The 138,470-nt window shown below is 42.7% G+C and overlaps 2 protein-coding genes across 4 annotated transcripts; both read left to right on the top strand.

Moving 5' to 3' along the window:
- Positions 1–23,811: 23,811 nt before the first annotated feature.
- Positions 23,812–90,810, top strand: LOC121863291 (G-protein coupled receptor moody-like). 3 transcript variants are annotated; one of them, XM_042361877.1, is made up of 9 exons: positions 23,812–23,866; positions 60,671–61,055; positions 65,859–66,114; positions 67,239–67,359; positions 69,628–69,774; positions 74,736–74,807; positions 80,721–80,899; positions 87,951–87,983; positions 88,261–90,810. In XM_042361877.1, the coding sequence occupies exons 2-9, from the start codon at positions 60,704–60,706 to the stop codon at positions 88,949–88,951; spliced, it is 1,851 nt and encodes a 616-aa protein (XP_042217811.1). In that variant the 5' UTR covers positions 23,812–23,866; positions 60,671–60,703; the 3' UTR covers positions 88,952–90,810. The 3 variants fall into 3 exon arrangements, with proteins under 3 accessions (XP_042217811.1, XP_042217814.1, XP_042217812.1); XM_042361880.1 differs by lacking the exon at positions 74,736–74,807; XM_042361878.1 differs by lacking the exon at positions 87,951–87,983.
- A 37,670-nt stretch (positions 90,811–128,480) lies between these two features.
- Positions 128,481–129,328, top strand: LOC121863334. The gene is made up of 3 exons (XM_042361959.1): positions 128,481–128,683; positions 128,897–128,972; positions 129,086–129,328. The coding sequence occupies exons 1-3, from the start codon at positions 128,481–128,483 to the stop codon at positions 129,326–129,328; spliced, it is 522 nt and encodes a 173-aa protein (XP_042217893.1).
- Positions 129,329–138,470: the final 9,142 nt, after the last annotated feature.

The following is a 138,470-nucleotide window of genomic DNA, read 5'->3' as shown; positions in this document are numbered from 1 at the left end:
AAAGACGAAAGCTGAATTACTCCGTTGTTTCCATTTTCCGTGTGATTTTATCAAGATTTATCTTATCCACGTTTTCATTTTGGTTTACATGATATATATATATATATATATATATATATATATATATATATATATATATATATATATATATATATATATATATATATATATATATATATATATATATATATATATATATATATATATATATTATTAAATCACTGTAGGGTGCGCGTTATCTAGGTATATGCTGATATACAAGGAAAGAAAACACAGGGATTCCCAAGCTTCGTGTAATTCACATCTTCAGGGGTGGTACAGACTGGAATCACCTCTGAAGATGTGAATTACAGCACTGAGAATATATGTGTGTGTGTGTGTGTTTTTTTTTTGGGGGGCGCAGTGGCTGGAGTTGGGCCCCACCCTCTAAAGGACAGCCCTGAGTGCATCAGCATCTCCTTTGCTAGAGTGCACTTCATAACCAATCTTTTAGCTTTTGGGTGATTGTGTTTATTACCACACTGTTTGTTGGAAAGAACCTTCCTTCTCAGTCACAAGGTCATGAAGGTAGTATGCTGCTGCTCCTTCTCAGGTGTGCACAGTCGTTAGTGTTTGAGGTCACTGTATCTATCAGGAACAGCTTTGTTACATCGGCGTATAACAAACTCTGATCTGATCCTCTCGTCCAGGGTCCGGATTGCAAAAAGTAAACCTAAAGTACAGTACTAAACCCCAGTAGGAAGGAACTGCCAGCATGACCGACACACCTGCCGGCGGCCTTACTGGATGACCTCATGACGTCTGGACTCAAATATAACAGCTGTCAGAGAGTTGTAATATACACACCAAAACATATTACTGTCAGAAAATCGCCTCGTTGTCAGGAAAGTTGAGGATCTCATCTCGGATCTTTACTGTCACCTCCTAGTTCTTCTTCTTCTTGTTCTTCTTGTTCTTGTTCTTCTTGTTCTTGTTCTTCTTGTTCTTGTTCTTCTTCTTCTTCGAGGTTAAGATATATTCCCCAGCGTGTCTTCTTAATATTGGTGTCAAGGATCTGTGCCTTATGTGTCCTACACCGTAAACCTCTGTACACTGTTGATGGTCAGTTACACCCATGATGACTCAGTGTTGAAGGGGATACTGTTCTATGTATCTCAGTCATATAGATAAACAGATGGATAGACAGGAAAAGAGATAGACAGACACATACATGAACTCAGACACATAGACAGACTGATTGGTAAATAGCGAGAGAGAGAGAGATAAAATGGCCTTACTCTCCCAAAAGGTGTGGTTAAACAACAACAACACTCCCATTCCTTTACGGACCGCCCACCCCTCACACACACACACACACACACATATCTGCTTGTGGCGCGTGTATTCTCAACACAGGACGTAAGGAGGGAGAGGGTCAGAACAGGATAGGGAGGGGGTCACATGGGAGGGGGGAGGGGGGGGTCATATGGGGGTAGGGGGTCAGATGGGAGGAGGGGGTCAGAGGGGGTGAGGACAGGTCAGAGAGTTGGTGCAGCAAGAAATGGTTATGTTGTTTTTGTGCATTAGAGAAAGGAAAGAAGTTTTGGGGAAGGGGTCTTGGGTAGTAAACACACACTCTCTCTCTCTCTCTCTCTCTCTCTCTCTCTCTCTCTCTCTCTCTCTCTCTCTTTGTATACCAATAGGAGTCTTGTACAGCCTCAGTGTTTATCCTCTTTGTTACTTACTCAAATAGTGGTGGTTGTGGTGCGGTAGTGGTGTGGTGGTGGTGTGGTGTGGTATGGTTGTGGTGTGGTGTGGTGTGTGTGTGTAGTGGTGTGGTGGTGGTGTGGTAGTGGTGTGGTGTGGTAGTGGTGTGGTATGGTGAGTGGTGTGGTGTGGTGAGTGGTGTGGGTGTGGTGGTGGTGTGTTATTGGTGTTAGTTATGGTGGTGGTGTGGTGTGGTGTGTGGTGGTGGTGTGGTGGTGGTGTGGTGGTGGTGTGGTGGTGGTTGTGTGTGTGGTGGTGTGGTGTGGTGTGGTGTGGTGGTGGTGTGGTGTTTGTTGGTTGTTGGTTGTTGGTGTGGTTGTTGTTGGTGGTGTGGTGTGGTTGTGGTTGTGGTGGTTGTGGTGTGGTTGCGGTGGTGGTGTGGTGGTGGTTTGGTGGTGGTGTGGTATGGTATGGTTGTGGTGTGGTGTGGTGTTGGTGAGTGGTGTGGTAGTGGTGTGGTAGTGGCGTGGTGAGTGGTTTGGTGGTGGTGTGGTATGGTGGTGGTGTGGTGTGGTGGTGGTGTGGTGTGGTAGTGGTGTGGTGTGGTTGATGGTGGTGGTGGTGTGGTAGTGGTGTGGTGTGGTGGTGGTTTGGTTGGTGGTGGTTGTTGTTGTGGTGGTGGGGTGGTGTGGTGGTGGTTGGTGGTGTGGTGGTGGTGTGGTGTGGTTGTGGTTGTTGGTGTGGTGGTGGTGTGAGGTTGTGGTGGTTGGTGTGGTGGTGGTTTGGTGGTGGTGTGGTGTGGTGGTGGTGTGGTGTGGTGGTGGTGTGTGGTGGTGGTGTGGTGGTGGTGTGGTTGTGGTGTGGTGTGGTGGTGGTTTGGTGTGGTGGTGGTGTGAGGTGTGGTGTGGTGGTGGTTGTGGTGGTGTGTGTTGTTGGTGGTGGTTATTGGTGTTGGTGGTTGTGGTGTGGTTGGTGTGGTGTGGTGGTGGTGTGGGGTGTGGTGGTGGTGTGGTGTGCTGTGGTGGTGGTGTGTGGTGGTGGTTGTGTTGGTGGTGTGGTGTGGTGTGTGGTGGTGGTGGTGGTGTGGTGGTGGTTGTGGTGGTGGTGTGGTGTGGTGGTGGTGTGGTGTGGTGGTGGTGTGGTGTGGTAGTGGTGTGGTGTGGTGGTGGTGTGGTGGTGGTGTGGTGTGGTGTGGTGTGTGGTGGTGTGGTGTGGTGGTGGTGTGGTGTGGTGTGTGGTGGTTGTGGCGGTGGTGTGGTGTGGTGGTGGTGTGGTGTGGTGTGGTGTGTGGTTGGTGGTGTGGTGTGGTGTCGTGGTGGTGTGGTGTGGTGGTGTGGTGTGGTATGGTGTGGGTGTGGTGTGGTGGTGTGGTGTGGTGGTGGTGTGGTGTGGTGGTGGTGGTGGTGGTGTGGTTGTGGTGGTGTGGTGTGGTGGTGGTGTGGTGGTGTTGTGGTGTGGCGTGGTGTGTTGTGTGGTGTGGTGTGGTGGTGGTGTGTGGTGGTGGTGTGTGGTGGTGGTGTGTGGTGTGGTGGTGGTGTGGTGTGGCGTGGTGTGATGTGGTGTGGTGGTGTGGTGGTGTGGTGTAACGTGGTGTGGTGTGGTGGTGGTGTGGTAGTGGTGTGGGTGTGGCGTGGTGTGGTGTGGTGGTGGTGTGTGGTGGTGGTGGTGGTGTGGTGGTGGTGTGTGGTGTGGCGTGGTTGGTGTGGTGGTGGTGTGGTGTGGTGTGGTGGTGTGTGGTGTGGCTGGTGGTGTGGTGGTGGTGTGGTGTGGTGTGGGTGTGGTGGTGGTGTGGTGTGGTGGTGGTGTGGTGTGTGGTGTGGTGTGGTGTGGTGTGGTGGTGTGTGGTGGTGGTGTGGTGTGGTGTGGTGTGGTGGTGTGGTGTGGTGTGGTGTGGTGTGTGGGTGGTGTGGTGTGTGGTGTGGTATGGTGGTGGTGTGGTGTGGTGTCGTGGTGGTGTGGTGGTGGTGTGTGGTGTGGTGGTGGTGTGGTGTGGTGGTGGTGTGTGGTGGTGTGGTGTGGTGGTGGTGTGGTGGTGGTGTGGTGTGGCGTGGTGTGGTGTGTGTGGTGTGGTGGTGGTGTGGTGGTGTGGTGTGGCGGTGTGGTGTGGTGGTGGTGTGTGGTGGTGTGGTGGTGGTGTGGTGTGGTGGTGTGTGTGGCGTGGTGTGGTGTGGGTGGTGTGGTTGTTGGTGGTGTGGTGTGGCGTGGGTGGTGTGTGTGGTGTGGTGGTGGTGTGGTGTAGTGGTTGGGTGTGTGGTGGTGGTGTGGTGGTGGTGTGGTGTGGCGTGGTGTGGTGTGGTGGTTGTGTGTGGTGGTGTGGTAGTGGTGTGGTGTGGCGTGGTGTGGTGTGGTGTGTTGTGGTGGTGGTGTGGTAGTTGTGTGGTGTGGCGTGGTGTGGTAGTGGTGTGGTGTGGTGTGGCGTGGTGGTGGTGTGGTAGTGGTGTGGTGCAGTGGTGGTGGGTGGCGTGGTGTGTGGTGTGGTGTGGTGTGGGTGTGGTGTGGTGTGGTTGTGGTGTGGTAGTGGTGTGGTGTGGCGTGGTGTGGTGTGGCGTGGTTTGGTGTGGTAGTGGTGTGGTGGTGGTGTGGTGTGGTGGTGGTGTGGTGTGGCGTGGTGTGGTAGTGGTGTGGTAGTGGTGTGTGGTGTGGTTATTGGTGTGGTGTGGCGTGGTGTGGTGTGGGGTGGTGTGGTAGTGGTGTGGGAGTGGTGTGGTGTAGCGTGGTGTGGTGTGGTGGTGGTGTGGTGGTGGTGTGGTGTGGTGGTGGTGTGGTGTGGCGTGGTGTGGTGGTGGTAGTGGTGTGGTGGTGGTGTGGTGTGTGGTGGTGTGTGGGGTGTGGCGTGGTGTGGTGTGGTGGAGTGGTGTGTGGTGGTGGTGTGGTGGTGTTGGTGTGGTGTGGTAGTGGTGGTGGTTGTGGCGTGGTTGGTGGTGGTTGTGTGGTAGTGGTGTGGTGGTGGTTTGGTGTTAGTGGTGTGGTGTGGTGGTGGTGGTGTGGTGTGGCGTGGTGTGTGGTGTGGTAGTGGTAGTGGTGTAGCGTGGTGTGGTGTGGTAGTGGTGTGGTAGACAGCGAGAGAAAGAGAAATGCAAACAAGAGCGAAAGAAAGAGAGAGAGAGAGAGGTGGAGGCACAAGTAAGCATCATCGTAGATAAGTTCTGGCAGTTCTTATCACACCTCGACCTTGGCTGGACTTAACCCCACCCCTCCTCTCTCTCTCTCTCTCTGACCGTTCAACTTATATCTCCTTCAGAAGTTAAAACTCTCCCAAGATATCTTCCTCTCTCTCCTTCACGTAACCTAACCTAACCTAACCTAACCAATCACTATAGTTAGGAGGAAAATCGTCAAGTATAGATCACCATAAGTATGGACGAACACATGACATTGAGGTATTTTAGTCTTATCGACATCAACTTCCGATATCTTTATTGGTAACTATTTAGTAAAGCAAAGGAAAGGTTAGGTTAGGTTAGGTTAGGTTAGGTTACGGACATCGGAACATTAACGGTTGGAGGATGGTATACCTAACCTACTCCTAACTTAAACCTAACCTATCCTATCCTAATATAACCTAACCTATCCTAACGTGAATCTAACCTAACTTAAACCATTTGATATAAAGATAAAGAACAGCGAACACTTACATCAACAACAAACATCTTACTCATAGACAACTGAAGATAATTTACCAACACAAAAAACAAGTGAAGATATTGTTGTAAAACCCCACGAGTGAGTTAAGAAACATCCGCTGGCCGCCTCATATTGACACTACTAATAAGCTCCCTGAGTGGCCACCAGACACATGTAAACAAACCCCCCTCGAGTACACACAACCACAATCTTCCCTGGAGCTTATGTAAGATTTTCAAACACTAGTACGTTCTTTTTTTTCTCCGTTGTGTGAGGTTGAGAGAACACATCTGCTGAAGTGCTGTCTCGATAGGATTTTAAAGCCATTTTGTCACAATCACGGTTTCATTTTGATCATTCTGGGAGACAATTAACCTTACGAGACTCTGGGCTGCGGTAAGTAAGAGTTGTTGCATCGTTATGTTAACACTGTCTTGTTTGTAATCTTTAGTTCACCTTAAGAGAGAGGAACACCTGCCTGGGGCGTCATCACCTGAGTCTAGTTCTAACTTCCTGCTGACCTACGGAGCCTGGTCCCCAGTTGTATGTATGTATGTATGTATGTATAATATATAATTTTATCTCACTATGGATTACTGTTTATACCCTAGAAATAACTAATTTTTATACTACTACTAATAATATAACAGACCATAGCTCTTAACAAACACCTAATATTAAATAAACTAACACATAAACATAAGAAAATAAAACCATTATAAATTTCACGAGTATAATTAAGAGTAATGACCTCCAACTGCTGAACTCTTCACAACAAAGTTAAAACTTATACAACAGTAAGCTGAAGTTTCCTTATCGTCCTAATTCGGTCTGATCCCTCGCTGGAAGACGCCCTGACAAATTATTGAAATATCGTCTCAATTTGTCACCGTTCTCCGGCTTCCGTGTGCTTGAAAAGTGAAGTTGCTCAGGTGAACATTTTAACTAGGATAAATTATCAAGAGAGGGTAAGTGAGAGCAGCATCATCCATCCTTAACTACGTGTTGTTGATTTTATTTATTTATTTTTTTTTTTTTTGAGGGGAGGGGGGGGGGGCCCAAACACCCCAGGTCTAGTAATGGTTGCCAAGAGTAGTCTCAACACAGCTCCTTCAAAATGATTTTAGTTCTTACTCGTAACTAGACACCGACAAACGTACTGTGCCGTTTCAGTGCAATTTCAAGACCATTACATTTTCGTAAAGTAGTTTAAGGCAAAAAAGTCAGATACGATTTTGTATCCTTGGTTATAGGGACAAAAATCATTGTACGCATCCTGAAGGTGATTTTATGCAGGTGTCCCTCCTGACGTGTTGCTGGGCCGCGGCGTAAGGGCTCTCAAAACGTCTGCCCTCTTTCTTTAAGTGAGAGAGCTTCTTGCTAACTTATTTAAGTTCGGACAAAAATATTTATCAAACTTTCGTACTATAAATTTTCGTCCTAAAGGCGCTATCACACTGGACAATATTTCCGCATCCTTCTGGAGAAAACGGCTCTACCGCCGTTCTCGGTCAGATTTTCAACCTGAAAACCGAGATCCGAGAGGAAATACAAAAGTTCTGGGAATAGTTTTGACTGCATTTCGGGTCCAACTGAGATTTATAATTATTATGTACAGTATTGGAAAGAATCGATTGTGTTAAAACAAATTACTAGAAAAATTTGTGAGTGAATTTAATGAAAATATGTTATCTATGAAATAATTTTAATATATAAAAGTGAAATTACAGATAATATTTCATTTGGCTTCTGTTTACCTTCACGAAGCACGGCCAGCAGGGATAGACAAGCCTCAACCATCTTCCCTTCTCGCAGCCACCGACGTCTACACAACCATCTTCCCTTCTCGCAGCCACCGACGTCTACACAACCATCTTCCCTTCTCGCAGCCACCGACGTCTACACAACCATCTTCCCTTCTCGCAGCCACCGACGTCTACACAACCATCTTCCCTTCTCGCAGCCACCGACGTCTACACAACCATCTTCCCTTCTCGCAGCCACCGACGTCTACACAACCATCTTCTAGCTGCTGGAGCCTCTCTTGGTCTATTTGAAATGTAAGGAAAGTTTGACCCGCCGTCTTTGTTATTGTTTTGTCCCGCGCGACGACGATACGCGAACGGTGCTACAAATCTGCTTGGATTGGAAAAGGCGTTTTTCTGGCCGAGCACGGAGAAATGAGAACAGAGAACAGCGAAAATTTTGCCCGATTCGTGTGATACAAGTAACCCTTTACTGGAGATTTGACAATACATCAAACTGACTCACTTAATTTACTACACAATAATGAAATTTCAAACGTTCTTAAAATTCCCTCATACCTGCAGCGAGATCCCATATTCAAAAAGACTCATAGGATGAAATTTCTCCCACTATCTTTATATAGTTTATGATCACAGGTCACCACACTCTAGGAACCACACTAAGATAATCGCTAAAATGGTGAAAACAATCATATTCATTCAGGGAGAGAATTATAAAGAACAAATTTTCAGTAGTCAGGGATCGGAATCTCAAAAAGGTTCTTAGAATTTTTGTCCAACTTAACATACAACAATAATATGACATCATGCTTTAATTAACGATTTGGGGCACTTACATATAAACATATTTTCTAGGGGTAAGTAGATTCGGAAAAACAACTGCCACGGGAACATTTTCTAGAGGGATTTTTCTCAATACTCCATCAGGCTAGTAGTTACGGCCTCGGCGCAACTTTAACTCCAGTTGGGCCACTAACGTAAACTTCTGATATACTTTACAAAGTTAAGAGTTAAATTCCAGGCAACGCACCTCTGAGAATTGATTTTTATAACGGGAGACATTAATCGTACGACCGTTTGAGAACCTGCGTCACGTAGCTGCAGGGAAGGAAGTAAGTTATTTATCAGTAAGAATAAAAGGAGGAGGAAGAGCGCCATGACGTGTGTCCCTTTTAGAGAAACAACACATTCCTGGAACTCGTTTTGCTGGACCTGATACTTATGTAAAATGTTGCCACTTTTAGCCAAGGGAATAACAAGCTTCCGTGTTGCGTAATGTACGGGTAATAGCACAACAGTACATGGTTTCCGGGTTACGTCTGGCAGCGCGGCACTCAGGCAGAGAGTATAAACAATCACAAACAGTCAGGGCGGCGATCTTCTCTTGTTCCTCGTCATTAACTCGGGGTGGGGGGAGGAGGAGGAGGAGGAGTCAAGGTCCACATTTTCATAGGGTTTCAGATCAAATGGTTACCAAGCCTAAACCATCCAACCAAACTGTCTCTATATCTTACATATACCATTACGATTGAGAACCATAAAACAGTAAGGTTCACTTGTATGGGAACTATACCTAAGACTGGGAACCCATTAAGATTGGAGTCTATCAGGATTTGGGTCCATTATGACTGGAACCCATTGAACTACGTCTCAATCCTTAGGTAGGGATCCGACCTCAAAGACTGGCTACTCAATATCTTCTCTCTAAAATGAGGATAAGAGAACTTTAGTTTGAGTAGAGGCATTTACGCCGTTATCTGTATGTTGTTATTTACGGGAGTCAGAAACGCTCTCATTTTTCAGGCCGGGGTAAGAGCTGACTGCACGAGGCTCTAGATATCCGGTTCAATGTTACTACGTCTGGCAGAGCGGCGGCGCCTTTATAAACGACACAAACAGTTGGGGATGAGACTGTCACTTGTTTCTCGCTGATAACCTGGGATCCGGGGAGTGGAAGACCCATATTGTTAAAATTATGATGTTATTTTTCTCTCTTCACGGGAGATAGGGACGCGTCTAGTTGAGGTACACCCTTAGTGGAGTTGGACGAGTTCATACATCTCCATTACGAAGCCTTTTTAAGCATCTAGCGCCTGGCAGTGTTGCGCCTTTATGAACAATACAAACAGTGGGGTAGTAGACTGTCACTTGTTTCTCGCCGTTTTACACAGGAAAGGAGGTGCTTGTTTACTGAGGCGTACACTGTGTGAGGGGATGTGAGCCACGATTCTCAAAGAACCAGACGTGTTCTATTTTTACACTAGATGAAGCAATGGCGGATTTAGACCTGTGGAGGCCCATGGGCAGCCTCTTTGTGGAGGCCCCCCTCATTATAACTACCCAAGAGGGTGGGGTGGCGAGTGAAGCGAGCCTAAACATCTGGGAGTTCCGGGGGGCGCTGTAAGGCCCCCGGGAAAATTTTGAAATTTGAACACTTCTTTGGAGAATTTTGAAGCCATATGCAGTTATATGGAGGAAATTAGAACATTGATAAATTGTTAATTAACTGTATATTTATTGATAGTGTACAAATTCCCAACACACACACACACACACACACACACACAAAAGTGAGACATGACTGGAGTCATTCATGTGGTTTCAAGTCGACCAGCCCTGATATAGCTACTACCGCACATGTGGAGGCCCCCAGATTGTGGAGGCCCCTGGGCAGCTGCCCACTATGCTCACTCCTGAATCCGGCCCTGATCTGAATCCGGCCCTGATCTAGCGGTTACAACATCTTTTAATCTAGTGATCTTGTTACTTGCTCCATATACATGTTTCACTTGATACATCTCATCATGGTAAACTATGGATCGACTAGTGCCTGTTTGCACTTGTCTACTTGCCTTACTTTTCATCAATAAGTTCTTTCCTAATTACAGTTTTAAGGGTTCTTTTTGACAGACCCAAATTGTATTCAACGGTGTCTTTGTTAGACGCGAGTTTGGCGAGGGCATCAACTCTGTCATGTTTTATGAGGCCTATGTGAGAGGGGATCCACAACAGTTAGACCCTGACACCCCGGTCAACAAGGCACGCATGTTTGTGTCTGGCTTCAGAGACAAGCGCGTGACAACTTATCCAAGGGCAAGTAGTGAGGATAGGGAGTCAGTGATGATGAGACTGTCAGTGACAGTGGTTTCAATGAGATGTCCTCCTCACCCATACCATACGTGGCTCAGACCACTGTGACACTGATCACCGGCTCGTCAGAGCCAAGATCTCACTTCACGTTGCCCCAAAACGGCGAAGGCAGCAAGCCTCCAGAAGAGGTTTTAACACTTAGCGTCTGGAGGATCCAGCGGTAGCACATGCTTTCAGAGAGCAGCTCGAAAGTGGGCTGATAAACAACCCGACAACTAACAAACCCAAATCTCAGTGCTGAATGGGATATTCTCAACACTGTCATGACAAACACCTGCAGAGACCCTCGGCCAGATCAAAAGAATACACCAGAACTGGTTTGATGAAAATGACCCGGCAATTGATGTACTCATTGATGATAAACGTGCTGCTTTAACTGACTTGGAGAACAGCCCTCAGTCTCGGGCCAAAGCTGATACCTTCCGAAAGAAGAAAGTTGTGGTCCAGCGGGAACTTCGCAATCTAAAGAATGATTGGTTTAAAAATAAAGCATGTGAAACTAAAAAAATGCAGATCAGCACAAGATGCAGAATTTTTTTTATACCACTAAAATATTTTATGGGCCAATCACTCGTGGCGCAGCCCCCCTCCGTCCATCCAACGGTAGCTCCATAATTAAAGACGGTGAAGGCCTCCTTCAGCGCTGGAAAGAGCACGACCATTCACTGCTCAGCCGATGTGGATGTCTCTCAGCATCCAGTAGGGCTGGGCAAGAATCGTTAAAATTGGAATCGACGGTTCCGATTCTCAGTGCCAATGGAATCGCTGGAATCGATTCCTCAAGGTAAGCAAATACTGTCACATAGTTATAGGGGGCAGCAAAAGGCCTCCCCCAGGCCTCACGGGACTGTCGTGTCATCACTGCTGTCTTGGAAGGACACCATGTAAATATATTAAATATTTACATTTTATTTTATTTGTGGACTACAATGAACTTTAGAAAGTAATGAAAGATGTTTATTTCTTACTTTGGTAAGTAAAATATTTTTGTTGTAATTACCAAAATCTAATTTCCTTTAAAAAATAATATAAATAATTTGTAAATAAACATGTACTTCTTATTTGTTTACTTTACAAAAATATAATTTCCCAAGTAAAAAAATAATGCCAATCATTTTGGAAATAAATACATAACTTTGATCATTATGATTATAAACATTACTCCTTCACAACTTCACACATACACTAATGCCAATTGTTGATCAATCATAATAATTAATTGAAGCCTACAGTATATTGGGAACGAAATACAGTTTTTATTTAAACACATTCATGCAGCAGTGTAATCACAAAGAAACCAAAAAACTGTACGTAACAAAGATCAGCCTAACCTCTTAATTAATTAGAATTGATAATTAACAAAAGTGTCTCTTTCCGTAAGAAATGACTGCAAAACACAAGGAGTGTCCACTCTACTTCATGTTCTTGTTAAGGAAGAGGATCATAGTCACGTGTTTGTCCTTTAGGCAGCTACGTCTCTGGGACACTAGTTCGCCAGCCTTAGAAAAAAGCCTTTCTGAGGGCACTGATGATGCTGGGGAGCTGAGGAACATTTTCGCTTGTTCTTGGAGTTTGGGGAAGAGTGCGCCCTGTTTTTTCCACCATTCTAGCGGATCTTCTTCTCTAGGAATTGTCGATTCTTCCATATATCTTCTCATTTCAATATCAGGCCCTGTAGACGGGTGTGTTGAAGAGACGAGTGCAATTTTTTCAACCTTGGCATCGAATTTAGCCCAGAGTGAACTTTTCTTTGGTTGTGTTGTAACAGTTTGTGAGGAACCTGGGGACTCCGCTTGTCCTGACATGCTTGTAGATGGTTCTTGAACTTCTGTTGTTTCTGTATGTCCAGTACTTGCCAAACAGTGCATAACAGAGACGTGACCGATCGCCCAAGCGGCTAACGAGCCGATCAGTGGTGAAGAGGATAAAAGTAAGTAAAAGTAACGGCTACACACCAGTGCGGCGCCACAGGAGGACAGGGTAGGACGGTCGACAACTCACTCTCACTGTAGTGTTAGTGGAATCGCTTCATGGGAACCGGTTCCCAAATTGGGAACCGATTCTGAGGTAGCTCATCAGAATCGCAGGAATCGATTCTGGAATCGATTCCTGCCCAGCCCTAGCATCCAGAGCTGATCCTCCTCGGTTATCCTCCATCCCTGGATGAGGTAGCTACTGCCATCAAACAGATGAAGAATAACAAAGCCTCAGGGCCTGATGGAACCCCAGCCGAGGTGTATAATGCAGGAGGACCTCTGCTTACCAGCCGTCACCACTCTCTCCTGGAGAAGGAGGGAATCCCCCATGCTCTTAAAGACGCCTTCATCGTCAATATTTATAAGAACAAGGGAGACCGGTCTGACTGTGGCAACTACCGCGGGATCTCGCTGCTCTCCATAGCTGGCAAGATTATCGCCCGAGTCCTCTTAAACAGACTCTTTCCTGAGGTGGAAAAATTCCTCCCAGAATCTCAATGTGGCTTTAGACCATCATATGGCACCACTGACATGATCTTTGCTGCCCGCCAGATACAGGAAAAGTGCGAGAACCGCGTCGTAACCTGTACATTGCTTTCATCGACCTACCCAAGGCCTTCGACTCTGTCAACAGGGAAGCCCTCAGCCGTTTTCGCTGCCCCCAAAATTCATCGCCATTGTGAGGCAACTACATGATGGCATGAATGGCAGTGTCCTGCACAATGGGACGCAGTCTGAGTTCTTCCCCATCAAAACGGGGGTTAAACAAGGGTGTGTACTGACACCAACTCTCTTTTCCATTTTCTTGGCTGCCTTCATTACTCTTGCCAGTGCCAATTTAGCCACGGGGTGGACATCGAGTACTGGATAAAGGGTCTTTTCAACATAAGACGACTCCAGGTAAGAACGAAGTGTCGGCAGCTTCCATTACTGAACTTCAGTATGCAGACGACCTCACTCTTAATGCTCAAACTGAATGCGACCTACGGGAGATCCTGAACACCTATGCAGATGCCTGTGCACACTTTGTCTTGAGGTGAATGTACGTAAGACTGAGTCTCTTTCAGCCTGCCCCTGGTTCAGACACACCTCTACCATCACATCCAGCTTAACGGTACAACCCTCTCTAATGTTACCCACTTTCGCTATCTTGGCTCCCACCTGTCCACCACCTCGATCATCGATGAAAACTTTCAGCCTTGAATGAGATGTGCATCTCAAGCCTTTGGCAGACCTCAAAACCGGATTTTCAGCTGTAGGGAGCTGAAATTATCTACAAAGTTGCACACATATATCGAGCAGTGATCCTCCTCACTCTGCTGTATGGCAGCGAGACATGGGTCACATACAGGAGGCACCTCAAGGCACTTGAAAACTTTCAACAACGTAGTCTGGGAAGACAAGAGAAATGCCAGTATTCTTGCCGACACCAACTGTAGGAGCATCGAGGCTACCATTATCCATGAACAACTACGCTGGACTAGCCATGTTACCCGCATGGACGACAGTAGACTGCCAAAGCAGCCACTTTACAGTCACTTAACGAATAGAAAACGTAACGCCGGGAGGCAACTGAAAAGGTATAAGGATAGTGGGCAGCTATCAAATAAGGAGGCGCTACCGCCTTGGAATGGAAGCATAATGTGTTGTCTAATGGTAGACCCTGCTGCCAAGTGGCATCACAAAAATTGTGACCAAGTCCCAAGTTGCTGGCCTGACGTTCTGCCTCACTTACACACAATTGCAGGGTCTCAATTGTTTCTCTTACTTTTACAACACAACACATATATCGTAATGATATATGTCAGGCATGGGGCGATTAAGTTTCAAATTTAACTAGTTAATTTTTTTTTAGTTAAGTTAACCTGATTTTTTTAACTTTAATTAAGTTAAGATTTTTTCGATTAAGTTAACCAGTCTGTGTCAAATTTGCTGAGGGGAATTTTCATGTGGATTAAATAACTTAATATCCTGTAAACGTTTTCCAGAAGGTCAATGAATACTGTAGTTTGAATAGTGAGTCAGTCTGACACAATACTTCCTTGGTATGAATAAGTCTTGAGATAAAATGATTATAAATTCTTGACTTTTTAATTTTTTACTCAACAGTTTTTCACAGGAAATAATTTTATTATTTCAGTATACAAAACCAAGTTAGACTTTCTTCCTTGAAAAATTATATCATGGTAAGAATTCTGCATATCAAATAAATACTAATCACTGAAATTCTAAACTCAAACTTTTTCAATGCTAACTGCCTAGTTCAAGTCGGGTACTCACATTATGGTTTACCACAACACCGTTCATAACAATTGTATCTTTTTTCCGCCACCACCATGATAACCTCAGTATGTTCATTACCATAATGTGTATACGAAAATGTTTGGCTCAAGTTTCAACTTGCAAAAAGTATGATAATATACACCTCGCCCTTTGAGCGTGTGTATCACATGGACACTCCCGCGACAACTGAGAGGTAGGCAGGGCGGCCTCACCCTCTCCAGTCTGGCTGCGAACGTTTCGTGCACTGTACAAGAAAGTCAACAGTATGGATACCCACTGGTCGAGAGGGCCGGTGTGTTGTATGTTGTGTTTTTTTTTTTTAAGGAGTTAATTGATAATCGAAGTTAATCAATTTGTCAAAAATTTGATTGAGGTAAACTATTATTTCAAAAGTTAACTACTTAGCTATTTAATTGCCCCAAGCCTCGTTTCCCACAATTGTTTTTTTCTTTATGGTTCTTTATTATTATTGTTATTGTTATTATTGTTATTGTTATTATTTTATTTTATTTTTAATTGTGTATTTTTATTAAAAAAATTATTTACTGAATTATTAATTTTTATTACTATTAATTATTTTTATTATTACTACCAATCATCATCATCATCACATTTTCGCTAATGAAATTCAACACCAGCAAGTGCAGCGTACTTAATATTGGAAGAACAAATACTGTTAATGTATACAGCCTTAACAACATCAACCTAGAGAAGTCGACTTGTGAAAGAGACCTAGGGGTACTTGTAAGCCCGAACCTACGGCCTAGTGCGTTAATGTTCGAAATAAGGCAAACAGAGTATTAGGTTTTATATCTAGAAGTGTAAGTAATAAGAGTGCAGAGGTCTTATTGCAATTACAGTATATCATGAGCTAGTCAGGCCGCACCTCGATTATGCGGTTCAGTTCTGGTGCCCTTATTATAGAATGGATATCAATTCACTGGAGTCGGTGCAGCGAAGAATGACGAAAATGATTCCGGGACTTAGAAACCTTCCATATCAAGATAGGTTAAAGAAACTAAACTTGCATTCACTAGAAAGACGAAGAGTGCAGGGAGATATGATAGAAGTATTAAAGTGGGTGAAAGGAATCAATAAAGGAGATATAGATAAAGTTCTTATAATATCCGAGCAGGATAGGACAAGTAGCAACAGATTTAAGTTGGATAAGTTTAGGTTTAGGAGGGAGATAGGAAGGAACTGGTTCACAAATAGGGTGGTGGACGAGTGGAACAAGCTTAGCAACTTTATAGTAAGTGTTGGAACGCTGGAAAGTTTTAAAAGGAGGCTAGATAGATTCATGGATGATAGAGAGTGGTAGTAACTCTCGACAGGAGCTGCCATGCACAGGGCAACCGGCCTATTGCAGACTCCTTATTTTCATATGGTCTTATGTGGGTCAGTGACCTATGCCCGGGTGGGCTTGTCCCCGAAACGTGCCAAATCCACCCCCTCGCCTGAGAGACAATTACTCCACACCTTAACGCTCGGAGGAGCCCCACACAACAAGGTGTCAATACTTTCGAATTAATCCGACTGCAACCCGAAGCAGACAGCGCCAACACCGGAAGGATGCTGCCACCCGTACTCGATGTAACCCTGCACATGAGCAACATCTGTGAACGACTCTGCCTCTTTATTCACCTCAGAACTCACCAATGAAGGTGAAAACCCTAATAACTCATATTGTTGTATCATAGCTGGATGGTCGTCACACTCGATTCCGAGTGTAGCAACTAACTAGTGTGTGTGTGTGTGTGTGTGTGTGTGTGTACGGTTAATGTTGGAAGAGTTGGCAAGCATTGTCATTGTAGTAATAAATGAACAATATAAACTTAACATCGATTTTGGGTGACATAAGAATGGGTTTCACCTCCTAAATTTATTATATTTTTCATTTGTTACTTTTAGTATGTCTATGAGGAGTTAGACGGAAGGCCGTAATTCAGGTGATTTCCAGCTGTCGGCGACCCACTTGTCTAATGCTTTACAAGACCACCGCATTTTCTTGGTGGCGTGGTCTACCAGAGCCCCGAGCTGGAAGAGGTCAGTGTGGGGTGTGGCCAACGGCTCATTTATATAGACTTTATTCCGCCATACATGAAAATTTTGGTTAATTTCAACAGGGAGTTATACTTTGTCCATATCATATTGCCTTTTTTGTCCGATTTTGGTTACGTTTTAGAGGCCAAAGAGTGTAGTTTTAACGTCATAACTTGGTTTACACCATGATGGTATTTTTTTAATTGACACACTAACACTACTTGCCATAAGTTAGTTGTGAGTGTAACCGTGGCGGTGTAGGGAGTCTACTGTCTCACAGAGAGAGAGTATTGTCTTCAGTACGATCTCCCTTTTCGGCTTCTTGTTTAAAAATTCCCAAAAGTTAACTGTTGGGTTTGGCTTTATTAGGAGCGCCAGAGGTTCCCTGACGACACCGGCGACGCGAGGTAGCCCAGGAACCTGAGCCAGCTCCTCCAGTATGGTGACTGACCTTGCCAACTCGTGTTCATCTTACAGATAAATGACACACACGTTAAGTTAGCATGAGTTAACGTCAGCCACAACAAGCTCGGGTTATGATTCATCCACAGACATAGTATGCTCGGGTTATGATTCATCCACAGACATAGTATGCTCGGGTTATGATTCATCCACAGACATACTATGCTCGGGTTATGATTCATCCACAGACATAGTATGCTTGGGTTATGATTCATCCACAGACATAGTATGCGTGGGTTATGATTCATCCACAGACATAGTATGCTTGGGTTATGATTCATCCACAGACATAGTATGCTTGGGTTATGATTCATCCACAGACATAGTATGCTTGGGTTATGATTCATCCACAGACATAGTATGCTTGGGTTATGATTCATCCACAGACATAGTATGCTTGGGTTATGATTCATCCATAGACATAGTATGCTTGGGTTATGATTCATCCACAGACATAGTATGCTTGGGTTATGATTCATCCACAGACATAGTATGCTTGGGTTATGATTCATCCACAGACATAGTATGCTTGGGTTATGATTCATCCACAGACATAGTATGCTTGGGTTATGATTCATCCACAGACATAGTATGCTTGGGTTATGATTCATCCACAGACATAGTATGCTCGGGTTATGATTCATCCACTGACATTGTATGCTTGGGTTATGATTCATCCACAGACATAGTATGCTCGGGTTATGATTCATCCACAGACATAGTATGCTTGGGTTATGATTCATCCACAGACATAGTATGCTTGGGTTATGATTCATCCACAGACATAGTATGCTCGGGTTATGATTCATCCACAAACATAGTATGCTTGGGTTATGATTCATCCACAGACATAGTATGCTTGGGTTATGATTCATCCACAGATCCAATAGTGACATAGTATGCTTTGGGTTATGCGATTCATTCACAGACATATATGCCAATATGATTCATCCAGACATAGTATGCTTAAGATGATTCATCCACAGACATAGTATGCTGGGGTTATGATTCATCCACAGACATAGTATGCTTGGGTTATGATTCATCCACAGACATAGTATGCTTGGGTTATGATTCATCCACAGACATAGTATGCTTGGGTTATGATTCATCCACAGACATAGTATGCTTGGGTTATGATTCATCCACAGACATAGTATGCTTGGGTTATGATTCATCCACAGACATAGTATGCTTGGGTTATGATTCATCCACAGACATAGTATGCTTGGGTTATGATTCATCCACAAACATAGTATGCTTGGGTTATGATTCATCCACAGACATAGTATGCTTGGGTTATGATTCATCCACAGACATAGTATGCTTGGGTTATGATTCATCCACAGACATAGTATGCTTGGGTTATGATTCATCCACAGACATAGTATGCTTGGGTTATGATTCATCCACAGACATAGTATGCTTGGGTTATGATTCATCCACAGACATAGTATGCTTGGGTTATGATTCATCCACAGACATAGTATGCTTGGGTTATGATTCATCCACAGACATAGTATGCTTGGGTTATGATTCATCCACAGGCTTTGAAGAACGAAAGTACTTCTTGGCCATAGCCCATAAGGCCAGACTAATGATGATAATCATTATAAAGCCTAAAACTCCTTTGTGGGACACTGGTGGGTCATGGAGCAGAGCTGAGTAGTCTGCTGATAGTTATTTTTTTAGAATCGAGCGATGTCTCAGGACGACACAACTCCCCACCAAAGGCACCCAACACAATTTGGTGTCCGGGGTGAAGGCGACCAACTCCCTCTCTTTGCTGGAAAACGGGAACGGGGTCAATAGTTTTACCATGAAGTTTTGCCTTTCCTCGTCCAGTTTTACTATATCATTTTACAATTTAACTATATCCTTTAGTAGTTATTAGTTCACTCCCTCCATACCCAGCCATAGTATACTAACGACTGAGTAACACACAACAAGGATTTTCTATGTTAGACCCATTTGTCTGTATCATGTGAGTGGTACAGACTGTGTATACTTACTGAGATATGGATCACGGCCTAAAAATACTCGTCAGGATAGAATTCTTCAAAATATATTTAATTCACCTTTTAGTGTGGTGTAGATGATAGTGTAGTGGATGTAGTATAGATGATAGAGTAATGGATGTAGTGTAGTGGATGTAGTGTAGATGATAGTGTAATGGATATAGTGTAGTGGATGTAGTGTAGATGATAGTGTAATGGGTATAGTGTAGTGGATGTAGTGTAGATGATAGTGTAAACGATAGTGTAGTGGATGTAGTGTAGATGATAGTGTAATGGGTATAGTGTAGTGGATGTAGTGTAGATGATAGTGTAAACGATAGTGTCGTGGATGTAGTGTAGATGATAGTGTAATGAGTATAGTGTAGTGGATGTAGTGTAGATGAGAGTGTAATGGGTATAGTGTAGTGGATGTAGTGTAGATGATAGTGTAAACGATAGTGTAGTGGATGTAGTGGGTAGATGATAGTAATGGGCATAGTGTAGTGGATGGTGTGCAGATGATAGTAAACGATAGTGCAGTGATGGTGTAGATGATAGCAACGGGTATAGCGTAGTGGATGGTGCAGATGAGGAGGTAACGGGTATAGTGTAGTGATAGTGTAGATGATAGTGTAATGGGTATGTGTAGTGACAGTAGATGAGAGTGTAATGGGTATAGGTGCAGGATGTAGTGTAGATGAGCAGTGAAATGCAACAGTGTAGATGATAAAGTGGTAATGGCATAGTGTAGATGATAGCAATGGGGTACAGTGTGCAGTGTGATGGTGTAGATGATAGTGCAATGGGTATAGTGTAGATGATAGTGCAACGGGTATAGTGTAGATAATAGTGTAATGGGTATAGTGTAGTGGATGATAGTGTAGTGGATGTAGTGTAGATGATAGTGTAATGGGTATAGTGTGGTGGATGTAGTGTAGATGATAGTGTAATGGGTATAGTGTAGTGGATGTAGTGTAGATGATAGTGTAATGGGTATAGTGTAGATGATAGTGTAATGGGTATAGTGTAGTGGATGTAGTGTAGATAGTGTAAACGATAGTGTAGTGGATGTAGAGTAGATGATAGTGTAATGGGTACAGTGTAGATGATAGTGTAATGGGTATAGTGTAGTGGATGTAGTGTAGATGAGAGTGTAATGGGTATAGTGTAGATGATAGTGTAATGGGTATAGTGTAGTGTATGTAGTGTAGATGAGAGTGTAATGGGTATAGTGTAGTGGATGTAGTGTAGATGATAGTGTAATGGGTACAGTGACGATGATAGTGTAATGGGTATAGTGTAGTGGATGTAGTGTAGATGAGAGTGTAAACTTTAGTATAGTGGATGATAGTGTAATGGGTATAGTGTAGATGATAGTGTAATGGGTATTGTGTAGATGATAGTGTAATGGGTATAGTGTAAATAATAGTGTAATGGGTATAGTGTAGATGATAGTGTAATGGGTATAGTGTAGATGATAGTGTAATGGGTATAGTGTAGATGATAGTGTAATGGGTATAGTGTAGTGGATGTAGTGTAGATGATAGTGTAATGGGTATAGTGTAGATAATAGTGTAATGGGTATAGTGTAATGGGTATAGTGTAGATGATAGTGTAGATGATAGTGTAATGGGTATAGTGTAGATGATAGTGTAATGGGTATAGTGTAGTGGATGTAGTGTAGAAGATAGTGTAATGGGTATAGTGTAGATGATAGTGTAATGGGTATAGTGTAGTGGATGTAGTGTAGATGATAGTGTAAACGATAGTGTAGTGGATGTAGAGTAGATGATAGTGTAATGGGTACAGTGTAGATGATAGTGTAATGGGTATAGTGTAGTGGATGTAGTGTAGACGATAGTGTAATGGGTAGTGTAGATGATAGTGTAATGGGTATAGTATAGATGATAGTGTAATGGGTATAGTGTAGTGGATGTAGTGTAGATGATAGTGTAATGGGTATAGTGTAGATGATTGTGTAATGGGTATGGTGTAGATAATAGTGTAATGGGTATAGTGTAGTGGATGATAGTGTAGTGGATGTAGTGTAGATGATAGTGTAATGGGTATAGTGTAGATGATAGTGTAATGAGTATAGTGTAGTGGATGTAGTGTAGATAATAGTGTAATGGGTATAGTGTAGTGGATGTAGTGTAGATGATAGTGTATGTAGTGTAGATGATAGTGTAATGGGTATAGTGTAGATGATAGTGTAATGGGTATAGTGTATATAATAGTGTAATGGGTATAGTGTAGTGGATGTAGTGTAGATGATAGTGTAATGGGTATAGCGTGGATGTAGTGTAGATGATAGTGTAATGGGTATAGTGTAGTGGATGTAGTGTAGATGATGGTCCTTAATGGATATAATTAGTGGATGTAGTGTAGATGATAGTGTAATGGGTATAGTGTAGTGGATGTAGTGTAGATGAGAGTGTAATGGGTATAGTGTAGATGATAGTGTAATGGGTATAGTGTAGTGTATGTAGTGTAGATGAGAGTGTAATGGGTATAGTGTAGTGGATGTAGTGTAGATGATAGTGTAATGGGTACAGTGACGATGATAGTGTAATGGGTATAGTGTAGTGGATGTAGTGTAGATGAGAGTGTAAACTTTAGTATAGTGGATGATAGTGTAATGGGTGTAGTGTAGATGATAGTGTAATGGGTATTGTGTAGATGATAGTGTAATGGGTATAGTGTAGATGATAGTGTAATGGGTATAGTGTAGATGATAGTGTAATGGGTATAGTGTAGATGATAGTGTAATAGTGTAGTATGTAGTGTAGATGATAGTGTAAATGATAGTGTAGTGGATGTAGTGTAGATGATAGTGTAAACGGATGTAGTGTGGATGTAGTGTAGATGATATGTAATGGGTATAGTGTAGTGGATGTAGTGGATGTAGTGTAGTGGATGATAGTGTAGTGACGTGACAATGATAGTGTATAGTGTAGTGGATAGTGTAGTGTGATGATAATGTAGTGGATGATATAGTGTAGTGGATGATAGTGTAGTGGATGATGATATGTAGTGTAGACGATAGTGTAGTGGATGATAGTGTATGATAGTGTAGTGGATGATGATATAGTGGATGATAGTGTAGTAGACGATAGTGTAGTGGATGATAGTGTAGTGGATGATAGTGTAGTGGATGATATAGTAGTGGATGTATAGTGGATGTATAGTGTAGTGTAGACGATAGTGTAGTGGTGGATGATAGTGTAGTGGATAAGTAGTGTAATGGATGATAGTGTAGTGTAGACGATATAGTGTAGTGGATGATAGTGTAGTGGATGATAGTGTAGTGGATGATAGTGTAGTGGATGATAGTGTAGTGGATGATAGTGTAGTGGATTAGTGTAGTGGATGATAGTGTAGTGAATGATAGTATAGTGGATGATAGTGTAGTGGATGATAGTGTAGTGGATGATAGTGTCGATAGTGTAGTGGATGATAGTGTAATGTATGTAGTGTAGACGATAGTGTAGTGGATGATAGTGTAATGGATGTAGTGTAGACGATAGTGTAATGGATGTAGTGTAGACGATAGTGTAGTGGATGATAGTGTAATGGACGTAGTGTAGACGATAGTTTAGTGGATGATAGTGTAATGGATGTAGTGTAGACGATAGTGTAGTGGATAATAGTGTAATGGACGTAGTGTAGACGATAGTGTAGTGGATGATAGTGTAATGGATGTAGTGTAGACGATAGTGTAGTGGATGATAATGTAATGGGTGTAGTGTAGACGATAGTGTAGTGGATGATAGTGTAATGGATGTAGTGTAGACGATAGTGTAGTGGATGTTAGTGTAATGGATGTAGTGTAGACGATAGTGTAGTGGATGATAGTGTAATGGACGTAGTGTAGACGATAGTGTAGTGGATGATAGTGTAATGGATGTAGTGTAGACGATAGTGTAGTGGATGATAGTGTAATGAATGTAGTGTAGACGATAGTGTAGTGGATGATAGTGTAATGGATGTAGTGTAGACGATAGTGTAGTGGATGATAGTGTAATGGACGTAGTGTAGACGATAGTGTAGTGGATGATAGTGTAGTGGATGATAGTGTAATGGATGTAGTGTAGACGATAGTGTAGTGGATGATAGTGTAATGGATGTAGTGTAGACGATAGTGTAGTGGATGATAGTGTAATGGATGTAGTGTAGACGATAGTGTAGTGGATGATAGTGTAATGGATGTAGTGTAGACGATAGTGTAGTGGATGATAGTGTAGTGGATGTAGTGTAGACGATAGTGTAGTGGATGATAGTGTAATGGATGTAGTGTAGACGATAGTGTAGTGGATGATGTGTAGTGGATGTAGTGTAGACGATAGTGTAGTGGATGATAGTGTAATGGATGTAGTGTAGACGATAGTGTAGTGGATGATAGTGTAATGGATGTAGCGTAGACGATAGTGTAGTGGATGATAGTGTAGTGGATGATAGTATAGTGGATGATAGTATAGTGGATGTAGTGTAGACGATAGTGTAGTGGATGATAGTGTAGTGGATGATAGTGTAGTGGATGATAGTGTAGTGGATGATAGTATAGTGGATGATAGTGTAGTGGATGATAGTATAGTGGATGTAGTGTAGACGATAGTGTAGTGGATGATAGTGTAGTGGATGATAGTGTAGTGGATGATAGTATAGTGGATGCATTATTTAACATTATCATCATCATCATCACTACTATTATTTCATTTATTTTTTGCCAAGTTTTTATTTTCCTGAATTATCTCTTATTTATCATTTATCACTTGTCTGTTTACATGATTATTGTATTACTTATTGTACCTTTCTCTCTCCTGTAGCTTTGTGGTGGACAGGGCCCCTTTACACCTCTCCCTGCTGCAACTGAGACCAGGTGAGGGAGGGGGGAGAGGTGGTGTGACGGAGGAAGGGGGGAGAGGTGGTGTGACGGAAGGGGAGGAGAGGTGGTGTGACGGAAGGGGAGGAGAGGTGGTGTGACGGAAGGGGAGGAGGATGGTGACAGGCGGTTTGGCAGTGTGACGGAGGAAGGGGATAGGAGTGGAAATCTATATACCATTAATAAGATATAAACATGATAAAACCTGTGATAAGAAATAACTATATAACTTACACAATATTATAAGAGGTGTGGCACAGAGCAAAAGACAGATGGTGTGTGATGGTGATGTGTGAGGCAGACAGGTGAGGGTGTTATATACATGCATATACCGTACTGTATTCTTTAACATTAGGTTAGGTTTTTTTAATCATCAGGTGAAATAAGCTAGAGTGCCCATATAATTTTTCAGTTACCCAAGTATTTTATCATGACGTCACATCAGACACACCAGCTGATACTCGTCATTCCCGCCAAAATTATGTAAATAAACAAGCCATCAGCTGACAGTTGTCCACGCTCCTCCCTCCCTTTCTCTCCCAGTGCAAATAATCTTCGCTTGCTTATTATAAAGTAATCGAGTGACAATCTTGTGTGTTATAGTGAATTAATTTAATGTAGTCAAGATATAACTTCGGTGTGATTTTTTAATGCTCTTGATAGATATAATGCACTTGTCTGCAGCAGATGGAAGCACTCAAGTGTGTGTGTGTGTGTGTGTGTAACCGTAGTTGGAGAGTGAGAACCTTGCCTCCTTGATGACGACGATATAACAATAATAATAGTAAGAAAAAGAATGGAAAAGAAGTTAAGCCTCATCACTTAGTTAATATCGTGTCCATATTTCATCTTGAGTCAAAAATTGTCTTACAGGTTAAGATAGAGCCACGGCAAAACATTGGTACATAAATAAATAAACAAACAAACAAACGGAGCACCCACGGAGTAAATCACCTCCCTCCCCTCCCTCCTTAATTCTCGCAGGCTTTTTTTTTTTCTTTCTTAGGTTAAGGTGGGGAAAGGATTGAAGGCATGCTGGGGCTCAAGGCACAGCCAGACATGAGGGATAGAGAAGTCACAACATATAGTCGTGGGGGGAAAGGTTGGAAAAGAAGTTTAATGAGTTAAACAGAGGGGGACGACACCCCTTGTTTTACATATTACAGAGTTTGTTGACTAACTAAGCTAACCTAGGATTTAGGATGAGGTTGCACAATGGTTACTTTAGTAGACAATGACTAGATTTATTTTACAATTACAAGTTTATTAACATCTTATACTGTGTTACGTTATGGACTCACTTGATTGTGACTTGTTAAATGTGAACTTATATCATCTAAGTTTTAATCTAAGGTGGACCACTGTGGCGGACATAATGGGTCGTGGGTTGGGTTGTAGTGCGGGCAGACTCCGTGGCCACCAGGCGTGGGGTCGCCAGACATACTGCCTCACACGCCTGTACTCACGCAGTTGTGAATAAGTTACCCTTCATGTATTGAACTAAACAAATAATGTAAATGAAATACTGTGTAACATTCAGTGCCACAATATCCTGACAACGGGGGTTAATTATTATGACCCGTTGTAAACTCTACTCTGTAATCCTTTTGCGCTACCGCTCACAGGATGAGTGTGGGGTGCACAATAAAGTAGCAGCTGTAAGCGGCAAAATCAATGCGCCCTCCGTTGATGTCTTCCCCGCGTAGGTGGTCTGGGCTGTGAGGGTCGTCCAGGAGCTTGTCCCAAACCTTCTTCCCTAGGCGATGGAACCTGACGTTTAGGGCCTCTGTTTTATTTCTTAGGTGGATGGGTTGGGGGTGAGGGAGGGGCGGTTTGTCTACAGCAAATCGAACGAGTTTTCTTCATAAATAATTCATAAATAATACTACAAAGGCAAATTGATAGTCCACTTTCAACTAACAGTCAACTTAAGCTTCCCTTCTGAGCCGCTGTACCCTCGTTTGTCTTCACATACTAAACTTTAAAAATGTTTTATGTATTTTGAATGTATATTATTGTGTATTATCAGGTGTTTTGTGTTCCCGGCGGCTCCTCCAACTCCACCTAATAATATTTTGGCCCGAGACTGAAATTTGAAAATGGAATTTAATAAAAAAAAAAAAATTACGTATGGCAGTAAATTGTTTTGAATAAATTAGTTATTTTTAATTTATTTTCATGTATTTTTTACTTGTTAGAATTTCATATAATTTTAAAAGGTTGGAAATGTGGGAATAAGTCAATTTGAATAATTTAAATAAAAATGTAAACGAATTTTACATGAAATTTTAAAGAGCATAAGAATGTAGAAAAATACACCCAACCCCTATCGCTCGTATATCTGTCCGTCATATATTTGGAGCTTCTCAGAGTATTCCAGTTAATATTAGATAATGTTTGGTATCTTATTTCACTCGTTCACTATATTTCCATACCATTTCCACGCTTAAATCAAAATTTGTCTAGAATCATCATTGCATAATTTGTTCCAGGTTTGAGAATTTGAGTACCTTTGTTATATCACCTTTATTTAACCCTGACTCCCATTTATACACTTGATTTATATCGTCCCCAGCATGATCCCCGTTCCCATTATCTAACCTTACAACTATTATACTGTACATTTTTTAAAATTAAATGGTATCTGCCATTTTTTCAGTATGCTAATTTTTTTTCGTTTTTCATTAAATTTAAAGTCCTCGTCAGATTTAATTATAAGCTCTATCGTTGTGTCGTCAACAAATTTATGTTGCTGTCATCGTCTTTTATGTACAGTATATAATAAACAGTGAGAGAAGCTTTTTGAATAAAATTTAATAATTATATATTATTAGATTCATAAATTAAAATGTGAAAATCAAAATGAAAGTCACACGAATATTTTGAGCTGACATTGACTTAGGCTAAAAATAATAATACAGTAGGATACGAGAGTAAACATACTACTACTACTACTACTACTACTATTTTTTTTTTTTTTTTTCAACGGCCTCCAGCCTCCCCCAATAGCCACACCTTCGCCACCATTTATTTACCTTAATATTAAATATCCTAATACATAAGAAACTATCCTATCTGTGTTAAATTAGTTGAGCCGCAGATCCATGCGGCATTCAGTGACTGTAGCCTCATAGTCGATATCTGCAGCAGTTGTCGGAGTAGGGGCAGAAGCTCTCGTTCCCCTGAGGCAGAGCAACGCCGACCGAAGGAGAGAGAAGGACAGTCGACATCTCATCCAGGCTGTGACATAACTTCTGGGCTGCTGCTTCTGTTCGGAGATCAGCTCCGCGAGTCTGGCGTAGAAACATCTTGCACTTGGGCCCATCCCACCAGAGGTTGTGAACACTAGAGGAGTGAAGCTGCCTTGATCAACATTTTGAATTCTCTCCCCATATGCCCTTCTCTTGTCGTTCTCGTTCCTCCTATGCGCAGCATCGAGAGCTAGGTTACGGTGACAAACGGCCATGGGATCAAAAATCCTGATGTCGAAGAAAGCTCGCTGTCCCCGCGTCCAGAATCCTCGAGCACTGACGTCCACACGGGCTTCGTTAGATGTGTTTGAAGTCCTGTGTTGGAAGATCTCGCCATCCAGTGGAAGGAGGGTCGGTTCTACCATGACGTCCCGGCAGATTTCCTTCAACATATTTGCTGTGAGATCCCTTACCTCGTCATGCCTCATGCATATGAAGCCCCCCTTCTTGCAAACCATGGCGTGATCGCCATCATAGGAATAGCCACACACGCATTGGGAGGGCAAACCATCTACTGGCCAACCGTACCTTAGAGCAATGGCATCTGTAAATTCTTGTTTGTTAAGGCTGAAACCATTTGCCCTTATCGGTAACGTAGTTAGCCAGTTCGAGGCGCCCACCTCCTGCGCTATAGCTACTTTTTTTGTCACATTTTCTGGAACATGCAGCAATAGTTGCTGCAACATGTCATTTTGGCAGTGCTGCTGATCTGTTGTAATGGACCTACGGATCTTATTAACTTCGCTGGTGTCCACTTCCCCTGTTGCATTCTGGGCTATTATGTGGTCAGTGAGGGCTGCCGTGAGCTTAAGTGAATTTTGATGTTCAGAGTCAGCAATCTCCTCTGGATTAGTTAGTCCCATCCCTCCCAGTCTTGGTGGAAGTGCAAGAAGTGTTCTTTCTACTAGGGTTAAGTCGTGGTGTTTCACTAGTTTGGGAATGAACTTGACACTGATTGCTTCTTCCAAAGGGTGGAGGAGGGGTCGGATCTCAGGGATGGTACACATCAGGTAGTTCCAACGATGCTTGACTCCATGTGTGAATGCTGCAAAGGCCGCATGTGGCTCTGTGTTAGCAATCTCCGATAGAGCATGGATTTCGCTAACACACTCATTCACCTTTCCCCCTACGTACTGGGTCTTGAAGTCCGTAGTGCCAATTACTGCCTAATAATAATAATAATAATAATAATAATAATAATAATAATAATAATAAAAGTGGGATACGAGCATAAACCTAATAATAACAATAATGAAAATAACACTAATTGAATATTGAAGTCTTAGATGACAGGATACGAGCGAGCATAAACCAAGTGACATAATAATAATAGCATTACAAATCTATTACCTTACCCCAGTCTTTACAAGTGAGGGTAATAAAACCTTCCTGTATTGACACTCACGTCACTCCACCCAGCCTCGAGATCCTCCAGTGAAAACACAGTCCGATAAACCAGGAGCCAATCACCTCTTCTTTTGGGTTGCTGAGCTTTTTTTATTATCCTCTGATTGGCCGAACCCAGAGCGTACCCCCCAGACAACAATTTTGGCGCGAAATCATTTGTTTACGTTTTCTTAAGTGTTTTAATGCCTTTCGTCTTTTCTTTGTCAGTTTATGAGCTTTCCGTTTCATTATTTTTGTCTTTCTAGATAATAATTATATATTTTCTCTTAGATTTCTACCGTAGCATCATTTATATCTTAGTAACTTACTCTTAAACGCTTCTATATAAATAGCTTCCGTTGCATAGTGAATGTCTTGGTAACAATTTAAACTGCTATCTAATATAACAGCTTCCTTTGGTTTGATTGTGACTAGTTATTATAGTTTCTTTAGTTTGGGGTTATTGATACCTTGATGTTGTTGATGGTTAGTGTATGAGAAGACTCTGGAGTGGGTTTTAATATAATGGATGAGAGAGAGAGAGAGAGAGACCGCTCACATGTATTCTCTCTCTCTCTCTCTCTCTCTCTCTCTCTCTCTCTCTTACAACAACCCAGTTTCATAATAATATAAAGAGTTAAATTGAGTCAGTCTTAAGTGTGGCTTTATCCTTGACCCCCTCCACCTTCTTCTTCTTCTTCTTGGTAAATATATTTTTTCGCCGACATCTCCGTTAGAATTATATTTCTTCCCTCCTCGCCCCTCCTCCACTCCTTCTTTCCACCTCCACTACCTCCTCCCCTTCCTCCTCCACTTCCTCCCCCTCCCCTTTCTCCCCCTCCCCTTTCTCCACTTCCTCCTTTTCCCCTCCTCCTCCACCACCTCTTCCTCCTCCACCTCCCTCTTCCTCCGTATAATCCAGAGTAATATCTCTCCTGTCTCAAGAATATTCGCTCGTGGCTTTAGTAGTATCTCGTGTGTGTGTGTGTGTGTGTGTGTGTGTGTGTGTGTGTGTGTGTGTGTGTGTGTGATATGTGAATACTGTAAAACGTTTCTCTTTCCTATCGACCACTGTAGAGTCTAAGAGAACAATAGACTTAAGTTGAGAGGCAGCTATATCTTACACGGGAGGGTCTGAATGGGGGGTCTGAGATGGGGGGTCTGAGATGGGGGTCTGAGATGGGGGAGAGTCTGAGATGAGGAGGTCTGAGATGGGGGGGTCTGAGATGGGGAGAGGTCTGAAGATAAGGGGGTCACAGAGATGGGGAAGTCTTAATTTCTTCCCGAAATTAAGATTTTTCCCCCCATCTTAATATTTTCTTCCCTTCCATCTTAAGACTTATTTCCCATTTGAGGACTTTCTCTAATGACTTATTTTTTCTCCGCCCTTCAGATTCTTTCCCCCAACATGAAACTAATAACAATAATAGTGACACTAATAATAATAATGATAATAATAATAATGTGTTTATTTTGGCCAAGAGAGATACGAATATTTCCCTGGAAGAGTGACATAGGTATTCTGATGACGTAAGAGTCGACTTTGACACTGGTAACCTTGACCTCTGACCCGTAATGCCAAGATGAGTATATCCTGACTGCTGTTGTGTGGAAGAATTGCCCCCATTTGAGCAGATGATAAATTACCAGACAAACAAACAAACAAATCAGATGACAAGTCACGTTTCAGAGGATAATTTGGCTAAAATCTTCGTCGAGGGTAAAGGTTAGTGTTCCCGTCATTGTGGTGTAGGGAAGGGGAGGAGTGTTCTGGGTGATATGTTGACTTGGTGTGAAATTTATCAATGAAGGAAGAGAAGAAACGTCACCTTGGTCATAACTCCACACAAGACGTCTGGGCAGGGTCAACGAATTTAACTTTTTTTTATGAGCGTTTCGGACAGAGTTTACAGATTTATGGGTGTTACTGGAATAAGGACACAACCCAGGTGGGGGATTTTTAGGGATTTCACTACGCTACAGAATTTAAGCTATGAGTTACGAGGGGGATTTATATGTTTCAAAAATCCTGGCTAAACCTCCGTTCATGGCCGTCACATGAGTTATTACGTGCCAAGCTGGAGAAAAGTTATCGTCCACGGGGGGTCAAGTTATCATTTTGTTATTGTTTTGGTGACAGTGTTGGTCAGCATATACCCCGCGCCTCTTCTGGCCTCACTGATAATATTTTCCGTTTTGAGTATTTGTTTTTTCCCCACCGTGTTTAGTCAGCTGAGACATAAATATTTTAAAACTAAAAAAAAAAAAGATATCCCACTTGAAGAAAATGAAATAAAAAAAAAAAGTTGGACTCATATATAGGAAAAAAATAATGATAAGGTAATATTGAGATAGTTGAATAGTGAACGTAATATAAACTGTACTGTAATGTTAAATAAAATACAAGGAAACAGGTTGAGGCAGCTTTGAGTTTAGCCTCGTAGGGGTTGATAAGCTCCCAGGCTTTATAAAGGGAAGACGAATCCAAGAAAAATATGCGGTTTGAGAATTTAAAGTGAAGGAGTTTTAGAAGTTGTAAGGAAATTCATACCAGTTTATTTATCATTGTGGATGTTGAGATAATATTTTGATGGGTAATATAAAATTAACTTAGACGAATAATGAAGAAAAAAGTATGTGACGGAGGTAATAAAATTAGTTACAACAGATTACATGAAAAATATCCATTCCAGTTTACTTCGTTTAATGATTAACTATCCTAACAGTAACCTAACCAAGCTAGCTTAACCTAACCTAACCACACCTATCCTAATAATAACTTAACCTTATCTAACCTAACCATCCCTAACCTGATCTAACCCACTTATATTTACTTAACATCTTAGAATATTAGTTTACTTTTTATATGTACTTACTTTTTACTAAATAACGTATCTAAGAAGTATGTTTACTTACAAAAAGATGCTTAGTATATTTGTACGTTTATAGTTATACTTAGAAGATGATACTTTTGAATAGTAATGAAGATAATATTTTTACTTACAAAATGTAGTTATTGATGATTAACATAAATTTACTTACAAAAAGATACTTATAGATACTTCCACTTACAAAAAGATACTTATAGATACTTCCACTTACAAAAAAGATACTTATAGATACTTCCACTTACTAAAAGATACTTATTGATACTTCCACTTACAAAAAGATACTTATTGATACTTCCACTTACAAAAAGATACTTTATAGATACTTCCACTTACAAAAAGATACTTATACTGTAGATACTTCCACTTACAAAAAGATATTTTATAGATACTTCCACTTACAAAAAGATACTTATAGATACTTCCACTTCCAAAAAGATACTTATAGTACGGTTACAGATACTTCCACATACAAAAAGATACTTATAGATACTTCCACTCACAAAAAGATACTTATAGATACTTCCTCTTACAAAAAAGATACTTATAGATACTTCCACTTACAAAAAGATACTTATAGATACTCACAAAAAGATACTTATAGACATAACCACGACAGAAGTATCCAAACGTTTAATTTTAATATCTATTTACGTCTGGTGTTGATAGTGGTTGTCTTGACCCGAGAATCCTGCCTTTAAGACGTTATTTTAATGATAATCTTATAGGAGTTTCACCCTTGAGAGAGAGAGGAGGGGGGAGAGGTCAGTACGTGTCTTATACCCGGGGAGGTCATTTCAATCTAACCAAACCACTTGACCGAGTTAATACATAGTTAAGTGTGCAGAGAGAGAGAGAGAGAGAGAGAGAGAGAGAGAGAGAGAGAGAGAGAGAGTATTGCAGGGTCTCAACTGTCTCTTACTATTGACAACACCACAACTAAAACTTTACTCATTCTTGATCTGTTTTATTCATTCTATTTTATTCTCCTATGTCAGTTGATATTAATACTGAAGCGGGTCCTTCTCTGATGGGTCCCACTGGTCGGGAAGGTTGTGTGGACCCCAGGGCCGACCTGATCATCATCAAGCTACTGGGGCCTCAACTGACGCCACTACGGTTGCTGGAGGATTGGCTTTTTTCACGCTTCATTTCTCCAACATTCGCGGACTGAGATCCAATTTTTCTTCCGTGGAGCACCATCTATCAACCTCTTCCCCCGATCTCTTACTACTCTCCTAACTTCAACTGACCAAAGCAGCTTCACCCAAACCTTTTCAAGTCTCTAACTACAACCTTTATACCTCCTTCCGTTCTAAGGGAGGTGTATGCGCCTACTGCAACACACGTACACCTATAGCCCGACTCACGGATCTTGAATCTTCCCTTTATGATGTCATCTGGCTCAAAATATCTCTACCTACTGTGACTATTTTTCTTTGTTTCCTATACTGGTCTCCCAACTCTACCTACTATTTCGAACTCTTTGACTATCTCACTTCTTGCCATGAGTCGTTGCTATCCACACACCCCAACACCGAGATCCTCTACCTAGGGGATTTCAATGTACATCACAGAGAGTGGCTTGGCTCTGCAAGGGATGACCCAGGTGGAGCTGAGGCGCTCTCTTTTTCCTTACTTAATGATTTGGAACAAATAATCAAACACCCTACACGCGTTCCTGATCGACACGATCAACTTGCTAACATTCTTGATCTTTGTTTTACCTCTAACCCCTCACACTATTCATACTCAATTTGTGCCCCTTAGGGTCTTCTGATCACAACCTATTTCTATTAAATCAAACTGGGCACGACCACCTCCCCCACCCCCATCTAAAAGTCAACTATGGCACTATCGGAGGGCAAGCTGGCAATCCTTGCGAGAATTCTTCACCGACTTTCCTTGGGATGAATGTTGCTTTTCCACTCGGGATGCCTCAGTATGTGCTGACAGCATTGCTGGGGTTATACAGGGCGGTATGAGTGCATTTATCCCATCTTCTACCAAAACTTTCACATTACAATCATGGTTTGATCGCTCCTGCTCTCTTGCTTGCAGGGTGAGAGATAGGGCATATCGAGCTATGAAACTATCTCCTTCTCCTATTACCCACACCTCTTTCATTACTTCTAGGAATCGTTGTAAGGCTATTCTTCGTAGGGCCAAGCGGAATTTTATTAAAAGAAAGACTGCTGTCCTGACTAATTCTTCCTCTAGTAAATCCTTCTGGTCCTTAGCTAAAAACATCTGTAACAACTTCTGCACGCCTTCTTTTCCTCCCCTCTTCCGTCCCAATAACTCTATAGCCAACTCTCCCCCTGAGAAAGCCAACCTCTTTGGCACCTTATTCTCCTCTAATTCCACCTTAGACGATTCCCACTCTACCCCTCCTACCCCTGCACCTCCTACTGAACCTATGCACTTTCCTATAATCTCCACTCGCAGGGTTGCCGGTGTGTTATCCAGGTTGGATGTGAGTAAGGCGCATGGACCGGACGGAATACCCCCTCGTGTTCTGAGGGAGTGTGCTGAAGCCCTGGCCCCTGTGCTTGCTCGCCTCTTTCGCCTTTGCCTCAAAACGAAAACTTTTCCTTCTTCTTGGAAGCATGCCTTGGTTCAGCCCATCCCGAAGAAGGGTGACCATTCTAATCCCTCTAACTATCGCCCCATTGCCCTAACTTCATCCCTCTCTAAGATTTTCGAAACTATCTTGAACTCCCATTTTCTCCGTCACCTTGAACGCCTTTCTCTTTTGTCGGATCACCAGTATGGCTTTCGCCAGGCAAGATCTACTGGTGATCTGCTCTCCTATTGCACCCATCTTTGGTCATCCTCTCTTAGGGATTATGGGGAAACTTTTGTCGTGGCCCTCGACATCTCCAAAGCATTTGACAGGGTATGGCACAAGTCTTTGCTATCTAAACTTCCCCCTTATGGTTTCTCTCCCCCACTTTGTTCTCTCATCTCTAGCTTCCTTGAGAATCGATCCATGGCAGTTGTTGTCGAGAGATCGATTTCTCGCTCTTTCTCTACCAATAGTGGCGTCCCACAGGGTTCTGTTCTTTCACCAACTCTCTTTCTTCTTTTTATCAATGATTTACTTCACACTACAACTAATTCTATCCATTCTTATGCCGATGATTCTACTCTTCACTCTTCCTCACATTTTCCCCTTCCCCCTAACTCTCAAACTAGATCTGCTTCTAGAACTGATATCATTACTTCTATCACTGCGGATCTGTGCAGCATCTCTGAATGGGGAAATACAAACTTGGTTAAGTTCAATAGTAACAAAACTCAATATTTACCAATATGTCCTGGAAATCACACATCCTTAGTATAACTAAAGCTGCCTCCCGAAAGTTGGGAATGCTGAACAGATGCCGCAGCTACTTCACTCCTGAGCAGTTGCTCCAAGTATATAAGGGATTCATTCGTCCTAACTTGGAGTACTGCTCTCATATCTGGGGTGGCTCTTCTTCTGTTCAAATGTTAGATAGGGTGGAATCAAAGGCATTTCGTCTTATTAACTCTCCTCCTTTAGTTGATAATCTTTCTTCCTTTTCTCTTCGCCACAATGTTGCTTCACTCTCTTTTACAGGTACTTTAACGGGCATTGTTCGGTGGATTTGGCATCCTGTGTACCGCCGGCAAGGCCGAGGGCTCGTAACACTCGTCTTGCCCGCGGTGCCCACAGTTTCTCTGTGGATGCCGGTCACACGAGAATAACCCGTTATAGTACCTCCTTCTTTCCTCACACAGCCAAACTGTGGAATGCTCTGCCTTCTTCTGTGTTTCCATACTCATACAATCTGTCTCACTTTAAAAAGCTGGTTTTCCGGCATCTTCGTGGTGTAGATTAATTCAGTATAACCTTTTTTTCTATATTTTCAATTTCTTTCCGTTCTTTTTTTTCGCCCCCCAGGCTCCGTTGTGGGTCGTTTGACCTGTGCCCGGGTTGGTTAATTCCCGTAAAAAAAAAAAAATACATTGCGTGGTGATAAGTTAAGACAGTTAAAAATGTACCAATTTCTTGTGACAGTAATTATCATGATAGGTTCTGTCTGTCTCTGTCTGTGTTTATGTCCAATTGTGTGCAAAATTTCTCTCTTCCACTTATCTATCACACTCGTCTAACTGTGCCACACTGTAAACTCACAGCTGCGGTTGAGTGAGTGCCACTTTTTACCTCTCAGAATACCTTGAGTCTTGGCACTGACCACCTGGGAGCGTGACGTCACACTTCACACTCTGGTTGGTTTATTCAAAGTGACGTCACTTCTCAGGCTCTAATTGATCAATCAGAGCACGACGTCTTACTCACGCTCTCTAATTGGTCAGTCAAGGCACGTGACGTAACGTTTCACATTTCACTAATTGAAGTCATAATTAGCCACGCTAATTGGTCCAGTGAGACTTATGACGTGAAGCTTCAAGCTCTAGTTGGTCCACTTATTGTGACGTAGTGATATTTCACGCCTTGGTTGGTTCACTGAGCGCGACGTCACTATCCAAGCTCTCCAATTGGTCCATCAAGGTGCGTGACGTCAAACTTCACGCTCTAGTTGATCCAATGAACGTTTGGGCTGAGTTAACAAGTAAACAGATGAATCCGGATTCTCAGAAGTTCGCGCCTTAAATATTCCCTCCGACTTGAAGACACTACAGTAGACCGCACCTAACTGGCACACACACACACACACACACACACACACACAGTCGATAAGCAGTGGTCAGAAGGATGTTGAAATTGCACCGAGAGAGATATAAGATAATTACATTCGCCTCTCCTCAGTCCGGGAAGGAAAAAAATTAACGTAGGTGAGTTTGATACAATCTGATGTAAAGTCGGATTGCTCTCACGAACGCACATAACAATTTATTTATTTATTTATTTGTTTGTTTTTCTGGGGTTAGGTTAGGGTGGTTATTCGTTAGCTCAGTCTCCTTCAGTAGTACACGAAGGTTAGATAAGGTAACCAATATATTCACGGTAGACCTTAACACATCGCCAATATTAATTTGTTTACGCCAAATAAACCCAGTTGGCGATGTTAGTCAAGTGCCATTTAGACAAATTTCTTGTGGTGGCGAGTCAGATAGGAGGGTTCACTGTGACTTAGGAGGGTTCACTGTGACTTAGGAGGGTTCACTGTGACTTAGGAGGGTTCACTGTGACTTAGGAGGGTTCACTGTGACTCAGGAGGGTTCACTGTGACTCAGGAGGGTTCACTGTGACTTAGGAGGGTTCACTGTGACTTAGGAGGGTTCACTGTGACTTAGGACTGTGACTTAGTTCACTGTGACTTAGGAGGGTTCACTGTGACTTAGGAGGGTTCACTGTGACTCGGAGGGTTCACTGTGACTTAGGAGGGTTCACTGTGACTCAGGAGGGTTCACTGTGACTCGGGAGGGTTCACTGTGACTTAGGAGGGTTCGTGACTTAGGAGGGTTCACTGTGACTCAGGAGGTTCTGTGAGGGAGGTTCACTGTGACTTAGGAGGGTTCACTGTGACTTAGGAGGGTTCACTGTGACTCAGGAGGGTTCACTGTGACTCAGGAGAGTTCACTCCTTGACTCAGGAGGTTCACCAACCCAGCTCGGGAGGAATTCACTTTGCTGACTCGGGAGGGTTCACTGTGACTTAGGAGGGTTCACCGTGACTTAGGAGGGTTCACTGTGACTCCGAGGGATTCAGAATGACTCACTTGGCCGTCTTCTTCAGCAGGTGTGAGAGTTTTCTGAATATTTCTGTTGTTCAAGATGTTGGCTCTGAAGTAGACCTGGTGTGTGTGTGTGTGTGTTTTGAATTTCACTATTTTTTTAAGACCAAAATATTTCACGACCAAGTCTCTCTCTCTCTCTCTCTCTCTCTCTCTCTCTCTCTCTCTCTCTCTCTCTCTCTCTCTCTCTCTCTCTCTCTCTCACATTAATTGCACCATTATAACTCCCTCTAATTGATTGCACCATTATAACTTAGGTGATGAGAACTAGGGTAATTAGTAGCGCCACGGACCAGCCACCAGGTGAGTGTGTGTGGGGCTGATGAATGCAGTAAGTTGTGAACCTGTGTTTGGTGTGTTCCTTGGCACGAGGTTAGGGTTAGGTTAGGGGTTGGTTAGGTTAGGTTAGGTTAGGGTTGGTTGGGTTTGGTTAGGGTTGGTTGGGGTTGAATTAAGTTAGGTTAAAGCTATGTTGGGTTACGTTAATTTATGTTAGGTTAGGTTTGGTTAGGTTTAGGTTAGGGTTGGTTAGGTTAGGTTAGGGTTGGTTAGGGTTGAATTAAGTTAGGTTAGTTTTAGTTGTGTTAGGTTAGATTAAAGCTGTATTGGGTTGTGTTATGTTAAGTTTGGTTGGGTTAAGCTTGGGTTTAACTGGATTAGATTAGGTTGATACAGGACGAGGGGGGGCACTATAGGTTAGATTAGGTTGGGTGGAGTTAGGTTATATACGGGTTAATTAGATGGCTGTGTGTGTGTGTGTGTGTGTGTGTGTGTGTGTGTGTGTTTTAAGACGTTGATATAGGTGCTTGCCCTTCAAAAAATGACACACACACACACACACACACACACACACACACACACACACACACACATCTTGTTCTCAACTTTCTTCGTCTTGGCAGTTTAATATTTCTTTTTTCGATACCTTGAGGCGGATGAGTGGTGGATACAGTGTTCGATCCTGTCCCAGGTCCCTGGCTCGCGCCCAGAGCACCCCCCCCCCCACCCACCCCCCACACACACACACACACACACACATACACACCTCCCCAACCCACCCCCCCACCCAAGCACTCCACCCCCCCCCCCACACACCCAACACACACACAGTTACCGAAATTTACAGTTGAGGAAGCGAAAACGGTCGAGTACAGTGAAATCCGTGAAGGTATACAAGGTTGGCGAACATTCGTCTGGCGTAGTTTCCTTAAAAAAAAATTGTTATTCTGGGGTAGATAGCATCGCCAGGCACTTGATCGTTCGTGTTGGCGCTTGTTGTAGGTGGGGCGGCCTGCAGGCGTTGTGGTTGTTAGTGAGTCGGTTGTTGTTGTTGTTCCGGGTAGATTAATTTAGGTTCGGTTAGGTTAAGGTAGGTTAGATTAGATTACGTTATTAGGTTAGGTTAAGTTCAGTTAAGTTCTGTTAGGTTAAGGTGTCTAATAATTAGGTGATCCATGGCTAATTTGTTACTCTTTAAGTTAGCAAAGAAACACGAGGAAAATTTATCGTGTTTTTTTTTTTAATAACTCTGGCTCCCAAGATATGGTGTGTGGAGCCATGAACAAGAGACACAATGGCGGCGGTATTGGCTCGTTGTTATGAGTTTAGTGGCTCTTTTATGTATTCACCACCGTGTTGTATAGGTCTCAGCTATTGTATATAACTCGGAATTATCGTCCATTTTATGCCTCACTTTGTAACTCGGAATTGTTGCCCCCTTTTATGCCTCACTTCTTTATAACTCAGAATTATTGACTATTTATACCTTACTTTATAACCCGGAATTATTGAGTTTAATGCCTCGCTTCTTTATAATCCGGAATTATTGAGTTTAATGCCTCGCTTCTTTATAACCAGAATTATTGACTATTTATACCTTACTTTATAACCCGGAATTATTGAGTTTAATGCCTCGCTTCTTTATAATCCGGAATTATTGAGTTTAATGCCTCGCTTCTTTATAACCCGGAATTATTGAGTTTAATGTCTCGCTTCTTTATAATCCGGAATTATCGCCCATTCCAAGGCTTACCTTGTTTATCGGTATTTATTATTATTATTATTATTATTATTATTATTATTATTATTAACATTATTTTCAGTAGTATTATCAATATTTTAGTCTTCTTCATTAAAATCATTATCATCATCATCATTCTCCTTTCCCCTTCAAATCTGTGGTCGTTACATTTCCTCATTTATCACCTCCCTCTTGTCCCCCCCCTATTTATCACCTTTCTCCCCACTCCCGTAAGTTTATCACCGTCCTCCCTACTCACCCTGTTTATCACTTCCCTCCCTGTCCCAATTGTGTTATTATCTTCCTCTCTATTCCCTTGAGATTATTACCTTTTTTCTTACACTTAGCTTTATCACTTCCTCTCTATCTATACCTCTGTTACTCTCTCTTATCTTCTTCCTTACGCGCAGTTTTATCACAGTTGTCCCTATCTACGCTTTTGTTGTTATTCTCGGCAACTGGGTATCGTATGCCTCCCGTTAGTCGTCGTACAATGAGCGGGAGTTGACGTGCAGGAAATGTGTGTGTGTGTGTGTGTGTGTGTGTGTGTGTGTGTGTGTGTGTGTGTGTGTGTCTCTATATAAAGAGATTGGACATAGGCAGGCAGACAGACAGTGACAAATAGCCTAGTGTGCCGATAGTACTTGGATTAAACATGGCACTGTCTTTAGTAATTACCAATAACACAATTTCCAGAGCGGGGTGGGTGAGGAAGGTGCCATTGTTAATTACCGCCAGCCACACCTCGCCCCCCCCCCCCTATTGTGTAGTTATGGCACCATTCTCGGTATAGTCCATGGTAGTATTATTGGGAATATTTCTAATTGCATGGCACCATTCCTTATATTACCCATGGCAGTATTCCCAGTATGATCCATGGTAATGTGCCCAGCAGAATGTGGCACCGGACTTAATATAATTTGTTATTAGTATTTGTTAGTGGCACTGTTCCTGATATGGCACTGTTCCTGATATAACTGGTGGTAGTATTCTCGTGAATATTCCCAACAAAGCGTGGCACGATTCCTGGGTGCTGTCATAACGGTGGTGACGAGTGTACTGGGCTGACGGCTGGCTGACAGTGCCATGCTGACGGGTGGAGAGAGGTATGTTGATAGTAGTTCTAAAAGGGTAGTAATAGTAGTTAGTTCATGCCCATGATGATAGTATAATAGTAGTGTAATAATACTATTTAATAAGCTGTCGTAAGGAGAATAATTGTAGAGAGGAATTGTTTGTGTGCGAGTATTGTGCGTGGATTGTGTTGTTTATATCACACCACCATCATTACCACCACCACCACCACCACCATTACCACTATCACCATCACGTCCACCATTACCACTGTCACCACCACCATTACTATCACCACCACCACTACCACTGTCACCACCACCACTATCACCACCACGTCCACCATTCACCGTCACCAACCACCACCACTAATCAACCACCACCATCACCACCATCACCAACCACCACACCATCACCAATCAACCATCACCACCATCACCAACCAACTATCAACCACCATCCACCACCATCACCACCATCAACAACCACCACCACCATCACCACCACCATCACCACCATCACCACCACCACCACCACTCACACCACCATTACCACCATCACCACCACCATTGTTCACTATCACCACCACCATTACCACTATCACCACCACCACTATCACCACCACCATTACCACTATCACCACCACCACTTCCCAGAAACATTGGCTGGTCACTCAGTTCACCCGGGAACCAACCTAAACTATTTACATCAGTTGCTCGTGTAAACTGTCCTCACTACTTTTAATAATATACTGATATAACTAAATTAATTTTCATCATAATCACCCACATAACGCGCGTGTTCCTAGAAATGCAATTTTGTACTGGTAGTAGCTAGTGGTTGGGAATAGTTCAGTATTCGTTGAAAATTCGCCCGCTTCCTGCCTGGTGTTTTGGTTCAGCTGGTTGCCGCCAGGACCCCGCCGTGCCGCCCACCTCAAGTCAAACGGGGTGAGGGGTAATTCATTGGTTTTTTATCGATGTTGTTCAAACCTGATCTCCCTCTAATGCAGGGTACGTGTGTGTGTCCCTCCCCCAGTCTCTCACAACCACCATTGTTCCTCGTCTCGTCTTTCGTTCCTGTCAACACACCCTAATGTTTGGTCGGTTCCTTACCCAGTTTTCAGTTTATATATTTATTTTACTGACTTTATGTCTATATATGATGTCTTTAGTAATAGTATACATAAAAACAAACCATTACTGAACACACACACACACACACACACACACACACACACATTTTTGCAGTTTTACTAAATATAGTTGTGGGTTGTCGAGCAGCACACAACGTATCATTATCGTCATTGTGGCCACAGGAGGTAGTGAGTGTCGTTTGTGGGAAGCTTCACCCCTGAGGTAGTGGCGCCCTCACTCACCTCCACAAGTCTACGCCTCTAACTCGTCCTTAATGGCCTCATTGTTCCGGCTGGCTCCTTTATCCCTCTCGCGCCACACTTACCAGACATTTTTATCTTGAGTCTATGCAGAGCGGAACCGTTTCTTTTCTGTTTTTATCGGGTGGGGTGGGGGAGGGAGGAGGTGTTCGTTGGGTTGTCCTTCGCGCCTTTAAAATATCCCCGCGTCAGTCTTTCCTACAAGCCATCCCCGTCTCTCTATCTGGTCACCCGATGGAGTAATTGTCACCACCTCAGCCCTTTGTTCCTCTGATGCCATTTTCGTACAGAGAATTCTCGTCTTGGGGTGTTACTAGGAACTGAAATTAACTTTTCTTCAATGGCTTTGTCTTTTACTTTTGAAGGGGTTACGCTCCTCGAACTTCCCTCCCCGTCATCTGCTCTCAACCTTCTGGCTCCTTTCATCGGTACAAGACTGATAAAACGCTGTCATCAGGATTATCAGGGGATTGTGTTTTATTTGAAAGCTGTTTTTGAATCGACGTAAACTTTTCCTACAATTATTAAGGATTATGTTATGACGATTTTTTTTTTTAATATTCAGCTTAATTTTGGGGGTCGTTTTTGTACCATTTTTGGCGGGAACACGATGGACCTCTCTCTCTCTCTCTCTCTCTCTCTCTCTAATGATTGATTTGGTGTTGAGTGTGTGTGTCTGTGTGTGTGTGTGTGTTTTGACTTCTCCATTCCTTCTCTTCCTGTTTCAACGTCAAACTTCACCCCTTCTTCCTCCTCCACCACCCTTACCCCCTCCTTCCGTACCGTTCCTCCTCCTCCTCCTCCTACACCCACTCCCCCTGCCGCCAGTTCATCAGGGCCGCCAATATTGGAAGTCATACGGTCGTCACCTGGTCACAACCGTCTGTAATTTGCCCCATGTTTAGCACCCTGTTACCCTAACCTAACCTAATTTAACCTAACCCAATCCTTACCCTACCCTACCTAACCCAATCCTTACCCTGCCCTACCTAACCCAATCCTTACCCTGCCCTACCTAACCCAATCCTTACCCTGCCCTACCTAACCCTCACCCTACCCTATCTGACCCTACCTTCTCCTACCCTATCCCTGGTCAGCTAGAGGAAGGGGAAAGGCCATGTGTCCATTCATACCTACCTGTGTTTTATTTAGATACGTAACCAAAGGACACATGCCACCAGAGCAAGGACACGTACCACCAGAGCAAGGACACGTACCACCAGAACAATGACACGTGCCACCAGAACAATGACACGTGCCACCAGAACAATGACACGTGCCACTAGAACAAGGACACGTACCATTAGAACAAGGACACGTACCATTAGAACAAGGACACGTACCATTAGAACAAGGTCACGTACCATTAGAACAAGGACACGTACCACCAGAACAAAGACACTGTATTGCGGGTGGTTATCACTGGTGGTCGTTATCACTGGTGGTCGTCATCACTGGTGGTCGTTATCACTGGTGGTCGTTATCACTGGTGGTCGTTATCACTGGTGGTCGTTATCACTGGCGGCCGTTATCATTGGTGGTCGTTATCACTGGCGGTCGTTATCACTGGTGGTCGTTATCACTGGCGGTCGTTATCATTGGTGGTCGTTATCACTGGCGGTCGTTATCATTGGTGGTCATTATCACTGGTGGTCGTTATCACTGGTGGTCGTTATCACTGGTGTATTCTAAATCAATCTTGATAAATTTCAGTTTTGAAATATTAATATAATGTATTTAATGTTTTTGCCAGTCATTTATATTTGCTATTTTTTTATTATTATTCGCGGTAACAAATTATTTAGTTTAATATTTGATGTTTTTTGTTGTTTATTTTTTATATATAAACGTGAATGAATGGCGCCCCCCTCCCACCATCCCTGACTACTCCCCACCCTCCAAATTCTCTCTATCTATCTATCTATATCTATCTATCTATCTATATCTATCTATCTATCTATCTATCTATCTATCAAGCACACCGCCAGGACCAACACCAAACTTACACAATTTACATAACAAAAGACAACCGTTGAAGTCCTTCCTCGCCAGCAGAAATATTTCAAACTTATTAATTCAGTATTTGTTTTCTTTCTTTTAAACTTGTAACATTTCTTATTCGTTGTGGGGACAGTACCAGCCAGCCGTGTGTCAGGGGGGGATTGAGTTGTTTCCTGTAATATAATAATCGTAGGGAATTCTGTTTTCCCCTTCAGATGACAATCAGTAGGAATTATTTTCCCACCAAAATTACAGTCGGACGATTAATTTATCCCGTTAAATTATGATCATTAGGATTTGTTTTGTCGACATTAATTTTGATTTTGTTTTTCTCGCTAAATCAGTTTCTTGAGCTAGTGACCATAAGCTATATTACGCTTCTGTTAGACGTTTGGAGATGTCTTGACCAGCTGTTAATGTTTAAGTGTTTGGAGCACGTGTTACCCCCTCAACGCCTAATAGTGATGATCATCGCTACTGTGTGTGTGGCGTTCCTCCGCCTCTCGTGTTGGAAAATGATCAAGTTTTCCTCCGTCGTCTAATCTATTCAGGTCGTATGAGAGACTTTGGTAAAACTGATTAGCGCGGGACGTCCTCCAGGGTGGTGGAAGGGGGGCGACGCTCTTATTGGTCAATGGAGGGCGTGCAACTCTCTTATTGGTTGATTGCTGTCGGGCGATGCTTTTATTGGTTATTGGAAGGTGGTCGACGTTGTCATTGGTTGATCACTTCTGTATTGGAAACTTTCCAGTAACACTCATACACTACTTCTTGGCCAGCCAGTGTTTACCTATTTTTTTTGTCATAAGTCTGTCAATTTATCCTGTTTTGATAATTTGGAGTACCTTAGTTTATTGACTTTTATTTAACCCTGACTTCCATATATACACTTGGATCGTATCGCCCCTCACTCTACGTCTCCCAAGAGATTGTATCTTAATTTTTTTTTTCATTTTAGCTCAATATAGAACATGTCTAATTCCCGGGATTAATTAAAGTCTCTTAATAATCAACACTTGTAAATATTTGCTCTCTTATATTCACATTTCTCGAGTGTAGGAAGAAACCTTGAACAAACCCCCTTAACTTAACTTCCTAACCTAACCCAAGGGCGTTTTGTCTTGAGGGGGTTTTGTCCTGACCCTTAACTTCCTAACCTAACCCAAGGGCGTTTTGTCTTGACCCCACATTGACGTGACTGAGGTGAGAGCAAACTATTCTCTCTTCCCATTCTTACATCATTATATCATTGTGTTTTATCCACGTCTCTGGGACTAACTGACTCATTATGTAGCCTTGTTATTGTGTTCTTAAATTGTACGACCATTTTTTTTATTAATTTTTATTTATTTATTTTATTGATTTTAGTTATTATTATTATTTTTTTTAGACCACCTAAACTGACCAGACCTGACCCAAAGGTAATTATGTTTGGGCTTAGTTTGATTACTTTCTCCTCCCCCTCTTCCCTCTCTTCCTCCTCCTCTTCTTTCCTCCCTCACTTCCCCTTCTTCCTCCTCCTTCTTCCTCCTTCTCTAAAAGCCTGCCGTGGTGATGGTATAAATCTTCCATGTTCTTCACACTTCTTGCTGTGGAAATGTGTGTGTGTGTGTGTGTGTGTATATATATATGTGTGTGCGTGCGTGTGTTACTAGGAATAACATGGCACTGGTATGGGGGACACACACACACACACATACACACACACACACACACACACACACACACACAGGAGTAACGCTGATAGCAAACACAGGCAGAGTTCCCTTAAAACACACCCTCCAGGCCTCCGTAAAGCCACAAACACATTGTTACGGTGCGCGGGAGTAACTTAGGACTACCTTAACTAGATACATGTTACAGTGAGTCTCTACCTTAACTAGATACATGTTACAGTGAGTCTCTACCTTAACTAGATACATGTTACAGTGAGTCTCTACCTTAACTAGATACATGTTACAGTGAGTCTCTACCTTAACTAGATACATGTTACAGTGAGTCTCTACCTTAACTATATACATGTTACAGTGAGTCTCTACCTTAACTAGATACATGTTACAGTGAGTCTCTACCTTAACTAGATACATGTTACAGAGTCTCTACCTTAATTCAGATATGCTACAGTGAGCTCCCTACTCAACTAGATACATGTTACAGTGAGTCTCTACCTTAACTAGATACATAATGTTACAGTGAGTCTCTACCTTAACTAGATACATAATGTTACAGTGAGTCTCTACCTGAACTAGATACATGTTACAGTGAGTCTCTACCTTAACTAGATACATAATGTTACAGTGAGTCTCTACCTTAACTAGATATATAATGTTACAGTGAGTCTCTACCTTAACTAGATATATAATGTTACAGTGAGTCTCTACCTTAACTAGATATATAATGTTACAGTGAGTCTCTACCTTAACTAGATACATAATGTTACAGTGAGTCTCTACCTTAACTAGATACATAATGTTACAGTGAGTCTCTACCTGAACTAGATACATGTTACAGTGAGTCTCTACCTGAACTAGATACATGTTACAGTGAGTCTACCTTAACTAGATACATGTTACAGTGAGTCTCTACCTTAACTGGAGAGTACATGTTACAGTGAGTCTCTACCTTAACTAGATACATAATGTTACAGTGAGTCTCTACCTTAACTAGATACATAATGTTACAGTGAGTCTCTACCTTAACTAGATACATAATGTTACAGTAGTCTCTACCTTAACTAGATACATAATGTTACAGTGAGTCTCTACCTTAACTGAATACATAATGTTGTTACAGTGAGTCTCTGCAACTAGATACATGTTACAGTAGTCTACCTTAACTAGATACATGTTACAGTGAGTCTCTACCTTAACTAGATACATGTTACAGTGAGTCTCTGTAACTAGATACATGTTACAGTAGGTCTGGTCTCTACCTTAACTAGATACATAATGTTTACAGTGAGTCTCTGCAACTAGATACATGTTACAGTGAGTCTCTACCTTAACTGAATGCATGTTACAGTGAGTCTCTACCTTAACTAGATACATAATGTTACAGTGAGTCTCTACATAACTAGATACATAATGTTACAGTAGTCTCTACCTTAACTAGATACATAATGTTACAGTGAGTCTCTGTAACTAGATACATAATGTTACAGTGAGTCTCTACCTTAACTAGATACATAATGTTACAGTGAGTCTCTACCGCCGCTAGATACATAATGTTACAGTAGTCTCTACCTTAACTAGATACATGTTACAGTAGTCTCTACCTTAACTAGATACATAATGTTACAGTGAGGTCTCTACCTTAACTAGATACATGTTACAGTGAGTCTCTACCTTAACTAGATACATAATGTTACAGTGAGTCTCTACCTTAACTAGATACATAATGTTACAGTGAGTCTCTACCTTAACTAGATACATAATGTTACAGTGAGTCTCTACCTTAGCCTAGATACATAATGTTACAGTGAGTCTCTACCTTAACTAGATACATAATGTTAGTGAGTCTCTACCTTAACTAGATACATAATGTTACAGTGGTCTCTACATAACTAGATACATGTTGCAGTGAGTCTCATTGTAACTAGATACATGTTACAGTGAGTCTACCTTAACTGACCATGTTACAGTGAGTCTCTACCTTAACTAGATACATGTTACAGTGAGTCTCTCCACACGCCCAACTAGATACATGTTACAGTCTCTACCTTAACTAGATACATGTTACAGTGAGTCTCTACCTTAACTAGATACATGTTACAGTGAGTCTCTACCTTAACTAGATACATGTTACAGTGAGTCTCTACCTTAACTAGATACATGTTACAGTGAGTCTCTACCTTAACTAGATACATGTTACAGTGAGTCTCTACCTTAACTAGATACATGTTACAGTGAGTCTCTACCTTAACTATATACATGTTACAGTGAGTCTCTACCTTAACTAGATACATGTTACAGTGAGTCTCTACCTTAACTAGATACATGTTACAGTGAGTCTCTTAACTAGATACAGTGATAATGTTACAGTGAGTCTCTACCTTAACTAGATACATAATGTTACAGTGAGTCTCTACCTTAACTAGATATATAATGTTACAGTGAGTCTCTACCTTAACTAGATATATAATGTTACAGTGAGTCTCTACCTTAACTAGATATATAATGTTACAGTGAGTCTCTACCTTAACTAGATACATAATGTTACAGTGAGTCTCTACCTTAACTAGATACATAATGTTACAGTGAGTCTCTACCTTAACTAGATACATAATGTTACAGTGAGTCTCAACCTTAACTAGATACATAATGTTACAGTGAGTCTCTACCTTAACTAGATATATAATGTTACAGTGAGTCTCAACCTTAACTAGATACATAATGTTACAGTGAGTCTCTACCTTAACTAGATATATAATGTTACAGTGAGTCTCTACCTTAACTAGATACATAATGTTACAGTGAGTCTCTACCTTAACTAGATATATAATGTTACAGTGAGTCTCTACCTTAACTAGATACATAATGTTACAGTGAGTCTCTACCTTAACTAGATACATAATGTTACAGTGAGTCTCTACCTTAACTAGATACATAATGTTACAGTGAGTCTCTACCTTAACTAGATACATGTTACAGTGAGTCTCTACCTTAACTAGATACATAATGTTACAGTGAGTCTCTACCTTAACTAGATATATAATGTTACAGTGAGTCTCTACCTTAACTAGATACATAATGTTACAGTGAGTCTCTACCTTAACTAGATACATAATGTTACAGTCTCTACCTTAACTGATGTTACAGTGAGTCTCAACCTTAACTAGATACATAATGTTACAGTGAGTCTCTACCTTAACTAGATATATAATGTTACAGTGAGTCTCTACCTTAACTAGATACATAATGTTACAGTGAGTCTCTACCTTAACTAGATACATAATGTTACAGTGAGTCTCTTCCTTAACTAGATACATTATGTTACAGTGAGTCTCTACCTTAACTAGATACATAATGTTACAGTGAGTCTCTACCTTAACTAGATATATAATGTTACAGTGAGTCTCTACCTTAACTAGATACATAATGTTACAGTGAGTCTCTACCTTAACTAGATACATGTTACAGTGAGTCTCTACCTTAACTAGATACATAATGTTACAGTGAGTCTCTACCTTAACTATATACATAATGTTACAGTGAGTCTCTACCTTAACTAGATACATAATGTTACAGTGAGAGATAATGTTACAGTGAGTCTCTTCCTAACTAGATACATAATGTTACAGTGAGTCTCTACCTTAACTAGATACATGTTACAGTGAGTTACAGTGAGTCTCTACCTTAACTAGATACATAATGTTACAGTGAGTCTCTACCTTAACTAGATATATAATGTTACAGTGAGTCTCTACCTTAACTAGATACATAATGTTACAGTGAGTCTCTACCTTAACTAGATACATAATGTTACAGTGAGTCTCTACCTTAACTAGATACATGTTACAGTGAGTCTCTACCTTAACTAGATACATAATGTTACAGTGAGTCTCTACCTTAACTAGATACATAATGTTACAGTGAGTCTCTACCTTAACTAGATACATAATGTTACAGTGAGTCTCTACCTTAACTAGAAGTTGCTAGATACATTCACTGAACAACTTTTACGAGAGGTTCTTTATATTCGTTTAAACTATTAAATAAACGTATCTATTTGTTTCTAATTTTCCTGTAGTAATATTTAAATTATTTTATGATTTTTTTTAATTATTCGCCAAGTTCAAGTTAATCCGTTAGTTGCATATAAATTTTCACTTACCAGGGATAGACTTCGTACATCTAGCCCCTGCCGTCGCATAGAAGCTAATACTAAACTTGTCATAATTCTTCCCCTAGACTTTAGTATCCATTAATTCCACCACCACCACGACGCTATAGTCACAAATAACATAAATATATTGTAATTCTTCCGTTCACTTTCTTTGTATAATGTCTGTAAGTCCTAGAATTACTGCGAGGGAAGTGAACGTATATCGGTGACATACGTAAAATATTTGTCTATGTCTTTCCTTCTTCACTATGGATCTGGTCTTTCCGAGTTTGGGGTTTAGTAATTATTTGGAGCTTGACTGTTGCTAGTTTGGCGGACAATTTCGGTCTCATTTTGCTCAATAGTTGATTCTTAATGCAATGGAGATCGTGCGGGTTGAGAGAAACATCAACACGGAGCAATATATTTTGTCTAGGTGACACTAACTACACTACTGCTGTCTCTGGTCCTCCATGATGACGAGCAGCCAACACATAAACAGAGCAACTCGTTAGCACTTTTCTGCTTAGCCTTCTTCACCGCCTTTGGAAAACAATTAAAACACACTTGGGGCTGTTTTTATACGATGTTTTGCGTTATTGTGTGGTCATCTTAGTGTTATACCCAACCCAGCTGCTGCAGGGACAGTATATCGTATGGCTAACAGTGCGTGGTAATGGAATGAGTAGTTACACCCAGCCAACACCCTGCTCCGCCTCCACATATCTTACCACTAACCCACACACGCTCATGTACACAACTCTCACAGGTCATTTTTTTTTTTTTAAACATCAGCTACCTCGTATAACATCCCCAACAACTACAGCAAATTAAGATAACCTTTTAGGCGGGCATGTTGGTTGTGGTAGTTAGCGAGCATCATCATCATCAAGGGCGCCACAGTATTTACCGCCAAAAACGGTTTCGTGGGGTAAATATTTTCAAGGACTAAAAACGGTAAAACTCAAGGTATAACTTCACCACTGGAGGAATAGAAGAAAAACATGAAAAAGACGAAATGGAAAGGAAAAGGGGATTACTTCTTGCGGAACATATATGGTTGTGTGCGGGAATAATTTAGAGTTCAAGACAGATATTTACTGGAGTGTATCAGGAAGTGTAAACCTTGGCTGAGTGACTTTTAACTCCAACACATATTTTTTTCTATTTATTTTTCCAGTCTTTCTTTTTCGTTAGCGTAATGGAATTTAAACTAACAGACGGATATTTTAATTTACAGTATGTGGTAATATTACTTTGACTTATTTAAAATCCTTAAGATAAATGTGTCTCATTTATATTTGACTCCGAGATAAAGGCGTGTTTTATTGCCAATGCAGAACACTAGTTTGACTTAGTTACATATTAGCGGAATATTGTGGTAGTGGTGTTATCCTGTCACCTGTCTGTCTGTCTGTCACGATCTTTATATTACTGAATACCGCCCGTTATAACCTGTACTGTAAAACCAATGATGTGTGTGTGTGTGTGTTACTAATGATGTTATCCTCAGCTGGTAAACACAGTATCTGAGGCCCTAACGCCTGTTGTTTGTGTTACACTCATTCACCTGACCTACATTGCGACGTCATCTGTGTATATTTTATGACGTTATGTGTGTATACATTGTGACAGTCATCAATACACATGCATGTGTTTGTGGTGGAAATTACACACACACACACACAAACACACACACACACACACAAACACACACACACACACACACACACTGGCGTATTTTTTTTAACATTCCCACCACTGGCTGACGTATTCCAGGAACATTCCCACCACTGGCTGACGTATTCCAGGAACATTCCCACCACTTGCTGACGTATTCAGGAACATTCTGGCTGACGGAACATTCCCACCACTGGCTGACGTATTCCAGGAACATTCCCACCACTGGCTGACGTATTCCAGGAACATTCCCACCACTGGTTGACGTATTCCAGGAACATTCCCACCACTGGTTGACGTATTCCAGGAACATTCCCACCACTGGCTGACGTATTCCAAGAACATTCCCACCACTGGTTGACGTATTCCAGGAACATTCCCACCACTGGTTGACGTATTCCAGGAACATTCCCACCACTGGCTGACGTATTCCAGGAACATTCCCACCACTGGCTGACGTATTCCAGGAACATTCCCACCACTGGCTGACGTATTCCAGGAACATTCCCACCACTGAACATTCCACTGTTGACGTATTCAGGAACATTCCCACCACTGGTTGACGTATTCCGGAACATTCCCACCACTTGTTGACGTATTCCGACAATATTGCCTGGCTGACGTGTTCAGGAACATTCCCACCACTGGCTGACGTATTCCAGGAACATTCCCACCACTGGCTGACGTATTCCTGGAACATTCCCACCACTGGCTGACGTGTTCCTGGAATATTCCCACCACTGGCTGACGTATTCCAGGAACATTCCCACCACTGGCTGACGTATTCCTGGAACATTCCCACCACTGGCTGACGTATTCCTGGAACATTCCCACCACTGGCTGACGTATTCCAGGAACATTCCCACCACTGGCTGACGTATTCCAGGAACATTCCCACCACTGGCTGACGTATTCCAGGAACATTCCCACCACTGGCTGACGTATTCCAGGAACATTCCCACCACTGGTTGACGTATTCCAGGAACATTCCCACCACTGGTTGACGTATTCCAGGAACATTCCCACCACTGGCTGACGTATTCCAAGAACATTCCCACCACTGGTTGACGTATTCCAGGAACATTCCCACCACTGGTTGACGTATTCCAGGAACATTCCCACCACTATGGCTGACATTCCTGGAACATTCCACCACTGGCTGACGTATTCCAGGAACATTTCCACCATTGGCTGACATTCCAGGAACATTCCCACCACTGGCTGACGTTTCCAGGAACATTCCAAACCACTGGCTGACGTATTCCAGGAACATTCACCACTGGCTGACGTATTCAGGAACATTCCCACCACTTGCTGACGTATTCCGGAACATTCCCACCACTGGTTGACGTATTCCAGGAACATTCCACCACTGGTTGACGTATTCCGGAACATTCCACCACTTGTTGACGTATTCCAGGAACATTGTACCACTGGCTGACGTATTCCAGGAACATTCCCACCACTGGCTGACGTATTCAGGAACATTCCACCACTGGCTGACGTATTCCAGGAACATTCCCACCACTGCCTGACGTATTCCAGGAACATTCCTACCACTGGCTGACGTACTCCGGAACATTCCCACCACTGGCTGACGTATTCCGGAACAGTTTCCACACTGACTGACGTATTCAGGAACATTCCCACCACTGGCTGACGTATTCCTGGAACATTCCCACCACTGGCTGACGTATTCCAGGAACCTTCCCACCACTGGCTGACGTATTCAGGAACATTCCCACCACTGGCTGACGTATTCCATGTTCCACCACTGGCTGACGTTCCAGGAACATTCCCAACTGGTTGACGTATTCCAGGAACATTCCACCCCCTGGTTGACGTATTCAGGAATATTCCCACCCTGGTTGACGTATTCCAGGAACATTCCCACCACTGGCTGACGTATTCCAGGAACATTCCCAACTGGTTGACGTATTCCGGAACATTCCCACCACTGGTTGACGTATTCAAGAATTCTTACCACTGGTTGACGTATTCAGGAACATTGTACCACTGGCTGACGTATTCCAGGAACATTCCCCACTGGCTGACGTATTCAGAACATTCCCACCACTGGCTGACGTATTCCTGGAACATTCCCACCACTGGCTGACGTATTCCGGAACATTCCACCATTGGCTGACGTATTCCGGAACATTCCCACCACTGGCTGACGTTTTCCAGGAACATTCCGACCACTGGCTGACGTATTCCAGGAGGAACATTAGAACATAAGAACATAAGAAAGTGGATGACACGCAGGAGGCCGACTGGCCCATACAGGCAGATCCCTTTCACACCCATCCCAGCACTTCCATGTGCCTATCCAACTTCGTCTTGAAGCTCCCCTAGCGTCCCTGATCCTACTATAAGTAAGTAGCACTCGGTAGCCTATTCCACATATCCACAACCTATTACCAAACCAGTGCTTGCTTCATATCCTTTCTGAATCGGAATTTTACTAATTTAAAGCATTGTCTTAGTTATTGCTATTACTGAGCTCAGAACATCTTCCAATTTACCCCTTGTTAACCCACTTACCCAATTTGTACACCTCATCATATCTCCCCTAACCCTTACGCTCTCTCTCTAATGAATGTAAACCCAAGTTTTTCAGTCTTTTCTTCCATGGAAGGTTTCTAATATTATGGATCATTTTTGTCATTCTTCTTGTACTCTCTCCAAAGAATCTGTCCATCTCTATACGGTATGACACCAGAACCGAACCGCATAATCCATGTGTGGCCTCACTAATGCTAGGTAAAGTTTCAAGATAACGTCACAGTTCAGCATTGGCTAGACCAGATATGAACCCAAGAATCCTGTTTGCCTTGTTGCGAACGCTAATACATTGTTTTCTAGGTTTCCAAGTCGCTAACAAATACACCTTAGATCTTTTCACAAACTGAGTTTTCTATTTCCGTGTTACCTAGTTTATGTAATTAACGTTTATTCGCCTCTCATCTGTAGTACCTTATTTATCAGTATTAAAATTCATTTGCCAGTCTACTGACCACTCATGTAAGGTATCTAGATCACTTTTTGAAGGTGTTCAAAGTCACTGTCTGCTGAATTTATCACTCTCCCGCATTTTGGTATCATCGCAAATATACTAATCCTACTAGTTATGCTTTCCAAATCAAGACTTCATTAATGAATATAACAAACAGCAGAGGGCCTGACAGATCCCTGGGAACTCCGCTAATCGCCAACTCCCCAGTCTGGACTTCTTAATCCATTGAGGCGACTCTTGTTTCCTACCGTTAACCATGACCCAATCCATTTTTAATACTCGGATCCAATTCACCCATGTGCTTCTACCTTCCTTATCAATTCATGGAGGGACCTTTTAATGCTTTACTGAAATTCCAAATAAATTATATCATATATTCTATCACATTCACCGCTTCATATACTTCTGGAGAAAAAGCGAAGCAAATTTAGAGACAAGAACGTTCTGGTGAACCCGCAAGGAGAAGAAGGAATTGTTGAATAAGTTTCAAGGTGGCTTGATTTTTGTAGCAATAATTGACTCTAGCAACTTGCCTATGATTGACGTGAGACTAATGGGACGGTACTTATGCTATTGATTTATCAATTTTTGAAAATCGGAACTACATTTGCAAGTTTCAAGCTTTCTATACCAAAGGCCCGATTCTAATTAAGATTGTTAAACAAAACTGCTAATGGATACTTCAACTCATCTTCACATTCTTTAATATTCTCAGCATATAATGCCTGGACCAGGCGACGCAGGAGGCTTCAGCTTTTGTTAATTACTTCTTGCTAATATCGTTGCTAGTAATATTGATATTCATCAACATATTTTCTATACTGTCGTTATATACCTTATGAACTTCTGGAAACTGTGCTTGGTTTTCATTTGTGAATAATGAGCTTGTTTCATCTATTTAACGCATCACACATTTCTAACTCATCATCAAATATTTCTCCTGTCGGTTTTTATGACCTTATTGCACTTAACCTTGATTTATACAGCGATAAAAAGCTTTGGGGGTTATTTTTCGATTCGCTTGCTACCTTGATTTCACATAATTTTCTTGCTTTCCTAATTTCTGTTTTTACCTGTCTTGTTAGGTTCTGGATAGTAAACCAAGTAAGTGATTTTCGCCTTTCTTAACTTTTCTATATAATTCTTTTCCCCAGAAGATCTAAGAGTCTATTATTCATCCATTTTGGTTGGTTCCAGACGATCTGAATTTTCTTTTAGGATGTATTTATTTTTGGGCATTATTGATTGTCGCAATAAATTGCTCATAAGTAGCTGCCAAATTCAAATTGCTATCCTGGGCCCTGGGCTGACAGCTCGAGGTGTGGGGATTAATTTTGACATAGGGTCATCCCTAGGTCTCCTGCTAACAATTAGATACCTTCCCAAATCCGGATCAAGGGCTTCTAATTTTCCTTCTTCCTGCCATCCCATATTATGTTAAAATATATGGCTTTATGATCACTGCTTCCTAGTTCGTCTCAATCCCAACATCTTTATTAGATTTTCATTATTACTGAGAACTAAATCGAGGATATTATTTCCTAGTGGGCGAGCGCTTAGAATTGATATAAAAACTATCTTTGTACTACTTCTAGAAAATCTTCAGATTCATTATTGCTAAGTTGGATTTTTCCAATCTATGCCTGGAAAAGCTGAAATCGCCCAGAATACACATACATTGCTTCATCAGATGCCTTTCTTTATTTCTCCCATAGCAATTTACCATCGTCTCCTACTCAAATTAGGTGGTCTATATATAACAATCAATGACTACGATTCACTGCCCTCACCAATCTTCACCAAATACTTTCATTGTCGCTATTTGCTTTAATGTTTGATTTATTGCAGCTTTTACGACACCTGATATACACTGCTACAATCACCACCTCTCCTTCCTACTCTGTCAAATTTAAATAGGTTATATCCTGGAAAATGAACAAATTTGCTAAAAATGCTTGCTGTTTGGAATTTATCCATGTTTCCGTTGGCTGCACTATATCTATGTTTCTCTTTACTAACAATGGCCCTGAGCTGGTCCATTTTGTTATTACTGAGGTTTTACCATTAGTATAATAAACACTCAATATATTTCTTCATTTCTATTCGTTTTACATTTATTACTTTGATGTTTGTTATTATGACCAACTATATTTTTCAGCATTATCTACTTCGTTTCACTACTTCCCAGACCTGCTTGTTTTTTTGACTCCCATTTTTCCCCGACCCTCTCTACTGGCGAAATTCCTTCGGAGGACAATTTCATGCTCCAGGAGCGCAGACAAACGTCTTTACCCCCTCACGAGACAAGTGTACCTGTCGCGACAGTACAGATAGTCGTTGCCATAAAATCGTTGCTAGCTCATCAATGAATGCCCAACCATTGTTTGCACACGTTTCCAGTCGGCACTAATAGCAATTGCCCTGGACAGCCATTCACGACCAACCTCTTCTAGGCAAGACACCACATCGGGATCCCTCCCTATCTCTAATCTTCCCAGCGCTCCCCATACCTCTTGAAAAGTTCCTCACCCTAACCTTACCTATGTCGTTTTCCTCCCCACACTAAGACACACCACTGGTACCCTCCCCTGACATAACTCTGTCTAACCTCTCGGCTACATGCCCTATCCCAGCCCCAGGAAAACATACCCTAGTCCCATTGCTTCCATCTCGCACAAAAAGCCCCATCCATAAACCTCACCTGGCTGTCACCAACTACCACGACTTACCTGTGGGCAGGGTTTGCATTAACTGCCCTTCCTCCTTTTTGATCCATACCTCGTCCTGCCTCTCTTCCTCTCCAGCTTCCTGCAGCACCTGGTAAGGGTTACTGCATCACACCCTGGTCAGCTCTAAGCCTGACCCTAGTCCCCTTGGAGACCAACCACTCTCCACGCCTGCCCTCCTGCAGGTGTCCTGCCAGGACACCCACCTGAAGGAGTCTCTGTCCTGAGGGCTTCATTTTCCCTTTAGAGTGTCAACCTCACTTCAACTGCCCCAGTTGCCTTAACAGTGCGGCAAGGAGGTCGTCCTTTCCCCACACTCCTCTTCCCCACGGCACAACGATCCAAAGGCCATTTTCCTTGGTCTTCTATGGGAGTACTTGACGACACGACCTTCACATTCCCACCACTGGCTGACGTATTCCAGAACATTCCCACCACTGGCTGACGTATTCCTGGAACATTCCCACCACTGGCTGACGTGTTCCTGGAATATTCCCCACTGGCTGACGTATCCGGAACATTCCCACCACTGGCTGACGTATTCCTGAACATTCCCACCACTGGCTGACGTATCCTGGAACATTCCCACCACTGGCTGACGTATTCCAGGAACATTCCCACCACTGGCTGACGTATTCCAGGAACATTCCGACCACTGGCTGACGTATTCCTGGAACATTCCCACCACTGGCTGACGTATTCCTGGAACATTCCCACCACTGGCTGACGTATTCCTGGAACATTCCCACCACTGGCTGACGCATTCCTGGAACATTCCCACTCTGTACTGGATGAAGGATTCGAGAGTCCAATTCTCGTCCGGGAATATTGGATTTCTCAGGTGTGAATTTTTTTTAGGAATTTCGGGAATGGGAACGAAGACGGTACAAGAATAACTCGTGATTCCAGTTAGTGTGTTTGTGTACAGATAAACACAGTATTTCATAACACCAACAACACGAGCTGGAATTTAGATGTAGGTCCGGGTTGCGTTTCAATGACTGACCCGGACTTAAACTCGGGTCTCGGTATAGTTCTGACGCCATTTTGGATGTTTTTATTCTTCCATCTCCAGTCAAACAAGTACAGTGTTAACATCTGTGGTAACTATGAATCCATCAATGCTAATTTATTATTCCAGATGTTACATTTATTTTAAGAGTATTGGGATTGACTTTGTTAAAATCCATCACAAAATAATGTGTTTTAGGTGAATTAATTCATTTTACCATTATTTTCTATTGATGTTACTAGTAAAAAAAACTTATAAATGCGGATTTTTGTTTATTATTATTTTTTTACGGGAATTAGCCCACCCGGGCACAGGTCGAACGACACACAACGGGGCCTGGGGGCGAGAAAATAAGAACAGAAAGAAATTAAAAATAGAGCAGAAAAAGGTTATACTGTGTTAATCTACACCACGAAGATGCCGGAAAACCAGCCTCTTACAGTGAGACATTGTGTGAGTATGGGAACACAGAAGGCAGATCATTCCACAGTTTGGCTGTGTGAGGAAAGAAGGATGTACTATAACGGGTTATTCTAGTGTGACCGACAGCCTCAGAGAAACGGTGGGCACCGCGGGCAAGACGAGTGTTACGAGCCCACGGCCTTGCCGGCGGTACACAGGATGCCTAATATAGATAGCAGCGACATAATTGTATTGTTTCTGAAAGGAAAATAAATAATGAGAAGAAGGGTTGGATAAAATATAGTAGTAATTGTAAGTTTGGAAGTAATAATAAAAATAAAATTCCTGTGACATCATAAAGATTATGTTAACTCCGTGTTTACGGGCTGGTGGAGACGTGACGTCACGACCCATCTTTTTGGCGCCTGCAAAAAATAAAAAATATACAAATACAAAATACTGTACACGGGACTAGATAAAGTTTATGAATATATATATATCTTTTTTTAAACTTTTAAGACTTCCTGATTCTTGGAATATGTTGGCTGGTGTTGGAGAAATATAGTGTTTTACCGTCACTGAACATTTATTATTCATCGAGGTTTTTTACGTGTTTATTTTAATGTTTATATGATTTTGGGAAGTATTTTAGCCCATGAATAATTTGGAATGTGATGCCTCTCTCTCTCTCTCTCTCTCTCTCTCTCTCTCTCTCTCTCTCTCTCTTTCTCTCTCTCTCTCTCTCTCTCTCTCTCTCTCTCTCATTAAACTTGAGATGGTAGAGGACTCGTAAAAGCTGTCAAGTTACCCCAGAAACATTCTCAGGTTGGCCAATGCAGAAGTTTGTCATCTCAAGTGGTAATTACTTTAGAGTTAAGCGGGAGTGTGTATGTTGTACCTATAAGTCTTTTCTTAGAACTCATTAAATGTTTCTTGCGATTTTAAGCTGAAACTTAAGAGTGTAAAAAAAAAATAGTTCGTTGGGATAGGTTTAACTTTTATTGTTAATACATTATTATTATTTTTATTATTATTAGTTCATAGAATTTTTGAAGCAGATGAAGAAAATTTGTGCATTAGGATGTTGAATATTGTTAGTTTGGTGATGTATAAATTCCTGAAAACTTGTCGAATCAATGTTTGGTTTGGTTAGGCTTATGTAAAATGAAGATCAACAGGAGGCAGGGGCTAAGGCGATCCTGTTGTGTTTTCTTACTGGAGGGAAAATACAAATAAATGAATTCACTCTCAGGTTGGAATGACGATGGTGGGCGAGTGGGCGTTCAGCATAATGGAATCTCGTGTTAACATTCACTCCAATTCTCAGTACGAAGAGTTTAGTGTTCATAAAATATTTAATTGTCTTTGCTCTATATATAGTATAGTATATATAGAAGTAGGATTACCCAGACTAGCCTTATATACGGGGAAATGTAATAAAGGATTACAGTATGGTAATTTTAGCTTCTTGAGAATTACACCATTGCGTCTTATTGGGACAAGATTGGATAAATTATTATTATTCTTTAGTTTTCATTTGAAGATTATATTTCCCATAAGTGTGTAAGTTATTTAATATTTGTGGGTATAGTTACTAATTTTCCATTTATGTGGTAAGGCGGGGAATTACCTACCAGAAATAATTATTTTTTTTATTTTATTTTTTATTTTTTTTTTATTTTTTTTCTTTTAGGGGGGGGAGCGATTTGCGCGTCATTATTAGACTATGCTGGAAATTCGAGCTTGTCATAATTGTTTAATGTATCGAGTAACACAATCTCTGCTGTTAATTGTATTATCATATTACATTTAAATTTCGTAGTTACCTTTAACCAAATGAATGTATAAAGTTTTCGATTAGTCTATTAGGTGTAATTAAAATGTAATACCCTTCTCATTAGAAAAAAAATGTGTCGTTTGGGAATACTTAAAGACATTAACCAATTGCTCTCTTTATCCAATTAAATTCTCGTTGTTTTGTTGCTCCTCTCTCTCTCTCTCTCTCTCTCTCTCTCAGACGAACAGAAATATTCACTCAATATTCCTTTCTATACCTAACTGATCTTCGACAGAATTTCGCCATAATATGACGTGCACCATGATGACGTGTGTTGTGACGTGCACCATGATGACGTGTGTTGTGACGTGCACCATGATGACGTGTGTTGTGACGTGCACTATGATGACGTGTGTTGTGACGTGCACTATGATGACGTGTGTTGTGACGTGCACCATGATGACGTGTGTTGTGACGTGCACCATGATGACGTGTGTTGTGACGTGCACCATGATGACGTGTGTTGTGACGTGCACCATGATGACGTGTGTTGTGACGTGCACCATGATGACGTGTGGGGAAGTGATGGTACATGATACTAAACTTTTGGGTCATGTTTACAGAGTGTGGAGGCTGGCGGCAGGTTGGACTTCACCATGGCGGGGTTTCAGACTGACGACTACTCCTCCGTCTCCATGACCTATGAGCCTGAGTCTTTCACCACTTACACTGCCTCTGATCTTAGTGCAGCCTTAGAGGGGACGGTGGCCTCCAAGTTTCGTGGGAACTTAACCAACGACCTCCTGGCTAACGTCACTACTGTCCTCGGCACCCTGACCTCCTTGTTCTCCACGTTATCACCCATGGATGCCACCACAGATGAGGCCACTGCTGATGTGGAGGTTAAGAGCCAAGATGTAGAGCCTCTAGTGCACGCTGAGTACCCTTACTATGTGCTGGGTTTCACTGCTGCCAGCGCGTTCATCATCGCCATCCTGGGTTCTTTTGGTGAGTGTTTGGTGTCACTAACCCTTGGAGGACGACTGTTGTAGGTCCCTAAATATGATATTGTTAGACGAAAAACATATGATGCTGCCTGGAGAATTTAATCAGTTTGTTGTATTCTTGCATCTTTAGTTATGAGGAATAGTCATCAAACGAACTACAGTACTTTGCTATCACTCGGAATCGAGTATGACGATCCTCCAGCTATGATACAGTGATATGAGTTATTAGGGATGTCACCTTCATTGGTGAGTTCTGGGGTGACTAAAGAGGCCGATACGGGACCAGCAGAGTCGTCCACAGATGTCGCACATGTGGAGGGCTACATCGAGGGTGGGAGGGGCGGCGGCAGTGTCTTTCCGGCGTTGGCGCTTGTCTGCCTCGGCTTGCAGTCAGGCTAACTTGAAAGTATTGACAACTTCTTGTGTGGTGCTCCTCCAAGCGTTACGATATGGAGTAATCGTCTCCCAGGTGAGGGGGTCGATTTGGCACTTTCTCAGGTTTGTCTTAAGACTATCCTTATACAGTACCTTTTCAGTTTCCTGCCGGCGTTACATTTACTATTCGTTAGGTGATTACGGTACTGTTGTCCATACGGGTAACATGGCCAGTCCAGAGTAGTTGTTCATAGATAATGGTAGCCTCAATGCTCCTACAGTTGGTGTCAGCAAGAATACTGGCATTTGTTATCTTGTCTTCCCACCGAACTCGGAAGATGGAACGTAGACTACGTAGGTGAAAGTTTTCAAGTGCCTTGAGGTGCCTCCTGTATGTGACCCATGTCTCACTGCCATATAGCAGGGTGGGGAGGATCACTGCTCGATATACGTGTAACTTTGTAGATAATTTCAGCTCCCTACAGCTGAAGACACGGTTTTGAAGTCTGCCAAAGGCTTGAGATGCACATCTGATCCGATGCTGAATCTCTTCATCGATGTCTGCGCTGGTGGGCAGGTGAGAGCCGAGATACCGAAAGTGGTCAACATTAGAGAGTGCAGTACCATTAAGCTGGATGAATGGTGGAGGTGTGGCTGAACCAGGGGCAGGTACTTTCACCTCAAGGCCGAAGTGTGCATACGCATCTGTGTAGGTGTTCAAGATCTCCTGTAGGTCGAGTTCAGTGTGAACAACAAGGGTGAGGTGGTCTGCATACTGACGTTCAGTAATGGAAGCTGCCGACTCCTTTGTTCTTGCCTGGAGTCGTCTTATGTTGAAAAGACCCTTCATCCGGTACTCTTTGTCCACCCCGCCGGTAAATTGGCGCTGGTACAAGTTAGGAAAGCAGCCAAGAAAATGGAAAAGAGAGTTGGTGCCAGTACACACCCTTGTTTAACCCCCGTTTGGATTAGGAAGAACTCAGACTGGGTGCCATTGTGCAGGACACTGTTGTTCATGCTATCGTAGAGTTGCCTCACAATGACAGTAAATTTTGGTGGGCAGCCAAAATGGCTGAGGGTCCACCAGAGGGCTTCCCTGTTGACAGAGTCGAAGGCCTTGGTTAGGTCGATGAAAGCCATGTACAGGTCACGATGCTGTTCTTTGCACTTTTCCTGTATCTGGCGGGCAGCAAAGATCATGCCAGTGGTGCCATGTGATGGTCTAAAGCCACACTGAGAATCTGGGAGGAAGTTTTCCGCCTCAGGAGGAAGTCTGTTTAGGAGGACTCGGGCGATAATCTTGTCAACTATGGACAGCAGCAAGATCCCACGGTACAGGGTATTTGCCACATTCTGACCGGTCTCCCTTGACCTTATAAATGATGACGATAGAGGCATCTTTAAGAGCTTGGGGGATTTCCTCCTTTTCCCATATATTCTCCAGGGGAGAGTGGAGACAGCTGGTAAACAGAGGTCCTCCTGCTTTATACACCTTGGCTGGGATTCCATCAGGCCCTGAGGCTTTGTTATTTTTCATCTGTTTGATCGCAGTAGCTACCTCATCAAGGGATGGAGGATAGCTGAGGTGGGTCAGCTCTGGGTGTTGAGGGACCTGCTGGGTAGTCAGGACTTCCACATAAATTTTTCGGTTGAGCAGTGAATGGTAGTGCTCTTTCCAACGCTGAAGGAGGCTTTCATCGTATTGAATTATGGAGTTCCCGTCGGATGAGCGGAGGGGGGCTGCGCCACAAGTGATTGTCCCATAAAATGTTGTGGAGGAATTGAAAAATTCGCTCATCTTGTGCTGATCTGCAAATTTTTGTGTTTCCCATGCTTTATTTTTAAACCAGTCGTTCTTTAGATTGCGAAGTTCCCACTGGGCCGCAGCTATCTTTTTGCAGAAGGTATCAGCTTTGGTCCGAGACTGAGGGTTTTTCTGACAGTTATTTAAAGCAGCACATTCATCATTGACGAGTACATTGATTGCTGGGTCATTTTCATCAAACCAGTCCTGGTGTATTCTTTCGATCTGGCCGAGGGTCTCTGCAGATTTCTGCCATGACAGTGTTGAGAATATCCATTCGGCACGGGGAGTTGAGTTGTTCATTGTTGGGTTGTTTATCAGCCCACGTTCGAGCTGCTCCCTGAAAGCGTGTGTTACTGCTGGATCCCCCAGACGCTTAGTGTTAAAACCTCTTCTAGAGGCTTGCTGCCTTTGCTGTTTTGGGGCAACGTGAAGTGATAGCTTGGCTCTGACGAGCCGATGATCAGTGTCGCAGTGGTCTGAGCCATGCATGGCACAGGTGATGAGGACATCTTGGTGATCTCTTTCTCTGACAATGATGTAGTCCATGATATGCCAGTGTTTGGATCATGGGTGTTGCCACAAACCCTTGAACTTGTCTGCCCGCCTAAACAAGGTATTGGTGATAGTGTGGTTGTGTGCAGCACACTTGCTGAGGAGGAGTAGGCCGTTTGGATTACACTTGCCTAGTCCATTTCTCCCTATGATTCCCTGTCAAATGTCAGCATCTCTGCCATCTCTGGCATTGAAGTCAACAAGGAGCACAACCTTGTTTTCTCCGGGGATAGAGGTTAGCATTCTGTCGAGGTCGGCATAAAAGGTCTCTTTGATGTCATCCTCTGCATCCAGTGTTGGGGCGTATGCACTGATGAAAAAGGCATGGCGTCATGAGGTGCTCATAATCCCAATAGGCATTTCAGTTAGCCTATGTAGGATGCATTGGCGGATGGCAAAGCCAACTCCATAACTGCTGTTTCTCTCCACAGCAGGCTTACTCTTTCAGAAGAAGGTATAGCCAGAACCCCTTTCTGTGAGTTGACTCTCTTCTGGGTGCCGGGACTCACTATGTTGATGTTATGCCTAGCCTGCTCTTTTGCCACAAGGGCATTTCTTCTTTCAGGACGCTCATTTGTGCCAGTAGCCAGAAGGGTCCTGACATTCCATGCAGCGACCATAAGAGGTTGTATAATTTATTTTTGTTTGGATCTGTGATTTTGATTGTGTTTTCGACCGCCTTAGGATGACTTTACTGGGTATGGTTGCCCAGCCAGGTTGATTTTTAGGCAGGCTATTTTTAGAGCATCTTTTCCAGCCCCCTCCCCATGTGGGGTGAACGGAGTGGCTCCTCGAAAGGGCTGCTTAGTCACACAGACAGGACCGGATTACACTGCTGCCTAGATCCCGGTGCATAAACGACCATCTTATCTGTGCCGCCCATGTGCAGAGTTGTGACTAGAGACTCCCGGCAGTCATCTCTGCCTGTACCCGTCGCCATAGGATTTTTGGGGGCATAGGGGTTTTGATGATGATGAGAGGTATGATGAACTGGATGATGGCTGCGCGTGAGTTGATTTATGTGGTGAGGCAGGAGCACAGGCTGTAACTACACATCTTGACTCTCCCTTTTCCTGATCCAGTTGTGCAAGTGTTGCAACGACTGGGGAGAGTTACAATGGACTGCTGATAGCCCAGTGTATTGGGTTTGGTGAAGAGGCTGTGTACTGGCAGGGAAAGACTTATGCAGGTAGATTCTCTGTTTGCCACGAGGGCTAGCCAGCAGCGGTAGCTGAAAGCGAGAGGGAGCAAGCAGTGCTTGCACCTTAACTCTAACATAATGCTGCCACAATAGAGGCATTTCACCACCCGCTGTGCGAACACAGATATATAGAGCACTTCACAGCCGACACACTATTTGTTATGATGTTTATAATGTTACCATATTTTCATCAGGGATTTCTGATATAAGATTTTTTAGAAATTTGCTTCGTTTAGTAGATACTGTAATTAGACGACTGGGCACACTACTTTGTTTTTCTCGGCATGTTGCGGTGGTACACTGCCAATCTTCTCCGATTGGTGCTAGTTGCCAGTGTATGTTTATGAGCCATAGGAATCAAGCGGCTGCTCTCATATCCACAAAAATGTAAAATTGCACCATATAAGAGTAATTTCTTTCTGTTTAATATGCCTGAGGGTCCGGAGGGTTCAGCCTCACGCCTAGGAAGTTAGGTAGTTATCCTTGGTTTATGTTGGAGAGGTCTTCTAACAATGCTTCTGCCACTTGTTTTTATTACCAACTAAGGTTCGGTTTGGTTTGGTTTGGTTTGGTTTGGTTTGGTTTAGTTTAGTTTAGTTTAGTTTAGTTTAGTTTAGTTTAGTTTAATTTAATTTAATTTAATTTAGAAATAACCACTTTTAACACATTTTCCATAACTACAACAGTGTCTACCATAAAATACAGTGAAATTGCGACTTTTTTAATTTGTTTTCTTTGAAAAATCACCGGCTGAAGTCATAAATAGTTACCCATTCAGTTTCTTGTAGGTGGAGGTGGTACAGTACTGCAGTCACTCTCCCTCAGTTATTTCAACCAGACCTTTCATGCAGTCTCCCTCTCCTCTGCAGGTAATTTGCTCACCATCATCGCCCTGCCCATGTGCAAAAAACTGAGGACAACAGCCACAGCCTTCATAGTGAACCTGGCTGTGGTGGAGTTGCTCTTCTGTTTGTTGATCTTGCCTATGGCAGGTGCTCAGTACCTGTACCTGCAGCAGTATGACGATGCCCTCCTCACTGACCGAGACTGCGCATTCTTCACCCCCGTCAAGTACGCCCTCACTCAGGTGGAGCTCCAGACCATCTTGGCCATTGCACTTACCAGGCAAGTTGGAGGAGAGGAGAGGGCATTGAGCATGTGTCATTATGTGTTTATGTATTCATGTTTGTGAGTGAACATTTGTGTTTGTAAGCATAATTCAGTGTGAACTCTGTACATATTTTTATTACATAGAAATGTTTAAATACAATTGTGGGAGAACTTAGCTCATTTACAGCTTCAACCACCCATAATCAATGAAGGTTATGTGTGATCACTCAGCTTCTATTATAACAGGAGTTTCAAGGATGGATTGGAGCCTTTTTGCCCATCATTGTAAACATGGAAGTTGTTAGCCAACCTTATACAGTACTGTAGTTCTCTTAACATAAATATAAATTGGTTTACTCTCCTCTAAAACTCAAAGGTAGTATTAAACCTCATATTCAGCTCCAAATATTCTCCTCTGTATCTACAAAACTATCCAACCCTAAAAATTCCATGATGTGGAGAATGTGTATAACTATTGCTGGACTCAGACTATTAGAGAGAGAGAGAGAGAGAGAGAGATGTATGATGTAGCACTTTAGCACACACAGTACAGATACGGTCACAAAATAAATGACGTTTGTGGACACAGGCTTGACACCTTCCACCATATATACAGTACAGTATATCTTAAGGCTATTTTACATTTCGGTAAATATCTTAAACATATACTGTTGTGTATATATTAAATGTAAGCATGAATACTATGGTATCTGTAATGTAACTTTATTGTTTTAGTTTTTTCAGTTTTCTCCTCTTCGCCACTAATCGGCTCGCTAGCCGCCCGGGCGATCGGTCACGTCTCTGTCACGCACTGTACTGTACAGTACAGTACAATACCATAATGCATGTGTAACTCTTGTGTAATGTCACTATTCTCACATCATTTGTAAACATCTCTCTGTGGGGTCAGATTTGTACCACATATTTGGGGATAAAAGCATACATGAAATTTTCATTCTTTGTAGCATCAAGTATAAACTGGAAGCCCAAAATAATTAACATTACCTATACAGGTGCTGTAACGCAAACTGTTTTCGAGGAATTGCTCTTGCAAATTTTAATGTACATATAGTATTGAATATTCTGGTGACATAAGTTGCTGAGTGTTGTCAACAATAACAAGTGTGTCCCTTGTACAGAGCCTTGGCGGTGAGTGTCCCCAGACTGTACACTTCCATCAACCGGCCTATCGTGATGGGCTGCTACATTGCAGGCATCTGGATCTACTCCTTCGCTCTCAAGATACCAGCTATTGCCGGGGTAAGTCTCCTCTTAGTACTTGACTGCCTTAAGGGATGTTACTGTTTCAAGGTCTTTGTATTTTATGGGATTTTGAAGTGTTTGTTTCTCTCTGTTGTAGGGGAGGTAAGTGTCACAGGAGCATCATCATCATCCCTATTTGTACATACAAAAATAATGAGTTTATCACTAATGGTTTCAGCAGTGTTCACCTTTGAAAAGTTTTTGGTAATTAGTTTTTGTTTGTTCTTCTTGGACCAAACGGTAGAAGAGAACTCAACTAGATGATCGTCTTGATCTTCACAGAACAGGTCTCAGTGTTTCAATTATTTTACAGAAGAATGTATCTCAGGACAGCTCACATCTGTTTGGCTGTGAACCTAAAATAGACAAATTCATAATATTTACTGTAAATGCAATAGAATAAAAAAAAATTCAACCTAGTGGTTCCACAGTAAAAAAAATCTTAGAATTAGACAGCACAGAACCATAAACCCACACCTGATGTCATCTGTCGTATCCCAGCATTACTTTTCTTTACCCTCTTTGCCACTGATTGGCCTGTTAGCCACTTGGATGGTTGGTCATGTCTCTGTTATGCACTGTTGGCAAATACTGCCCATGTAGTACTGGCTCCAAAATGTATCTGTGCCAGTGTTGGTCAACTCTGGTCTTGAATGAGCTCACACTCCATACCATCACAATATTCTCTGGCAGAGTGTTTAAAGACTTAAAATCTCACTCCAAAAGGTTTTGCCCTGAAAAATTTCTGAATTTGTGACATCTTCAACTTAAAAACTGTTACCTCTAGTGGGGCAGGCATCTGCTAGTTCCAGGTATGAAGACTCGACTAAGTAATGTCCTAGGAGGTGTTTATAGACTTCTGTGAAGTTATCCCAAGCCCATTTATAGTATAAGCTAGGCAATTGCAGACATTCTAATTTCTTTGGGTACCTGGAGTACCATAGTGCAGGCACCTATCTGGTGGCCCTCCTTAAGACATTTTCAATCAACTGGCAGTCTCCAGCATACAGTATCTCGGGGACCAGATGGGATAACAGTACGGGGGGGGAGTCCTTGTCTGGGATCTGTTTTTAAAAGTCCTTACGTGTAACGATTATACCAATAATTAAGCATTTTTCCCATAAAAATGTACATAAATGGGGGGGGGAGATTCGGCTCCTAGCCGGTCAAGTTAGGTTGCATTTGTGGCAAAAGTATCGTGATGCATGTATTGTACAGTCCCCTTCACTTGTGCATTTACAGGAGCTCATCAGGTTTTGTACAGTGTGGCAGCCCTGTGTTTGTGTACATTCGACAGAAGAAAACTCGCAATACTAAACATAATGTGGAATCAAAGTAAAACAATATGAAAACAAATATCTCAATGTAATGATTTGTGGAATGCTTATGGACAGTCCTGTAAATGCACTAGTGAAGGGGACTGTACATATACAGTAATTGTAAATAAGTTGTATATAACTTATGCACATACGCTACTGTAATCCTAGTTATTCGGACGAGCTAACCAAGTACAGTACAGTGTTTAAATATGCTGCAAAATGACTAGGATAATTAGAAAACTTATCTGGCGGGAAGTGGCATTTTATTAGGTGTGATGGAGTAGGGTCAGGTATTTTTCTTTTACGTATTACTATGAGATCTGCAATCCTACCTTCAATGTATATACGTAGATCATTATTCTAATATTTCCAATAACATTTATTGGTTAATCTAAAATAGAAAGTAGAGAAATATGTACTAATATAAATACTGTACAGCAATCTGTGCTGCAAGACACATTCTCCCCTTCTTCTAATATAACCTTTACATCCCTAACAAACTTTCTATCTGGTTTCCTAATGAGGAAGCAGTCAATCTAGATAGCAATGCCCCCTGACTCAAATATAATGAACTAACTCGCCAATCGTGTTCATTGCATCCCCAAACACGGGTATTTTTCTCCTTTTGCCTTACCATAGCCTTGCTTACCATGTGCACCTTCATATTACTCTGTGTACAGCAACACCATCATTTGGGTCACTAGCCAAAATAGGTACTGCACTAAAAAAAATTTCAACCATCTCTGACATCACATGTATCAACTCATCCCCAAACTTATCTTTCACTTCTTCATTTAGCTCAGTTTCTGGGGACATATGCAGAGTATTACAGTCATCAGAGCCGTGCCAACTGGTGAACACAGTTACTAATGCAGCAATAATTTTTTCTCCTGTTCAACTTGTTTATCCATCCTCATATAGGACTGAATGTTCTTTATGTCAACAGATCCTGGGAAAGTATATCTTCAACACATACACAATGGAGTGTGATATGACAAGTGATAACGCCATGGCCAGGCTTATCTACATATTAGTTGAAGCCGTTATTCCTGTCCTGTTAATCTTCTTAATGTACGTCTTCGTCTTTGTCATGGTAAGTGACAGGATCTGAGTGGTGAAGTAAGTGTTGTAGTGGAAGATGCAGGAGTGCAGCTGAAACAGTTTGAGAGAAAATGTAATTTTGAGATAGGAGTGCGTGGGTGTGTCCAGGAGTGCGTGGGTGTGTCCAGGAGTGCGTGGGTGTGTCTAATTTGTTTCAACTTTGAAGGATTTCACAGCTGTCAAGAATAAGAGAGTTATTGGCTGGTCAATCAATGGTTTTTACTCTGCATTTATAATTTTCAGGTATTTGTACTTTTATACTAATAACCATTTTGTCACTTTGTAAGATTGAAAAACTTACTTTCAAAGATGAGTGGCCAGCTGAGAGAGTGGTGCTTCTACATGACATAAAACTCCATTCAGTTGAAGTCTGTAACTAGAAAGACATGCTTCAGATGTGTCCCACCTTACAGGAAACAACGCAGGCCTTGTGGTTGTATTAAGGTTATATATATTGTTCTGTGGGTCTATGTCATTGATGTTGTAATAGAGAATAATAGTTTGTTGTAGTCGTGGTGGTGGTGTTATTAGAGATGGTTGTGATGGTCAAAGGGATTTTAGCTTGTAATAGTGGTGATGGTAGTGGTTGTGATAGTGGTGATGGTAGTGGCTGTGACGATGGTGATGGTAGTGGTTATGACGATGGTGATGGTAGTGGTTGTAGTGATCTGAAGGATTGTGGCGGATGTTAGTTTGTAGGAAATATAAGTACAGATATTTAGTGACTGCTGTTGGTTGTGGTCTTAGGGATTGTAATGTTGATTGTTTATAGAAGTTAAAATGATGCTTTGATAGTGGTTGTAGTAGTCATTATGGGTGTGGTGGTGGTGGTAGTTAGGGTGAAGAGAATAATACAGTATCACTAGGAGCTACTGGTAGATTGGTTGTAATTATGAGAAGATATGTCACAGCATTGTTTTATTTTTCATGTTCTCCGTGCAGGCTGTTTAGGTGTTGCTGAATGCACTGTATTATTGATTATTAATTTTATTTGATTTTTTGTTTTCCTGGAGTGATTGAATTGTAATCAGGTGAAGTCGACAATTTTGGTAAGTTTGCGTTATAAGAATTTAGAAGATATTTTATAGCCAAATACATTACAGGGATGCGTCGTTTAGCGATAGGGATGCATTCCTGAAAAACGGATCGCAAAGTGGTTTGATCGCCGAGTGAACAGAAACGAGAAATAATATCTTAAACAAGGGATAACTAGGAATAATATCTGTGGAGATGGCACGTAGTTGTGTAGCGGAGTCGCCTGGCCAACTCGCCACCGAGTAGCACTCAGAGTGGGGGAGGGTGAGCAGTGAGATTTGTTACTCTTCAACTTGTAATTTTGGGTAGATATACATAATTGTCTTAATCTTCTTGTACTCTGTTACATGCACACACATTCGTTCATGCAGAATGTGCAAAAAAAAAAATATAAGGTCGAAATAAAAAACATGGGGGAATACATAAACAGTTCTTACTTGGTCTGCTGTTAGCCAACAAGAATGTAGAGGAAGGGAAGAGTAATCACTTAAGTACAGTACACAATATCACATTAGTACAGGGTAAGGAGCAGTCCATACAGTACTCGATAACATAACAAAATCACAACAATAACAGCGATGCACAGCAATAGGAACGATGCACAGTGATCGATAAGATACAGAGCAATACAGTATAGTAAAGCACAGATCACAATGTTCAAAGGCAGAGTAAACACTAAAGCGCATTTTTTCCCAGCTGAGAAAAGATGCTCCGCCCCTCCTCAAAATTTACAGCTGATTGGCTGTTGCAAACCTGTCCGATTTTGTCCTGAAGTAATGATGTATTTCTAAATGAGTTTATTCATAATCGTTGGGATGACCGTTTCTGACGAGAAACATATTTAGCTAAATTATATACAGATAACTGTACATGCATTCATTATTTCAAACATAAGCACGTAGGAAGTTTATCAGAAGTATTATACCATGAATTAACTGTTAAACTCTGGTAGCAAATTCACGCTTTAGGAGGATGCATTTAATATATACAGTTGTACCCCACTTAACGCGGTCAATAGAACCCAGAGGGTCCCGTGTTAAGTGAAATCCGCGTTAAGTGAACAACAGAACATATGGGATTAATTCCAATAGAAACCAGCCCGACCCCCAAACTCCACTTTTTGAAGACACATAACTATGTTGTAGTAAAAATAACATCTTAATTTTATGATGGTACATGCACACAATTAATACTTAAGAGAAATAGAGAAATACAGTCGCCAAGTTAATGTCCATTCAAATAATGGACTCAACTCCCTCCCCCTCTTCTCACACTACACTGCTGGCTCTTCCCTCTCTGAGAAATTTTTTGGGGAAAACCACTAAATTTTAATAAATAATACCTCAAACTAAAGTTAGGATAATACAATTGACATTGCTGGATTCCTTGTAAGACCAGGAATATTTTGAATATAAATGTCATATATTTTGCACAAAAGATAACATAGTTACTCAGAAAATTTTTTTATCTAAAATTTGTATGTCTAATGCAAAATATATGATGTTTATATTCAAAATGATCACCAAATTATAAGAATTCCAGCAATGTAAATTATATTCTGGCCGGGTAATTTGTATGAATTTTATGAGCTAAAACAAATATCTTCAGTTAATAAAAAAAAAATATTCAGGACACTATCTGTCAATCAAAGTACCCCACCTTGCCTCCCCCCCCTCTTCCAACCGCCCGGTCAGTCCCAACCCTCCCCCCCACCCCCCACCAATCATCCCTTCAAGAGAAGTGGGTGAAAAATTTAGATTTTAACATTTTGTATTAAATAATACCTCAGATTAAAGTTAGGATAATATAATTGACATTGCTGGATTCCTTGTAAGACCAGGAATATTTTGAATATAAACGTCATATATTTTGCACAAAAGATAACATAGTTACTCAGAAAATTTTTTTATCTACAATTTGTATGTTTAATGCAAAATATATGATGTTTATATTCAAAATGATCATCAAATTATAAGAATTCCAGCAATGTAAATTATATTCTGACCGGGTAATTTGTATGAATTTTATGAGCTAAAACAAATATCTTCAGTTAATAAAAAAAAAAAAATATTCTTCACGGGTAACAGATGGTCGGTCGGTCGGTCCCTCCCTCCCCCCCACCCCCCACCAACCGTCCCAAGGAGATGTGTGGGAAAACCAGAATACTTAACTTTTTTGTAATAAATAATACCTCAAACTAAAGTTAGGATAATATAATTGACATTGCTGGATTCCTTGTAAGACCAGGAATATTTTGAATATAAATGTCATATATTTTGCACAAAAGATAACATAGTTACCCAGAGAAAAAATGTTATCTAAAATTTGTATGTCTAATGCAAAATATATGATGTTTATATTCAAAATGATCACCAAATTATAAGAATTCCAGCAATGTAAATTATATTCTGGCCGGGTAATTTGTATGAATTTTATGAGCTAAAACAGGCAGTCAGGCAGGGTGGCACGTGGGGCAAATCTAAAAATAGCGTCTCGAGCCGGACATTCACCGCGTATATGTGGAAAAAATCCGTGTTAAGTGAAAGTTCAGCTCTGGCGAGGCACCGCGTATATGATAAAACGCTTATGAAACCGCCGTAATGGGTAATACTAGAGGCGGAGAAAATATGAAGCAGTTCGCAGTCATATTTTTTCCGCCTTTGCTGATGGTCGTGTAATATTTCAATGTGATTCTGATCTTTTAAAATGTTGTTTGTGCATAATGTAGTATTACTGATACGTAATTAGTCTTAGTATGTCTTATTGTGGGTAAAATTATGTATTGTATATATTAAATGCATCCTCCTAAAGCGTGAATTTGCTACCAGAGTTTAACAGTTAATTCATGGTATAATACTTCTGATAAACTTCCTACGTGGTTATGTTTGAAATAATGAATGCATGTACAGTTATCTGTATATAATTTAGCTAAATATCTTTCTCGTCAGAAACGGTCATCCCAACGATTATGAATAAACTCAATTAGAAATACATCATTACTTCAGGACAAAATCAGACAGGTTTGCAACAGCCAATCAGCTGTAACTCGTGGGGAGGGGGCGGGGCATCTTTTCTCAGCTGAATAAAAATGCGCTTTAGTGTAATAATGGCCTGGATTCATAGGTGGTGCACCGGTAACATACCCCTACAATATGTGGTTTCTATATAATAAACCTAGATTATGTACCCCTCTGGTTACCATAAAAGTTTATTATGTTTTTGCTGGAAAAGCTAGATGAGGATTTCTGAAATAGTTAATAAAATTCAGGTTGGCTGATTCATAGGTAGTATCTTATATAGCGGCTTCCTTTCCAAGTGGTTTAGTGTCGTCCTTGAAAATACATCTCTGAGTGGGCCGGGAGACATACTGTGCAGAATCACTCTCGGCATTTATTTTACACCACTTTATTTTGTTATTTCCACCTTTTTTTATATTAGATTTGTGATTATATAATATTGGATAGGTAGGTGAATAGAAAAATGGAATTCAAGCATAATTTTACCTCCTGAATCTTTTCCAGTGAGTTGAAGTTGAAGATCACTAAACTGAACTATTACAGTGTCAAATAACCAAGGGTGTTAGAAATTTTAAATCACTGCACTGAATTATGACTGGTGAACGATCGCTAGAGGGTGGATATCTGTATGAAGAAGTTGTTGAAATAAAAAAATAATAATAATTTTGCTTTGTTTTGACCAAAGGAGTTTATCTAAATGATGAGTTGCAGTTGTTGTGTTGCAGCTGGTTTTAGGTTTAGGATCTGATGGATTCGGACATACCGGCACTTTCTTTAAGTATTCCTGGACACCAGATGAAAATTACATGTTGTAATACATTCTTAGTACTGTAGAAAGTTAATAGTTACAGAAACCATGTGAGTTAACTGTAAGTTTTGACAAAAATTTCTTCCTGTTCAGGTGGTCAGAAGAGCATTTATAAGACAACGAAAGTTCAGCAAAAATTTTCCACCCCCTCCACAACTTGCACAGGTTATATTCCAGATCATATTAAACGTGTCTCGTCAAGTCTTATTCTGAAATGTTTCAAAGCTAATCCACACTTTGTAAACACATGTTTTTTTTTTTAAGTTTCAGTATATTTTGAGTAACTTGGAAGTTTTGTCCAAATCATAATGTGAAGCATTAAAAACATGCCTTGGTGGAACATTTCAGTATGAATGACTGTTGCATCCCTGTGTAAGTCAATAGCATGTGGTTGTTTACGTCTGCTGTGTTGGAGCACGTCCCGAGTTTCTTAGTCACAGTTGTTCCTTGTTTTAACATAATTGCTATGACTTGTGGTTATGATACACTAGATATGCCTAAGGTAATGTTTCTTGTCAGCTAATCAAACTTGCTTGCTATGGTAATATTTATTGCAACAATGTTAAAAAATGCATTTACATTATTCTTAAAATGTGCTACTAATTAGTGCATCACAAAGCACTTTCTATTTTTATTGCATTGTGGACACATTTGTGCATGCTGTAGACCTTGTGCACCTTGGGCACAGTGAATCATTAAGGGAACATTTTCACTTATGTTATATGGCTGCTTGTTAACAAGATCCTTACAGGTGTTTGATGCCTTGTTATAGCCAGTACTCAAGGTGTCATCACATACAGAATTGTTCCCACATATTTCAGTTACTGACATGTTTACTAACTCTTTCATAACTTAGAATTATTTGGATGGGTACAAGTATTATAACAAACCATGAGATAAGAATTACTACCTGGTAACCTTCCATTATGATGCCAACTCCCTGAACCAGTCTATACTGTACACCTTGATGACATAACCCCTTAAATACAGTTACCTAAAACCTTTACTACAATACTTTGACCCTTTGAATACAATGACCTGCAAGTATGATAGTATTGCACAGTACTTGGGGTAAATCATTGTACTCAGAGGGTTAATGTTGTAATGCCTGTACCTCATATTTTTTCAGGAAACCTAACACAGCAAACCTTTACTGTCTGATCTTTAGTGCATATACATAAGATAACACAGTAGTGGTGTACATTATATATTAACCATACTTCTACTGAAAAGAGGTAGAACACAAGCTGGTATTCATCCTGGTCTGCTCACTACTTTAAAAGAAGAAAAATTCAGTCATTTATGTATTATATAAAAGAAAAGAGAGAGAGGGGTGGTAGAAAATGTTATAGAGCGAGAGTTTCTTTCTTTCCCTGTTTGAGTTGTAACCTCTTTTCTGAGGCTGTGGTTCCAGGGGATACAACCAGACTTTTTATCCCTTTTTTACTGAACAAACATAGAGCTGCAGTAATGCATTTCCTTGCAGCTGAAGTGAGGCAGATTCTTGACTTGAAACCCCAGAGATCATAAGTAGTACAGTGATATGATCTTCAGTAATACAGTACAGTAGTGATTTCTCCTGGTGTTGCATCATTAATGGTTATTTACCAGGAGCATCTTCATTACAAATGTCCTCCAAAGCTTTAGTGTAGAATGTGAATAAAGTATCATTCTATTTACTATTTGTAGTGTCTTTGGTCAAAATTTTTTATCCATGACTTGAGTACAGTAATACCCCATTTAGTGCTCAGGACATGTTCCTGGATAATAGAGCACTATCCAAAACAGCATTCTAAGGGGTCATTATACCATTACATATTTAGAGAGGCATTCCTGATGATGTTATTTTTTACCTATAAGATATACAGTACTGTATACAGTATTATTATGAAGGGTACAGATATTAATAAACAAAGATTATTATAGTAACATATTCTAATTAATTAATGAATAACTTAAACAATTTTGTATTATGAATAACCGTTGTTTGATGAGCGAGTGTGTGGCACAATGTGTGGGAGCGAGAGAGGCAGTGGGTATCGTACAGCTCGCTCTCATTGACACCAATCTTTCTCTGCATTACTGAAATTATGATTTAAGTGATGATAATAGAGGTAGTGGTGATGGTGTGGGTGATGGAGGTGGGGTGGTGGTGATGCATCTAAAGGTTTCTTTGTGAACACTGTGCCTGCAGCACTGCCAGATGCTATTGAACAACTGATATCTACCCACAAAATTGAGTGCAAGTGTAAATGATCAAAGGTTGTATCCATTCAACATAACATTACATAGCATTTTAAAATATGGAATGAGAAAGCAGAAATGTGGGGGTGATTACAGAGGTGGAGTGGAAGTGAGTGGTAACACGTACTGGGTGTTACCAAGCTCTCCTCAGCAACTGATATCCAACCCACCACCACACATTATGCTTCAGTTAGTCACACACAATTTTATATCATGCAATAAGACCTACACTTAATATAACAACTTCGTGGTTGTCATGGCTTAAGCTTTTATCTTGTTTGTATACTTAATAATGGTTCTAACAGTTGATGTAGCTAGCTTTCGACAGTGTACCCCCCATGAAAAAGGGTCCTTGTGTCATGACCGCAAGCATTGTGTGGTGATTAATGGCATGAACTCGTCTTGTGTACTGGTGACAAACTGGGTAGCACAGGGCAGTGTACTGGCCCCGTTGCTGTTCGTTTCATAAATGGCATCCCAGAAGCTATACACTCGTTCATACAAATGTTTGTGGACGATGCCAAGTTATTTAGGAAAACTGAGAGCCAAACAGACTGTGAAGAACTGCAGAAGAACTCGATTAGCTTCAAGAATGGTCGTGGAAATGGCTGCTAAGTTTCAGTGTCTCAAAGTGCAAAGGGATGCACCTGGGTTGCACCAATAGTAAGGAGGCGTATCACATGTCCCAACAGGACGAAGAGACTGTATTAACCGAATGTGAAAAGGACCTTGGTGTGTATGTCGACAATGAACTCAAGTTCTCGGGCCATTGTGAGAAGGTGAATAAAACAACTAAACTCGTAGGTCTTATAAGAAGGTTGTTAGAAGGTCCATCCCTCATGATGATCTTCTAGAGGGAGGTATTTCCCTGTCTGGAGTACTTTACCTTTTACTTTTACTTTTATCCTCTTCAACACTGATCGGTTCGTTAGCCGCTTGGACGATCGGTCACGTCTCTGTTACTTTTCTTTTTCTTTTATCCTCTTCACCAATTAATCGGCTCGTTAGCCGCTTGGGTGATTGGTCACATCACTGTTGGCAAGTACTGGGCATGCACCGGCTCCTGAATGTATCTGAACCTGCTCCAGTATTGGTCAAGTCTGGTCTTGAAAGAGCTCTGGCACCCCTTCTGGTCCCGAGATATGCTCGATACTATCAGTTGATTGAAAATGTCTCGAGGAGGTCCACCAGACTGGTGCCTGCACTACAGCACCTCAGATATCCAGAGAGATAAGAGCACCTGCAACTGACTAGCTTGTACTATAAACGGGCAAGGGGTGATCTAATTTAAGTTTCTAAACATCTCGGAGGGCACTAATCAGTCAAGTGTCCATACTTGGAGTTGGTGGATGCCCACCCCACAAGGGGTCACAGCTCATGGTTGAAGAAGCCACAAATCCAGAAACTGTGAGGGCAAACTTCTTTGGAGTGAGAATTGTGAACTATTGGAACAATCTGCCGGAGAGTGTTGTGATGGCACTAAGTGTGAGCTCTTTCAAGATCAGACTTGACCAACACTGGAGTAGGCTCAGATAAATTCAGGGGCCAGTGCATGCCCAGTACTTGCCAACAGTGATGTGACCGATCACCCAAGTGGCTAACGAGCCGATCAATTGGTGAAGAGGATAAAAGCAAAGGGTAAAAGAAAGTTGAAAGCAACACTGACATTCACCTGATGCTCACCAGCTTCTAACTGCCCCAACACTTGTAATTTTACATCCAAGGAGATATTTTTCCATGGCACTTTAGACACACTAGCAGCATTAAAACTTGCACACCATTTTCCAGACATGGTGATTAAAAAATAGTCACTAATATAAAAAAATCAGCGATATCAACAAGAATGTGTCCACAGTGTAAGCACAGCTAATTTGTACAGTACTGTAATGTAAACAGAGCGGTTTTTGCTGATTGGCCCATTGCGTAAAAGCAAAGAGGGCTGCTCTGTGCCTGTTGTGAGTATTCGGACTCGTGACATTTGACTGCATATTTTTATTTGTTATTATTTATATTTTTCTAGAGCTCCAAGATGTAAGCAAGTGCGCTACAAAACAGTCCTCAAGGGGTTAATGCTAACTGGGGTATTACTGTAAATATGCATAGGATTTTATTATCCAAGTATTTCGGCATAATAATTTGCATGTTAATGGTGTCTTGTCCTTGATCTTGTGTTGTAGTTCAGCCACATTGTGTGCTTGGTATTAAAAACATTGCTTTGGCTGTGTTATGAAGTTTTGTGGGTTATGTATTTATATAGATTTTGGTTGCAATAATTATGAATGTGTAATATAATACACCTAGTATGAATGTGTAATATAATACACCTTGTATGAATGTGTAATATAATACACCTTGTATGAATGTGTAATATAATACACCTTGTATGAATGTGTAATATAATACACCTTGTATGAATGTGTAATATAATACACCTTGTATGAATGTGTAATATAATACACCTTTTATTGTATACATACTGATTTTACATGAACTAAGTTGTTCATATGTCCACTAAATACCCTCACTGGGACCCTACCTCCCAGTGAGTGCTCTCAGTAAAACTACCTATTCTACTAAACAGCTACACACAGTACTGTTTCACTATGAATGTTTTTCTCTACCTTCAGCACCTTAGATCCCATTTTAATCAATGATTGACTTGCATTGAGTTGGGGAAATGAGGACCTCAGAATCAGTAATATTGATTCACAATCATCCTTCATGAATTTCAAACTCCTCCTTGGTCACAAAGAGTTCCTTGTTCACTTGCTTAGTTACCTGCCAGTCAGTAAACTGTCAACATTCTCTGGCTCTTAGAAGTTTTAGAGGTCCATATGTAACCTGTTGATGTCACTGTCTTTTATTGGAGGACATACAGTCAAACCCCAACCAATGTGTCCACACCCAATGTAAAATCAACCATATGCCTCTGAAAACTGCAACAAATTTCCAACAATGCTTGGAGAGATTCACATATAAACATGAATGTGTTACAGTGTGATTCACACACTTCCACCCAGTTACAACATATTAGTGATAAGACAAGGGACACGTAAAAATGCTGTAGCTATATTTTGGGGAAATTTGGGGTTAAAAAAAAGGGGGGGGAGTAATCTTGGGAATATCTCAAATAACATTGCTAACTCACTAAAATTATCATAAGCTTCTCATCTGTAACTACTCTTCAAGTCCAGTAGTGTGCAACTGTTCATTCTCAGAGGTGGGAGAAATCGTCCAGTAGTGTGCAACTGTTCATTCTCAGAGGTGGGAGAAATCGTTCAAGAGGCAAAATTTAGCATGTGTCGATGGTGCCGTCCATGAGTTTCACGGTGTGGACTGCAAGTCAACTACAGGTTCAAATGGGATCCATAGACTGTTAGTAAATCTAGTTAGCTAAACCACCATTAAATTGCATGTCCTTTTTGTAATCTGATATGTTTTCACATTATTGTCTGCAATCAATCAAATTCGAATCCATGCATAACTTAGGGAACAATCAATTCTTGTTTACAATATCAATCCTTCACAGTGAAAAATTAATGCAAGCATTTGTTATGTAAATTAAATATTTGATACTGTAATTTTCTATATACCTTTTGCCAATAATGTGATGCTTTATTGAAGTAAACAATATATGTAAACTGCTCAAAAACCATTGGTGTATAGTACTGCAACTTGGATTCAAAATACCTGTACTGTAAACTTAATCACGAGAGATATTTTACTCTAACATAATTATTAGACAATAAATTTTTAGTGATGAGAGCACCTGGTAGTCAGTCTTTGTTTTTATTCTACATTTGTTTGGTATTTACAGTAGTGCTCGTCTTACAGGTTAAACTGAGCTCTGCACGTGTGGCTCGAGCTACCACTCGAGGAAAAAGTAAGGTTGCTCCCCCAACCACCTCCACTGGATCCACTTCCTCAACCTCTGCCAGCCAGAGGAAGGGCTCAAACTCTAGTTTTAAAAGTCTCAAGAAGATGGTATCTGATTCTAACCTGCGGTCCAGATTGTAAGTGTTTGAAGTAGAGTATAAAAGACTTTACCAATTACTTCATGTTTGTTTTGATTTGTACAGCAGTCTTTGATAAGCTACTTATAAAATTTTATGCTTTTTATGCCTGTCTTTGCATCTTGCTTTACTCTTTCACCTTTAAGGCTCAATCCTTGATTGGTTTTCTTTATCCAAATTATGTCTCATGAGCATCTCCCTGATCCTCCTCCTCACACTTACTTTATCTCTTATGTTGTAGTATTGTACTTAGTGATCTTCTGTATCACTTCATTATGCTCATTCTTCTCTCCACTTTCTCTTCATTAATGCTCTGCATTCATTTTAATCTTGTCAGCTTAACCCTTACGCCCCGGGCTAGGGTGTTGCCGGCCGTACCCCCCACGTGGGATAAAACGAGAAAAATCAACTTCAACAAAAAAATTTTTTTTTAACCTTTATTAAAGATAAAACGATCAAGAAGATGTAAGGAAAACTATATATTGTCCCTCTATAAACTTGTGTGACACCTCAGTGATGAGGGAAATAAGGGGAAAGGTTTTTTTTTTTTTGACGGCTGGTGCTCGCAGTCACTACGCACTTAGGGGTCATTTTTCCGCTTGCCTTTGTGTCCCAGATGGCCAATAATGCATATATTTACTGATTATAATACAGTCTGCCACCAGGCTGTCTTTGTGTTTGGGAGAGCACGGATGTCTTACAAATAATTATCGGAATAATAATTCGACAAATAAACGCATTTATAACATAATCATAGCATTATTATCTTGTAATACTACAGCACACTACAATACAACTACACTACTTTTAGTAATATTACTTTGATACAACATGATGCTGAGGTGGTGGTGGTGGTGATACCCTGACGCCTAGCTAGCTGTCTGCCAGCGCTCGTGGGTATTGACGAATGAATGCGGACAACTGTATACCTTTTACACAAATATGACACTTTGTGCCTTACATATACACTTTACTTCTATAATATTTACAAAAATGTGTCACATTATTTTTGAATGTTTTCTTAGAGTGGTATTCCATTAAGCAAGGTTTACAGAGACCAACGTCACGTCTGTATGCTTAGCTGGGCGCTCTGTGGTGTTCTTGCAGACGTAACACCACCTTTGCACCTTACGACCACTTTGAAGAGTTCGGGGGGTCGTCAAGGTAATGACGAACAACCAAGTCACGCGCAAGGAGTCTGTTAGGTAGGCCTGCTTGGCTGTGATGTCATGTTACAGTTGCCACAATGTTGCCGTACTTCTTTAGGAGTCATGTTATAACTTGTTTTGAAAACTCTGAGAGAGGGCTTTTTCCCGGTTTTTACGAGGTACAAGTTGTATGCATTCAGGGTAGTGATATCCAAGTGGTGTAGGAACATTTTCTTGTACCATTTGACACATTTCCATATACACTCAATTGCGCCAACCTGCATGCCGCTCTTTTCCACGAGCCACATGTTGACATTATAGTCCATGACAGCGTCAGGTTTTATCATGACCTCTCCTGTGGTCCAGACCCTTTTTCCACTGTCCGCCATTTCGCCCTTGTGCACGGTTGACAGCATCTGCACAGTACACTTATCATGCCAGGGTATGGCAAGCATCTTGTCTGCTTGCTTCAGCAGGATCTCTCTTCGTGCAGGTTTACCAGTAAACACGGGCCAGTGCTTCCTGTTCTTGCGTACTGTCCCACAAGAACCTGTGTCATGTTCAAGTAAGAACTTGGCCAGGGAACGAGAGGTCTAATAATTGTCCGTGTAGAGGACGTGATTCCCTCCAAAGTAGCGGTCCATGAGTTTCTTGACAACAGCCCAGAGAAACCATGTGGGTTGTTCTTGGGTATGTCTACGTCACTTGCTGTGTAATCTATGAGATCTAAGACATACCCAGTATTGCAGTCACACAGCACGAAGAACTTTATCCCAAAGCAATGTCATTTGGAGGGAATGTATTGTCTAAAATCAACATGTCCTCTGAAGAGCACCAGACTCCTTCACCACTACATACTGGGAGGGTCTGAAGAACTTCATAAAACGTTCCTTCAGCATTATAAAAACTTCTCTTATTTTCCATAGTCTGTCACCAGCCACAGGAATGTTGTCTACAAAGTGCAGATAACGTAGGATGGAGGCAAACCGGTCTCTGGACATGAATTTTGCAAACAATGGAGTTGCTGTGATGTCATCAGGAGATATCCAGTACTCCTGAAGTGCATGTTTTTTCACATGTGCCATCAGTACAAGTAATGCAAAAAAAACATACAGTTCGGAAACACCGACATCACTCCATCGATGCATGTGAGGCGAGGGGTCAGCGCCAGGGTCAGCATCACACGTGTACTGATAAAATTTATTTGTCTCGGTACACAGTAAGTCCATGATTGCACCATCAAAGAAAGCACAAAAGTAGTCCATCTCTCGTGATTCCTCTGTATGTACAAGGAAAATCGGGAGTACTGTAATTCCACCTGAGGATTGTCTGAAATCAGGGATGTCAGGCTGGAAATTACTGCCATCAGACCAAACAAAGGTATCCATTGTCCCTTGTCTGAGTCATGAGCATGCCGTCCTGGCTGGGCCTCGTTGCCAGCATCATGTTCATCCTCACTTGTCTCTAATACATCGTCAAAGTCGATGCTATCATCAGGATCACTAGGCATATAATAACTGCCTTCCTCACCAGATTCGACCACTACAGCACTGACAAAATAGTTCTTTCCTTATCTGGCTATCATCCAACCCACGGCGACGCTTGATTGGAGTGGAAGATGAGGGGCGACTCTCCATGACAAGGGAATGGTTACTGACTGCGTTGGACCTATCCACGCTCCTCTACGTGTGCCGGGACAGACAAATAGTCATGCTGGAACCTGTTAACCCGCGATGGGCATTCAAACAGAGGCGGGAAAAGGCGCGCGTTCTGGAATGTCACCCGGGGTCCGGCGTTCCGGAACATCAACCGAGGCGTAAGGGTTAAGAATTCCTCAATTTCCATTCTTCCCATCTCATCATATCAATAATTATTAAGAATATAGCACTGCACTTAGTCTTGTTTTTGTTGCCGTTGACTCTCACAGACACACTACCTTTAGCACTAGTAATAATTCTTGTCAAATATAATCTCTGCTCAAATGTTCTTACAAATGATAAACCTGTGAGATGCAAATATTACTTTTGATAATACATTCCTTTCTACACACACACACACACACACACACACACACACACACACACACACACACACATGGTAATCTCCTTGTTAGCCAGAATCCTCGGTCCCTGGAACTCTCAAATAACGAGCATGTAATGAGCACTTTTTGGAAAAATTCTGAGAAAATCTGTCCAAACTTCTCTGCTCCAGGCCTGGGGACAAAGGTTCTGGGAGTTACAGTAAAAGGCATCATGACTGCTACATCCTCACATTCTGGGTGTGTGGGTGGCAAGACTGCTTGGGTAACTTGTGCCTAGGCCTGCACACTGTGATTGGCTAATGCTGTCATGGGATGCCTGTGATAGGCTGATGTATCTCCCACCTTATCCCCTCTAAGCCTAGCATTATGACACACTAGTTCATAGTCCTCTGCTATTGTACAAGCCAAGAATACAGTACAGTGTTAAAGCAGTGTTAAGACGTAAAAAGTGATTACCGTCATGTATAATGTACAGTAAGATCTTGTATTTCGCGAGTAATATAGACTGGGAAAAATTGCGCCAAATTCAAATTCTCCAAATGCAAATACATAAACTAATGGGAAAAATAACAATATAGATTGACCACTCTACATCAACCTCTGATGTTTCCATTTATAACCTCCAAATGACACAAATTCTGCCTTTATTGACCTGATTGTGCTTTCCGGAAACTAGTTTTTTAGGTCTTCCTCAAGTAATTTAATCACACTCTGCTTATCCTGCGTCGAGTACTTGGCAAACTTAACTCCCTTATAATAGTCCCGCTTCTCGTTTTCCTTATTTGGCTGCTTAGGTTGGTCTGCCCCACCCCCACCAGCACCACCCAAAAAAGCACACAATAACAGCCCGGGCGGTCGCTAGGATGATGCGGGCTACAACGCGATAGTTGCTTTCTTGTAAACCTCTTTTACGTTCACTACCGGCAATTTGATCACCAGAACGCTTCTTGGAAACATTCTTCTCACCATGTCTTTCCGTATTCATCGCTAACACAACCAAATTGGAGAAAATAGCGAAAATCACGGAGTAATTGACAGAAACCAAGCGATTCAACTGATCATATGATGTAAACAGAGAGCGCTGGTGTAAACCGTTATTAATCCTCACTGCGAAACATTTTTTTTCTTATTCTTTTCATACAGTATTTATGGGTAACAGCTAAATTTGCAAAAAAAGAACAAATTTATAGAGTACCTCTCAAAAAACACTTCACAAACAAAAGACACGAATCAATTGAACATGTGATGTCGAACGTGAACTGTAAACATTGCATAACCCCGCGCCACGCTTAAAACGTTGAGAATGGAATTGCACTATAGCCAACATACGTATGCAAAAGTTGGCGTTTTACAAACAGCGTTCCCGTATTCATCAATCGCGTTGCAACCAATTCGCATTGACAAAACATAAGTTGTAGCAGAAATGACTAACTGGTATGAGGGCTGTAACATCATTCAAGATGGTGGCCAGCATTCAGCTTGCTGGATCTTGCGTTCAGCTGGCTGGATCTCGCGAAATTCACGATATTTTACGCCAAATATAAGACTTGGTTACATTAGGTAGTGCTCGCGAAATTAAAAAACGCGAAGTGAAATCACGCGAAATATGAGATCTTACTGTACTGTACTGTACATTCTGTAAGTGAAATTACCATATGTACAGGAAAAGGGAAACACTGGAGCATCTTAGCTTTCGTCTTTATTCAAGACCTGATTCTTCAGGGCATGACACCACTAATCCCCAACCCTGGCAATGGGTGACCTAACATTGCATCAGGTCAGGTCAGTAACATGAGGCCCACTGATCCCCTCCCTACCACACCTCCACTGCAAGTGTTAAGACGTACAAAGTGATTACAGTTGCGTATTACATATAGCAGAGTGTATGCCTACTGCAGGCTCATGACGGCAGCTTCTGCTGGTGAGTACAGTATAAACAGTACAGTAGTAGTATACATCATTTTGTTTATTTACAATATATCGTACGTGCACAGTGGTGTTGGCGTAAATAAATACAGTTCCGTGCAAGTTGTTCGTTTAGACGCGAGAAAATTTTCCCAAGCACCCAGAAACATTCTTGAGATGTGGGATAGTGTTTGTCCATGCGAGATGCATAGTTTAGACTCTAGGAATCTTTTTTCATTACCCAGAAAACTTTCGAGGGTATGGGATTTTTTCCGGGTTTGAGAGATTCGTATCATTAACCGGAAACGACTCAAACCCAGAAGACCTCCATACACCAAATATTCGGGCTAAAAGGGGTATCAGTGTACAATATACAGCTCCTCCCCGACTTACGACCGACTCGACTTTTGACTACCCGCAATTACGACCTGCCTCAGTCGTACCAAAATTGGGTCAAATTACATATTTCCGAGTCCCAAAGTCGGTACACAGACAAAATTTTTGTTTGTAATTCACTTTAAAATGGCTGGCAAGCTTAAAAGTGAGTGTTTTGTGGTGCTGAGAAGAAAAAGCGACACCCACTTTAGATTTTCTATGTATTATTTAAGCATTTCCGACTTACGACCTGGATGCCGGCCCCTAACCCTGTAGTATAACAGGAGTTATACATACAGTACTTTTAACATAAATAGTTTCTGGCAGTGGAACAGTTTTGAAGTACAGTAATGTACGTATACTGTGCAGAGTTATGAGTACAATACCTGTACTCTAATTTTATTGTAGTAACTGATAAATATTTGTAAAACCTGTACAGTGTATCCATATTCTCACTTGTCCCTCTCTTAAGTCATTTACAGTAGAACTTCATTATTTCGAACTAATGGGATGTTGACTTGCTTCCTTCTCAAGCCACGGTGCTTTACGCTGCTAACTCCCTGACCTCTTCACTCGCTCGGTATGTGGCTTCGTGGTGGAAACCCGTAGATACTTAAAATTTTATACCTCGTGATAAATTTTTTTCTTCTCACATTCTTTGTATAGGTTTGTGTGTGCATGTAACTTGGGTAAAAAAAAAAAAACAATAAATATCCCAAATTAATAGCTGATAAATGCAGTAACCATAACATAACTTGATCACAGGTGGGGAATGATTGGAAGTTACACCCCTCCTCAGCCAGGTAGTGAAATTTAGGGGTAGAAAAGCCCAGGATAAAGGAGCAGGGAACAAGTGTGGTGTTGAGTAGTAAAATGAGTAATGTGTGATAATGGTTGCTTCTTGCTTACATTTCTCAATGCCCCTGTAATTTTCAGCTTGTCTGTTATGCTGAGAGTGAATGATATTTTCCTGTGACTTTTCCTTTCCCTTTTTCCTGATTTGAACTCCTCATTAATCAGTGAAGATAATGGGACTATACTAAGAATGACCGACATCTGATAACTACGGCACCACGTTTATATGCCAATGACTTTCTGTGAGGGGCTGTGCAACATTTGGAAGTTGGGCATGAATTCGGTTATGATTGAATAAGATTGACATCATTCATACTCTTACTTAAACCTGGAAAAACATTTTCAAACTTGTAACTAGTTCAATTTCGTTGAAGTTTGTAATAGCAGAGTTTGAAATAATGAGGTTCTACTGTACATCTCTTGACGATTGCCAGCATCTGTATCTTGATGGTGTTACTGTGATGGCTCGTAACTTGTTTGTTTTTCTGATTAATATGTTTTCTAATTTTGAGTGAACAAATATTGTTGATACGATAATTTTGGGTGTGTACACTTCAGTTCATCTTTAGCATTTTACAAAATAAAAAAGATAGAGTAAAGTTCTCTGTAAGAATATTTTACATATTGTAATGCCCTCCAGCTCATGAGCAAGTGTGGGAGTAGCTAGATCGTTTTGGAAATGCTGCTTGACCTTTTTAGCATTTAACGATCGCTTTTGCCCCTGTAGCCTTCGTGCAGCGAGATTACTGAATGGAAAACGGTAAGTCTGTTAATCTGTGGTCTTTCTGTATTCACTGCTACTGGCACTTGTAGATACTGTGATAATGTATATGATCGCTGCTTGTTACACAAAATTAAGAAAAAATTGCTTTGAAATTTCTTTAAATTTGTAAATATTTTGTAAGTTCTGTATGGAATCTGTTGAAATCAGCATTATTATTTTCACAAAAGTTGTAAAATTCTGGCATAACTTTGAATTGCTGAAATATTCATATGTGATACTGTACATTTGTGCTTACTTGAAGTTTTTCCCTCAGCACTCACCAGTCATCAACTGTAAGCCAGCGACTCACCACCAACCGCAGGGATATGCGTGTTGCTCGTACCATCTTCATCATCTTCCTGCTTCTCCTTGTATGCAGTGTGCCAGTTATGACGATACATGCAGTAGACAGGAAAGCAGAAGACCCTGTTCGATTCTTGCTTTTGCACATACTATACTGGGTCCAGTATTGTGTTAACACAGCGGTATATGTGCTTATGAATCGCCAATACAGAGATGCATATGTTGATTGCCTTGCACGAGTCTTTCCAAATATGAAGGCACATCACGGTCGAAGGTTCTTCTGGGAAAAGGCAAGTATTTCATCGAAGCCACAACCAAATTACACCTCTACACGACCTGCAAACCCAGCCGACTCCTCTGCCTCAGAGACTGACCCTGATCCTGCTGGTCCCCAGGGTAATACCACACAGGCCCGCCTGACAGCAATACCTGAAGGACACAGCAGTTCAGCAGCAAATGACAGTGTATTTTCAGATATCCAGAAAAAAACACAGGATGATCCTCCTGAAGAACACAGGGATGCTGAAATCAGTGAAGGAGTTAGTGAAAGTGAAGGGAGTGACAGTGATGATGAGCAACAGGCACTGATGGATAAAGAGCACTGGGTGTCCAAGAATGGTTCAACAGGGGGAAATCTCCCTGATGATGAATCTAAGGTTTAAACTTTCCAGATGTGTTTCTGCTTTGCTCCCATTCATTATGGTATTGAAATATTTTGTTTATCCAAAGATTGTTCCTTGAAATCTAAAGACAACAAATGGAATACCTAAGAGTTTGATAGTCTATTGATATTATATTACATTTTATTGATACTATCTATATAAATTTACAGTTGGTTATGCGAGTCTGTTGCCTTGTTTGACATTGCACGGAGACTGATGTGACACTTGATCTTGGATTAAGTACAATGAACTCATACTCCTTGCTTGATGCTGTAACATTCTTGATACAGTATTTTATAATACTTTTATGCCAGAATTTGTTTTTATTTATTTATTTTTTACTATACCGGTGATAGGTTGAACTTAGTACAGTACAGTATTGTAATTGATGTTGTTGAGAATATATGTAGTATGATAAATGCTCTAGGCTATTCATTGGGAAGGTGGACACTTTTCCCAAAATATAGCAGACTTGTCTTTATGAAATGACTGTTGGCCAAGATGACTGATTCAGGTGTTGCAGTTGGTTCAGGAGTTGAGTCTGGCCTACCTCAGACATAGTACTGGTTCAGTAATAAGACTGGTTGAGCATTGGTACAGTGCTGGTTTAGCTTGTTCTTGAAACAAAATCATTATTTATCTGATGATAGAGAGGAATTATTAATCTGATTGTAGCTTCTCAAATCATACACTAATTGTTCTCATTTATTACTCCAAAGTTGTTCTGGTTTATTACAGGCCCCTTGTATTATTATTGATAAAATCTGTAAACCTTGGATCTCTTGATTCCCAGCATTCTTATGATGTTTCTTGCTTTCTACAGTGGAACTATTTGCTCCTTAGAATCTAATGAAAATTGGGTAGGTTATGTTACACAGGGTATAGCTAATCTTTTTTGTGTTGCATAAACCACCCTTTATGTTTTTAGTGCTTATATTTTTCTGGCAACACTTTTGAATGATAAAAAATATTAAGAATTATATCATTTGAGATATTTAAAGTTGGGATTATGTCGGGCCTGAAACAAACTCTGCTTGATGTATGACTGACAAATTCATCTTCTACGGTGCTGTTGATTTGTACTCTAAAACTTAAAATTAAAAATAATGATAATTTTGATTTGCTTCTTGCAAAACTGGGAACTGTTTGCAAAATACTGTCATTCTTATGTGAACATTTTTGGGGGAATATAAATGGTCGATATTTTAGAAAAATCTGCAAAATCCAATGGAAAGCTTTGAACTTTTATTGTGCAAAAATAAGTAACTTAATGGTATTTCTAATTACAGGGGGGCCCAAATTTGCGTGGGTTAGGTTCTCAAAATGGTCACGAATCACTAAATCTGAGAATAACATTTGGGGGAGGGGGGGGGGGGCGGTACATTTTTACTTGTTTACAAAGAAATGTGTATTCCCTTTGTGTTTACCCTTAGGACAATTATTTCTTTTACCTGTAGTATTGTATATGTGTGTGTGTGTAAACACACACACAGCGCTGACGCGGCCATGGCCTCTTGACCATGGAGATAGCTGCCAGCCTGGTTTGTCGGGCCTTCCCTTTCCCCATCTGGATTTATCAACATCCTCCCACCAACAGTACAGTGCAAAGATTGAAGATCAACCCACAACTGATATACAAAAGTGACAATTTCAACTCGAAAGCAAGAAACGACTGTTAGAGCGACAATCAGCACTTAGCGGCCAATGTTGACCTGACTCACCCAGCCCGCGGTACACTCACCACCCCCAACACTGGATGAGAAGCCAAGAAACACTCCACACTACACCAGGAGAGAAATGAGGACTCCCTACTCCACCCATGTGAGGAACTATGAATTCTTAACTACATCATATGAGGAACAAGAACCATCTCCAACACCCTGTGTGAGCTGGAGGACCTACCCGGACCATGTGGTGCATCTGCAGCTGTAGTGAGGTTGCGGCTTAGCAGTCAGGTACAACGGCCATCAAGACAGTGGGAAGGACTCTGTTGGCGCCTACATCAGGTCACAAGAATGTCTACAGACCAGCTCCCACAGTACCAGATCTAAAGTTAATCTATATGTTGACTATATGTTTCTTATGTTTTCGTATTGAAAGTTCTTGTCAATCAAGTGACCCACTCCCCGATTTCACCATATGTAAGTTATCATCTCTGTTCATTGTATATTTTCAGCCTTCAGGCTGCCATGTTATCTTAATAAACCGTTAATTATTATTATTATTATTTTAAAACGCATACAAATAAATAATATTGGGAAAGTACTCTCACAAATAATCAGAAACAAATTAAAAATGTGAGTCTATCCTCAAATCCATTCTCTATTACAGTACTTCATTAATAGAGCATAGACTTGAGGGTAGACTCACTTTACTTACTTTTATCCTCTTCACCACTGATCAGCTAGCTAGCTGCTTGGGCGATCGGTCACGTCTCTGTGGTGGACTCATATTTTTAATAAATTTGTTTCTGATTATTTGAGAAGATTTTCCTATTATTGTTTAATTGTATATATTGTGTGTGTGTACACACACACATATTTACAATACAGGTAAAGGAAATTATCGTCTCTAGAATGAATGGCTCCCTGTCCCAGCCGCGAAAATGTTGGCAACTCTAAAACTACCCACAGACATTCTTGGGTACATCCTGGGTGTCGTCCGCGAATAACCGAGAACCACTTAGTAAATGTCAGCCAACTAAGGGGGGAGGGTTATTTAGAAATAACCAATAACAAATTTATTACTTTTTCATAGAATATTCCTTCTATTGGTTGAAGAAGCTACAACATATGTTGACACAGAGAGATTCCCGAATTTGCTCATGTCATGTTTGGTAATAAGTTGTTACATGAAGACTGCTTTATAATATAATTTTATCTCATCTGGGCAAGGAACAGATGCCGCCAGGCTGCCCTGTTAAGTGTACAGGAGGATATATCGAGTCAAAAATGTGAATGTGAACAAACTTATGAAAAAATGTGTACCCGTACACACATTACATTATTGTGGTGTATAGCATCTCAGACTTGTTTGAGGTTTACAGTATAAATTCAGTATTGTGGAGGTTGACAATTCCGTTTGTATTCTGTAAATGGAAGTTGGAAATGTGAAGGAGTGTCTTGCTGCCATGCCCTTCTTTCACTGCTCTCATTTGTTATTTCCGTACTTTCGTTATTACAGTTAAAAGAATAATATGAAGAGCCAGATAAAATTCAGCTGGTAACTTGGTGCATGTGACCTGCTTCTGGGAAATATTGTTAAAGAAGCTTCATTCATTTGATGTTTTTTCTGTGTTCTTCCCTGTCTGGAGTACTGTCACCCATCTGGTCCCCAAGATATGCTAGTGGCTGTCAATTGATTGAAAACGTCCAAAGGAGGGCCACCATACTGGTGCCTGCACTTTGGTACCTCAGTTACCCAGAGAGATTAGAACATCGGAAATTTTATAGCTTATACTATAAGCAGGCAAGGGGTAACTTCATAAAAGTCTATAAACACCTCAGAGCACATTACTCAGTCGAGTGTTCATATCTGGAGCTGATGGATGCCCACCCCACTAGAGGTCACAGCTTAAGGTTGAAGACGCCACTGGTTAAAAAAAATTGTCAGGACAAACTTTTTTGGAGCGTGAGTTGAACTGTTGGAACAATCCACCAGTGTTGTGACAGCATCGAGTGTGAGCTCATTCAAGACCAGACTTGACCAACACTGGAATTGGTACTTGCCAACAGTGCGTAACAGACATAACCGACAACCCAAGCTGTTAATGAGCCACATTAGTGGTGAAAATGAATCCTCAAATCATCATGAACTCGCATTGTTGGTGGTTTATTTAAAAGTTAAGTGAAAGGTCCCTGAATTGGTATACTGTACAGTATTTGGTTTTAAAATAACTTTTTTCATAAAGAGTTCATTTACATTCTGCTGTATTCTCTGTTTGCAACAAATTAGTTACTTTTTTTTTCATCTAGACCACTGATCCACCTGTTTTCTGTTGGTTCTGAAAGAAATTTAAATTACCAGTTCTAACTTCATAGAGATGGCTTAACAGGCACACACGGCCTGAAATCTTTAGGATGTTGAGTGACAAGTGATATGTTTTGCTAGTTCTGGTTCATGGGGGTGAGGAGAACATCTACAGTACCATAATTTGTTTATAAAATTTGTATTATTTGTCATGCAGCCATCAGTAGCCCTCAGTTATGGATGTAAATACTTGTTTGATACAAGTCGTATAACATGTACATAGACTTACAGTACTGTAATTGCAGTTTCTTATAAGTACTGTAGTTGTATTGAGACTGCCATGGTAAGTGTTTAAAGGACTCATTGATGGTGTTCTGTCTTTCAATTAAGTAAGTTAACATACTTAATCTATAAATGAATTTTGCACATATGTAAATAGCTGTTTTTATTGCTACTCATTGCTATGATACTTTTTTTTTTTTTTAAACATCTTTATTAATGTTAACTCACATGAGTAGTAATATACATAGTACAGTATACATATTTTAAGGAAACCATTTGTGAAATCTTGTTTAATTTGAATTTCTGAATGAGATTTATGAGAATATTTTTGTACTGTGTGGTCAAATATTGAATGGCACATATTATGATGGTGCAATACTCAGATGGAAAGGATTCCATATTTTACCTGTGTAGGATAACAGTATTGTATCACTTAATTGCTTCTTCTTATTAGTTTAATTAGTTCAGTAAGGAAAGGGTCTTTATATATTTTACAATGAATAAATACTTGATCTACATACTGTATGTATGATAAAAAATATTTTGTGCAATATTATCTTGATGAAGGACAATATATTTTATTGTTAAGACTGTGCACTCTAGATGCGGGAACTGATACTGTACTGAATACTGTTAGTATTTTTAATCTATAAGTCATAAACTGTATTGGGTAATTAAGCAGTAGCATTTCTTTTCATAAGTTATGTTTAATCCCACGGTACGTGAGTTATGGTTTAGAAGTGTTGGTATTCTGTAATTAATGTGAAAAATTTGTTAAACATACACCTAGAAAGAATTGTTTTGATGGTAAAAGAATCCATTAATGCAGTAAGTACATCTTCACTCATAAGAGAAAGAGAGTAAATATAAAGTAGAATTTAGCTCTGGCTGAGCACCATGGAGCTGTGTCCAAACTTTAGGTCTTGTCCCTAATCTACTTTCTTAGATAAAAGGATAACCTAATTCGTCCACCACCCTCCAATGTCCTTTTCTTGCCACTTGGTACGGGTTTTCATGAAGTGGAGGGTAAAAGATCCTCTCTTTATTTTAGAACAGATTAGAGAATCCTAAAGTTCTGTATATAACTGTTAATGGATTTAGAATAGGCTAATATTGTACTACAATAATTCACAAATAGAGTTATGTAGCATTTCATTAAAGTATTGAAATATTTTCTCCGTCTGGATGGTTTACTCAATGTTGCTACAGTGTAAGGCATACATCCATGCAGAACATACCTGCACAAAGTATATAGTGCTTTTATAAATGCATTTTGTTTAGTACAATATATAGCATAGATTAATGATCCTCTTTAGAATAAGAAAATATATCTAATAGTACAGTACATAAAGTATTGTTTACATGTCTGTAAAGTGGCTTGGTGCTCTGGTTGTACTCATGTTGTGTGCATTAATGTTAAATATTATTCTGCTCTAAAAGGGGTATTTTCTATGCAGCCGAAGTAGAAATTGTAGCATTGTAGACCCTATGTCCACGCTGGAATATTTACCCTTCATCTTGTCCAGTTTGTGTAGAGAAAAACTAGAGTTAATGATTACTCTCTCATGCATTCATTTATGTATTCATAGATGTACCTAAAGCTTGTATTATCAAACTACTGGAGGTCTATATTCTGATGATGCGGAGTGAATGCCAAAGTACAGTAGATGAAATTCTTCTTTCACTAAGTGAAAATACAAGCAGTTTGAACCAGTCTCATATAATGCACTAAAACATAAATTATATAAAGGAGCATAATGATTTAATGCAACATGAACATACAATGCATATTTAATTATGATTTAGAGTGTGTTAGTAAGCAAATAATATTGTTAAACACTTGATTTACTCCTTAATAAGCTGTGCAAAAATTATTAAATTTTTTCATATATTGTAACAAATACTTATCCGTAAAATTTCGTGCAAACATGAGAATCTAAAATTAACTCGAAAAATTTACTTTCGAACATAATAACATACATTTTAACAAACAAATGTACTGTTTAGGCTAACAAAATGTAAACTAAATGTAAACAATTAGTTTCTCTATAACTTACAAATATATAACATTTTACTTGTATCAAAGTTGATTGATAACTTCTGAGGCCTGGAAGTTGGCTATTATGAGCCTGAAAGATATTGCCAGTAAGACCACAGCCTGCTATGTTTAGTAAGTGTTGGGCAGATGTGACAGCCACTACCCCAAAACTACACATTTGTTAGTCCCTCATGGAAATATCAGTCATATGTTTCAGTCCTCTTAGAAGGAACACTAGAGATGGTCCAGGTAGGCTCTAGGTAGGGAATGCTGAGTATGTTCAGTATTATGGATCATGCATGCTCCTAATTTAACAGTATTACCTAAAAAACATGGATGGCGGTACTGTACATACAATAAGTTTTGCCATCTGCTGGTTACTTTCATGGTGACATCTTTCCCACCCGGACCTTCTTCTCCCATGTCACACAGAGTCTCGCTTAGTTTTAAAGATATGAATTAGTTCCTAATTTTATTTTATATGTGATAATTTTTTAAATACTGTAATGTTTCATTTTATACTTTTTAATTTTTATATACAGTACATCTTAACCCTCTCATACTCATTACTTTTTATAATGACTTTCTGAAAGGAGTTTTAGGATGAAAACACTGATGCTGTACTGTAGTTGCTCTTATTCTTGATGGCAAATGATTAACAACCACCTTTCTGGCACTGAACTCAATTTCCACAAATTGAATTTTGTAATTTATAACTCCTGAACATGGATATACAGTATTATAATATTGTAATTGAAAATTATGAAACAGTCCAGAGGATATTGAATGCTTTCATGCAATTGTGAAAACCTAAGGCAGGGTTGTGTGCCAAAGACTGAGTGAAAAGTTGTAGTGTTTTTCTATAAGACAAAATATTAAACTACTTATTGTAAATTTCATGTCATGTGTTCAAAAAGAAGTGTGTACTGGAGCGTTAATTGACAAAGGTAGAAATTACAAACTTCACATTCAGCCAGGATTTTGTTTGTATAATGTATGGAATCTTGCTATGTTCTGTTTCTTGCAAAATTTGTGTATTTGAATCATTACTGAATAGAACTACTTAAAAAAAAGTTTGTTTTTAATACTGTACCTTTTATCATTGATTGGAGCACGGTGGGCGTCTGGATACAGCACTTGCCTCCTCTTCCAGGAGTTGGTATTTTCATTCCCAGGTGCTCCCAGTTCACCCAGCTATAAATAGGGTACCTGACTTTACAACATGGGGAAGTTAATGCAGCCAAGTGCAGTAAGGTATACCTTGATAACCGACGCATGTTGGGGACAGTGAATCAACAGATATCAAAGTTATTAATCCCATATCAATACTGTACTGTATAACAAATTCAGAGGTTAGGGACTGTCCAACCCCCAAAAAACTCCCATCTACTCTTGATATATATCTGGAGTGTACACTGTCACACAAGAAAATAAAGCAAGCAAAATAAGCATTAAATGAGGAATGTAAAGCATAAAGTGAGACTAGCGTACTGTAATGTGGCCAGTAGTCAATTCTCTTTAGATGTCTATTTTTTCTTTGTATGGCCACACAAACGTACGTACATGTAGATATCTCGCACTCAGGAATGAGGTAGAATAGACACTCGCAATGCGTTTTCTGTATATATATTGTTGTACAGAGCAGTGTTAAGGAGTTACTAGGTGAGGAGTAGCTTGCTCAGAGTTCCTGTAGGGCGAGGAGCTCTCTGAGGAAGCTGGGTGGTGAGGTGCTGGAGAGAGATCTTGCTGGTCCTGCAGGTCAGAGTAGAGGCATAGATGGCTTGGGTCGACGCCGAGCTTGTGGAAGGTGAGGAAGTCAAAGCCAAGAATGGGTTGAGACACGTCTGCGATCACAAATAACCAACGCATAGTCTTGGGCAGACCGAGGTCTAAAGCGAGGGTGCTTACACCGTAGGCGGCGCTGGAGGCGTAGGCTGGTGAATTCGAGAAGGTTCGGTGCTTGCAGAGGAGGAATCCACTACAGTACTCCTCTTACCCTCCGGGCGCGGCTGGAGGTTGGTAGGGTTGCGTGCCACATGTGAGGCAGAACGGGCGGTGCATGCCACATGCGAGACATAACGGCGAGGGCGTGGATGAGCCGGCTGCTAGGGGGGACAGCTCTGTTTAGATGCACGAGATCTGTGGGAGAAAAGGGGGGAAGGAGGGTTGTGGAGGCGATGAATGTTGTGCTTCCCTCGCGACAGGTACAGAGTCCTCTGATGCGCCTGCTGGGGTGTGTGGGCCTGGGTCAGGAGCAGGGGCTGCGTTAGGAAGAGTGTCCATGACAGCAGCAGGGTGCATGACAGCAGCAGGGTCCACGACAGCAGCAAGGTGCAGGACAGTAGCAGGGGGTACCTGAGGGAGAAAAGAGGGGTGTGTGGGTCCGCGTCAGGAGCAGGGGCCGCGGCAGGAGGAGCGGCAGGGGGTACTGCTGGGCCGGGGGCGGCGTCTGAGGCAGGACGGGTGTGTTGGGGTCGGTAGGACGTGGTGCTTGGGGCAGGAAGAGGAGCGGCTGTCTGCTTAGAGTAGCAGAGCTGCTCTAGGGTGTCTAACCTGCGGTGTAGAGACAGTAGCTGTAGAGCCGATGAGAGCTGCCTCTGCGTGGGTAAACCAGTCTTCCATGTTGCTTGAAGACTGGGAGAGTGATCAGTTTCTCCTCCATCCTGTGTGAGTGCAAATCTCCGGGGTCACCATTTGTAGGATGATGAGATATTGGTTCACACTCAGGAAACTCACAATGTGCTCACTGTATACATATTGTATTGGATGTACAATGCAGCTTGTTGCTGGGTAGGTAGCATGGTAATAAGTGTTGAATAGAGAGAGCTGGGTGGTGAGGGTGCCCAGAGGAGGGACACTCGGCTTGAGGGACACCAAGGTCGCTGGGGGGAGCGGCAGCCGCACGGCTGGCACGCGGAGGAGGAGGTGTTGCTTGCTGGTGCCACTGTGTAGAAAGAGAGAGTGGTCACAGTGGTGTCAGGCCTTATAAGGCGGGGGTAGGCGTGGGTAGATAGTTGACCCCCGCTCCGTGGGCGGCGCTGGAGGCATAGGCTGGGGAATTCGAGAAGGTTCGGTGCTTGTAGGGGAGGAATCCACTACAATGCTTGGGTCGATGCTGAGCTTGTGGAAGGTGAGGAAGTCGAAGCCAAGAATGGGTTGAGACACGTCTGCGATCACGAATAACCAACGCATAGTCTTGGGCAGACCGAGGTCTAAGGCGAGGGTGCGTACACTGTAGGAGGCGATGGGGGCACCGTTGGCAGCGAACAGGTCATAAGAGGGTTGCTTTGACGTGTCTTGTAGTGAGGGAGGGATGATGCTGACCGATGAACCTGTGTCGACGAGGAATTTCATGCCGGAGGTGCGGTCGATGATGTGCAGTAGTGAGACACCTAAAGGAACGGGGGCTGAGATGTCTACCAATCCCCGTTGTTGCCGTTTCCCAGGTAGGTGCAGTGGGCTCACAGTGTTGAGCATTGGCGCCGAAACGTCTCTGATACCAGCATAGGGTAGATCTGTTGTACTGGGGGCTGGCGGCGGTTTCCGGGGCAGGAAATGCGTGTCGGGGATTGTAGGACGTGGTGCGTGAGCCAGGAGCAGGCCCAGCAGCAGGCATGGGATTGTAGGGCGCGGTGCGTAAGTCGGGAACAGGCCCAGCAGCAGGCCTGGAGAAGTAGAACTGTTCAATGGTGTCCATCCTGTGGTTCAAAGTCTGCAACAGGTCCTTTATGTCTTGTGAGGTATTGCTCGGCTGAGGGTTGATGACCCGGCTGACAAGTTCGGGGGTAAGTACTGGTGTGGTCGTTGGGTTGTTCGCAGCGGCGAGACCTGCAGCAGCGCAATCGCTGAATATCCTGTCCGCCGAGGGTGCGTAGAGTTCTGGTGTCTCAGAGTAATCTACTGCAGACAGGGTGACGCACACCATTGTGGGGAGCTTCTGTGCGTGAAGTTGGCGCAGGATAGAGTCGGGGAGTCTGTCTGTGTGACGGGAGTTCAGCCTACACATCTCCTCCCAGAGACGTCCCGGGGTTGAGTTTCCGAGGGAGATAGAGCAGTGTTTTTCAAACTTTTTTTACTGCGACCCACAGCCAGAACAACAATTTGAATTGCGACCCATTAAACCTAAGTGTAATGATATGAAATGAGTAAATCAAAGACAACACTGACATGAGAGGTAAAGAAAGAATCAGGAAATGCTCTCCTTGCAGTCGCTTCCTAGACTGTGGAGTGTACATTACAATAACCAAGCCTAAATTATGGTGCATTTATTTTTATTTTCTTATTTATTTTCGCCACCCATTTTATTTATTTTTTCTTATTTATTTTCGCGACCCATTTTTATTTTGCGACCCAATTTATTTACTTCGCGACCCACTGAAGGGTCGGGACCCATAGTTTGAAAACCCCTGAGATAGAGGATAGGTCTTGCAGGAGATTGGGGCTGGTCTGTTGATAACGCGTCGTTAATGTGGCCAAGTGCAATAAGGTATACCTTGATAACTGACGCATGTTGGGGACAGTGAATCAACAGATATCAAAGTTATTAATCCCATATCAATACTGTACTGTATAACAAATTCAGAGGTTAGGGACTGTCCAACCCCCAAAAAACTCCCATCTACTCTTGATATATATCTGGAGTGTACACTGTCACACAAGAAAATAAAGCAAGCAAAATAAGCATTAAATGAGGAATGTAAAGCATAAAGTGAGACTGTTACTAACCTGACCTGACCTAATCTGAACTGACCTGACTTGATGATGATGTCACAGCAGTTGGAGATTTTATATATATATATATATATATATATATAAGTGATATATCGCGGATTGGGAGGTATATGCAGACAAGGAAGATTTCACATCATATTGTGAGAGAATGGACTTCTTCTTTCTGGCAAATGAATTAATGGACGACGGTGGTGATGCTCAGAAGAAGAAAGCCCTTCAAGAGAAAAGGAAAGCAATCTTTTTGACAGAGGTAGGAGCTAATGTTTATTCTACTCTGGTCAATCTGCTTACTCCAGACAAACCCAAGGACTCCTCACTGATTCAGATTACCAAGATTCTGAAGCAACATTTTGATCCTGCTCCACTTGAGATCGCTGAAAGTTACAGATTTGGCACCAGAGATAGAGGTAAAGATGAATCAGTAAGTAATTATATAGTAGCTTTGAAGAAGTTACCCATTCACTGTAACTTTGGACAGTTCTTGAACCGAGCTCTAAGAGACAGGTTTGTAATAGGCCTGAATTATGAAAAAATACAGAATAAGTTAATGAACACCACTAACTTAACTTTTGAAAGTGCATGTCAGATAGCTACAAGCATGGAATTGGCCGAGAAAAACACCAGAGAATTTGTTCCCAATGCTGGTAGTGAAACAGTTAATAATAAAGTAACTGTAGCTAAAAGGAATAAGTATACCACAAAACAAGGAACACATGCTGATTTAAAATGTAAGAGGTGCCGAGGGAAACATGAAAGCTTTCAGTGTAAGTTCAAGAATTCAAAATGTTACAATTGTCAACGTATTGGACATATTGCTCCTGCCTGTAGAAGTGATAAAGGTAGAGTATATGCCGTTGAAGGTGGAGAGAAGGAAATGAAAAACAGTATTCATGAGAGTGTTAGTAATTTTGGATCTGATAATGATGAGAGTGCCCATGTGTTTACTATTTACACCAGTCGTGAAGAGAAAGTTAAACATAGGTATAATGTGGACTTGTGTATTAATGACACACCTGTAACCATGGAAATGGATACTGCAGCTGATTTCTCCATAATGAGTAAAGATATGTATGAGAAACTATTTGCGCATGTGCCTTTAGAAGACTCAGGTGTCAAGTTGAGAACTTATACTGGAGAGATTTTGAACACAGAAGGTAAATTAGAGTGTGAGGTAAAGTACAAAAATCAGAATTTAAAGTTGCCATTAATTATAGCTAGTTATGTGAATAGACCAACTTTGTTAGGTAAGAACTGGTTGTGTGAACTTGAGATGGACTGGAAGGAGATATTTAGTGTTAGAATGTGTAACAGTATTCCAGGTCTTGAGAATTTGCTTGAAAAATACAAGATTTTATTTGTAAAGGGACAGGATGGTATAAAGGGTTATGAAGCTCATATCACCATTGACAAAGATGTTACACCCATATATGCTAAGTCCAGACCTGTTCCTTATGCATTGAAAGGTGAGGATGAGAAGGAATTAGACAGACTTGTGAGTGAGGGAATTATTATGATAACCGCCAAGAGCAATTGGGCTGCTCCAATAGTAATTGTACCTAAAGCTGATAAATCTGTTAGACTATGTGGTGATTATAAAGTTATCATTAATCAAGCTGTTGAGGATGAGCAATATCCCTTACCCACATCTCAAGATTTGTTTGCTGCACTAACAGGTGGAACCATTTTCACTAAGTTAGACTTGTCCCAAGCATATGCTTAGCTCTCTGTTGATGCTGAAAGTCAACAGTACCTTACCATCAACACTCATAAAGGATTGTATAAGTTCAAAAGGTTGCCTTATGGTGTTAAAAGTGCACCAAAGTTATTTCAGTGCATCATGGACAAAATTCTTGTGGGTCTTCCCAATGTGTTATGTTTTCAGGATGATGTCTTTATTGTTGACAGTGACATCCAAAATCATGTCAAAACCCTAGCCACAGTATTCGAAAGATTGTTGGCACACAATGTCAGGCTCAACAAGAGCAAATGTTCATTCTTAGCTAAAGAAGTAACTTATCTTGGCTACAAAGTGAATGCAGAAGGGCTGAGACCTGTAGAAGATAAAGTAGGAGCCATAGTAAATTTACCTGCTCCAAAAAATGTCAGTGAATTGAAAGTTTTCCTAGGTATGGTACAGTATTATTCAAGATTCTTGAGTGGACTTTCATCAGTTTTAGCCCCTCTGCATGAACTACTAAAGAAAGGGATACCATGGAAATGGAACAGTGCAACTCAGAAGTCATTTGAAGATTGTAAAGCTGCTCTGTCTAGTACTGATGTTTTGGTCCACTATGATACCAGTAGAACACTAAAGCTTGCTTGTGATGCATCGGGCTATGGATTAGGTGCTGTCATAAGTCACATAATGGATAACGGTGAAGAAAGACCCATTGCATATGCCTCGAGAACTCTTACCCAAAGTGAGAAAAATTATGCACAAATAGAGAAAGAGGCTTTGTCTATCATATTTGGAGTAAAGAAATTTCACCAGTATCTATATGGGAGGAATTTTGTTTTAATAACTGATCTTAAGCCTCTCTTGGCAATTTTGGGTCCTAAATCACCTGTTCCTACACTTGTTGCAGCAAGAATGCAGAGATGGGCTTTGATATTGTCGGCATATGACTATGAGATACAGTATAGACGTTCAGATGATCATTCCAATGCAGATGCTTTGTCAAGGTTGCCATGTAGTGGATCAAATGATGGAGTAGAGCCTACGGTTTATGCTGTAACCATGATAGGAGAAGATTTTCCTGTCACCTCCGGAATGATTGCTCATGAAACTAGGAATGATGTTGTATAAGAAGAGTCTTGGAGTATACACTAAATGGATGGCCAGAGATTTGTCCATCTTTAGACTTTCAACCGTATCATTTAAGGAGATGTCAATTATCAGTAGAACAGGGATGTGTGTTGTGGGGTATGAGAGTGTTAATTCCACAGTGTTTTAGAGGGCAAATTTTGAATGAACTGCATTTTGAACATCCAGGTATATGTGCTATGAAAGCACTGGCCAGAAGTTTTGCGTGGTGGCTTAAACTGGATGGTGAAATACAAATGATGGTACGTGAGTGCTCTGTTTGTCAGAATGTTAGGAGTATGCCACCCAGCACACCTCTGAAAACCAGGAAATGGCCTACCCGTCCCTTCCAAAGAGTACACATTGACTTCTGTGATAAGGGAACAGACAAATTTCTTGTAACAGTCAACCCTAGCTTTACGCTGTCCCACATTCCGCGTTTCCACGTTTACGCGGTACCCTGCCAAAACCGGAATGCTCACATTCTGCGGTGCGTGTACTCCTTTACGCGGAGAGCGGCTGGCGAGCCGCGCCATTTTTGGATCCAAACCTCCCGCCATCTCTCCCGCCCTCTCCTGCCATCTGCCATGTTGTGTAAGCGGCGCGAGCAGGGTGCGCACAAGGTCGCCCAGTCATCAAAACATTACCGAGTTCTTCACCCGCCACCCACCACAGCCGGCCCAAGTCAGTGCGATAGTGATACGATAGTGAGGATATGGACTTATATGGACTTTGAGGGGTTTGACAAAGATAATTCAAGCCCTGTGGTGGGATAGTGATACAATTGATACAAGTGATACAGGTGAGGGCCAATAATCTGCCCTCTGCCTCGGAACCAAACCCCCATCCCCGTGTGCCCAGCCATCTTTTCTACTAATGTAAGTGTTAAAAACCTAATATTATTGATATTTCTCTTAATTATTAATTGTGTGTGCATACCATCATAAAATTAAGAAGTTATTTTTACTACAACGTAGGTATTGTGTCTGAAAAAGTGGAGTTTGGGGGTCGGCCCGGTCTCTATTTCAATTAATCCCATATGTTATGTTGTTCACTTTACGCGTTTCTCACTTTCCGCGGTACCCTGTGGGTTGAATTAACCGCGTAAAGTGAGGGTTCACTGTATTAATTGATAGTCATTCAAAGTGGATTGATGTTAAGCACATGTACAGTACTAATGCTGGTAGCACCATTGATGAATTAAGATTAATATTTGCCGAACATGGAATACCAGAAGAGGTAGTTTCTGACAATGGTCCTCCATTCCAATCATCAGAGTTTAAAAACTTCATGAGATTCAACGGTGTAAAGCATGTACTGACCCCACCCTATCATCCTGCCTCTAATGGTGCAGCTGAGAGATCAGTTAGAATTGTAAAGGAAGCACTTTCCAAGCAGGTAATTCAAGGAACTGTAGGAAAATCAATGAAACACAGACTAGCAAATTTCTTACTCAGATACAGAACCACGCCACATAGTGTGACAGGATGTACTCCTGCAGAGTTAATGGTGGAGAGACAGTTGAGAACAAGATTAAGTTTAGTTAAGCCAAGTCTGTTTGAAGTTGTAGAGAGGAAACAAGCTCAACAAAAAATGTATCATGATAAGAGTTCCAGTGAAAGAGTGTTCAAGGTAAATGATATGGTGAGAGTTAGGAACATGGCTAAAGGTTATGGTACTGTACATGCAAAGTGGATAACTGGTGTCATTGACAAGGTATGTGGATCTAGGACATATTTAGTGAAATGTGGTAACTCTTTGAGATATGTTCATGTGGATCACATCATTCAGGCACATGACGAGATGAATGTAGCACCAGGACATGATGATAAACTTGACGCAGTTTCAGATGATCATCATCATGATGATGTCAAAGATGATGTTTCCCAGCATCCACTCACTGTGTCAATGATTGTAGTGATGATACGTCTGTCACTGATAATGCACAGAGTGCAAGTGAAACCCCTGTAAAACTTGATGGAGGGAATAGTCCTAGAAGATCAAACAGAGTTAGGAGACCTGTAATTAAATTAGACCTCTAATTATCTGAATTGTGAACAGGCCTTTCAAAACTGTTTAGTTAGGAAGTTATATTTGTTGTGTTCTATTCCCTTCTTCCCTGCCATATGTAATTCTGTAAGTTTTGTTTATTTAGGATTTGTAGCAGCCATGCTCTCTTTTGAAAGGGAGAAATAGTGTTATATATATATGTTTGTTTATATGCTGCCTTTATTGAATATATGTATATTATATATTATGTTACATCTTACCAAAGTCATAAAGTGTTTAGGCTTGTATAAACACTAAATGTGTTAGGCACGTTGTAACCAAGAACAGAGAATAAACGCCCAGCCAGACCTACCATGTGCTTGTCATTCTCCCATTAAATAACGCAAGGTACTGCAACCTCCTTCTTCACTCCACTTAGTAACATCTAAGGGTTAATTCTCCAGGGTCCACAAGTCTCACAACTGATATCGAAGAGCTCAGGGTCAGTATGGTATGACCTTTCTGTATGAAGTCTGATCACACTCCTGCTAAACATAGGGTTACATCTCTGAGGGTAATGCTCTTCCTTGGAAGCATTGCTGTCTTAGCACTCTTATTTTTCTTTTATCCTCTTCACCACTGATCGGCTTGTAGGGGTATCGAGATATTAATGTTGTCTAGCACTCAGGATGGATGGAAACTCTAATGTGGTTTTCTTGTATAATATATAAGTTATATGATAGACAGTCTGGTGCTGGAGATGCCGTGTGGTGGGGAGCTGCACGGTAGAGACGTTCGGTGAGTAGCTTGTTGAAGGAGGTAGATGTGCAGGAGCTTCGTTAGAGAAGATGTTGCCTGTTGCTGGCCTCCTGGTTGAATGAATGCTGGACAGCTAGGAGCTTGCTGGGAGGAGGTGTTGCGTGTTCAGGAAGATGGGCCAGAATGAGAGTTGGTTGGTGAGGAAGCTCAGAGAAGGACAGCTGGTGGGTCGCCATGCTCGCTGGCGGGAGCTAGGACCGCCAGGCAGGCGAGGAGATGCGAGGGCTGCCAGGCAGCGGCGGAGGAGGAGGTGTTGGTTGTTGTAGAAGAATGGTCAGAATGAATCTCAATGGAGAGACAGAGCTTATATACCCAGCAGCAGCCGCCAGTCCTCTATGAATCATGTTGGGAAAACCCAGAAAGTCGCCGGTGACTAGTTTCGTTGCTAGGATACGGTAACATCTGGTTGGTTGCTAGGGAAGGCAGTAGCAGCTTGGTGACGCCGCTACGCAGTTGTAGGGGAGACGTCCACTACAGGCTTGTTAGCCACTTGGGCGATCGGCCACGTCTATTACTTTTCCTTTTCTTTTATCCTCTTCACCAAATGATCGACTCGTTAGCCGCTTGGGCGATCGGTCACGTCTCTGTTACGCACTGTTGGCAAATACAGGGCATGCACCGGCTCCTGAATGTACCTGAACCTGCTCCAGTGTTGGTCAAGTCTTCTCTTGAAAGAGCTCACACTCGGTGCCGTCACAACACTCTCTGGTAGATTGTTCCAAGAGTTTACAACCCTCACTCCGAAAAAGTTTGCCCTCACAAACCCAAATGTACCCAAAAGTAGCAAAATGTAGCCGCAATGAAGTCAAATAATGGTCCTACATGAATAAATCGGACTGCTAATCACTTCTCGACTAGTATTTGGTGTCACAAAGTTACAAAAAATTGGAAAACTTACTTTAATATGAGTTAATAGATCGCGTGCATGTACCGAGGGAGCGAGTAATTACCCAAATGTACCCAAATGTAGCCAAATGTAGCCGCAATGAAGTCAAATGATGGTCGTACAAGCGTAAATCGGGCTGTGAATCACTTCTCGATTATTATTTGGTGTCATAAAGTCGCAAAAAATTGTTAAACTTAATTTAATCTGAGTTGTGTTAGGTTAGGTTAGGTTAGGTTAGGTACGGTACATGCACTTGATGTATTAACTCAGATTAAATTAAGTTTACCAATTTTTTGTGACTTCGTGACACCAAATACTAGTCGAGATTAGGTTAGGTTAGGTTAGGTTAGATTAGGTACATGCGCTCGATCTATTAACTCAGATTAAATTAAGTTTACCAATTTTTTGTGACTTCGTGACACCAAATACCAGTCGAGAAGTGATTGGCAGTCCGATTTATTCATGTAGGACCATCATTTGACTTCATTGCAGCTACATTTGGGTACATTCGGGTAATTACCCGCTCCCTCGGTACATGCACGCGATCTATTAACTCAAATTAAATTACGTTTTCCAATTTTTTTTTACTTTGTGACACCAAATACTAGTCGAGAAGTGATTGGCAGTCTGATTTATTCATGTAGGACCATTATTTGACTTCATTGCGGCTACATTTAGGTACATTTGGGTAATTAGTCGGACCCTCCCCTGACGCCCCGCTGTCCCATCTGCCCCCAGGTATGTTTATGTGTAGCCATTCAGTTTGATTCAGTCAATTGTAGTGAATATCATTGTTCATCAGTGTTCATGCTTTAACAGTTTAATTGTCATTAACCCAGTGTAAGAAGTAATATAACGTAAATACGTCTGTCGTTTCTAGACCGAAATTTGTTGTGTTTGTGTTGTCATGCTTCCGTCCCCTGACTCCCCGCTCTCCCATCTGCCTCTAGATCCAATTGTGACTCTTGGATCACTCAACAACTGCCCCGGATGTAGTAGATACCCAGCAGGGATCATATTTGAAACGATGGCATCGATGCGGCCTGATTAATCTGCTCCACTGCCTCGTAGTGCAGACCCCAGATTCGCCATGTGTCTGGCCACCACCAACCATAACAACAGTCGTGAATCACAGTGTTCTACCCTGGGATGCACTCTGGAAGTATATGTCCACAGAGAGTGTTATAACATGTATGTAAGGGATAATTAGTTGGAAATAATTATCCCATGTTGGGTAGTGGACCCCTGTATCTGCTATTTTCAGTATTAACGTGTATGTTGAGTAAAGTCTTGTTTCTGTACTGTAATGCCTCGTACCACCAGTAGGTGTGAGAAGTACAGGAATCTACAAGGAGTATCATGTACTATGTATTGTGAGTAGGGCCAAGGATCTGGTCCTGCTATGCCATGTAATGTAACACCAATTAGGTTGTGTGCAGTAAGAGTGTAAGATCTGAGTAATTACTGTTGAGTAAAGAAATAAGAAAATAAGTAAAGAAAGTACTGAGTCTGCAATAAGCCCAGGAGTTGAACCTGGTAGTTATGCGAATAATATATCTTTTTTCCCTTTGATTTCATATTAATAAATTTGTTCTTAGAGTATTTTAGGTGTATTAATTTCTCCCACAGTATCTTACCTTTATTTCCGTCCAAGTGACTTGATACCAGAATTACAATACCCATGTGCCTAGATCCTCGACCATGCTACCAAAAGAATGTCCATGCTACCAAAAGAACTGAGTAAGAGTAAGAACTAAGATAAGAGAAGTAAGTAAGATAAGGGTGGTGTAGGTGTTGGAAAACACGCGCCCTTACAGGGCCGTCTAGATATCTGAACGACCTTCATATAAGACCTAATAATTTATTTGCCTGATTTACCTTCTTCTCGCAATGGCCCGAGAACTACAGCTCATTGTCAACATACACACCTTGGTACTTATCACATTCAGTCTCAAATAGTGCAGTTTCTTCATCCCGTTGGGACATATGATACGCCTCCTTACCGTTGATATGCCCCAGGTGCATCCTCTTACACTTCGTGACATTGAATCTCAGCAGCCATTTCTTCGACCATTCTTGGAGCCCACAGAGGTCCTTCTGCAGCTCTTCACAGTCCGCCTGGTTCCTGATTTCCCAAAATAACTTGGCGTCATCAGCAAACATTTGTATGGAGGAGTGTACAACGTCAGGCATGTCATTTATGAAACAAACAAACAACAGCGGGCCCAATACACTGCCCTCTTGTACCCCGCTTGTGACAGGTACGGATGATGATTTCGTGCCATTAATCACCACACACTGCTTGCGGTCATGTAGAAAGTTTACTATCCACGCTTGGACATTTCCCTGAATTCCTTACCCTTCCAGTTTGATTTTCAGCCTTTCGTGGGATACACTGTCGAAAGCCTTGGCAAAATCTAGGTAAATATTGACGATATTACCACCCCGTTCCAGAATATGGGTCCAAATATCCAATACCTTGAGCAATTGTGCTAAGCAGGAGTGCCCCGGCATAAAACCATGTTGGCAATCCTTTACAAGGTTGTATCGTAGTTTATGTTCCATTGCGGCATCTCTGATAATACTCTCAAGTACTCTACATATGCTGGTCAGGCTCACCGGTCTATAGTTGTTCGTGGAGTGACGATCGCCCTTCTTGAAGATAGGACTCACATAAGCCACTTTCCATTCACTAAGGACATTTTGTTCATCCAAGCATTTACAAAACAGGATCTTCAGGGGCTCGACAGGGCCGGGACTCTTATGGATCTTTACCTTTGACAGTTTATTTCTAATGCCCTCTTCTGTGAACACAATGTGGGTCAGTGCTGTGTCGAACCGTCTGTCCTCAAATGCAGGAAGGTTAATCACATTGTCTCTTGTGAACACCGAGGAAAAGAAGCTGTTCAATGCCTCAGCTTTATCTTGGTCAGAATCTGCGAAACTACCATCTTCAAGCCGACCAAGCACTGAGAATCCATGGCCCAACCCAACACGCACCTGACGCTTGACCTGACGCTAGCCTGATTCTGTCCTGCCGCCTCCTGGCCGCGTCCGGGCGAGTTGCTGCTGCCTCCAACTTATACTCCCTCACTCAAGCGGTGTTTAGCCACTGCACCTATTCTCTCCTCCTAAAATTCACTTCAATCCTCCCTTTATTCTTCCCCTGAACCTCCTTCCACCCTGTCACTAGCATTTCATGTCATGTCATGTCAGGGAGACCATTCTACACTAGGCTACCGGACCAGCAACATCTCTCACAGCTCCTCACCACCCAGCTTCCTCAGAAACCTCCTCGCCCTACAGGACCTCTGAGCAAGCTTCTCCACCTAGTCACTCCTAAGCACTGCACTGTACAACAATATATATACAAAAAGCGCATTGTGAGTTTCTATTCTACCTCATTCCTGAGTGTGAGATATCTACATGTACGTACGTTTGTGTGCCCATACTAAGATAATTGACAACTGGCCACATGCAGTACGCTACAACTGCGTGTTAGTACGTGTAAACGTGACAAGACATGATTTGTCGACGCCGCGCTGCAGCAGCTGAGCAACATTGTGTAATTCCGCAGTTCTGAGTTCAGTTCACTTACGACGTTGTCACGTTACAGACAGTCTAAGCAGTCTTACAGTGTCAGCGACTGCAGCGTACGTTATCACTTATTGTTATGGAAGGTGAAGACTGTCAGTGTATGTTGAAAGAATCGTAGAATATAATTGCAAACTAATGTATAATTTCATTTCTCATTTATTTGTTAATTTAATTAGGATTTTTTTGTGTCAATATATTTGGTTATGCTAAGTACTGCATAAGTTCATAACCAGGATGTCATCCAAGGTGTGCGCCAAACAAAATTGTCTAAAAACTTACTTTTCATTAAAGTGTAGAGTTTTCTGTTTATTTACATGACTAAGACCAACAATAAGCTATATAAAAATGCACTGGTATAATGTGTATGTGGTTGGTATTGCATATTTACATGAATAATGAATAAGGCTGTTAGGTTGTATGAGAATGCAAATTAATTATTTGTGAAATTGTGTACAGTGTACACCTTGATAAATTGATCATCATCTGATCTTGGCATGATGCTATTTGCTACCTATGCTATACAGTACTATAGTTTTGGATTCGTTTAATACTTTCTGTCTTTTCGTACAGTAAATAAAGATTATAAAGTATATGTAGAAACTTGAATGTAAACTAATGTTAAATTTCATTTGTTCATTTAATTATTTGTGTACACCTTGATCACCCCCCCCCCCCCAAAAAAAAAGAAAAACAGAAGCTAAATTCATATAATAAAAGTTAGCGGTTAGCGTTAGCTTCCGCTAATTTTTTTAGCTGTTTAGCAGTTTAGCGTTAGCGAAGTTAACTTTTTAGTTAGCAGATTAGTGGTTAGCGAAGGTAACTTTTCGTTTAACTGTGCCCACCACTGGCTGCTGCCCCCTGGCCCTGTGTCGGCGCACTTGCTTCCACTGTGGGGTATGAGATGTTTGGTTCACACTCAGGATGGGATGGAGAAAGGAAACTCACAATGTGCTCTCATGCATACATGTTGTATTGGATGTACAATGCAGCTTGGTGCTGGGAAGGCAGCATGGTTACAAGCGTGATGTAGAGAGGGCTGGTTGGTGAGGGTGCTCAGAGGAGGACAGCTTGTGGGTCGCCATGCTCGCCGGCAGGAGCGAGGACCGCAAGGCAGGCGGAGGAGGAGGAGGAGGTGTTGCTGGCTGGTTGGTGTAGGTAGAAAGAGAGAGATCACCACGAGGTCAGGACTTAAATAGCTGGGGTAGGCGTGGCTCAGTAGTTGACCTCCGTGATGTATGGCGGCGCTGGTTGACCCAGACCACGAGGCACACACTGTGGAATTCGCGGGGTCGGCTACTCAGCGACAAACAGCGTTCGTAGGGAAGGTATCCACTACAATACTCCCCCTTCCCTCCAGGCTGTGTAGGAGACTTGTTGTCTGCAGGGTTGCATGGCACATGTGAGGCAGAACTGGCGGTGCATGCCACATGTGAAACATAACGGTGAGGGCGTGGATGAGCCGGCCGCTAGAAGAGACAGCTGTCTAGATACACAACATCTGTGGGAGTAGAGAGGGAGAAAAAGGGTGTGTGGAGGCGATGAATGTTGTGCTTCCCTCACGGCAGGTACAGAGTCGTCAGATGCGCCTGCTGGGGTGTGTGGGCCTGGGTCAGGAGCAGGGGCTGCGTCAGCAGAAGCGGATGAGGGCTCGTGACAGCACCTGGGTCCACGACAGCAGCAGGGTGCAGGACAGTAGCAGGGAGTACCTGAGGGAGAAAAAAGGGGTGTGTGGGTCCGCACTCAGGCGCATGGGCCGCGTCGGGAGCAGGGGCTACATCAGGAGAAGCGGCAGGGGGTACTGCTGGGCCGGGGGCGGCGTGTGAGGCAGGACGGGTGTGTTGGTCCGCACTCAGGCGCATGGGCCGCGTCGGGAGCAGGGGCTGCATCAGGAGAAGCGGCAGGGGGTACTGCTGGGCCGGGGGCGGCGTCTGAGGCAGGACGGGTGTGTTGGGGTCGGTAGGACGTGGTGCTTGGGGCAGGAAGAGGAGTGACTGTCTGCTTAGAGTAGCAAAGCTGCTCTAGGGTGTTTAACCTGCGGTGTAGAGACAGTAGCTGTAGAGCCGATGAGAGCTGCTTCTGGGTGGATAAGCCAGTCTTCCATGTTGCTTGAAGACTGGGAGCGTGATCTGTTTCTCCTCCATCCTGTGTGAGTGCGAAACTCCTGTGTCACCATTTGTGGGGTATGATGTTTTGGTTCACACTCAGGATGGGATGGAGAAAGGAAACTCACAATGTGCTCTCTGTATACATGTTGTATTGGATGTACAATGCAGCTTGGTGCTGGGAAGGCAGCATGGTTACAAGCGTGATGTAGAGAGAGCTGGTTGGTGAGGGTGCTCAGAGGAGGACAGCTTGTGGGTCGCCATGCTCGCCGGCGGGAGCGAAGACCGCCAGGCAGGCGGAGGAGGAGGAGGTGTTGCTGGCTGGTTGGTGTAGGTAGAAAGGAGGGAGATCACCACTAGGTCAGGTCTTAAATAGCTAGGGGTAGGCTTGGTTTAGTAGTTGACCTCCGTGATGTATGGCGGCGCTGGTTGACCCAGACCACGAGGCATACACTGGGGAATTCGCGGGGTCGGCTACGCAGCGACAAACAGCGTTTGTAGGGGAGAAATCCACTACACCACTACCCTCCCCCTGAATATAACCCATGTACTTGTACACCTGTCCCCATTCCTCCTTGACTCCTCCCTCTTCTGCTTCAGGTCCTGCACGAGCTTCTTGTGCTGTTCCCTCTGCATTACCGTGCAATCTGGGTGAATGAATACACTCCGAGATGCCTCGCTCCTTGCTAAATTTTTTGCTTGCCGAATAACCTCCCATTTCTCCTCCTCGCTCACTAGTGTGATCCTGAGGGGCGAGGCTTATCCCCTTACTTTTGTCCCAGCCTCCTCACATCCTGTGGGGTTGATGGCATCTTCAGAACCTCTGTACAAATATTCTTAAACTGCATCTTATCGTGTGTTACCTTCCTCTCAGTTCCCTCCGCCTGGCTCTCGGGGACTCCAAAAACTATTACATTATTCCTGCGCTGGAGACGTTCCCGTTGTTCCTCCTCTCCCCTAACAGTAGGTCCGTTAATTTTCATTTCTTCGACACACTTCTTCAGAGTCCCTAGCTGCTGTAGAACCTGTTCTGGTCCTGCATTACTCTCTGCCACCCCCCGTGGCCCTGCTAATGCCTCAGCATAACTCCTCTTAGCACCCACCTCCATTCTATTGGCTACTTCCTCAGTCTTAGCAAGGATCTCTTTCCCAACTTGCTCTAGTTTGGCAACCAGCTGGGCTTCAGCTTCATCTATTTTCGTCCCTAGGGAACTCGTTCCCTTATGGCTTGTAATCGCCTCTTTCACCTTGACTATGCAGTCAGGGCAATACCAGCAACAGCATTCATGCTTTACGGCAGTTAGCATCTTCCTAAACGTTGCATTGGTCAGGCCTGTATCATCCATATCCTTCATCCCCCCGCAGTAGTCACATATCATCATATCCCTCATGGTTGTTGTTGTGGGGGGAAGGGGGGTTGTGTGCAGACTGTGTAGATCTACCTATTAAAAAAAAAAAAAAAACAGTACTTAGCTGCCCTTTGCTGGTTTTAACCTCCCCTGTTGCCTTTGGGGTTGTCTTCTGTTTTTCTTCTCTTCTTTTTATTTTTTTGTTTTTTCAGTCACCAGCAGCTTAGCTGGCCATCTCGCCTTGCCAACATCTGAACATAACAGTCAACGCCTCTTGGTCAACAAGTTATATTTACTAACTCCCTTTTAAGTCGAGTGGTCCCTACTTGATCACTGATAATTTAGATAACCAAACAAAGGGTAAGTTACGGGTCATGTACGTATGCAGAAAATATAGTCGGCAATGTATTTTCCTGAAATCCATTGCATAGGAGGGGAAACAGACTTATAAACTGGATAAAGGTCTGTTTCGCCTGGTCCAGGTATACTATGGAAAGGGTTCAAGTTAACCTCCCACCCAATACTAGGAGGGCTGCTATTAATACCACGAACTCTTCCAAAAATATGTACAATAATGTACAGGTTAGGATTATGCATGGCGAATGTCAATATGGTTACACATCTGTCTTATTCACTTAACACCTGTACAATTTTACATACAAGTGTTTTTACGTATGTTTATTATTTCATTGGACATGAGCACTTCTAGGTCCATCTAAAATCACTCGACACAGGACTGGTTGATGGCCGACTCCAAGGCCAAAGGCAGGACAAGTATGGTTCTATGCCAAGCCACACCTACATCAAGGTACAGCAGTTTGCCAATGAGCATATACCACAAAGACCAGAAATGACCTGTCGTGCGAGGCTGTAAAATATCCGGGGAAGCATCCTATTTTACTTTTATCCTCTTCACAAAAAGACCGCCACGTTAGCCGCTTGGGCTTTCGGTCACGTCTCTGTTACGCACTGCTGGAAAGTACTGGGCATGCACCGGCTCCTGAATGTACCTGAACCTGCTCCAGTGTTGGTCAAGTCTTGTCTTGAAAGAGCTCACACTCGGTGCCGTCACAACAATTTCTGGTAGATTGTTCCAAGAGTTCATAACTCTCACTCCGAAAAAGTTTGCCCTCACAGTTTTCTGGACTTGCGGCTTCTTCAATCTTGAGCTGTGACCCCTTGTGGGGCGAGCGTCCGCCAGCTTCAAGTAAGGACACTCGACTGAGTAGTGCCCCTTGAGATGCTTATACACCTCAATTAGGTCACCCCTTGCCCATCTGTAGTATAAGCTAGGCAAGTTCAGGCGCTCCAATCTCTTAGGGTAGCTGAGGTGCCAAAGTGCAGGCACCAGTCTGGTGGCCCTCCCTTGAATATTTTCAACCAACTGACAGTCCCTAGCATATCTCGGGGACCAGAAGGGGTGACAGTACTCCAAATGGGGAAGCACTTCACTCTTGAAGATCGTTACAAGGGACGGACAGTCTAGATATCTGAACGACCTTCTTATAAGACCCAATAATTTATTTGCCTGATTTACCTTCTTCTCGCAATGGCCCTAGAACTTCAGCTCATTGTCAACATACACACCTAGGTCCTTCTCACATTCAGTCTCAAATAGTGCAGTTTATTCATCCCTTTAGGACATATGATACGCCTCCTTACCGTTGATATGTCCCAGGTGCATCCTCTTACACTTCGTGACATTGAATCTCAGCAGCCATTTCTTCGACCATTCTTGGAGCCCACAGAGGTCCTTCTGCAGCTCTTCACAGTCCGCTTGATTCTTGATTTCCCGAAATAACTTGGCGTCATCGGCAAACATTTGTATGGAGGAGTGTATAACGTCAGGCATGTCATTTATGAAACAAACAAACAACAACGGGCCCAATACACTGCCCTGTGGTACCCCGCTTGTGACAGGTACGGATGATGATTTCGTGCCATTAATCACCACACACTGCTTGCGGTCATGTGGAAAGTCTTCTATCCACGCTAGGACATTTCCCCGAATTCCATACCCTTCCAGTTTGATGTTCAGCCTTTCGTGGGGTACACTGTCGAAAGCCTTGGGAAAATCTAGGTAATTATTGTTGATATTACCACCCCGTTCCAGAATATGGGTCCAAATATCCAATACCTTGAGCAATTGTGTTAAGCAGGAGCGCCCTGGCATAAAACCGTGTTGGCAATCCTTTGCAAGGTTGTTTCATAGTAGATGTTCCATCGCGGCATCTCTGATAATTCTCTCAAGTACTTAACATATTATGCTGGTAAGGCTATGGTGACGGACTACAGCCAGGTACGTGTATCTGGTCCACTGTCTGACTACTCCAGGAAGGAAGCATTCTTCACTGTAAAATGGACAGTACGGCAGAAAATATAGTTATGGAATCATCAGGCAAAGGGATGAGTCTGGGTAATTACTTTGTACTTTTATCCTCTTCGCCACTGATTAGCTCGTTAGCCGCTTGGGCGGTCGGTCATGCCTCTCATACGCACCTTTGACAAATACAGGATACTGGGTATGAACTGGCTCCTGAAGATATCGAACCTGCTCCAGCATTAGTCAAGTCTGGCCTTGAATGAGCTCACACTCGGTTCCTTCAAAACGCTCTCTGGCATATTGTTCAAAGAGTTCACAATTTTCACTCCGGAAAAAGTTTGCTCTCACAGTCTTCTGGACTTGCTGCTTCTTCAACCTTGAGCTGTGAACCCTTGTAGGGCAGGCGTCTGCCAGCTTCAGGTACTGACACTCAACAGAGTAGTGCCCTTTGAGATGTTTATACACCACAAATAGGTCCCACCTTGCCTGACTGGAGTATAAGCTAAGCAGTTGCAGGCGCTCTAATCTCTCTGGATAGCCGAGGTGTCGAAATGCAGGCACCCAACTTCCAAATGAAAGTCTTGCAGTGACTGGCCATCTATCAGAAGCTTGAAAGCAAGCAGCTAACCTAAAAACTCAGTTGCACTGGAAGTACCAAGGAACTTTGCTTGGACTCAAGCTTTGAAATCCGCCCATGTGGTTATACCATGGAACAGAGCGTTAATGATATGCTCCACATCACCTCTATAGTGTATCCGTGCAGCACGAATGTTGGTACCGTCATCTGCAGGGTGACATTGTAATTCAATTTGTCTGAGCCAGAAATTTAATTAATTTTTCCAGCTGAGTGGGCTTGCGGGAGGAGCTTCGAAGACTGAAATATGGATTCAAGGCTCATTGATCAACAAGGTTGCTGTAGGCAACCATGGTGGTTACTGTTAATGCTCTTGGAATGGCTAAACCAGCAGTCTGCGACAGCTATGTTTCCTCACGCGGCGGAAGGAAAGGACCATCCTTTTGCTGTGGTGGAACTGGATGACCAATACTGTTCACTCTAGCTGCAGATGCTACCGCATTATCCACCTCCACATTTCCGGTAATAGTTGTGTCCATCAGTGTCTTTAACTAAAGAGGGAAGCTCTTTTGTCTTTAACATTTTATTGTGTGTGTAGTGTGCTTGTCTGTTTTACGAGTAGTCTGTTTGTCAATGCTTATGTGTGCTACAAAACTTAATGCCTTACCGAAGTCCAGTGTTAAGCACTATACAGGAGTAGTGCCAGTGTTAGTGTCGTTTACTGCCGTGCAGTGGTACATTTAAGGGTGATAATTTAACACTTTGGAAATATGTACCCCCTGTACATGAGAGTTGAAACTTCAAGATAGCCTAAACTCCAGCTGATGCCTGAGGCAAGTTTGTCCAATACGGTGATCATTCAAAACCTTCATGACCCAGCCCCAGCCATGTTGAGATGGTAGAACACATGCCCTGTCTGATATGCAGCACGTTTTGCATGTTCAATGAGAGTTGCTTTTGTTGGAGGAATTGCTCTAACTTTCTGCGAAAATAACATGAGCCGAGTACCATTCACTTCAATTTCATCACTCTACCTAACATTGCTTCTATTTTATACAGACTTGGTCAAGGAAATTACTTTTCCTGTCTTGATTTATGCCAAGGATATCACCAGATACCTTTAGCAGCTGAGAGTACTCACAAGACTGGGTTCAGTACACCTTGTGGTCATTTTGAGTATTTAATACTACCATTTGGGATGAAAGACGCTGTGATGGTGATGATGATGATGATAATGGAGATAAAATGGCAATGGCTTGCCGTGGGAAGGGAGAGAAGAGGTAAGGTAGAAGGAAAGTTATGAAACGGGAAGTAAAGTAGTAGAGAATAAGAGCAGGTGGGCTATCCACCTAGCAGAGACGATTTGATTGGCTGTGGTGAAGGCCGCACTAAGAGGTCGCCCGAGCTCAAGGGAACAGGGGGGGGGGAGGAGGCTAAGCTAGCTAGCAAGGGGGTGTTTGTTATTGTGTTAGTTGGAGAGGTCTACTAGGTCCTTGTGTAACTAGTAGAAAACTCTCATCTTTTATCTTATTGGCGTCAAGAAGTTATTTATGCTGTGGTGTATAATTGTGTAAGTTGGAGAGGTCTGCTAGGTCCTTGTGTAACCAGTAGAATACTCTCATCTTTTGTGTACTATTTAGTGTACAATAGTTCTGGCTCTTGAGGGTTATGGAGAAGGCTTTTTGGCCACCAGCTGTGTGATCTTCTGGTGTCCTCTGTTTTTAGTCGATGGTATATTTCGTCTTCCATTACTTCTAGTTTGTGCCATACTGCCTGTGCTTGGCTGTATGTTCTTATGTTCAGTGGTAAAATATTGTATTTTTCGTGAAGCTCTTTAATTTTGGTTGTGTATGGGGGACGTTGTTTGGAGGCTCTGCGGATGGCTTTGTTCTGTGTTGCCTGAAGTTTTAATTGGTTGGTAAGGCTGATCGTGTTTAATGGTATTGGCGGGTATTCAAGATGGGGGCAGACAAGTGCTTTAAATAGGTGTAGTTGTATTTTCTCTTCCATTTTGCCGAATCTTCTTAATTTGGTAAGCTGTATTTGGGCTAGTCTATTGCGCTCTGTTATGTGTTTCTTTATTCCGGTTCTTGTTATTGTCAGCCCCAGTATTTTTCCTTCGTTTGAGTATTGTATTTCTTCGTTGTTTACTGTGATTGGTGCTGGGTTTATCCTTGAAATGTGTATGATCTTTAGTTTCTGTGTATTAGTTTTTATTTTCCATTTCTTCTCGTAATTATTTATTTGTATTATGGCGCGAGCTGTTTTTAATGCCATCATCTGTTTGGCCTTGCCTGGATGGCGGATGATCGGGTGTTGTGACTAACTCTCCCTATAAATGCTCTGCTTACTCGCGCCATCCTCGCTCGCTGATTGGCCAGCTGCCGTCCTCGCCATCAGCCAATCGGCAGCGCCACCCATACCACTGCCTGCGTCCTTGAGTAGGCAGGATTAGATAAATACCCCCCTGCTTCGCCTTTCTTCTTGCACTATCCACCAACCCCAAGTCCCTCCAAAGTCCACCATCATTCTTCAAGTCCAGTTCCCGTACCACCAATGTAGGCATCAATGGATCAAGATCTCTTCGCACTTTACTTCACCCATCACTTCGATTCGTGAGGGTCAGTTTACTCCACGTTCTCCACCTGACAACACCAACTCTCCTGAAGCTCCTCAACCACACAACAACTCTCCAGCAACCTAGAGCATTGTATATACAATATACGTTGAGTTAAGGCAATTTTGAGTTTCCTTTCACACCCCCATCCTGAGTGCGAGATCTCCCTTAAGTTATGTATGTATGTGGACCTAAAATAGAGAACATAGACTAAGCTGCACACACACACACACACACACACACACACACACACACATACAAACACGCAACATTTGGTGACCTGCTGAGTGATGCACTCACATAGGATGGGTGAGAAATGGACCTCTGCCAATCTTCAGTCACAACATCGAGGACTGGCTCATCCATGTGGAGCAGCTCTCACCGGCTCTACAGCTACAGACGGACAATACAGTAGTACGTCGCCCTGGTCTGTTCCTTGCCACAGAAGTAGCCACGCACGTCTCGGAAGTAATCACTAAGCTTCCAGATGACAACAAATTCTCAGCTCTACTGGCGCCAGTCTCCTTCAAGATCTATGAAGTCTCTCCCTCAGCAACTCAACGCCTGCACGTCTCTGGGGTGAGATGCGGAGACTGAACTTCCGTCACATGGACAGGCTTCCCGGCACTGTCCTGCACCAGCTTCACGCTCAGAAGCTCCCTGCAGAAGTTCGCCTTGCCCTGTCAGCACTGGCTTATTCAACAACCCCTGCGACCTATGCAGCCATGTCAGACAATCTTCCACGAATACACTGCTGTGCGCCTTGCTGCCGCGGACAACTCAGTGGCCACGCCATCAACAAGCCCCGGTCTCGTCAACCAGATCAACTCTCCACAGACAAGCAGCATCCCACCAGGCAAACAGGACATGAGGGACCTGTTACAATCTCTACACCGCAGGATGGACACCCTCGAGCAACTCTCCTCCAAACCTGCTGCTGCCCCTGCCCCACATACTGTGTTCTACCGACCCCGACGTCTTCATCCTGTCTCGAACACCGCCGCCAGCTCCCAGCACAGTGCACCTACCCTCTGCTGGTACCATCAACGCTTCAGTGCCATTACTATATGCTGTGAGGCTCCCTGCAACTATTCGAAGAAACAGTGTCGACAGGGTTTGGTTGATGCTACAACCTCCGTCACTTCAGGCGTCTCACTGCTGCATATCACCGACCGCATTTTAGTAAGGAAATTTCTCCTTGACACGGGCATTGGTCTGCATCATCCCTCCCTCACCGCAAGAAACATCAAAGCAGCCCTCATATGACGTCTCTCAACCCATCTTGGCTACAACCTCCTCACCTTCCACAATCTCATCGTCGACCCAAGCAACCTCTGCTTCATCCATGAGCCCACATCACACACACTTCGGGGTACACGTGCTGCGGTTACCGACACCACCATATTGCCTCTCGCCGTCGAACAAGTTTTCCTTCCTGCTCAAGGAGTTCAACGAACTTTTCTCACCCGAGTCTCTCCACCACCACCTACGTCGGGAATCTTCCACCACATCGAGACTACAGGACCTCCAGTCTTCTCACGCCTTCGCCCTAAGCTCCTGAACGCAGCCAAGGCGGAATTCAACAAACCCTGCAAGACAGCACCATTCGACCTTCAAAGAGTCCCTGGGCATCTCCTCTTCACATGGCTCCAAAATCATCATCCAACGACTAGAGGATCTGTGGTGACCACAGAGCCCTAAACCTCGTCACTAAACCTGACAGGTACCCTATCCCACATGTCCAGGACTTCCTCCACAAACTCCATGGCATGACCATCTTCTCGAAGATCGACTTGAAGCGTGCCTTCCACCAGATTCCAGTGGCACCTGCTGATTTCCAGAAGACTGCCATCACTACTCCGTTCGGTCACTTCGAGTATGCCTACATGTGTTTTGGATTATGCAATGCAGCTCAGACCTTCCAGAGGTACACTCTCGCGCCATAGTTTCGATGCACCCTCTACCCCTACTCCTGGCTCGAGGAAAGTCGTAGTCATGGCTGCAAACCGAATGGTCCCTCTTATACAGTAATGTTAAGTGTAGTAATGGTAAATAAAGTGTAGTGAAGACACTGAAAAAACCTGTATCGTGCATATATTCTCTCAAATATTACATCATGAACTGCTATTGATACAATCCAGCAAAGATTCGAGCTACTACATTGCACCACTGAACGATTAGTGGGGGGTGGGGACGTTTGGTATGAAGCCAAGGCTACGACTTCCATCGAGTCAGGCGTAGGGATAGAGGGTGCATCGAAACTATGGATCGTGAGTGTACACGGACCACATTCTTCGTGACCTCGACTTTGTCACTGTCTATATAGACGATATTCCCATCGCATCTCCAACGCCTGCCGAGCATCATTACCACCTACGGCTCCTTCTCCAATGCTTGCAAAACAACAACATGAAAGTTCATCCCGCCAAGTGCGTCTTCGGAGCCTCCTCCATTGATTTCCTCGGTCACAGTCTCGTCGAACGGCATCCAACCTCTTCCACAGAAGATAACTGCCATAAGGAGTTACCCAAACCTGAGACAGCAAGAATTCCTGAATTTAGTCAATTACTACCACCGCTTCATTGGCCACGCTGCTAACATCCTCGCCCCTCTCCACGATCTTCTCAAGGGACTCCCCAAGACGTCTCACAAGCCTCTCACATGGACTCAAGAGGCTTTTATAGCATTCACTACTATCAAGCAGCACATCGTACGCCTTACCCTGCTGGCGCACCCTGCCCCCAACGCCCTCTACTGCCGCGGGCGCTGTCTTGCAACTGGAGATCAACAGAAGTCTCATGCCCATTGCCTTCTCACAGCGGCTTCAACCACCTTAACTCGAGTACAGCACCTTCAATTGAGAGCCCCTGACCATATATCTTGCTGTCAAGCATTTCCAGCACTTCCTCGAGGGTCGTCAGTTCACCATCTTCACTGATAACAAGCCCCTCGTCCACGCCTTCGCTTCAGCCCGAGACACACACACACACTTAGTGCTCTTCGCCAATTGGCTTACATCTCGGAGTTCACCAACGACATCCAACACATCATGGGCAGCCACAACAAGATCGCCGACACTCTCTCGTATATTCAGCATTCTTCCCTCCTCTCCACCCATGGATTACAGACAGCTCGCAGCGGTTCAGGAAAACGATGAAGACCTTGCATCATACAAGACATCTCCCCCAGGTCTCGCGCTCCAGGAACTCCTTGTTCCTGGCACGAACATCTAGTTGTGGTGCGACATGTCCTGCGGCCAGCCTTGACCGTCCGTGCCTCACACCCACCGCCGCATCCATGGTCTCAGCCACCCAAGTATACGGGCCTCCCAGCGCCTTCTCACTCAACGTGTCTTCTGTCCCGGCATCAAGGCTAACACTCGAAAATGAGCTGACCAGTTCCTGGCCTGTCAGTCCTCTAAGATACATCGACACACACTGGCTCCCTTAGAAACCTTTTCTGTGCCCAAAGGACGCTTCCAGGTAGTGCACCTCGACATCGTGGGACCTCTTTCAGCATCCTGTGGGAATACCTACATTTTCACCTGCATTTACCATTTCACCAGGTGGATGGAAGCCATTCCCATGCCTGATGCTACAGCCGATTCAGCTACCCGCACTTTCATGTCTGGTTGGGCGTCCCTTTTCAGTCCTCCCACGACTGACATCACTGACCGAGGAGTCCAGTTCGAGTCACAACTCTAGCATAATCTCCTGCAGTTCCTTGGCACTACCAGGCACCGCACTACCACTTACCACCCTCAGTCCAACTGCATGGTAGAGCGGTTTCACAGCACGAGCCCCTACAGCTGGACAGATGCTCTACCCCTAATGCTCCTTGGCGTCCGCGCATCACACAAAGAGGACATGGACTGCAGCCCAGCGGATTTCACTCGAGGCGAACCCTTTCGCCTACCCGGGGACTTATCACTTACTCCTGACCTTGACCAGTTCACTCCTGCTCTCCGTCACGACCTACTGCAAACACTATGACAGGCAGTTTCTGCATTCAAGGTTACTGCCCCACGCCAACCTTCCCATCATCCTGAACACATCCCTCCTGCACTACTTAACGCTGAGTATCACTTCAACGCCCCTACTATGGACCCTTCCCTTTGCTTGCATGGTCGGCAAAGTTCCTGACGATCAACCACAATGGCAGACACAACACCGTCAGCATCCATCGAGTGAAGCCGGCCACCTTACCCAATGGTACCCCAGCCCAGCATTACCCCCATCAAACCACGCCTGCGCCTCATTCACCAGTCTGCCTGCCCACCGTTGCCGCTTGCAGCACCACCTCATCCACAACAGTTTTGGGTGCCCTCTTTTAATTCTCAGGCACCTACTGCTCCTGATCCTACTCCTGATGAGGATCCTGCACCTGGCCCTGAGGACCCAGATATCCCACCCAGCGCCCCAAGGACTTCACACCTACCGCGAGAGAATCATCACTTTCCTTGCCTGTTCCTCCTGCCGATCAGCCTTCTCATATCTACAACCCTCCCTCTCCCGATTCTTTTCCTCCTGCTTTTCCCACAGATTATGAGCCATTCGACGGAGTCGTCACTCATAGCGGCAGAGAGGTTCACACCCCTGCCCGTTATGTCTCGCACGTGGGATGCGATTTCGCTTACAACAAGCATCCTGCAGCGCCTGGAGGGGAGGGGGAGTATTGTAGGGACTAACTCTCCCTACAAATGCTCTGGCTACTCTTGCCATCCTCGTCATCAGCCAATCAGCGGCGCCGCTCGTACCGCGGCCTGCGACCTTGAGTAGGCAGGATTAGATAAATACCCCCAGAAATGGCTGCTAAGAATCAATGTCACGAACTGTAAGAGGCTGCACCTGGGACCTACCAACGGTAAGAAGACGTATCATATGTCCCAACTGGACGAAGAAACTGCATTAATTGAGATTGAATGTGAAAAGGACCTAGGTGTGTACGTTGACAATCAGCTGAAGTTCTCGGGCCATTGCGAGGGCCACCAGACTGGTGCCTGCACTGCGGCACCTCAGCTACCCTTAGAGATTAGAGCACCTGCAATTGCCTAGCTTATACTACAAACGGGCAAGGGGAGATCTAATTGAGGTGTACAAGCATCTCAAAGGGCACTACTTAGTCAAGTGCTCTTACCTAGAGATGCCGGATATTCACCCCATAAGGGGTCACAGCTCAAGGTTGAAGAAGCAGCAAGCCCAGAAAACTGTGAGGGGTAACTTTTTTGGAGTGAGAGTTGTGAACATGTGGAACAATCTGTCAGAGTATTGTGAAGGCACCGAACGTGAGCTCTTTCAAGACCAGACTGGATAAGCACTGGAGCAGGTTCAGATACATTCAGGAGCCAGTGCATGCCCAGTACTTGCCAACAGTGCGTAACAGAGACGTAACCGATCGCCTAAGCGGCTAACGAGCTGATTAGTGGTGATGAGGATAAAAGTAAAATTAAAAAAGGACTCACTGAAGAAGGCCAAGATGATATTTATACCAAAGGACGGGAAGGACATCAAAGTAATATTAAATTACAGACCCATTTCACTATAGTCGATGAAGGCTGACTTGGGTTTGTCTTGGTGTTTTCTTGTCCGCGAAAGGTGGTTCCCCTTTTGTAGCCGCCAGGTACCATTTGGCTGATTGGTAACCAGCGTTGAATGCGTGAAGGAAGCTCTTTTTGATGTGGAGCTTGCTAGTCTTTCTGAGGTGATTCTTGGTCTGTTGCACGCTTGCTGGAACTTGAATGTGTACGCTACTAGAACGTGTGGCTGCCTTGGCTGCTTCGTCTGCCACGTCGTTTCCCCCGATCCCTACATGACTGGGAATCCAGTGTAAGACGACTGGGCGGTTTTGTCTTTGGAATTCCTGTAGCTGTGCGAGGATCGAGGTTATGATGTGGACGTTGTCTCTTGGTTGACTGTGTTGCAGCGCCTGCATGGCCGATTTCGAGTCCGTGTGAATTATGATGGACTTGTGTTGTGTTGCAGCGTGTTGTAGGGCCTTTGAGATTGCTACCAACTCTGTTTGTAGGGTGGAGCAGTCATTAGAAAGTCTCCATCGGAGGGTCTGACCTTGGGTGTAGAAGGCCGCTCCGGATGTATGATGTTTTGGATCCACCGAGCCGTCTGTGAAGTATGATGCTGCATCAGCCGGTGTTTCGGTGGCTATGGCTTCTAGAGTTATTTTTTTGAGGTCCTCCTTCTGGAGGTTGGCTTTACTATCGCCTAGGTCGGTAATTTTGAATGTGGCTGGTGGAGGGCTCCATGGTGGAGGAACTACGTAACCATTGTCTCGTGTGTCTTGATTGTTCTTGACGAGTGTTTCTGCTTGCAGGTGTCGGATGACCTCGCTTGCCTCGTGCGACCAGGTGGCCCCTCGCACTCTGTGGTCGAGGTGGAGGGAGGCACTGATTCGCGTTTTGGCAGCTGTGGGCTTATCTGATCTACAGATTTTGGCGAGGAGACCGGCTGTCACCTGCTTGACTCGTACTGCCAGGGGTGGTAGTTCAGTTTCCATTTGCAAATTGCAAATTCTGGTCCACATGGGTGCTCCGAGCATGGTCCTGAGAGCATTATTTTGGATGACTTCTAGCTTAGCTATCTGGTCTTCTCTCAGTCCAATGAGCGCTGGAGCACTGTAATCTACCAGCGATCTGATGGCGGCCGTATAGTAGGCTTTGAGCACATGAAAGTTTGCTCCTGCGGTTGTGCTGGTGAGCTACCTCATTATATTGTGCCTGCTCTTCGTCCTGTGCCTGAGATACTCGAGTTGCGGCTTGAAAGTGAGTTTCTGGTCAAACCAGATTCCAAGACACTGGTGGGTGTTGGTCCAGACTATCGGCGTATTTTGTATGGAGAGCATCTTGTCTGGTGTGTCTGTGCAGATGGCCATCGCTTTCGACTTGGCTGGATTTATCTTCAGTCCAAGTCTATTGCACTCCTCTTCTATAAGTTGGTGTGCGTGTTGCGTGTTGGCTAGTCTGTTTGATCCTCTTACTATAAGCTGTAAGTTGTCTGCATAGCATAGGAGCTTGGCTGTTTGTCTCAAAGGAAGTTTGACAAGATTTTCCATCAGGACATTGAACAGCATTGGACTGAGGATGCCTCCTTGTGGGGTTCCGTTTTCAGGGACCCTGTAGCTTGAGGTTGCTCCCTGAAAGCGTACTCTTGCTTCTCTCTGTGTGAGGTAGTTCTGGATCCACCCCAGCAACCTTCCTTTGACGCCTTTTTCAGCGAGCGTCGTTATAATGGCCAGTGGATTTGCTAGTTCGAAGGCCTTCTCCAGGTCGAGGAAGACCACCAGAGCTGGTTTGTAGTCCACTGTGCTGAGTATCTCGGCGATGTTGTTGCCTGTGCCGGTGTTCTCGGTGTAAGCAAAAATGTGAGGGTGTGGGCTGCCTACTTTCCACTTGAGTCGGTTGAGAGCCATTTTTTCTCCCGTCTTCGCTGTGCAGCTGAGAAGGGAGATGGGTCTCGGTTTGTCTGGTTCTCTGGGCTTCGGAATGGGCTGTATATCTGCCTTCTTCTATTCCGGTGGAAGTCTTTGTGCTGTCCACGAAGCATTGATGACTTGTAGCAAAGCCTCGTGTCCGGCTTTTCCGGCATGGGAAAGCATGGAGTAGGTTATCCTGTCGGCCCCTGGTGCTGTGTCCTTGCTTCGTTTTAGCGACTTCTGGAGTTCTTGCTGGTTGAAAGGTCTGTCGGTGCCATCTTCACTGTTGCAGGTCTCTTCGATCATCTGGAGTCTGACCTGTCTCAGACGCCGTTGTGTCTCCTCCGCCTGTCTCGGGAGGTTTTTCGTTGCTGCTCGGTCGGAGAACAGTTTTGAAAGTCTCTCGGCTTCCTCTTCTGGGTTGGGATGGGTTGGTGGTGGTGGTGTTGCCTTTCCAGATGCCCTTTGGATCTGGGCCCACATCTTGCCAAGAGAGGTGTGCTCGTTCAGTTCGGAGCACCACTTGAGCCAGCTTACGTTTTTTATTTCTTCCTTCTCTTCCCTGGTATCCTTAACTATGACTTGCAGGAGATGTCTGTTTGTTTCTGTGGGATGTCTCCTGCAGTTTCTTCGGGCCATGTTCACTCTGTGTTTGAGTTCCTTCACCCTGGGACAGTAGTACCAGTAATCATTGTACTGTCTTGATGTAGGTTTTGTTTTTGGGATAGCCTCTTCTGCCGCTTGGTGAAACGCCTTGACCAATTGTTGGTGGAGGGTTATCTCGTCCACGGGTGCTGCTCCGGCCGGCTGTGATTTTTCGCGCCACTTAGCCAGGTGTTTCTTAAAGAGTCCCCAGTCTGCCTTTTGGGATTGTATCTCCATCTCGGCGGGGGTGGAGTGGGGAGTTTGTTGACCTTCAGTGTTGTTAGGGTGGCAAAGTGGTCGCTGGTCTGCGTGGGGTGTAGCTGCCAGGAGGCCGAAGGCTGTAGTGCACTGGAGACGATGGTTAGATCTAGCCTTCCTCCCCTAATGTGGGTGGGCTCTCCGGTGTTCAGGAGGCACTATCCTGCGTCATCTTCACACTCAGAAGCTCCCTGCAGAAGTTCGTCTCGCCCTCTCGGTATTGGACTACTCTACTACCTCGGCGACCTATGCAGCCACGGCACGCAGAGTGTTCCATGAATACACCGCTGTGCGCCATGCTGCTGCGAACAACTCAGTGGCCACACCATCACTTAGCTTCGGCCTCGTCAACCAGATCAACGCACCTCAGAGAAGTAGCATTCCACCAGACAAACAACACATGAGTGTCCTGCTACAGTCTCTACACCGCAGGATGGACACCCTCGAGCAGCTCTGTTCCTCCATGTCTGCTGCTGCTCCTGTTCATGCCACACACACTGTGTCCTACCAACCCCGACGTCTTCGTCCTGCCTCGGACACCGCCGCCAGCTCCCAGCACAGTGAACCTACCCTCTGCTGGTACCATGAACGCTTTGGTGCTAACGCTAGACGTTGTGAGGCCCCCTGAAACTACTCGGGAAATGGCATCTACGGGGATTGGTAGACTCCGTCACTTCAGGCGTCTCACTGCTGCATGTCACCGACCACATCCATGGACTCAGTCACCCACGTGTAATGGCTGCCCAGTGCCTAGCCTACCAGTCCTCTAAGATACATCGACCCACACGGTCTTCCTTAGAAACCTTCCATGTGCCCAAAGGACGCTTCCAGGTAGTGCACCTTGACATCATGGGACCTCTTCCATCATCCTGCTGTAACACCTACATCTTCACCTGCATTGACCGTCTCACCAGGTGGACAGAAGCCATTCCCATGCCTAATGCTACAGCAGAGTCAGCCGTCCGCGCCTTCCTGTCTGGTTGGGTTTCCTGTTTCGGTCCTCCCACGACTGTCATCACTGACCGAGGAGCCCAGTTAGGGTCACAACTCTGGCATAGTCTCCTGCAGTTCCTCGGCACTTCCAGACACTGCACTACTTCTTACCACCCTAAATCCAACGGCATGGTAGAACGGTTTCATCGTCAGCTGAAGGATGCCATCAAGGCACAGCCCGACCCCTGCAGCTGGATGGATGCTCTACCCTTAGTGCTCCTTGGCATCCATGCATCCCACAAAGAAGACATGGACTGCAGCCCAGCGGATCTCACCTTAGGCGAGCCCCTTCGCCTCCCCAGGAATTTCTCACTGACTCCTGACCCTTTCAGGTTCTTGCACGGTCAGCGAAGTTCCTGACGATCATTCACAATGGAAGAAACGACACCGTCAGCATCGATTGAGTGAAGCCGGCCACCTTACCCGATGGGCCCCCAGCCCAGAATTACCCCCAAGAAACCACGCCTGCACCAGTCTGCCCACAGTTGCCACTTGCAGCACCACCTTGTCCACAACAATTCTATGTGCCCTCCTTTCATTCTCAGGTACTTACTGCTCCTGATGAGGATCATGCACCTAGCCCTGTGGACCCAGACATCCCACCCAGCGCCCCCAAGGACTGTGCACCTGCCGCCAAAAAAAACACCACATTCCCCCCAGCAAACCACGCCTGCCACCCCCTTTCACCTGTCTGGTCAACATAGCTGCCCGCAGCACCCTCTTTTCTCCCTCAGGTAGTTACTGCTCCTGACCGTGCTCCTGCACCCAGCCCTATGGACCCTGACACCCCACGCGGCGCCCCTGAGGACTTTGCACCTGCCGCGAGAGAAATACCACATTCCCCGCGTGTTCAACCTTCTCTTATCTACAACCCTCCTTCTCCTCAACCTTCTTACCTCCAGCAGCTCTCAGCCTTCTCCTTTGGCTACCTCCCACAGATTTCGTGTGTGTCACTAAGCAGGTCTCGTCACCCGTAGCGGCAGGCTAATCCACACCCCCCGCCCGTTATGTCTCACATGTGGGACTAGCCACATGGAACAACAAGTTTCGCAAAACTCTCTGAGGGAGGGGGTATTGTAGTGGATACTCTCCCCTACAACTGCCGATTTGTCACTTGCCGTCCGCTTACCAGCCAACCAGCGGCAAGTTCCACAGACCAAGCCTCGCCTCGGACTGCGCGGTGATTGGCCAGTTACCGCCTTCACCTCAGCCAATCAGCAGCGCCGCTCGCCCGGCAGATGAGTATAAACACCCCAGGCTCGCCATGATCCGCCTAAACCAACTAATCGAGGAAAACAACAACACATCGCACAGATGGTGGCCTAGAAGCAGAAAAAATGATAACGAAGAACCAGAGCCTCTATATACACAATAAAAAAGAACCAAAAGATGGGCACAACTCTCCAGTCACACAAGGACCTGGAGGGACCCCACAAATAAACAAAGACCTAAATAGTTCACAAACACCAACAATAAAAAACGAAAACGAAAAAGATGGGGATCATCCCTCCAGTGCCACAAGGACCTGGAGGGACCCCCCCCCCCCATCATAATATGCCCCAAGGAAACATCAAATAGAACAACTTAGCTTAGCTTGGCTGAGACCGGCCTTCCCTAACCGCATGAGTCCTCTAATGCAGCACTGTTGACGGAAGACAAAAAACCCCGTCTCCGCAAGTTGGATAGCCCACCTGCTGTTAACCTCCTCCTCTATTTCCCACTTCTGAACTTTACCCTGTACTGTACCCTTCTTGCACCCTCAGAGCTAATGCTCTCTTCTCTCCGTATCACCGACCACCGAAGATATTTCTACTCAACGCTCTCAAGCAGACAAGACCTCCTCTCAAGCTCCTCACCACACAGCAACTCCCTTATATATATATATATATATATATATATATATATATATATATATATATATATATATATATATATATATATATATATATATATATATATATATATACCCCAGCAGAACCACCCACCTTCGCGATTCCGACTGTGATGAAGTACAAGATTCCCAAAGAAACCGAATTCAACCATGCATACGAGGTAGTGGTAGCACTGGAACTAGAATACAAGAACATCAAGTTCAGTGTGAAGCCCAATCTAGTTGGAGACCTGAAACTTTCCCCTCAAGACCACAACACAGCCAAGATCCTCAGCGAGGTCACCAATCTCAACAGGAAGACGGCCAAGATAATACGATTAGACCCCGAGGAGAAAACAACCAGAATGGTCCTAGTACGATATCCTCTGGAACTACCTGTAGAAGTCATCATAAAACATCCAAAAGTGACCAAGGCAGAGCGTTGTGTTACGACTCAGGACAAAACACAGACAAGGCAAGTGCTAGTGGACATCAAGGGGACAGTCCCAGAGGAGGTAGACCTAGGCAACTGGGGAACTTACAAGTTGCGTCCTTTTGTCCCAGAACCACTACGATGCTACAAATGTCAGGAATTTGGACATCACCAATCCAGATGCCACAAAAAAGTGAGATGTGGCATCTGCAGCCAAAGCCACAAGACAGAAATGTGCATTCAAAAACACAAGGAAGGAGCCACCACGACAGCCAAGTGCCCAAATTGTGGAAAGAAACATCATGCTTGGAGCGCATCATGCCCAGAGAGGAGAGAGCAGATGAAAGTTGCAATGGTAAAAATTCAACCACAAAACACAACAGAAGCACCTCAGAGCACATTCGTGTGGGGTCAACAGCGACAGAAAACAGTCAACCCAACACCCACTCCGCCCCAACTGTCAGAGGATTCCTTCCCTGCACTTCCTCCACCAGGCTACAGGACAAAATTGAAGACACCGGGACAAAATCAGTCCATGCAGGAAACCATGACAAATCAATGGACTCCACAACCGCAGCTCCAGAGCTGTATAGCAGTAAAAGCACAGAACACTCCAGTATTGGTGGAGAACACCATATTGCCTGGGACACTGCAACCCCCTCGGGCGACTACCCAACTGAATACACCCCAGCCTGCCAATCTACAAGCGGCATTCACAGAAGAACAAATAAAACAGAAGATCACCATTATGATAGTGACTTTCTCTACTATAATAAAGAAACAAGATACCAGCACCGAAAATATAACAAATGCAGTTATGACACAGCTCACAGAAAAGATGCAGAAAGACCAGACCCCCAAAACTCCACAACTACAAGCGGAACAGACGACGCCCTTGAGTCAGATATCAGACAAGAAGAAGAACTTGCCATCCAAGAGATCACTCAAAACCGTGAAACCTCAAGCCCCTCGCAACAGATCACGAGGAATAGAACAACAAACATAGACCGTCAGCAAACACACGATCACAGGCAAGAGCGACAGCACCCTGAAGAGAGAAGAAAAAACTCCCGAGATACCTCCAAAAACAAGCGGAATTCCACCTCCTGCTCCTCCCTTAGAGCAGGTGCCCAAGAAACAGCCACCATTCCTAACGGTCGAGGAGGAGAGCGACTCAACCATGAACGCCGAGAGCAACTACAGCACCAGCGCCGAGATAATGATAGAATAGTCCCACCTCCTTGTCATCTCAAGATAACACAGTGGAATGTACAAGGCCTCTCCAACAAACGGCATACTGTACAGTACATGCAGCAGCCATAGCTAAAAATATTGATGTCTTCATTCTGCAAGAAACCCTGATGTCCAAAGATAAACAATTCCGCTTGCCTGAATACCAACAGTACTCTGTACCAAAGGGGCCCAACTCCCATGGCAGCATCATTCTCGTCAGGGCGACCATCCCCAGTTCAGAAGTAGAACCAGTTCACTGTGGAGATGGAGAAGAGGCACAAGCTGTTCGGATACACCTGGCAAACGACAATATTGTAGTATACAATATCTATAAACCGCCACCCAAACGACTAGAAGCCGGTGACCTACTGACACAAGCAACACAGGAACTTGTGCTCATTGCTGGGGACTTCAATGCCCACCATCCAACGATCAATTCAACCACAACAATGAACCAGGATGGTTATTACCTAGTGGAACTGCTGACAGATGTTCCAGAAATAACGCTCATTAATACTGGGGAATCAACACACATACTGGGAGGAACATTGGACCTCACATTCATCTCCACTGAGCTCGTTCCAGTAACTCAGTGGGAGAGAGACAATGAACTGACCAGTGACCACTTTGCAACGACAACCACTTTGAGGATGGAGCTACTCCCTCCTCCCCCACGTCCGCCACCCAGATGGAATACCAAGAAAGCAAATTGGAAATTATATCAAGATGAACTCCAAAAATGGTATTCGAACTATGAACCAGTAGAAGATATTGACCAACTAAACCAGGACCTTACTGATGCCACACAACAGGCAGCAGAGAAAGCAATATCAAAAACAAACCCTACAAATAGACACCACAAAGACTACTGGTTATACAATGACGAAGTCAGAGAACAGAATCACAGAATCAACACATTCAGAAGACATCTCCGACAGTACCCTTCCCCTGAGGGAGTGAAACTCTTGAGAGCTGCTGTCCAACATGCTCGTCAAATTACTCAGAAAATTAGGGAAGATAAATGGCTCGAGTGGTGTGGAACCTTTAATGCACACACCAGCCTGAGTGAACTCTAGAGAAAACTCAGGATAGCAACAGGAAAACTGCCCAGAGCTCCAGCCCATCCCCAGCCACTACAGGAAGCAAATCGCTTGGCAGAGCACTTTGCAGAACGCTCGTCATCAGCTCAACTACCTCCTGAAATAAGACTTCATCTACAGGAAGTACAACTGGAGAGAGAAGTAGTAGTCAGACATGCAATTGAACAAACTGACACTACAGACTGTCTGTTTTTTATAGAAGAAATCAGAAGGGCCAGGAAAACAAGCAAGGACACCGCTCCTGGCAGTGATGGTAAACCTATTAATTGCTCAGCAATGCAGGACTTGCTGGTGAACTTGCTCTCCTAACAGTTATTAACGCATCATGGTCAGCAGGCAAACTCCCGTCAGCTTGGAAAAGAGCAAACATTGTTCCTATTCCCAAACCCAATGATCCCCAGAATTTCAGACCAATATCACTAACAGCATGCATCGGCAAAACCACCGAAAGGATGGTCCTTACACGACTCCTCTGGTAAACTGGACCACTTCACCACAATATCTTTGGATTCACCAAAGGTCTCAGCACTGCACACAGTTTGGCCGCTCTCCTGGGATCGATTGGTCAAAATAAGGCAATCGTAGTATTCCTTGATCTAGAGAAAGCATTTGAGCTGGCAAATGCACAGGCCATTGTAACCACTCTGGCCCGGAAAGGCGTCAAGGGATGCCTACTGGCTTGGATTGCTGACTATCTCCAAAACAGAACAGCAAGAGTTACCTGTCAAGGACAAGTTTCAGATCACCAAAGACTGGAAAGTGGCACACCACAAGGAGGAGTTCTTAGTCCAACTCTCTTCAACATCCTCATGGAAAACTTGTGTCGGCACCCCTTTCAAGAGGGTACCAAACTGCTATGCTATGCTGACGACTTAGCACTGATAGTAAAAGGCAGAAACCAGATCAGCAAAGTCCAAAGAGCACTAGACCTCATCAGTGAAGAATGTATGAGTCTCGGGCTCAAGATATCAATCCCAAAATCGAAAGCCATGAGGATTGGACACAATGAGCCGGTGACACAAGCGTTTCCTAGCACGACCCCATCCAGTGTTGTCAACTATCCAGTGCGACCCCAAATCATTTCACTGAAGTGTATATATATATATATATATATATATATATATATATATATATATATATATATATATATATATATATATATATATATATATATATATATATATATATATATATATATATATATATATATGTGTGTGTGTGTGTGTGTGTGTTGAAAAGTTACACACACAGTTATTTTACTTACATTTATTTCGAAACTTATCGAAGGAAAATTAAACAAGAGGGCTCAAGCTTACATATATTACAACAGCACTACTGGGGATTTTTGGTTTTTATATGTATGTAATTACTGAGATCACAAACATGGAAATTGAATTACATATTTATAATTTAGCAAATTTATACAAACCTGTGTTATAATTCATGCTTGTTTAGCAATTAAATTGCACAATTTGATGTTTTTTACTTGGAGGTATAATCACGTGGTGAAGTAACATAATTATGTAATATACAACAGTGCACTTTCTGACATATTTCGTTTGTGATATGGGTGTACTATAATTTAATTAGCATGAAATATAAGTCATAGCATTATTTAATTTAAATCTGGCATGTGTACATTATCATTCAATAAATTTCCTGTAGAACTGAAAACATGAGTATATTATTAAACCACATAACATACTGCTCAGTTACAATACAGCTGTATGTTAAGTGTCCTACTGTCCTTCATTATGTGATAATATATGAGGCCTATCATTTGATTAATTTTCTGTATCTGGGGGTATATGATGTTAAGCAACATAGCATAGAATTTTCTAAGTTAAAGTTTGTAATACGGCTACGATAATCATTTTTAATGAACACCATTGACGAGAATGCTGCTTCACAAACATAAGTGGTTCCAAATTGTACCAGAACCTGGATAGCTCGATTTCTTACAACTGAATGTTTCTTTCCTAAATTAATCCAAAACTTTCCTGTCATTATACACATCAAAGCTCACCCTAGCCTCGTTGTCAGCTTGCAATTCTGCCATCTTAAGTGCAAGAAAACCACACTGATTTGCATCTGTTTTGAATGGAAATTGAACAAAATCAAAAGAGGGACTAGTCCAGTTGCTCCACCCATCCTCTCCCCATGTGACCTGAGCTGGCAGATACAGATTACAGATTGCCCCGGAGGGGGCTAGTTTATTGGGCACCCCCTTACATCCTGTGCAAGGTGAAGCGCAGAAGCGTTTACAGTGCCCAACTGGGAAGCATGCTTAGTTCATGCTTGCCTTTATGACTCATGCATTAAGGGCGTGGAAGCCTGAAGGGTCATGGGTTTTGTCAGCAAGTTACATAAAGTGACAGAATGATGAGTGTGTGGGGGGAAATTCCCGGTACATTTCATCTGTTTATAGCAAAGTGTGGCAGGTCCCTTATAATGTCAAGTGCCAGGCCTGTGACTAGGGGAGGCGGGCGTTGAGACCCCAGCCCCCACCAGCCTGTGACCTCTTGCAACCATGCCTATGGGCCTTCCGGCCCGCTCTGGGGTCGCAGCCCCAGTTTGGGAACCCCGGAGTAGGAAGAGTAAGGGGGGCAAAGGAATGCCCTGCCCTGGGTGCCCAGTACTCTAGGGACGATTGTATATTTTACTTTTACTGTATATTTATTCATCTGGAAGGAAGGGGGTGCCAGTGGATAGGTCCGCCCCGGGTGCCAAATACTCTAGGAACGCCCCTGTGCACATATAATATTCCGGAACTGGAAATAATTATTGTCAATCAACTGATTGGCAGATTTGCAAACAAATACGGCACAGCAGTTAGTGTTAATATCCTTGAATTTTAATAGTTTCAATTTAGCAAATTATTCGTTAGTGTGATCAGTTTTTCAAGTCATTGTCTGCACAACTCTCTTCTGTGCAGTAACCAGGGATTGTGTTTTTGAAGAGCCAGAGGGCCCCCTTAGTGTGTGACAGTGTATCAGGTGTTGCTAAACAAGATCATAATAGATTTCTTTCATTGCTGTGAGAGTGAGTGACTGTCTAGTGTGATACATGATACTGTACTGTTTATTGACTTTACTGTGAATGACTTGTATGTGAGTTCTCCAGTTAAGTTTCTTGTCAACAATAACTCCGAGGAATTTAGTATTTTGTTCATGTTTGAGGACTGTATTACCAAGGTACAGGGGGTCCAAATCTGGGGGTAAATTTTTCCTTCTGTGAAAGATCGTGTAGTGGGTTTCCTCAAGGTTTAAGGTCAGTTTATTACGTATTACCCAGGTCCTGACTTAGTCAATTCAGTGTTCATAGTTCTCATCAAGGAATGGAGGTCTGAGTTGCTGGCATAGAGATTACTATCGTCTGCAAATAAGTTGTATTTTATTAGTGTGCTGGTGTGGACTACAGTATATAGTTTATGTACAACAAAAACAGTAAAGGACAGAGAATGGAACCTTGAGGGATGCCATACAAAATTGGTGAGGAGTCAGATTGGTGATTATTATAGCAGACATACTGCTTCCTATTAGACAGATATGAGGTAAACCAATTATAGAACAGGCCCCTAACCCCGTAATGTTCAAGCTTTGACAGGAGGATGGTATGGTCGACAGTATCGAAGGCTTTAGAGAGGTCCAAGAATATACCGACTGTGAACTGACTGTCATCAAAGGAGTTCAAGATGTCATTAGTAAAGGATAGCAGAGCACTCTCAGTCGACCTTCTAGCTCTAAATCCAAACTGAGAGTCTGTAAAGATGTTATTGAACTGCAGAAGGAATTTATTCTACTACATGCTAGCTTCTCCAGTATCTGACTCAAGGCTAGGAGGTCTGATATGGGTCGGTAATTCTTGAAAAGACATTTGTCCCCAGATTTTTTATATGCTGGGTGAACTTTGGCAATTTTTAGTTTATCCGGAAAGACACCACTAGTGAAGGAGTTACAAATGGAGTAGGGAAAGGGAACAGGGATCATGGGGCTACAATTTTCTTGATGATGCTTCTTGGTATGTTTTTTTTTTTTTTTCGGGAATAGCCCACCCAGGCATGAGTCATCGACCCACCACGGGGCATGGGGGGGGGGGGGGGGGGGGGGGGGGGGGGGGGTACAGAGTAAAAAATTAAAATAGAAAAAGGCTAAATTAATCTACCACAGAGTGAAAACCAGCTTTTGAGTGGGGAGACCAGTTGCCTTACAACATGAAACACAGAAGAAAGCAGAGCATTCCACAGTTTGGCTGTGTGAGGAAAGAAGGATGTATTATAACGGCTTATTCTAGTGTGACCGACATCCACACAAACGGTGGGCACCGCGGGCAAGACGAGTGTTGCGAGCCCACGGCCTTGCCGGCGGTACACAGGATGCCATATCCACCGAACACTGCCCGTTAAAGTATCAGTAAAAGAGAGAGAGAGTGAAGCAACATTGCGGTGAAGAGAAAGAGAAGAAAGATTATCAACTAAAGGAGGAGAGTTAATAAGACAAAATGCCTTTGATTCCACCCCAGATGTACAGAAAAAGAGCCACCCCAGATATGAGAGCAGTACTCCAAGTTAGGACGAAATAATCCCGTATAAGCTTGAAGCAACTGCTCAGGAGTGAAGTATATTGTCATCGCCTACTGCTGCATCTTTGGACATTTTTACGATGGACAATAATTCATCTACCGTGACAGGGGATAAGAACAGCTCATTTTGCTCTCTGTTTTGCAGGTAAGCTCTAAATTCCTCATGGTGATTAGGGATGCTCTCTGCAAGATTTTTGCCAACATTGATGAATTAATCATTGAAGTGGTTGGTAATGAGTGAGGGTTCCGTTACAACTGAATCATTTATCATAAAAGCTGAGTGAGGAACTGTGGGTTGAGTGCTCCTGTTCTGAATAGAATTGAGGATACTCCAGGTTTTCTTACTGGTGCCTGAAGTTGACTGGAGTTTATTTGTATAATAGCTACGCCTGACATTTCTAACTGCTTGAGTTAATCTATTTCTGATACTTCAGTAAGTATCACCAAAAGTTGTGGGTCTCTTTGCAAACTTTCTTTGGAGTTTGTGTTTTTATTTTATCATTGCCTTGATTTCACTTGTAATACGGGGTTTGGAGATAGATACAGTTTCAGCTAACTTAGTCTTGAGGGGGAAGCATTTATGAAAGCAAGCATTGAAGCTGCAAGAGAAGTTGCAGTAGCTCACGTTTGGGTTGTCGGAGGCATAGACAAGATTCCACTTAGCATTGATTAAGTTGTTTTAAAAAAGGAGCATGTTGTCGGCGCAGTAGTCTCTGTATTGCATTGTGACTTTACTAGACCATTCAAATCTTGTGGCAGTTTTATACATGGCAAAAACTGGGAAGTGATCTGATATATTGTTATAAATAATTCCACCTGCAAGATTTTTATGAGTGTTATTAGTCCAGATATGAGCTATCACAGTGGCAGAGGTGGCAGTTACTCTAGTGGGTTTGGTTATT

This window comes from Homarus americanus, unplaced genomic scaffold (assembly GCF_018991925.1).
Source record: "Homarus americanus isolate GMGI-L3 unplaced genomic scaffold, GMGI_Hamer_2.0 scaffold46197, whole genome shotgun sequence".
Taxonomy (NCBI): domain Eukaryota; kingdom Metazoa; phylum Arthropoda; class Malacostraca; order Decapoda; family Nephropidae; genus Homarus; species Homarus americanus.
Note: the sequence above shows the minus strand (reverse complement) of the source record. Positions and strands in the feature narration are given on the sequence as shown.

What these genes read in the sequence shown, in the direction of transcription:
- LOC121863334 (XM_042361959.1), top strand. Translation starts at nt 128,481, where the DNA reads ATGGTAGAACGGTTTCATCGTCAGCTGAAGGATGCCATCAAGGCACAG. An exon ending in CTGACTCCTGACCCTTTCAG is followed by an intron (nt 128,684 to 128,896) that starts GTTCTTGCACGG and finishes TTTCATTCTCAG; the next exon opens with GTACTTACTGCTCCTGATGA. An exon ending in ACCCAGCGCCCCCAAGGACT is followed by an intron (nt 128,973 to 129,085) that starts GTGCACCTGCCG and finishes TTTCTCCCTCAG; the next exon opens with GTAGTTACTGCTCCTGACCG.
- LOC121863291 (XM_042361877.1), top strand. Translation starts at nt 60,704, where the DNA reads ATGGCGGGGTTTCAGACTGACGACTACTCCTCCGTCTCCATGACCTAT. An exon ending in TTGGCCATTGCACTTACCAG is followed by an intron (nt 66,115 to 67,238) that starts GCAAGTTGGAGG and finishes TCCCTTGTACAG; the next exon opens with AGCCTTGGCGGTGAGTGTCC. An exon ending in CCCCTCCACAACTTGCACAG is followed by an intron (nt 74,808 to 80,720) that starts GTTATATTCCAG and finishes CTCGTCTTACAG; the next exon opens with GTTAAACTGAGCTCTGCACG.